Source organism: Mobula birostris, chromosome 32 (genome assembly GCF_030028105.1).
Source record: "Mobula birostris isolate sMobBir1 chromosome 32, sMobBir1.hap1, whole genome shotgun sequence".
NCBI classification, from domain to species: domain Eukaryota; kingdom Metazoa; phylum Chordata; class Chondrichthyes; order Myliobatiformes; family Myliobatidae; genus Mobula; species Mobula birostris.
Window position 1 is genome coordinate 11,433,042 of NC_092401.1, and position 144,179 is coordinate 11,577,220.

The window sequence follows — 144,179 nt, forward strand, 5'->3', positions numbered from 1 at the left end:
GCTCAGTACTTGGTGTCGGAGCGCTGATCAGAGCTTGAAGTTTTCGGATGACTCAGAGTCGGACGGTGATCGGCATGGCAGGGAGAGTTCTTCCTTCTCCCATCTGCGTGAGATGTGGGACATTTGAGAGACTTTGAACTTTTACTGTGCTCATGGACTTCTTCATCAAGTTATGGTATTGTTGCATTGTTGTAACTATATGTTATAATTATGTGGTTTTGTTCATTTTTTTCAGTCTTGGTCTGTCCTGTGTTTTGTGATATCACACCGGAGGAATATTGTATCATTTCTTAATGCATGCATTACTAAATGACAATAAAAGAGGACTGCATGTCCTCATAATCTAATCTAACCATGGCCTGAGAAATCTTACAAGGTGTTGTGATCTGGAGAACCTGAGTTATAAGGAAAGATTGAATAGGTTAGGACTTTATTCCTTGGAACATAGGAGACTGAGAGGAGATTTGATAGGGATTTAGATACAGTGAATTAAAGCTGGCTTTTTCCACTCCGGTTGGGTGGGATTACAACCAGGGTTGATGGGTTAAGTGTGAAACGTGAAAAGTTTAAGTGGAACATGTGTGGAAACTTCATCATTCAGAGAGTGTGAGAGAGTGGAATAAGCTGCCAGCACAAGAGGTACTTGTGAGCTCGATTTCAATGTTTAAGAGAAGTCTTGATAGGTACCTGGGGAATGGAAGGCTATGGTCCTGGGGTAGCTTGATGGGAGCAGGCAGTTTAGATGGTTTGCCGTGGACTAGATAGGTTGAATGGCCTATTTTTGTGCTATACTTTTCCTTGTATGTAGGTTTCCTTTGGTGGTTTGGTTATATGCAACATCCAAAGAATTGAATTTAATTGAATTTAATGGACTTTATTATTTACATCCTTCATAGACACGAGAAGTAATAATCTTTACGTTACGTCTCCATCTAAATGTGCAATGTACAATTCATAGTAATTTATAATAAATAATAAGTACAACAGGACAGTCAATATAACATAGAAATACAATTATATCAGTGTGAATTAATCAGTCTGATGGCCTGGTGGAAGAAGCTGTCCTGGAGCCTGTTGGTCCTGGCTTTTATGCTGCGGTACTGTTTCCCGGACGGTAGCAGCTGGAACAGTTTGTGGTTGGCTTCACTAGGGACCCCAATTCGGGCTCTTTTTACACATCTGTCTTTGTAAGTGTTCTGAATAGTGGGAAGTTCACAACTACAGATGTGCTGGGCTGTCCGCGCCACCCTCTGAAGAATCCAGTGATTGAGGGGGGTACATTTCCCATACCAGGCAGAGATGCAGCCAGTCAGGATGCTCTCAATTGTGCCCCTGTAGAAAGTTCTTAGGATTTGGGGGCCCACACCAAACTTCTTCAACTATATAAGGTGGAAGAGGCTGGTTGGCAGGTTAATTGGTAAATTTTCCCTGGTGCATAGGTGAGTGATAGAATCTTGGAGAAGTTGAAAACAATATGTGGAGAGAAGAGAACAGGATTAATCCGGAATTAGTCCCAAATTGACCAGAGCAGAGTCAGCTGGCAGAATGGCCTGTTCGGATACTCAGTATCTCCATGACTAGACATGACACTGCCCCATCTATGCTTTTACAAAATACAATGGCAACACAACATGTCAGGATTATTATGGGAAGGGGGATGTGGACACTTTAGAGAGGGTGTAGATGAGATATCACAGGATGCTGTCAGAATTAAAGAGCATGTTTTATGAGGAGAGGTTGAGAGAGATAGGGCTTTCCTCTTTGGATCGAAGGAGGATGAGAGGTAACTTGATGCAGGCGTGTACAATAAGAGGTATAGATAGAGGGGACAGTCAGCATTCTTCACCCCAGGGCAGGAATGGTTAATATGGGAGGGCTTAATTTTAAGGTGATTGTAGGAATGTATCGGGGAGATGTCAGATGAGGGACACTCACTCAGAGAGTGGCAAGTATACAGAGTGCACTGCCTGTGCTAGTGGGAGAGGCAGATAGATTAGGGACATTTAACAAGCAGGCAGGCACATGGATAAAAAAAAATGGAGTGCTCTGTATGAGGGAAGGATTAGACTATCTTGGAGTTGGTTAAAAAATTGGCCCAACATTGTGTCTATACTGTGCAATACTGTTCTATGTTCTATCAGGCCTTCCCTTGGGTGGGTTCCAGTCCCTTCCCATAATCCAAAGATGTGTGGATTGGTTAATTGCCAATGTCAATTGCTCCTAGTGTGTAGGAGTATGGTGGGAGTCGATAGGAATGTGCAGATTACAATAGGCTTAGAATAAGTGAGTGCTTGATGGTCAGTATGGACCCGATGGGCCGAAGGGCCTGTTTGCATGTTGTATGACTCTGTAGTTTAACGTAGCTCATTTGGAACAATTTACTCTGACAACGGTATCCAGAATAAAGGAGGAATTCACCATGTCTATGGATCTAGTCAAGGAGTTCCCAAATTTTTTAATGCCAGTGACCCCTATCATTAACCGAGGAGTCTGTGGACCCCAGATTGGGAACTGGTGACTCAAGGGTGATATCAAGAAGTAATTTTCCATATAAAGGACAGGTGGAACTCATTTGAGACTGAAGGCCAAATTAAAGTTTAAGGTCGAAACTGATTTGAGATAAGTATTACAGACATATTGATGTTGGGTTGGAGTAAACAGACAAATCACAACTTTGAGTACAGGAGTTGGGGATGTTTATATACGACATTGGTGAAGCTAAATTTGGAGTATTATGTGCACTTCCGGTCACCTACCTACAGGAAAGGGATCAATAAGCATGAAAGATTGTAGAGGAAATGTACACGGATGCTACTGGCTCTTGAGAGCCTGAGTTACGGGGTATGATGAATAGGTTAGTACTTTATTCCCCAGAGTGCAGGAAAATGAGGGGAGATTTCTCAGGGTATTCATAATGGGGAGTATAGATGGGATGAGTGCATGCAGTTTATTGCTCTCAGGTTGGATGAGACTAGAACCAGAGGTCATAGGTTTAAAGTGAAAGGTGAAATCGTAAGGGGAATCTGAGTGGGGACTTATTAACACAGAGGGTTATATAACTGTAGACTGAAATGCCAGTGGAAATGACAGATATGGGTTTAATGTAACATTGAGCCGAAGTTTGGATAAGATTCAAAGATCCAAAGTATATTTATTATTGTAGTATGTGTACAGACAGCCACAAAACAAAGAAAACCATGGATAGGTTCAAGTGAAAACATCACCCCATCCCCACCTGAAAAAAAAAACAAATCATGCAAATGGCAACCAAAAAAAAGCAAAGAGCATGAATATAAAACAAAAAACAACACTAAGGAATGCAGGCACATTCAGTTCAGCTCAGCGTTCGCTATCTGCAGGAGGTCCCAACTCGAAGCTGTCCAAAATAGGAACAAAAAAAGGAGTGACCGGGATCCAGAAACACATCATAATGTGGACTACGGAGTCCAATCTACAAACCGCGTCGATTGAACGTTGTCCAACACCCAGGCCTCCAGCATCATCGCCTGACAACATCGAGGGAGAGAGAGACCGTTCGAAGGCAGGGACCTTCCTCCAGCAACAGCGAGCATGAGGGAGATGGGGACAATCACATGCAGACATCTTCCTCCGTCAGCAGTGAGTGAGAGGCTGGAAGATGATAATAAACACCCACTTGTCTTCTACACTCTCGATGATTTCAATCTTCCTCGCCACTCTAATCAGTGAGAAATTAAGTCTATCATGGGCTTGTGCCCTGTCTCCAGACTTCTTGGCCTTGAGGCTGCATGCTTCCTCACAGAACATCTTCGGAGACACCAAAGTGTCTCCGAATCAGCCTGAAAACACCCCACCAAAATGTAGGTCACAGGCTCTAACAGTAGCAGAACTATACTTGAAAGAAAAAGAAGACATAAAAGAGGTGAAAGAAGTAGTTTCATAAACCAGCAGGAGGATGTTGCCCTTGGTCACGTTGTCTGCAGGTGCCATCTTCTTTTGTTTCTTGCCATCAGGATAGAGAATGCCCAACTGGAATATAAGGTTTTGTTCCTCTGAGCTGCATTCTTGTTTGTGGAGGAGGGAGTTCAGTGTACTGTTTAGAGGGTGGTTTACGGTGCCTTAATGAGTCAGGTACTGAGGGATATAGTCCAGGTACAGATAGATTGAATGGACCACAGGATGTGTTTCTGTACTGCTGAGCTCTATAATTCTCTGTTGTCTCTGTGTTTCAACAGATGGAAGAGAGCTGAATGGCCCACTCTTGTTTTTAATGTTCCTTATGGTACAAAGGATTGAAATTTTGGGATGGAACTTTAGAAAACCATGCAGCCACTCCCTCCATCTATCCCCCACCAAATTCCTTATGGTGGGTCTGTTCATTACCGTGGGGAGCAACATAACCTCAGAGGCTGAGGAGAGAAGGTATCAATTATCCAAAGGAGACATTTCCCGAGATTGGGCACTTAGTTGTTACTCATTTAAGTCTTCTGATTCTTCCATAAGGTTCAATCTCAGCTTCCCCTGAAGGAACACAATTAATATCCTGGGAACCTCTGCTGTCCTGTTGTGTAGAAACTCCCTTTGATGTCCAGTATGATGGCTCCCCTTGAGATAGTTACAGAAAGGGCTGCCAATCTTTATTTGGAGAGGTGCTGTCAGCAACTTCAGAGATCAATAAGTAGCCATGGTTTAGCTTCCCAAGTCAGACACTCAGACAGATTCTAGTTCCTTGTTCAAAGTCAATAAAAACAGGGATGGGAATTCTATAAATCCCCACTACACAAAGCCAGTCGTCATGGCTGATGAATAATTGTTCTATCTATTGACCCTCCAATGAGATTTTGACAATTATTTGTTGAAGTGGATTCAGCTGACTGACTTCTAAGAGTAAATCAGCTTGCTTACAATGGAATTACTTGCGGAAAGAAATGACTTACTCCAGAGCTGTGATATAGCGTTGACGGGGAGGGAAATGTCTAAAATATTCAACACACACCATTGAAAAGCAATAGGATTTGAACCACCATTCATTTTTAGTGTTTTTAACCTCCATTAACTTCCACAGATGTGTGGTGAAGAGTACATTGACTGCTTGCATCACGGCCTGGTGTGGAAACACCAATGCCCTTGAATGGAAAATCCTGCAAAAAGGTAATGGATATCGCCCAGTGCATCATGGGTAAATGATGCACTGAGGCAAGGGGAGGAAAAAACCAGAGGACATGAGCTAAGGGTGAGGGGGAAAAGTTTAACGGGAACATTACAGTGGGGCTTCTTCACACAGAGAGTGGTGGGAGTGTGGAATGAGCTGCCAGACGAGGTGGTAAATGTGGGTTCTTTTGTTTTAACATTTAAGAATAAATTGGACAGATACATGGATGGGAGGTGTATGGAGGGATGTGGTCCGTGTGCAGGTCAGTGGGACTAGGCAGAAAATGGTTCAGCACAGCCAAGAAGGGCCAAAAGGCCTGTTTCTGTGCTGTAGTTTCTATGGTTTCTAAAGGCCTCCCCACCGTTGAGTGCACTTACAAGGAACGCTGCCACAGGAAAGCAGCATTTATCATCACGGACCCCCAGCACCCAGGCCATGTCCTCTTCTCACTGCTGCCATCAGGAAGACAGTACAGGTTCCTCGGGACCCACACCATCAGGTTCAGGAACAGTTATCAGGCTCTTAAAGTGAAGGGGATAACTTCACTCACCTTCACTTGCCCCATCACTGAAATGTTCCCACAACCAAAGGACTCACTTTCAAGGACTCCTCATCTCATTTTCTCACTATTTATTGCTTATTTATTAATTATTATTATTTATTTCTTTTTCATTTGCACAGCTTGTTGTCTTTTGCACACTGATGAATGACCAATTGGTGCGGTCTTATATTGATTCTATTATGGATTTATTAAGAATGCCCACAAGAAAATGAACCTCAGGGTTGTATATGGTGACATGTACATACTTTGATAAAAAATTTACCTGAACTTTTGTACTTTTTACTTCACGACCAGATATCCATTCACTACTGAGTTAAACCTCCAAGTTGTGAGAGTACTGCAGACCATTTGTAACGGTCCTTCTCTAATCCTATTGATTGTTCCAATGTGACCAACATCTAACCCCTCCCCCAGATTCTTCCACTCGCCCTCCAAACTGGGGAGAGCCTGCAGTGGCCAATTAACCATCCAAGCTACATGTTGTTGGGAAAATGGAGCACACGTGGAACGTGCAAACTCCACACACAGAGCGCCGAATGTGAGGATTGAACTCTAGAGTTGTAAGGTGGCGGAGCTACCAGCTGTGCCGTTGTGTCGTTGCTGATAGGGGGCCATGAATAGTGGGTGTTCAACTGTGGTGCGGGTTCCTTTTCTGCCTCAGTTCCATTCTCAGTTTATTCTCAGGATAAGGTTTAGGATGGTGGCGAATATTAGTGGCTTGGATTGCGGCGTTTGACGTTTGACGCTGAGCTTGGTAATTAGCTTGCAGGCATCTCATCACCAGTCGGGGTAACATCCCCAGTGCGCAGTTGTTGGTATTTCTCTCTGGGGAGTGCTTGTGCCACATATTGTCGGGATACTGGAGCACACAGGGAAAGCCCCCCCCCCCCCCGTCCCGTCTGCATTCGGTTGTCTCAGTCCTGATTGGCTACCCCTTTCCTTTGGATTCTATTGGCTCTTAGGGGTTCGTAGATGGCAAAGTAGACCCCTAAGAGCCAATAGAATTCAAAGGTCATCTGAAGTGGTAGCCAATCAGGACAAGGCAAGCAAAAGGGAGGTGGGGGGGGTCTGTATAAATGCGAGCGCTCCCAGAGAGAAACACCAACATCTGCTCACTGAGGATGCCACCTCAAGTGGAGATTAAGTGTCTTCAAGCTAAAGCTCAGAGGGTGGGATCGTCCCTACTTGTTGCTATGTCCCCTCGCTTATGGGACAATAGTACGGATCATTGGATTACATTTCACCAGCTGGATGATCCTTGAAATTGGCTGCGTTATTTCAATCACTGCTTTCCATTGATCTTGTTCCGAACATCTCCCACATTGGGACATCAAATCCCACTATTTTATATTTTGATGTACTGCGAAAACAAGTTGAAGAACCCGGAATTTGTGGGTCTGCCTAGCACGCGCCTCTTCCAGTGACCTGCCAGCTCTCCCTCCCATCCTCCTCTCCTCTTCAAGATGTAACTGAAACGGAGATAGATATTATTGCATTGAAGTGAAGGATAATTTCAACATTCAGCAGAATATAATAATTCAGAGGTTCCCACAGCACAATAAATAATGCATGCTCGGAAGGAAGTTATAGAACTTAATTTAATCGAGGGATAAAGATGCTGAGTGAATGTCAGCGCGATGTTGATGCTGAGGTGTCGATATTCAGGATTTTCCCTAGCAGCTGTAGAATCATCATTAGGACTGTGTTTGCGTTAGTGAAGTACTGCAGAACATCTGTATTCATTAGCTTCTTAATCACACCACTCAGCTAAGGCAGCACCCTCTAACCTTTTTCGAAAAGCTTAATTGGCTTTGGCACAATCACCGCTGAATGATACTCTCACACGCCTCCTCAGAAGCCCATTTACCATATTGTCATCATTCACGCGGGAAAGTAGGGATCTTCAGTTAGTGAGCCCGTTGGATCGCACCTGAATTTAATCATTCCCTCCGCTCAGCTGAACATAAAGCACTCCCTCAACAAAGATCTCTTACGTGAGGGCAGTGATCATCATGTTTCTTCTTCCAGATCCTTCGGCCCGTTGTAGCATTGGTTTTCGTTGTCTGTGCTTTCCGAGTATTCCCACACCACTGCACTTCCTCTACAGCTCTGCAATTTGTTTAATTTTCCAATTATTATAAACACAAGAGATTCTGTAGATGCTGGAAATCCAAAGAAACACACTCAACATGATGGAGGAACTCAGCAAGTCAGGCAGCATCCGTGGAAATGAATAAACAGCCGACGTTTTGGGCCGAGACCCTTCTGCAGGATTTTCCAGTTGCTCAACTACGAGTTGAATCTACTTCTGTCACTGAGGAGTGTGGTAGAACAAAGGGATCTGGAAATACAGATCCATAATTCATTGAAGGTAGCATTACAGGTAGATAGGGTCATGAAGGAAACTTCTGGCACGTTGGCCTTCATAAATCAAAGTATTAAGTACAGGAGATGGGATGTGATGAAGTTGTATAAGACATTGGTGAGGCCTAGTTTTGTGTGTTGTATGCAATTTTGGTCACCTACCTACAGGAAAGATGTAAGTAAGGTTGAAAGAGCACAGAGAAAATTTACAAGGATGTTGCTGGTTCCGGAAGATCCTGAGTTACATGGAAAGATTGAATAGTTTAGGTGTTTATTCCTTGGAACATGGAAGGTTGAGAGGAGATTTGATAGAGGCATCCAAAGTTATGAGGAGTAAACATAGGGTAAATGGAAGCAGGTGTCAAAGTCCGGATCAGGGTTCCTTTAAATTTACTTTATTAATGTTACGATCCGGACCGTTGACTCCCTGTTTCCCTTTGGATCCCTGTTTTCCCGTGTCCCTTGGCCTTGGTGATTAGAGGCAACTTACTCTCGGCTGAACCAGTAGTTTATAGTCTCTGGCTTTCAGCTGTTCGGGCGAGAGCGGTTGCAAAGTCACCAAGCTACGGCGTGCCAATGTCATCTGGCTGGAGCCAGCCTAGTCTCCGCCGGAAGCGAGTGCCGGTAATTCACCTTTCCTCACCGGAGCAACCCTGTCAAGTTACCCCGCCAAAGCGAGCCTGCAAAGTTTCCTCACCGAGGTGAGTCTGTCAGTTAACCCACCGGACAGAATCAAGAACCGCTGTCTACTGTTCCCGGGCCGAGTCGAGAGCTCACCACTACCCGGAGGCTCCAAGTCGAGTCCTGGCCCTGGCGGCATCCAAGTTCTGATTCGAGTCCTGGCCCTGGCGGCTTTCAAGTTCCGAGTCGAGTCCTGGCCCCGGCGGCTTCCCAGTTCTGAGTCTAGTCCTGGCCCCGGCGGTCTGTGATTCCTGTCCTACCCCCCCTGTCTGAATCCCTTCTCTGCCCCTCTTGCCTCTAGCCCTCGTCTGCAGCCCTCGCCTGCACTTCGGTCTAGTTCTACTGCCGGAGCTAGACAAGTACTGTCTGGTGTTCTTTCACGTTGGTCTTGTCTTGTCTTGTCCTCGCCTCTTTGGGGTAAGTCAGGCCATCTTGTCGTTGCCCCGTGGGGGGACAGGAGTCCCGGCCCTATGTCCTGTACCCAAGGAGGGGGTCCCGGCCCTCTGTTCTGTGTGTGAGTCCAGACCCTATGTCCTGTACCCAAGGAAGGGTCCCGGCTCCGTGTTCTGTGTATATGTCCATGGTTCCATGTACCTGCTCTCCCGAAACCAAGGCTCTGTGTTCCTATGTTCCCCAGCTCATGCCTGGTTCTGGGGTCCGAGCCCGAGGCAAGACCCAGGTACTGGGTCCTTGCCCAGTCTCTGGCTCGGAGTCCATAACCTAGCCTCTTCATGTCTCCTCTAGTTCTGGGATCCGATTCTGAGTCCTAGCCCAGACCCTTGTCCTAGTCTAGTCGTAGCCCTGAGTCCTTGTCCAGTTCGCTACTCCTGCTCCTGCCTAGCTCTCCTGGTATCGAACAATAGACTATATCTATTTAACCTCACAAGATGTGTCTTGCATTTGGGTCCACCCTTGCTCCCAATGCCCCACCATTGTGACAGCAGGCTTTGTCCACTGAGGGGTTAAAGGTGAGAGGTGAAAAATCTAAGGAGAACCTAAGGGGAAACTTCTTCACTCAGAGGGTCGTTAGAGTGGGTAATGAGCTGCCAGTGCAAGTGGTGCATGCCAGCTTGATTTCAAAGCTTAAGAAAAGTTTGGTTAGGTATATGGACGGCAGGGATACGAAGGGCCGTGGCACTGGTGCTGGGCAATGGGAGTAGGCAATTTAAATGGCTTAGTACAGACTAGATGGGCTGAATGGCCTGTTTTTGAGCTGTACTTTTCTATGACTCCATCTTTTTAGCTAGTGCATTTGATATCAAAGCTCACAGAAAAACACATTTTCCTTTGCCAACTGTTTCGGCTCTGTGGCACCAGTTTTGTAATGTCAGTCAGAACTGGGCTATGTTCTTCATTGGCAGTGTATTTCCCTTACTGCCCTCGTGAACATGATGGTGAGACCCCTTTTGCAATCAGGGGTCTCCCTCAGGGACCCTGTTGTTCCTTCCGGAGAAGGTGCTCCCTCAGTGCTGACGGGGAAGGGGTTCCCAGGATTCCCACCCGGCGACCATAAAGAGCCAGTGTTGCATTTCCAAGTCAGGATTGTGGGCAGCCTGTGGGTGGTGGTGTTCCTATGCACCTGCTGCCCGTGTCTTACTTGCTGGGGGAGGGCAGCTGGTTTACGGGTGCTGTCAGGGTAGCCTGGATAAATTACTTCATTTGCATTTTGCAGATGGTACATATTTCATCCACTGTGGAGGGAGGGAATGAGGGTTGAGGTGGAGGACAGGGTGTCAATAACATGGGATGCTTTGTCCTAGGTGATGTAAAGCCTTTAGAGTATCTTTGAAGCTGTTCTCAGTCAGACATGTGGAGAGTGTGCCGTCACACTCCTGACTTTTGCCTTGTATGTCGTGGCAGGAGGAGAAGATGGCGGCGCGACGCAGCTTGCGCGGCCACTCCGGTGAATGATATCTGTCATCTGTCAAGTAGGGTGCCGTGCACAATCCTGATTTGGTGGAGACAGACGTGAGAGCACGGAGGAACATCTGTGAAACTTCTGAAATGACTGATTCGCTGCCGCTGCTGCTGTGTGGTCCAGAATCTCCGGAGGGGAAGGCCCTGAGTCCTCGGCTTTGCTTGTTGCTCGGCGGCCGGGGCAGGGTCAAAGCGCTCGGCAGAGATGGTGCTCGGTGTCGGAGGGCTGGTCAGAGGCTCGGAGTTTTCGGAAGGACTCAGAGTCGGCTGCGGTCGGGTGCTTCCAATGCATCGGCAAGTTTGTGGTGCTTGGAGTTCATAGCAGGGAGAGTTTCTCCCTTCCACCGTCTGTGTGAGATGATGGGGCCATCGGGACTTGAGACTTTTTTTAACCGTGCCCAAGGTCTGCTCTTTATCAAGCATACTGAGTGGTATTGCTTTGCACTGTTGTAACTATATGTTATAATTATGTGGTTTTGTCAGTTTTGGTCTTGGTTTGTCCTGTGTTTCTGTGATATCTACCTGGAGGAACATTGTACCATTTTTTAATGCATGCATTTCTAAATGACAATAAACAAGGACTGAGTGTCTTCATAATCTAAAAAAAAAATATGTATATATATATATATTTATGAGCCTGTTCCAGTTAAGTTTCTAGGTAACGGCTGTGCCCCAGGATGTTAATGGTGAGATCTCAGTGATGGCAGTAACATTGAACTTTGAGAGTAGGTGACTTTTTGTTGGGCTGGTCATTGTCTGAGGTACATATGCCTAATTGTTATTTAGGTCTTATTTACATCAGGAATGATCCGATTGAATGGCTGTGGAGCTGAACACTGTGGAATAATCGGTGAACGGTTGACCCTATGAAAGAAGAGAGACCAGTGATGAAGCAGCAGTAGATGGACAGGCCTCAGATCACTCTCAAAGAAACTCGACAATGGTTTCCTGGAGCTGGGCTGATTGACCTCCAACTTTTGAGCCTTTGGCAGTGAGCGAATGTCATGAGGTGTGGAACAGAGTGGGCAGTAGTGAAATCCAAACTGAGCACTGGTTCGAAGTTTATTGTCACATACACAATTACACGTACGCACATCTGCGATGAAAAACCTACACGCAGGGGCATTGGGAGCATCACGCAAGCTGCATTCTCAAGGAGCCCCCTTCAGTTTGGGCAATGGGAATTGTTAAAAGCCATGTGTTAATGATGTTATAGCAGGGCCATTACAAGTAAAATAAGGTAAAGTCAGGGTCATTTTATGAAGGAGAAATTATATTTGACTAATTTATTGGACGTTACTGGAGGTTTATTGGGGGCTCCGGGCTGGGTGACGAACTCTAGGCCCAGAGCACTTTGCTGCGCCCGGGCCTGGGTCCTAGAGCGAGGCGCTACTCAGTGCTTGGACAATTTAAATATCAGCCCAGATAAACTGAGCAGTCCGGGTGTCAGGTCTGGAGGCTAGAGTCGGGCCGATTCTGCTCGCTCTCCCGCAATGTTCACTCCTCTCTCCGCGACACTCTGGCTACTGTGCTTCATGTCTGTGATCTTCGCGGTGATTTGCTCCGCTACGTAATGAACTGAAACTTAGGCTTGGGCCTACTCTGGCTGCTCTGGGGAATCGGATCCAAGGATGCAGTTTGGTTCGGAATGCTGTTGCTTGCTTTATTTGTTTGCATGGTTTGTGTTTTATTTCTCTTTCTCTGGGCAGTGGGGGTTGGTCTTTTTTTCAATCGAGTTCTTCTGGGTTTCTTGTTCTGTGGCTGTCTGTAAGCAGACAAATCTCAAGGTGTATAATTTATACATTCTTTGATAATAAATGTAACCTCGAATCTTTATTCAGAAGTCCCAAAGTTGAAGTCTGATGACTAAAGGCTGAGGCTAGAGGCTGGAGGTAGGGTTGCCAATTTTCTCACTCAAAATAAGGGACAAAAGTAGCAGTCAAATATGGGACACTTGTGTTTACCCCAATAAAGACTACCATGACCATGAAGCCTTGCGCAGACACCTGTGTGAGCATACGTGTACGTGCCGATTTTTCTCTACAAATCGGTTTTAGCTTAATCTTCCCGATTCTGATACACTGTACATACGTAATTCTACTTTATATAGGCTGTGTATTTATCATATTATTCCTGCTTTTACTATATGTTAGTGTTATTTTAGGTTTTATGTGTTATTTGGTATGATTTGGTAGGTTATTTTTTGGGTCTGGGAACGCTCAAAAATTTTTTCCCATATAAATTAATGGTAATTGCTTCTTCGCTTTACGCCATTTTGGCTTATGAACGGTTTCATAGGAACGCCCTACCTTAGTGGGGGAAATACGGATCAAGGGCAGCCCCGTATGGGACAAACCAGTTTAGCTCAATATACGGGATGTCCTGGCTAATACGGGATAGTTGGCAACCCTAGCTGAAGGCCTGAGCTGGAACTGGACGAGTGCCCTTGTGTGTGTGGGGGTAGGTGCTCGGGAAGAAAGGGGCTCGTTTTGTTGCTGTTAAATTGTCGCTTGGATTCGATTTTGCTGGATTCTGTGTTGTTCTGCCAAGCATTGTGGGCATGCTACATTGGTGTTGGAATGTGTGGTGACACTTGCCCACTGACCCAGCACACCCCTAGATGTCACACACAAAATGCTGGAGCAACTCAGCAAGCCAGGGCGGCATCTGTGGAAAAGAGTAACCAGTCAGCATTTTGGGCCGAGACCCTTCGTCAGACCCCTGTCCACAAAACTTCCAGCGTCTGCAGGTTTTACTCTTGTTTGTGACATTTTCTCGTGTGTGCTGTTCATTGACACGAACGACGTATTTCTCTGTATGTTTCGATGTACATGTGAAAAATAAGTCAGAATCTGAATCTTATACACCACTTTTACAAGAAGGAAATCATTAGAACAAGAAGAAATCATTATATTATAAAAGGTTAAGCTGGTCATAGTGCTGTAAACTGCAGTGATTTGTGTTGGGCTGATTGATTCTGGAGCTTGAATGGTTGAAAGGAAGTGGCTGTTCTAGAACCTGGACATTTAGGTCTTCAGGACTCAGGTATCTCCTGACTGCTGGTAGCTGCAAAAAGATGGCATGGCGGGGATGGGGGCGGGGTGGGATCTATGACGAGGGGTGTTGTCGCCTCTACAGTGGGTTATTGGAGACCAAGTATCAATTGATTGGACTCTCAATAGCATTTTCCATCTCTTTGCTGTTGATTGAGAATAGACTGATTAGACAGCAATAGGCTAGGCTGAAACTCTCTTGCATGTTGTGCATGGGACATACCTGCTCAATTTTCCACTGTTGTTGGGTGGATGTCAGTGTTGTAACTGCAGGAGAAGTTAGAGGCACAGCTAGCTCTTGGGAACAAGTCTTCAGGATGCCATCTGATCCTGAGGCCTAATATCCAGTGCTCTCGGCCATTTCTTGATATCAGCTGGAATGAAATGAATTGGCTGGTGCAGGGTTTCGGCCCGAAACGTCGAAGTACTCTTTTCCATAGATGCTGCCCGGCCTGCTGAGTTCCTCCAGCATTTTGTGTGCGTTGCTCGGATTTCCAGCGGGTGCAGGTTTCCTCTTGTTCGTAATTGAATTGGCTGGTGACTGGCTTGCGCGGTGGGGGGTATCTCGGGCAGAACCTCAGCGCTTCTGGATGAGGCAACTCACACGCCTTGGGATATGGGAGGATACAGGTACACATGGGAAAAATCCAGACAGGGAGAATGTGCAGGCCGTACCAGACGGTGGGATTGAGCCCAGAGCTGAAGGGGTGAGGTAGCAGTACCGCCTGTGTCATCCATTGAGCAACCCCCACCCCCTCCCCACCCAACTCTTACACCATCTCTTCAAAATTGTATTACTCAGGAATTAGGAATTCAATCTAATGGTATCTCTCTCGAAGGATAGGGGTGCCAACATGTGAACGGGGGCAGGATTAAAATTATGAAATTTAATATGTCTATAATTACAATTACTATTATAAAAATGAATATACCAAAAATGCTGACATACCCTCCCCCACTGCCAAGTCAAGTCTATATGCAGATTAGATGAACAACATCTTATGTTCTACCTGTCGGCATTAACATTGAATTCTCAAACTTCTGGTAACCGCTCCTCTCTGCCCCTTTTCTTTTCTCTCCTCCTGATTTAACTGGCCCTCATCAGCACATATGTTTCTTTTCCCTCACCATTTCCATCTGCCCATTGCCCACACTCTCCTCTCACTGGTTCCCTTCCTCACCTCCCTCCCTCTACCGTCACGAGCTCTCCGGGCCCGGGCCGGGAGCCAGAGAGCGATTGGCTCCGAGGTTTCTAAAGCAGCTTAACTGGTTAATTGTTGTTTGGCTACAATCTTTAATTGTTTAACTTTGTTAAGTTTATTTTGATAGGCTCGATCACCTGTACTAGTTAAGCAGATGTTCCTTAGCACTTATCGCAGGGTGCTAGTTTTGAGAATCCTGCATCTAGCAGTGTCACCCAGCTAAGCCACTGATGTTCTGTTGGAATTCCTATGTATAAACTCTGTTTGCTGTCTCTACATGGGAGCCTGTCTTTCCTCTTCACTTCGGTCCCATCATTGTCAGAACCCACTATGACTCTCTCCCTTCTCCTATCACATAGCATCATCTTCAGGACTTTGTCACTGAGTTCTTCCAGCACCTGCGCTCTCTTGTCTCCTGCCAATTTTTGTGTGCTGATCTATTGTCCTGTGTAACATTTGAAATGAATAGCAGCAGTATTGTACACGAGCACAACCTGTGACCTTATTTGTGAGGCTACCCCTCACTCTACCATTACAGTCAAGTGTGGTTCAGTGAGAAGGAAAATTGGAGACAATAATGAGGTGCCGGTGGGCTGGAAATGCGGCGGGGGATGTGATAGGTGGTGCAAAGCGAGCTCAGGGTGAATGGATCATAGCAGCCCTGTCACATCTACCCTGAATGGGGTGGACAAATGGAGAAGGCCAAAATCTCCATCCTTGGATGGTGGGGTTTAGCACCTGAGAGATCAGCAACAAGAATGTACCATTGCTTCCTTGACAAATGATCACGAATTCATCAAAATGCATATAATCTATAATTCTGTAACAGTAACTCAGTTCTTCTCTCTCCACAGACGCTGTCTGATCTGCTGGAAATTTCCAGCACTGCCTTTTGGTTTCAGGTTTTAGTAATTGCTCTATCCCAAACTTTAATATTTCACTCACTCCTCTGTCTTCCCTCTCTCAAATTTCCCTCATTTAGTCGTTCACTCAATGGGATCACATGTGTAATCCTGGTCTTATCCTATCACAGACATACCCTTTGTCCTATCCATCCCTATCTCAACTTGAAGCTTCCTCCACAATTTGAAACTGATTTATTTAAGTTAGTTGCTTAAAGGAAAATAACCTCTGTTTTGGACAATTTTAGACCTACTTCCAACCAGTCTTTTCTAAGTAAAATTTTAGAAAAAGGTTTATTGACAATTAATTGACTACTTGAACAAAAATTCTATTCTTGACAAGTATTAAGCAGGTCTTAGATGAAATCATGGCACAGAAACTGCATTGCTTAAAGAAGTTCATGACTTAGGGCTTATTGCTGACGCAGGTAACATATCAGTTCTTGTTCTCTTAGATTTGAGTGAAACATTTGATACTGTAGATCACAGCATTCTCATAAAGCACCTTAGTCAATGGGTCTTTCTGGTACTGCCTTAAGCTGATTTCAATCTTATATAACAGGAAGAAAATTCTTTGTTAGCTGTGGTGATTGTGTGTCCAAAATCCATGAGATTGTGTTTGATCTGCCTTAAGGATCGATTTCCAGCCCGCTGTTGTTCTCACTCTTCACGCTCCCATTAGGTCAGATTATCTCAAAACACAAAGTGAATTACCACAGCTATGAAGATAACACACAATGGTGTTTGTCTATTACACCAGATGACTCTGAGTCGTTAAACCCTCTGGTCCGGTATCTTACTAGCATTACATAATGGATGAGTTTGAATTTCTTTAAACTGAGTAAGAAAAAAACCCAGAAATCTTGGTTATTAGTAGCAATAAAAAAAAGTGTGAATCTTAGAAATAAACTTGATTGTCTGGCTTTACAAATCAAGCCAGAAGTAAAGTATTTGGGTGTTTGCATTACACACTGGGGTGCTCTCTACAGTTACTTGATGAGGTAACCGTAGCCCTAGGCCAGGAGCAGACGTCATTAGGTGGTGCCCAATCTTTTGACCCTTAAACACTATATTCTCCAATTGGTGGGTCAGCAGTGGTGGACAGATTACTGACTTCCAGCTCAATTCCTCTGGCCTGCTCCATATCCAGTAAGGGGCTCTTTCTGCTTCCTCCTCCGTGCGGCGAGTTGCTCGGCTCTTGCTCTTTTCATCAAGGCCCAGCGCCGACAGCAACCTCCGGGCCGACCTTGCCGGGAACCCTCTGCAGTTGATCTCTACGGGGAATAGCCACTGATAGTCCAGGGCCTTCCTCTTGTGAGCCTCCTCACATCTTCCTCCCATGGCGCTGTGAGCCCCACCAGGATAATTTTCTTGTCTTCGGTGGACCGCAGTACAATGTCTGGTTGACGAGTGGTTTGTACCGTCTCCGGGAACTGCAGCGTCCTCTCCACATCGACCCTCATCTCCCATGTTTGCGACAGGTTGGATTTAGGCCTCTTTGACAGGACAGGCATGGCCCTGTCCTTGATGAAGATGACTGTCCTGTTGGCCTCTCTGCCAGCCGGTCTCTCTTTACACCTCTTCCGCTCCCATGTGTCAGCAAGGGACAGCAGGACCTTGTCGTGGTACCATCTACGCCACTCTTGTGTTAAATTATGTGTGCCACTGAGGCCCACTGACCACAAAGCTTGCAGTTAGGGTCCTCTCTCAGCCCCTATGTGTGCAGCTGTGATGGTGTAGGGAGAGTGTCATACACAGACCGCAGGAGGAAAGAAATGCGGAAGGGCTCCCATCTCCAAAGCTCTGCCCAAGTGATCTTGCACTAGGGAAGACCCCATTTTGCCCAGGTGCCAAGTGACCCCAACTCCACTGCCTTTGATCCCTGCTTGTCGTCCTCACAGTTCTGTACTTCTGCCTGGAGCATGTCACGGCTATCCTTTGCACTTGGACTTGACTCTGAGCTAAATGTCAAATCACGTATTAACTAAATGCACTCTTCTATTTAAGGAATATTGCAAAGTTCAATTTCTTATAACATCTCAAGATACGAAAAAACTGATACATGCTTTTGATTTTAGCCGATTAGCCTACTGTAATGCATTCTTTTCAGCGCTGCCTAAGAAAGATATATATCAGCTGCAGCTTGTTCAAACCGCAGCAGCCAGAATAATAACTTAAAAAAGAAAATCTGAGCACATTTCACCATTATTACACTGGCTTCCTGTGTCCTTTAGGATCAGCTTTAAAATTCAAAACACTTCTAAAAACCTACTTCTTTAATTTGGCCTATTTAAAGGATTACGTAATGCCTGTTGATAATGGCTGCATTCATATAAAGGAAAGGTATGTGGCATCCGGAGGTTCTCCAGTTAGCGGACGATTCCCCTCCACGCCTCTCTGACGTAGTGGGGAGCCGCGTACGAGGCAAGTTACAGCAGTCGTTTGCCATTGCCTTCTGCCGGGTGAGTTTCCAAAGATCACCAGCTCGTAACCCAGCGCGGATGGAAAGCGTGCAGGGGAGCCGGCTGGATTCGAACTCGGGACCTTTCATCCCCAAGTCCGGCACTGACGCCATTACGCCACCAGCGATGAATATTTTTTATTTTATATATTGTTTGTTTTTACTTTTGGTTGGTTTTTAATTTTGTCTTGTATGTTATGACTATATTGATTTATCTTTACAATCTATGTGAAGTACTTTGAGTTTGCATCTTAATGTATGAAATGTGCTATATAAATAAAGTTATTATTATTATTATTATTATTATTATTAGCAGCAATTTGTATTGTCATTTCTCCCAGTTCTGATGAAAGGGGCTTTGACTTGAAATGCTAACTCAGCCTCACTTTCTAACAGCTGCTGTAACCAGTATTCATTACTGAACAGTAAGTTCCCCTGTCTGATTTCTGTCCTGAGGTCACTTGGAATCCATTTACTCATCGTTATTTTATACATAAGATTAAAGACTAACTTTATTTGTCTCATATAAAACATCAAATCGTAAGGTGAAATGTGTCCTTTACATTCACGGCCAATACAGTCAGAGGGTGTGCTGGGGGACAGTCCACAACCGCCACCACTCTTCTGACACCAACGTAATATGCCCATGCCTTACTAATCCTTAAAAACGTATATGGTTTTGGAATGTGGGAGAAAACCAGAGCACCAGGGAAAATCCACATAGTCACAGGGAGAACGTACAAGCTGCTTATAGACAGTGGCAGGAATGGAACCCCAGTTGGTGATGGTCGATCTCTCTAAAGTGTCACACTAAACGCTATGCGACTGTGCGGCCACAACCAGTTACTGCCGCAGAAAATATTTATGTTTTAGCTTCAAAGCTAGAATCTGCCTTATACTGGCTAGTATAAAGGGCTGAATTTAACACTGGGCTTTGCATGATAGGTGATTGGCCACTTTCAGTTTAAGGATCACTAGAAGATGCAGTGGTGCAGGTAGCAGAGCCAATGCCTCACAACACTGGAGAGCCAGGTTAGATCCTGACCACAGGTGTAAAGTTTGCACCTGTGACCTTGTGGGTTACCTCTGGGTGCTCTCATTTACCCCAACATCCTGACGATGTGTGAATTGGTGGATAACTTGACCTCTGTAATTTTCTCCTGGTGCGTAGGTTAGTGGTGGAATCTATAGGGGATGGATGGGAATGCTGGAGAAGAAAATGGAATTTGTGTGAATGGGTATGGAAGGCCAATATGGACTCAATGGACCATAGGATCTGTTAGAATTCTGTATGACTTTAATATTTAAATAATACATTGGGATTAGGAGCACTGCACAATGTGGGTGTGTTGCAAGGGTTCACTGCAATGGACTGCAGCAACATAATTGAATGGGAAAGTTTGGATGATCTTCCTTACACATTGGACTATGAATGAAAATAGATTTGATCCATTGGCATCATGTAAGATGTGGGACGTATCAACACATCTCCCTCCCTCCCCCATGTGAAGGTTGGCATGGGCACGATGAGCTGAAGGGCCTTTTTCTATGCTCTACAACCCTGTAATGCTATAACACCTTAATAGTTAAGAATATTTTACAGCTTCTTTCTCATTTCTCATGATGACACAACAATTGTAGGCCGTATCTCAGGTAATGATGAGTTTGAGTACAGAGAGGAAATTAAGAACCTGGTGGCATGGTGCGAGGACGATAACCTATCCCTCAATGTCAGCAAGACAAAGGAACTGGTTGTTGACTTCAGAAGGAGTAGCAGACCACACGACCCAATTTACATTTGTGGTACGCAAGTGGAACAGGTCAAAAGTTTTACGTTCCTCAGGGTCAATATCACAAATGACCTGACTTGGTCCAATTTAGCAGAGTCCACTGTCAAGAAGGCCCACCAGCACCTTTACTTCCTGAGAAAACTAAAGAAATTTGGCCTGTCCCCTAAAACCCTCACTAATTTTTATAGATGCACCGTAGAAAGCATTCTTCTAGGGTGCATCACAACCTGGTGTGGAAGTTGTCCTGACCAAGACCAAAAGAAGCTGCAGAAGGTTGTGAACACGGTGCAGCACATCACACAAACCAATCTTCCGTCCGTGGACTCACTTTACACCGCACGCTGTCGGAGCAGTGCTGCCAGGTTAATCAAGGACACGACCCACCCAGCCAACACACTCTTCGTCACTCTTCCCTCCGGGAGAAGGCTCAGAAACTTGAAGACTCGTACGGCCAAATTCGGGAACAGCTTCTTTCCAACTGTGATAAGAATGCTGAACGGATCCTGACCCGGATCTGGGCCGTACCCTCCAAATATCCGGACCCGCTTCTCGGTTTTTTTGCACTACCTTACTTCCCATTTTTCTATTTTCTATTTATGGTTTATAATTTAAATTTTTAATATTTACTATTTTTAATATTTTTAATGTTTAATATTTGTAATCCAGGGAGTGGGAAATGCAGAATCAAATATCGCTGTGATGATTGTACGTTCTAGTACCAATTGTTTGGCGACAATAAAGTATAAAGTATAAAGTATGTTCCCAAAGGTACAGATCACACAAGCTTTAATGTGCAGTTGACAGAAAACCTGTTGACCAATATGCACACAGCAAGGTTCCACAAAGAGTAATAAGTTGGACGATTGGATTATCTCTTTGACTGTGCTGGCTGAGTGATAAGTATCAATTAAGGTGCTGAGGACCGGAAGGCAGAAGATCATCTTACATCAATGCAGGATTGGATTTGACAAAGATTCTGTGATGGAGCTGAAGGGAAATGGAAGGAAATTCACTTTAACAATGACATAACAGAGAGGATGAAGTATTTAATGTGGATACTGCTGTTCGTTTTAGAATGACGGTCATAAATAAACAAATGGGCGAGAGGGCTTGTAAGGTCTTTAAAATAATAATGAAACAAAATATCTGAAGGGAGAGTATAAGCAGAAGGTTAAAAGCAGAACAAGTAGCAAGAGGAAGAGGAAAAAATCTCAAAAAAATGAATAAAAAGTATGAAGCATTAAAGAGGAAAGTACTTCAGCAAAAAGGGAATTTTTAAAAGCAAGGTGGGACCTCGAAGAGGAAAAAAATGATCAATTTGTAGAGGATCGTTAAATGATGCCATAGATGTTTAATAAGTACTTTACATAGGTCTTAACATGAGGATACGAGAAGAGATGAATCCTGATGTGGCTGAGAGGGAGATGAATGACATTATAATAGATCAAAGGAACATTTCTTGATGAGCCATTTAAGGGAAAGGAAGACAAATTGTTGGCAGAGGTAAGACACATAAGCCGTTACTTTCACGTTCCTTGCAAGAGCAGAGGACTTGAGTGTGACTGGAGTGTTGATTTAAAATGATTGAAGGGAGGATTAGCAAATTAGAATCAGATTTATTATTACTGATGTAGGTGATGCAAAATTTGCTATTTTGCAGCAGCGGTACAGTGCAAAGACAGGAAATTTCAAACTAGGAAAAAAGTGTGAAAAAAAAGGACTAATGGGTTAATGGACCGTTCAGAAATCTGACGATGGAGGGGACAAAAGTGTTCCTAAAAGGTCTTCAGGCTCCTGTACCTCCTCTGTGATAGTAGCAATGAGACAAGGGCATGATCCAGTTGGTTAGGGTCCTGAATGATGGCTGCCACCTTCTTGAGGTATTGCCTCTTGAAGATGTCCTTGGCGATGGAGGTGCCCGTGATGGAATTGGCTGGGTCTACAACCGTCCGCAGCAATTTGCAAAACGGTGTGTCTAGAGCAGGCTGAGGAGACACCAGTCACTATGCTCTCCACAGTACATCTGTAGAAATTTGCCTGAGCTTTTGGTGAAATACCTACTTCTTCAAACTCCAAAAAAGGTAGAACTGTCAGTGTGCCTTCTTCACGGTTGCGTCAATGTGTAGATGGGAGATGTGGAAAGATACCTTTGTTCAGGATCTGGGCTGGTGATTCTCTGACTGAGTGAGCGGTGGATACAGAACCCCACAGCATTTTAAGTGCATACATGAAATGCCATGATCTGCAAGTCAAAGGCTTAGGGTGGGTAGCTGTTTCCAACTAGCATGAATACAAAGGGCTAACAGCCCCTTCTGCGTCATAATTTGAAGTTAGCATGCTTCTAAATGGAACATCCCTGAAAAGGTGATCATGCTCGAAAGATGTTCTAAAAATGGATGAACACACAGGAAAATGGAGGGAAATGCAGGGGCTGCAGTGCATATGGACATCAGAAGAACATTGGAGAGGGCAGCATGTATGACTGGGAGTAGTGGAATTCAGGGAAGGATGGAGGGTTTGGTGGGACGTGTTGAGAGCAGCTTCTCAGAGAGTTTAATGTTGAAGACCTGTTACTATGGAGACATAAGAGACTGCAGATGCTGAAATCTGAAGCCACGAACAACCTTCTGGTGGATCTCAATGGATCGAGCAGCTTCTGTGGTGGGAAATGGGCAGTTCATGCTTTGGGTCGAGATCCTTCATCTAGACTGATTAGCAAGCTGAAAACATTAGCTGTCCTTTTCCCTCCGCAGATGCAGCTTCTCCGCTAAGTCCCTCTAGCACCTTGCTTAAAGGTCTGTTGCTATTTGCCTTTTCTAGCAACCCTCCGATATCTCTGCTTGTTTCTTGCTCTGGATTCTTGCAAAATACCATCTTCCATTTTCCACCTCTGGTGGTCCAGGTTCAACATGACCTGGGCCTAGTCATTGCAACCTGCCTCCCTCCACCTTCTCATTTGAGAAGCCAAGTGTTTGATCAGCTCCCCTCGCATTATGTAGCCCAGAGTCAAATTTTCTTTGAAAACATTTCCAGCAAGGCCTGTGAGATATTGACTCTGAGGTGGAGATGCTACAGAAGTTGTTTGTAGTCTCCCTCAGAGTATAGTTCCAGTGTCACACTGAGGTATCGGTCATCTGAAGAATATCCCGGGATTGTGACACTGAAACTGGTAGGTGTTACTAATGCAGGATGTACAGATAATTCTGCAGGAGATCCAGGTTTCTGTGAGATGGGGTGTGGTGCTGGGGGGAAGGGGTGGAGAGCTGAGCAAAGACTGGAGGAATTAAATGTCAGGAGAAGATACAAGAGACTGCAAATTCTGGAATCTGGAGCGACAACGCTGCCGGTGGATCTCAATGGGCGAGGCAATATCTGAGGAGCAAGATCATTGCTTCATCTGTACCAGGGTCAAGGAACTGTTGACCTGACCCCAACAGGTGACCGTCCAAATCAAAATGAGTTTGCTGTATCACCACACAAGTGTGGTGAGGTACAGTTACAATGAAAGTAACATTTATTTATTTGATTTGTTGAGATACAGCATGAATAGGCCCTTCGCCTAGCAACCCCCCAGTTGAGCCCTAGCCTAATCACAGGACAATTTACAACAAACAATGAACTGACCAATCAGTGCGTCTTTGGACTATGGGAGGAAACCGGAGCACCTGGAGGAAACCCGCGCGGTCACGGGGAGAACGTACACACTCCTTACAGGCAGCGGTAGGAATTGAACCCGGGCCACTGGTACTGTTAAGCATTGTGCTGACCACTACGCTACCTTGTCACCCTATATTGTAGCATCACAAACATGTGAGCTCTGACAATACACAGAATACAAATCATACAAAACGGTGCAGGGAAAAGAAAATTCCATTTCCCTTGAAAGATGCTGCTTGATCTGGAATTAAATGCCAGTTCAAAATTCAAAGTGCATTAATTTTCAAAATATATACACAATATACAAACTTGAGATTTGTCTCCTTCCAGACAGCCGTATAACAAAGAAACGCATGAGAACCCCCTAAAAAAGGAAGCCGTTAAGCACCCAATGTGCCGGGAAAAAAAAACAATAAAAAGTAATATAATATAAAATATCATGCAAACAATAAGTGAGCAAATAACGTTCAGGACCGAAGTTCACGAAAGTGAGTCCACAGCCACGAAGCCTGTCACAAGCAATTCAGGAGGCCGTTAGTTGCAGGCCACAGCCTCAGCTCAGTGCAGAAACGAGTAATCCTTGCCGAGCAGTGAGCTGAACACCAGGCAGTCCCTCGTTTCAAACCCTGATACCCTTACCCAGTGCTTAAATCAGCCGTACCAGCTGACTCCTCGCTCTCAGACCCAGACACTGTTGCTTTGATAAGCTCTCGTGCCTGGGGGCCGCTGCTTCGATTTGGCCCGTACCTGACCTTTCCAATCTAGCCCAGAACTTAAAATGGCTACTAAGTCTTCACTCTCAGACACAGATCTTGCCTCCTCAGATCTGCCTCGCCTCGGTTCTGCCTCTTCAAACCAGTTCCGAGTCCACATACATTGGCTCGATCCCCACAGTCCACGTAAGGGAACAGTTACAGATTCAGTTTAACAGTTCATGCAAAAAGCAGCATCTCTGGCAATGTGGAGTTCTCTCACAGCCTCACTGGGAGGATTAGCCTCCAACGTGCTCAGGTCTCTGGACTGAATCCACAACCATCACCGTGGTGTATCTCTCCTTATTCTGAACTAGGCTCCTGAGGTTGAGGGTGAGTTATTTATGTAACACTCACAACACGCTGGAGGAACTCAGCAGGTCAGGCAGCATCCGTGGAAAAGATCGGTCGACGTTTCGGGCCGGAACACTTCGTCAGGACTGTAGAGGGAAGGGGCAGAGGTCCTATAAAGAAGGTGGGGGGAGGGTGGGAAGGAGAAGGCTGGTAGGTTCCAGGTGAAAAACCAGTAAGGGGAAAGATAAAGGGGTGGGGGAGGGGAGACAGGGAGGGGATAGGCAGGAAAAGTGAAGAAAGAATAGGGGAAAACACAATGGGTAGTAGAAGGAGGTGGAACCATGAGGGAGGTGATAGGCAGCTGGGGGAGGGGGCAGAGTGACATAGGGATAGGGGAAGGGAGGGGGAGGGAATTACCAGAAGCTGGAGAATTCTATGTTCATACCAAGGGGCTGGAGACTACCTAGACGGTATGTGAGGTGTTGCTCCTCCAACCTGAGTTTAGCCTCATCATGGCAGTGGAGGAGGCCATGTATGGACATATCCGAATGGGAATGTGAAGCAGAGTTGAAGTGGGTGGCAACCGGGAGATCTTGTCTGTTGCGGCGGACGGAGTGGAGGTGCTCGACGAAGCGGTCCCCCAATCTGCGTCGGGTTTCACCGATGTAGAGGAGGCCGCACCGGGAGCACCGGATGCAATAGATGACCCCAACAGACTCACAAGTGAAGTGTTGCCTCACTTGGAAGTACTGTTTGAGGCCCTGAATGGTGGTCAGAGAAGAGGTGTAGGGACAGGTGTAGCACTTGCGCTTACAGGGATAAGTGCCAGTTATTTATGTGATTTATTTAACGGCGGATGAGCTGTGGTATTTCAGTGACTGAATTGTCCTCCTTGAGTGGGATATGGGCCAGGTGGCATGAGAGCCCAAGGCAACTGGAGACCAGGTTCTGCTGCACAGTCTAAACACGTGCGTGCAAACACACATTCAGAAGCACACATGAGCACAACATACGTGCACACATGCAGCCACCTGCAAAGACATGCGTACACGTGTGTGCACAGAAACACATGAACATGTATCCCTGTCCATGTCAGCTCCATCTTTTGTCCCACCCAAATCCCCTCCCCAACCCCCTTGACTCTTTGATCTCTGCCAGCTCTCACCATGAACGAACCTCCCACCTGTTAGGATATGCACCCGACCATGCCAGCCTCTGGGGCTTAGGTGCTCTGACTCTCTGGAATATGGATAGCTGGGGTGGCCCCTTTAACGATTCAGGCCCATCCCACCAACTGGCGCCACGACTTTAATAGTAAAAGAGCACCTGAACTGAGTTTTGGCGCTCAGTCGCCAGCTGTACTTTGGATTCTCACCGAGGGTTGAGTTTAGGACCCTGTCCCCGTCTCAGCCTCGATTCTATCTCGAGTACTCCAGCACTTGAGTTCTAACCGTCCTCGTCTAGGTCCCTCGTCTCCAATCACACCTTGTCCCGAAAGCCATGCCTCCCCAAATTTCTCCTGGGAAACCACAGGGTCCTCTGTTTATTCTGATGATGCTGCCCAGTGTTGACAGGCTGGTGCCCCCCACCCCCCCAGTACAGTCCCAGCATATGACTTCCCAACGGGTGGGGTTACAGATTCATTCAGCAGGTGTGGGAGCCCACAGACAATCAACTCATGAGTGCATACGGTCTCCTTGTCAAACTCTTCTCGTCACTCCCCCAGCCCATCCAAAACCCTCCGCTGAACTCCCAGATGCAAGTCTTTGTTTGAAGTGAAGTAACTGTCTGAAAGAAGCAGGAAGTTGACTGATGAGAAAAGGATAATTTTTCCAAGCGTCATTCGCACAGAGCTGCAGATCCTATTAATAGATTAGTTTCACAGTTCAGTTTTTACAATACCGCAGCTGACAGCTCAGATTTACATTTTAAAATAACCAAAGACAGCGCAAAGAAAAACAGCTCAGGTTGGTTATTGGTCCCGAGACAAGCGGCCAGGTAAATGGATATTGCAATTAAAAAAACTATGTTTTGTTGCATTGAAACTGGGATTTCTAGTCATCTTCACTACAGATGCTAACATCTTCTCGGGCTAAAGTGAGGCAGGGGTCAGCTAAGAGTGGGCAGAGCTTGCCCAAGTGGATGAATACTTTGGAAACAGCAGTGTTTGCTGTGACATTCCGGATAGCTGTTTTCCTCCCTCAAAGGATTCATTTAAATAGCAACTTCTTTGTCCCTTTCTGGGTGCTGATGGACTGCAGCTAATAAAACACAATACAATAATGTCAGTGTCTTAACATATCAAACACAGCAGCCACTATGCACACAGTAAGCTCCAGCAAATGGCAAAGTGATACTGAACAAATAATTCAGTTTTCAGTGATTTGCTTTGAAGGGTAATTTTAATCAGGTCACCAGAAAGGATTGTTTCAGGATTCATTGGTTACTTGGGTTTCAGTTTGTTCAGAAGAAGCAGAGACCGAGGATGCAACTGCACCAAGGCATCAATGTAAATGCAGAAGAACTTGAGAAGTATTTTCTGTCTGCCTCCATGAAAGAAAACAAAAGAAAAACAAATCTGGTGGAATTTGTGGAAGAATGCAGATCTAGAGTGGAGCAGAATTTCAAAGAAATCTGTATGAGTTAAAAAAAAACTGGTATGGAAGAGAATAATGGGGTTGAAGGGTGATAAATCCCTCAGGACCCAATGATTTGTACCCCAGAGTTCCGAGTAGGTGGCTAGGGTAATAGCTAATGCACTAGACATAACTATCCAAAATTCTAGAGACCCTATAATGGTTTCCCTGGTGGAAGATACAAAATATAATCCTATTATGTGGAAAAGGAAGAAGACAGAAAACATGGACGATTTCCCTGTTAGCTTCACATTAATAATAGTGAAGGTACTGGAATATATTATTGAGGAAATAAATAATAACTTGGGGAAAAAAGTATGACTGGACAGTGAGCATGCTTTTTATGAAAGAGAAATGACGTTTGGCAAATCTGAGATTATAACTAGCAGAATGGATAAGAGAAAACCAGTAGGTGAGGTGTATTGCGTTTTCAGAAAGCCTCTAAAGAGGTTTCATGCAAAAAATTATTAAGCAATTCGTGTAGTTCAGTATTGGGGACAGAAGATAGGGTGATTGACAGCAATAAACAGGGTATTGTTCCAGGTGGGAATCTGAGGTCGTACAGATTAATGCTGAGGCCCAGTTGGTCAACAATCTACATTGGTGAGTTTAAGGAGGGTATCAAGTGTACTATATCTAAGGTTGCTGCTGATGGAAGCTTAGGTGGCAGGGCGGCCTGCAATTCAAGATTCAAAATTCCAGATTTTAAAGCATTCTTTCCAGTACATAAGTGTAAAGGAGAATGAAATAATTGTCGCTATGGATCTGATGCAGCATAAAAAAAATACAGAATAAGTGGTCCTGGTGTGGATATTATGTAGCCTTCTCCCGAATGGAAGTGGGACAAACAGACCAAAAACAGAGTGGATGGAATCCTAGTCATTCTCTGGCAACCTTCTGTGGATACTGTAAGTCCTTGATGGTGCCAGTGATGCGTTGGGTTGGGCAGCTTCGACTACCCGTTGTCGAGCCTTCCTGTCCACTGCAGAGCAGTTTCTGAACCAAGTAGCGATGCAACATATTAGGACGCCCTTTACTGCACACCTTAGAAGGTCATGAGTATTGATGTTATAGTCCCAGCCTCATGAGAAGGTAAAGATGTTAGTGAGCTTTCTCGATTGTGTAGGATATGTTCTGGGACCATGAGAGGTTTGCAAGGTGTGCACTCCCAGGAGTTTGAAACAGCTCGCAGTTTCCATGGCTGAGCTACCGATGTAAAGAAGGGTATGAGAGATGCAAGTTCTCCGAAGTCAATAACCATCTCTTTTGTCTTGTTGACGTTGAGCAGGAGGTTATTTCCTGGCAACAAGATAATCCCTTCTACTGTACCTCCTCTCTGTGGGCCATTTTTGGTGATGAGCCCCACCACTGTCGTGTCATTGACGAACCTGACAAGGTGATCACTCAGTTGTTTGGCCGTGCGTAAACAAAGGATACAGCAATGTTCTCAGCCCATAATCCTGGAAGGCACCTCTGTTGAAGATGATGGTGAGGGAGGAGACGTTGTGCATCCTAATTACCTGAGGTTTGTTGGTTAGGAAGTCCAACACCCGGTTGCATGGTGGGTATTTAGTTTGATCATTAAGGTCTGTGGGACAAGCGTGTTGAATGCCGAACAGAAATAAAAACGACATTCTGATATCTGTCCTTGTTCTCTAGGTGTTCTATAGCATCTGTCGTAGAGTGGTTCTGTCAGTAAGCGTATTGGTGAACGTGTGGTAAGTATAGAGTTTTTGATGTGTGCCATTACCAGGCATTCAAACCGCTTCATGATTATCGGCATTGGTGCTACCAGGCAGTAGCCATTTAGTTCTGATGGTTGAGAGTTCTTTGGTACAGGTGGTGGCTGACTTGAAGCATGTGGGGACAGCAGCCTGGAGGAGTAAATTTTCAAAGATGTCTGCAAAGACATCTGTATACAGATGAAGAAGTGGAGAGACTCTTTTGGGAGTTGGGGTGGATATAGTTAGACTAAACAAAATGGGCAAGGGTAGGGCAAAGAGCAATATTGATAGAGATATAGACAGGTTCAGTGAATGGATGAGGAAAGGGAATGATAGACAGAAACTAAGTGTATGTTTAAGGATGGGAGGTTATAAATGGGTGAGACCAAGGCAGAGAGAAGATAATGTGGAAATGTGGTTGGTCTTGTTAGTATGATAAACAAAATTGATGCCATATTTTCTAATGGTGAGAGGTGTAAAGGCATTGGTATTCAGAGATACCTTGCATGTGAATCATTGAGAACAGATGTGCAGACAGAGCAAGCAATGCAGAAGGCAAGTTGGACGTTGTTCTTGATTGAAAGAAGATCACAGAGTAGCTGTGGTAGTGTTTTGTTCCATTTCTGTAGACCCCCATTGAACCCATAGCTACAGTATTGTGTACAGGTGGAGTCACATTGTCTGAGGAAGGAGATATTTGTGATTGATGGAGTATAGTGAAGCTTCAAGAGATTGGTTCCTGGCAGGACATATCCAGCACATGACTAGTGGTCTGGGCCTGTGCTGTTGAGCGTTGAGAAGAATGTGGTGGTCTGACTGGAATGTACAGTAGTTCAATGGAAATAAACAAGCAGATGAAAAGTTAATGTTTCCCCAGGCTAGGGAGTCCAGAACCAGAGGGCACAGACTGAAAATAATGAAAGCTTATTCAGGACAGAGAAAAGGAGAAATATCCTGCCCTGAAGATGGGGTATCTTTAGAATATTCTACTTAAGAGTACTTTGGAGGCTGTTGCGAGTACTGTGGAGGACAGAGTGGATAGGCAGGGCTAGTTTTCTCTGGCATGGTGAAGGCTGAAGGGTAACCTGGTTAAAGTTTAAAAATTATGTGAGAAAAATATTTCTCTTTCTTCTTTCAACTAAGGTGTTCACATGCCATTGATCAATCCTGGTAAACTTCAGCATCTGCCCACATCCCCCCTTCTATGCTCAAATTAGACATCCTAGTTCACCCTTCTGGAGGATTACTCCCTCTCTTCCTCTCCCTCCAATTCCTCACATCCATCCCTGCAACTTCCCACTTCTGTGCACCCTGAGAGATTTGGCTCCACAGAAGGAACTCAACAATTGGAAGCAGTTAATGACGTGAAAGAAGGCATACAACATGGAAAAAGACCATTCAGCCTATCATGTTGACCGTCGACAATCCATTTTTAGTATTCCTACCTCAACCCCATTTTATATTCTCAAATTTTTCTCAACACATCAAATGAGCACCAAGTGTTATGATCAAGAATTAGGGCAAAGGCAGATAGAAGTTTTAACCTGAGTTCCTCCGGCGTTTTGTGTGCTTACTCCAGGCTTCCAGCATTTGCAATCTCTTGTGTCTTCATATGATTTAGATATCTCTATTGCCAGTGGTATTATAGTTTATAATTCTGTGAGTCAAAGTGTATCAGGGAGAAAGACATCTCAGCAAACCCCTTTCGATGTGACCACTGCCACTCATGGCCTTTTGGAATTTCCTGGTGAAAAGTTGGATAACTGAAGTCTACCCTTCAGTGACTATGATTTTTTTCACTTAACCTTTCAACATATTCAAAGACCAGGTCATCTCCCTTCTTCTGCCTTTCTGGGAATTCATAGACATCATCGCAATTCCTTTTGAACAACAGCAGAAAATGAATTTGCATGTGAAATCAGATTACACCCAAATGTCTGCCAAAAATATAACCACAGAAAGCCCAAGAAAATTTAAGCGATAACTTCAATAATTCAGCTGTAGTATTCTCTACCCAGACTGAGTTAGCACCTCTCACATGTTCAGTTAATTCCCCAGCATCTCTGCAGAGCATATGGGGGGTTACTGTGTCTGTCTCACATTCTATTCCATCTTTTCAGCACGCTTTAAACCCCTGTCCGTTAAACTAATATTCATTCTTTAGGTTAAGCTCTACTTCTGATACTCCCTTCACATCACAGGTACTTAAGACCACTGCAGCTTCTAAATGCAGTATCTTATTTGTAATGCTTCTAAAATTCTTGTATGTGAATCTTATTACAGCTTTGCCTTCTTCTCAAATCTCCCAGTGCCTGAATACTTCCAACTGTTGGTTCTTGTGTGTCTCGCATTTGATAAGTTTGTACCTCCAACCAGCTTTTGTGAACATATCCTTCACCTTGAACTTCAGTTATCCTCACTGGCTCTCCATCCCTCCAGAACCCTCATACGTGTTCAGATATCTTTGATTTTTGGGGCCCAGCACCACACGTCGTTTGTCATTAAGCATGGTATCAACCCAAAATGTCGCCCATTCTTTTCCCTCCACGAATGCTACTCAACCTGTTGAGTTTCTTCAACAATTTCTTTTTGCACCTGAACTCCTTTTCCATCTTCCCTATATCGAAATGTCTTGAATGTTTATGATGCATTAAGTGGGAATTAAACTTGAGCAGTTTGGTAGCCACGGACTTGCAGCTCCCTCTGTCGTGGTTAACGGTCCTGCTTGTGGCCACATGTGTTTCATCCAAGTTATTTACTTTCCTCCCACGTTCCAAAGATGCGACAGGTGACAAATTAAGTGGCTGCTATAGATGTCACCCTCCCCCGCCAAATACAAAGTATGGTGGCAGGACAATCAGGGAGTTGATGGTCAATTGAGAGAGAACAAGAAATAACTGGGGGAGTGGGATAGATGAGATTGCTCTGGAGTCGATGCATCAAATGGCTCTCTTCCACGTTGAAAAGGGAGAGAGAAGCGTCCAGGTGACCAAGTTACTATAATTAACAATTGATTCAGATTGTAGAAGACAAGAAAACCTTACTCTGGCAGATCTTTTGGTACTTCTCTGGAATAACAAAATAACTTCCAATGGGAAATTGCATATATATACATTTGAAAAGGAGGAAAATTATCAAGATTCTAGGTAATGGAGGAAGGTCATGAAAATGGACAGCCCCTTTGATAATGTAGTCTCTATGTGCTGGATTAATCTATACGATTCTTTAATTTTGTTCTTCCATTATAACTAGCTCTCTCATTATTAAAGTGTTGCTCAAAACCTTCACATCACTGGGCTCCTCATCAAATTATAATGTTCCTTTTTGTTTGGTTTTGATTTTTCTTTTTAATCCCAAGAGTTCCCTTCATTTTTCAATGCAATCTTCAGTTTCCTACCTGTGCCGTACTTACAAAATAATTAGAACTTTACCAACTTTCTCTTCCTTGATCACCATTTACTTAACTGACATCTGAAGCTCTGTGCCATTACGCAGTACTCGGTGGTGAGGAGGCTCTTTGTTTAAAAGTACAGTGGTGGAAGTCCTCAGAAGTGAAGCTGTCCCACAACATTTTATTCATTTCCATATCTACATATTCAAAGTTCCCAATGGAGTCTGACGTCCTTTTGATGTGCTTCTAATACGTCCTTTGGCATAAGTGCAATGTGAGTAGCTATTCTTCAGAATTTCAAGTTTGCACAAGCCTTCTGAGACTTTAGCCATATCTTGGATTGATCCACCATCAAACTTGCAAGTAAGAAATTGGGGAAGGCTCCTGTGGGTCAATGCCTTGTTCCACCCTACCCCTCCAACCTACCCCAGCCTCACAACCTGATGAAACCTCTGTTCATTTCCAATTCTGGCTTTTGGTTCTAATATTTATAATCCACCAGCAGGCACAGACAATGGAGCTTCCTCATGCCACCTCTCTGATCTCTTTCCTCATTAAAAAGGCCTTCTTGTACCAAAGCGTAGTCTACGACATCCTTTTGAGACCTTCTGCAAATTTAATTTGATGGCAGTCTTATAAAAGATCCTGGAATGTTTTATTGACAGAGCAACAAGTTTATTACCTTTCACAAGCTCAGCCTGACCCGTGTCTCCAAATTTCACTTTTTGAATATAAAACAATTCAGAAGATTGAAAGACTTTGGGAGCTAAGAATCAGCAGGAATCAGAGGCGTTGTGGGAAATTAATAGTTTATGAATAGAAATGGTGATGTAGAGCATTATATAAATGAGGAAAGGATATACTACAGGGATAATACAGGTACAATGGGGGGATTTTAATCTACCTGTAGACCAGGCAAATTAAATTAGTACTAAGAGCTTAGAAGATCAGTTCCTGGAGGGTATAGGGATGGGCTTCCAGATCAGTGTGTTGAGTAGCTGATTAGGGAACAGCTGAAACAGGCCTGTTTCTCTGAATAGAGTCAAAAGATAGATCTGTCAGCTCAACATATCCATGGCCATCATATTAACCCATATTCCTGCATATCTATACCTTGATGAATCAAGTGCTTCCTAAGTATTGTGAGAGTCCATGCCTCCACCTCACTCAGTCTGAAACAGTACTTAGTTAAATCTCCTCTAAACTTTCTGCCCCCTTTGCAACACACACAAATTGCTGAAAGAACTCAGCAGCATCTATGGAAAAGTGTAAGCAGTCAAAGTTACGGGTCAGGACCCTTCTTCATGACTTCAACCCCTTTCCTTAAACCTATGCCTTCTGTTTTTAGATAACATTGCTTTTGAGAATAGTTTCCTATCATCAGCACCTATATTTCCCTTCATAATTTTGTATCCTTCAGTTAGATCCTCCCTCAGCCTCTTCCACTCCAGGAGAACATCCCAGATTGGCTAGACTGAATTCCTTAATGAACTGCTTCATCCCAAGGGAAATGCTTGTGGTCTCAGGGAGAACATGCAATCTCCACATTGACAGTACAGAAGATCATGATTGAATATGGATTACTGGAGCTGCAAGAAAGCAGCTCTATTAGCTGTGCCACTGACCAGTCTTCCCTGCAATCTTTTTCGATGAAATATGGTGTAACGAGAAAGGACCGTAGCAAAAAATGACCTTAATATGACAGAAATGTACATTTAGTCTGACAGTGGTGTAGGTTCAATGTGGAAGCAAGGCTTCAATTTAAATGAAGCAAACCATGATATTGTGCAAATCAGATGATTAGGATAGATTGGGAACCTACATCAAACATGGTATGAGAGTGGATAGTAAATAATGGCCAGCATTTTAATGACAATGTGAAATCTGCAACATATACATATTCCTTTGAGGCACTAAAAGCAACCAAAAAAATTAGTGCGGCAATGCATTACAGGAGAAATTAAAGAATATTTGTGTTTGTTTGAGGATAAGGGGCAAGGCTCTAAGATAAAGACAACGAAGAGGTGGTCGTGCGAGTCAGGGAAGTGGCTATGGGAGTACTTTAAGTCAGTGGATTGGGCTCTGTTCAGGGACTCATCAGATGATCTCAATGAATTCACCATGGTTGTTGTGGACTTTATGAAACGGTCATAGACAAGCATGTCCCCACAAAATCATCCAGAGTCCTCCCCCATCAGAAGCCCTGGATAAACCATGAGAGCTGAAACTTGCTGAGGGCCAGATCAGTGTGATTCAAATTTCACTCCTCGATGAGCTCAATAACTTCTTTGACCATCAAAGCATGGAGGAAACTTCACAAACTCCCACAGTCCCTGATGAGCCTGTGATTTCAGTCTCTGAGGCTGATGTGAGAGCATCCTTCAGGAGGGTGAACCCACAGAGAGCATCTGGCCCAGACGTGGTAGCTGGCAGAGTACTAGAGGCCTGTTCACCGATACTGCAGTCTGAGGTACCCACATGCTTCAAGCAGGCTTCAATTATACCAGTGCCCAAGAAGAATGTGATAACCGGCCTCAATGACTATCGTCCAGTCGCACTTTCATTCACTGTGATGAAGTGTTTTGAGAGGCTGGTGATGAAACGTATCAACTTCTGCCTCAGAGGTGCCTTGGATCTGCTCCAGTTTGCCGACAGGTACAGAGGGTCCACAACAGATGCTGTTTCATTGGCTCTTCACTCAATCCTGGAACATCTGGACAGCAAAGGTGCATACATCAGGGTGCTCTTTATTGACTAGAGCTTGGCATTCAATACTATCATCAGCAGAAGGCTCTGCATTTAGCCCCCTGTTTTAGTCATAGTCATAGTCATAGTCATATTTTATTGATCCCGAGGGAAATTGGTTTTCGTTACAGTTGCACCAACCAAGAATAGAGTATAAATAAAGCAATATAAAACCATAAATAGTTAATGCCAGGAAATAAATCCAGGACCAGCCTATTGGCTCAGGGTATCTTACCCTCCAAGGGAGGAGTTGTAAAGTTTGATGGCCACAGGCAGGAATGACTTCCTATGACGCTCAGTGTTGCATCTGGGTGGAATGAGTCTCCAGCTGAATGTACTCCTGTGCCCAACCAGTACATTATGTAGTGGATGGGAGACATTGTCCAAGATGGCATGTAACTTGGACAGCATCCTCTTTTCAGACACCACCGTCAAAGAGTCCAGTTCCATCCCCACAACATCACTGGCCTTACGAATGAGTTTGTTGATTCTGTCGGTGTCTGCTACCCTCAGCCTGCTGCCCCAGCTCACAACAGCAAACATGATCGCGCTGGCCACCACAGACTCGTAGAACATCCTCAGCATCGTCCTACAGATGTTAAAGGACCTCAGTCTCCTCAGGAAATAGAGACGGCTCTGACCCTTCTTGTAGACAGCCTCAGTGTTCTTTGACCAGTCCAGTTTATTGTCAATTCGTATCCCCAGGTATTTGTAATCCTCCACCATGTCCATACTGACCCCCTGGATGGAAACAGGGGTCACCGTTACCTTAGCCCTACTTGCTTTATGCTTATGATTGTGAGGCTCCAATGCTGTAATTAAGTTTGCTGATGACAGCACTGTCATTGGCCAAATCAGGGATGGTGACAAACCAGCATATAGGAGAGAGATTGAAAATCTGGTTTAGTAGTCTCACAACAACCTCCCACCAATGCTGGCAAGGCCAATGAGCAGATTAATGACTTCAGGAGGAGGAAACCAGAAGTCCATTAGCCAGTTCGTATTGGAGGATTGGAGGTGAGAGGGTCAGCAACTTTAAGTTCCTCAGTGTTATTATTTCAAGGCCCTGTCCTGGGCCCAGCATGTAAGTGCAATTGTGAGGAAAGCATGGCAGTGCCTCTTCTTCTTTAGGAGTTTGTGAAGTTCCAACATGACATCTAAAAGTTTGAAAAACTTTATAGATGTGTGATGGAGGGTATATTGACTGGTTGCATCATGGCCTGGTATGGAAACACCAATGCCCTCGAATGGAAAATCCTACAAAAAAATTAGAATATGGCTCAGTCCAACATGGGTAAAACTCTCCCCACCATTGAGCACATCTACATGGAGCTCTGTCTCTGTCTCCATCACAGAGACCCCCGTCATCCAGGCCCTGCTCTCTTCTTATTGCTGCTATCAGGAAGAAGGTCTCAGGGCCCACACCACCAGATTCAGGAACTGTTACTACCCCTCAACCATCAGGCTCTTGAACCGGAGGGGATAGCTTCACTCAACTTCACTCACCCCACCACTAAACTGTTCCCGTAACCTATGGACACACTTTCAGGGACTCTTCATCTCACATTCTCGATACTTACTGCTGTTTTAATTCTCTGTATTTGTACAGTAGGTTCTGTTTTACACATTGGCTGTTCGTCTGTCCTGTTGGGTGGGGTGTCCCATTGATTCTAGCGTGTTTCTTGGACTTACTATGTATGCCCGCAAGAAAAGGAATCTCTAGTTTGTATATGGTGACATATATGTACTTTGATAATAAATTTACATGGAACTTTGAACATTGAATATAAGGATAAATCCCAGAGATGGAGTACTTTAGGATTTGGGTCTGAATGATCAAAAAATAAATTGGAAACAAAAATGCAAGTGAAATAGTGAAAAATATGCCCTGTAATATCTCCTGTGGGAATATTTATATTTACTGTCATATATTTGAGAAAAAGATGAGTGAAGGCAAATGTGGGTCCTAAGCAGACAGAGATTGGAGTCTATATGATGGGGAGCAAAAAGTCAACACATAAATCATAGTCCTAGGGCAACCCCGTCCATACCAACCGTGGTGCCAATCTAGCTAGTGCCAATTTCCAATATTCAGCCAATATCCCTTGAAGTCCCATCCCTCCATGTACCTATCCAAATGCTTCTTAAATTATATCATTGTACCTGCCTCAACCACCTCCCCCTGGCAGCTTGTTCCACCCTGTGCATGAAAAAGTAGCCCCTCAGATCCCTTTTAAATACCCTTTGTAGTTTCCTCCTCTCTCTAACCCATGACCCCTAGTTTTGGATACCTCCATACTGGGGAAAAGACCTTATTGATATCTGTCATAATTTTAAATGCTTGGAGTCATAGAATTATAGAAAATTACAGCACAGAAACAGGCCTTTTGTCCCATCTAGTCCATGCCCAGCCATTTAAATTGCCTACTCCCACCGATCTGCACTGGGACCACAGCCCTCCATAGCCCTGCCATCCATGTACAGAACCTATCCAACAGACACCAACAGAATCAACAAACTCATTCGTAAGGCCAGTGACATTGTGGGGATGGAACTGGACTCTCTGACAGTGGTGTCTGAAAAGAGGATGCTGTTCAAGTTGCATGCCATCTTGGACAATGTCTCCCATCCACTACATAATGTACTGGTTGGGCACAGGAGTACATTCAGCCGGAGACTCATTCCACTGAGATGCAACACAGAGCGTCATAGGAAGTCATTCCTGCCTGTGGCCATCAAACTTTACAACTCCTCCCTTGGAAGGTCAGACACCCTGAGCCAATAGGCTGGTCCTGGACTTATTTCATAATATCCTGGCATAATTTACATATTACTATTTAATTATTTATGGTTTTATTACTATTTAATTATTTATGGTGCAACTGTAACGAAAACCAATTTCCCCCGGGATCAATAAAGTATGACTATGACTATGACTATCCAAACTTCTCTTAAGTGTTGAAATCAGGCTCACATGCACCACTTGCACTGGCACTTCAGTAAAGATCGCTCCTCATTCTCCTACTTATTATCAAAGTCTATATGCCGTACACATCTCCGAGATTTGTCTTCCCCACAGACAGCCACGGAACAAAGTAAGCCATGGAACCCAATCAAAGAAAAACATCAACATCCCCCCCACACCCCCACAAAAATAACAAGCTAGGCTGGCCAACATCTCCTTGTAAATCAATCCTTTTAGTCCTTGAAACATTCTTGCAAGACTTTTCTGCATTCTTTCCAGTGTAACCATGTCTTTCCTATACCAGGGTACACAGAACTGTTATCTCATTGATGACTTATGCAACTACAACACACTGACACACTGTCCTAACTCCTACGCTCATTTCCCTGACTACTGAAGGCCAGTGTGGCCACACATTTTAATTCCACGTCCCATTCTCATTCTGATATGTCTATCCACGGCCTCCTCGACTGTAAAAATGAAGCCACACTCAGGTTGGAGGAACAACACCTTATATTTCGTCTGGGTAGCCTCCAACCTGATGGCATGAACATCGACTTCTCAAACTTCCGCTAATGCCCCACCTCCCCCTCGTACCCCATCCGTTATTTATTTATATACACACATTCTTTCTCTCTCTCCTTTTACTCCCTCTGTCCCTCTCACTGTATCCCTTGCCCATCCTCTGGGTATTTTCCTCCCCTCCCCCTTTTCTTCCTCCCTAAGCCTCCTGTCCCATGATCCTTTCATATCCCTTTTGCCAATCAACTGTCCAGCTCTTGGCTCCATCCCTCCCCCTCCTGTCTTCTCCTATCATTTTGGATCTCCCCCTCCCCCTCCCGCTTTCAAATCTCTTACTAGCTTTTCTTTCAGTTAGTCCTGACGAAGAGTCTCGGCCCGAAACGTCGACTGTACCTCTTCCTAGAGATGCTGCCTGGCCTGCTGCGTTCACCAGCAACTTTGATGTGTGTTGCTTGAATTTCCAGTATCTGCAGATTTCCTCCTGTTTACGTGTGCAGACTGCTTTGGTTTCTCACACAATGTATGGGGTGTCAGGGAGGGGTAGCACCTCTGGTGGGGGAACATGTCGCATCCTCTTCAAGGCGGTTTGTCCACCTTTGGTCCCTACCTTGCACTCAGCTCTCATCTGTGGCTCCCCGTAGCTGTTTGCATGCGACAGCGGCCACATTCCGGGCAACGGCTTCGACAAGCCGGCTAAACCAGGTGAGGGTAGCCAATGGGTCTCAAACCCTCGACGAGGTAGGGAGTAGTCTATCCCAGCATGTGAAGACAGACTCCGGCGGATTGAGCGGACGAGACCAATGGAAGGTCCAACGGTCAAGAAGGGTGTCTTTGCAAGTGTCGTGGAACGTGTAGAGCAGGACAAGACACAGAAGACGTCCTGGTCATCCACTGCGCCTAGTCCCATCTCCAGCCGTCTAGACTCTGTCTTGCCACTGGATCCAGATGGGAATTGGGAAGAGAGAGTGAGGCTGACACTGTGCAACTCCCCCTCACTTAATTCCAAGTCACGCGCTAGTCTCGACACCATCAATAATGGTGTCGAGGTCCTCATCGACGTTGACGATGGACAAACACACTCATACAATATCACCAGACAATCAAAATCTTCCAATGCTCCCTTAGGTGGAGAGGGGGTGCAGAAGAGATGAACCAGGGTGTTGCCCAGATTGGAGCATTACAGTTGTAAGGACAGAGGGACAGTCAGGGCTAGTCTTGAGGGGTAACCTGGTTAAAGTTAAAAAAATAAGAGGGGGATAACTCGGGTAAATGGTAAGAATATCTTCCTTTTGGTGAGATTGTCAAAAAAAGAGCGCGCTGTTGTAATGTGAGTGATCGGATTTTTAGTGGAATTTGAGAGGGAACTTTTCTCACACAGGGCAGTTGGAATCTGCAACGTACTGCCTGACATGGTGGTGGAGGAAGAGATTCTCATAACATTTAAGGGGCATTTAGTCAAACCATAGCATCGAAGACAACAAACCATATGTGGGGAACTGAGGTCAGTATTGGTAGTTACAATGGTTAGCATGGGCTTTGAGGGCCGAAGGGCCTGTTTCGGTGCCATACCAGTCAATGATTCTCAATACTGAGGATCCAGTGCAAATGAGAAATTTTAAGACATTTAGCTTTGAGGCAGCACACTGGTACACTTAGAAAAGTCTCTTCCTCACAGCTGCATTGACCCTGATCCAACTTTGATGTTCAGTGATGTCAATGTGGAGTCTGCATGCACTCTCTGTGTCCACAACAGATATCCCTGGATACTCCACTTTTCTGTCTCATCTGAAAGATCCGCTGGCCATTGGGTAAATCTCCACGTGTAAATGACCCCAAGTGTGGAGGTAAGTCGGAGAATTTTTGGGGAGAGTGGATGAGCACGAGGAGAAAACAGAACATGTTGTGATTGACTGAGTCACCAGAGGCAGAAGTTGGTAGATATTCATCATTATCAGTATGACATGGGCGATCATGGTCTCGTGCCCATGATTGTTCCTGGCAAATTTTTCTGCAGAAGAGGTTTGCCATTGCCTTCGTTTGGGTAGTGCTTTCACAAGATGGGTGACCCCAGCCATTATCAACAGTCTTCAGAGATTGCCCACCTGGCACCAGTGGTCGTATAACCAGGACTTGTGATATTCACCGGCTGCTCGTACGACCACCCACCACCGACTCTCACGGCTTCACCTGACCCTGATTTGGGGGTGGGGGGGGGACTAAGCAAATACCACTCAATGGATGTAAAATGTCCTTATTCATCACGAGCAGTGATACAGGGTTTATTTCTCCTCTGACGCTCAGCAGTGCAGTGATGTTTTATACATTTTAAACACAGAAATAATGATCGAAAGCTAACTACATTTTCAATGGTTATAATTTCCCACCCGAGTTTCACGTTTTGCGCGCACGCAGGCAAATTTGTAGAATGACATGTTTACAATGGGAGTACAGCAGAAACACTTTGAAATTCAAATACCAGCGGCTGGCTCAGGGTTCTGAGCACAATACACCAGACACCTGAAGGCCCCCTGGATATATATACAGGCATAATGTCAGGTGACAAAATAGATACGTTCTGAAATGTGAACAAAGTGACTGGGATGCCTTTGCCAATGTGTGACAGCATAAGATGGTCATTTAAAGCAAAGAATTTCAATTTCGGCTGATTATTATCTTTTCCTGCTTGGTTACAATGGTACAGAATCAAAGAGTGCCGCACCCAATATCTCTTAGAACAGCAATTTATTTAAATATTAATTTGATTTTTCATTCTTCTTTCCAGAGTAGGTAACTTGACATTTTCCCACATCATGCTCAATTAGACAACTCTTTGTCACTGGGTTTAACTGTCCTACCTTCCTTGTGTTCTTCCCACAATTTGCTAGCCTGGCTACATTTTGGTACCATTGGCAAATTTGGCTGCAGTACTTTCAGTCTATTCATTCAAGTTATTGATACAGCGAGGAGATACAGAGGCTTGTCAAATGGTGTGAGAACAGCTTGAGTCTCAACATGGACAGGACAAGCAGATGAGTGTGGACTTCAGGAAGGAGCAGGTGAACAACCCTCCATTGCACATCAATGGTTCTGTCCTGGAGAGAGTGAAGAGCTCAAAGCTTCTTGGTGTGCAGGTAACTAACCTGGTCTAACTTGGACCCACAACACCTCCTCATTATTCAAGAAGGAACACCGGTGTCTATGCTTTCTGAGGAAATTGAGATGTGCAAGCCTCCCCACCCCATTCTAACAACTTTCTACTGGAGCACCATCAAGAGTGTCCCGTCTGGCTCCATTATTATGTGGTATGGAAGCTGCAAGACATTGGACCAAAATACCTTATAGTAAGAATGTTGAGAGAATCACTGGGGTCTCCCTCCTCCTCATTTGTGACATTTACGGAAGTGTTGTATATGAAGGACCTTGTTGAAGATCCCTACCACACATCTCACAATCGATTTGCCCATCACCATCAGGAATGAGGTACGGCAGCATCAGGACTAGGATTGCCAGACTGGGTAACAGCTTCTTTCCTCATACTGTGAGACTAGCTTCATCTCCCGGTGTCTTGTGATCCTGTAATTTTAGAGAAGTGTCACATTAAAAACAAAATGATCATCACTAGCGACAACTTAAGGGAAAACTCATTTTATCTATCAACTGCTGATCACTTTTGGCTTGGCTGGATTAAAGCTTTGAGAATTTCTGCTGAAGCAGACAGAATCATTGGTCCTTTGAAGGTCAATTGGGCATTTTCTTTAGGAAGGCTTAAATCAGATCCCTCAGATTACACTGGACAACAAAGATTTTGCTTCCTGAATACTTTTGGGTGGATCTTGCAGATTTTGGGCTGCTAATCATGAAGATCAGCATGAAATTTCCTCATTTTTTAAAAATTGCCTATATTTGTAATTTTAATTCATAATCCAAGACAATTAAAATGATGCTCACAATGTAAGCTGGAAGGTTTTCTACCTTGCCCGGGCATACCCGGTATGCTAAAGCAGGGTGGATACTGCATCGCAAAACAGGATTTAGAAAGCCTATAAAAACATTACGCACACAACGCTTTAACCATTGCTGTTACATGTATGTCAGTTTGCAATCATGTTAATGTGCATGCCCCACACATATAGCATACTGTGTGTACTCATTTTAATAAAGTAATTGTATTTTCAGGGGTATTTGTGATAGCAAAATGTTGCGACAACCGCGATACTTCTGGCAAGTATACGCTTAAATCCCAAAGACGGAGCGTGACTCCTCTTATTAAGAAAGTTGATAGGCTGTATTCTAGCTGTAAAATTGATGACCGAGACAAAGTCTGGGCTCCTCGAATTTTTGCAGAACATGCCCTGTTTATCTCAGAACTTGGCCCAGAGATACTCGAAAGTCATTTCCATTTGCTGTTCCGATGATATGGTGAGGGCAGAAGGATCATGTGACAGACTGCTCCTTCTGTCTGACCAGTGTGTCTGGTTTGTCTGTTAAAAACAAGAAATCCATTGAATACCCCAATCTCCCGACTGTCATGAGACCTGCGCTGCATGACAATAGCCTTCCGGCACCAAACCCACTAGAGATGAGAGGAGGCAGACGAAGATGCCATGGTGCACGAGTTAGGAATGCAAAATGGCACTAATACTGATGCAGATTTAACCCTTTATGTCAAGTGAGCCTCATTCTGAGAACTTAATCTGAGTTAAATGACCTGGACAGAGATTTGGGATTGTCAAAGGCAAAAACATAATTACTAGGTTCAAGACTGCAAGGATGGCATCTGCCGTCACCAGGAACAAAAATTTCTGTGAAGGTTTTCGATATTTGAGACAGGTGGTTCCCAGAATGACTGATGCCATAATTAAGGAAGGCATTTTTGTTGGTCCACAAGTCAAATAGGTCATCAGTGACAGGCAATTCGAAGAACTTCTGGTGGGACTGGAGAACATCACATGGAAGGTCATCAAGGATGTCGTTGAATGCTTTCTTAGCAACTACTGAGCACCAAACTACGTGCAGCTTGTTGCCAACATGCTTCAAGCATGCAAAACCGTGATGTGCAAGGCCTTGGTGAGACCACACCTGGAGAATTGTGTGCAGTTTTGGTCCCCTAATCTGAGGAAAGACATCCTTGCCATAGAGGGAGTACAAAGGAGGTTCACCAGATTGATTCCTGGGATGGCAGGACTTTCATATGAAGAAAGACTGGATGAACTGGGCTTGTACTCGTTGGAATTTAGAAGATTGAGGGGGGATCTGATCGAAACGTATAAAACCCTAAAAGGATTGGACAGGCTAGATGCAGGAAGATTGTTCCCGATGTTGGGGAAGTCCAGAACAAGGGGTCACAGTTTGAGGATAAAGGGGAAGCTTTTTAGGACCGAGATTAGGAAAAACTTCTTCACACAGAGAGTGGTGAATCTGTGGAATTCTCTGCCACAGGAAACAGTTGAGGTCAGTTCATTGGCTATATTTAAGAGGGAGTTAGATATGGCCCTTGTGGCTACGGGGATCAGGGGGTATGGAGGGAAGGCTGGGGCGGGATTCTGAGTTGGATGGTCAGCCATGAACATAATAAATGGCGGTGCAGGCTCGAAGGGCCGAATGGCCTACTCCTGCACCTATTTTCTATGTTTTTTCTATGTTTCTATGTCACTAAAGATACATTTTCTGCATTGTCATTTAGTCTTATTTCCAGCCAATCTTGGCACTGTCAGTGACAAGCATGGTAAAAGGTTTCACCAGGACATTGTGGTCATGGAGAAATGGTATCAGGGCAACAGGAATCCATCAATGCCGGCTGGTTATTGTTGGACACTTAAGTGAGAAGCCTCAGACACTGAGTACAAATGAACATCATCAACAAAACATTTTTAGCTTCGTTGATCTAATGAAAAGTGTCAGCACTGTTTTTCAATTAAACACATTAAATTTCAATTAAAGTTACTTTCTTGTTTCTCCAAATTCTCACTGATACAAGTAGCCTGAAATTATTTGTGCTCAGCTTCAAGTGGTCTATCATAAACAAAAAAAAAATCTGAGGAAGCAACGCTTTTGAAAAAAATTTAACTGTAATGAAAGGAAAAACAATGTAAACCACCATCATGGATGTGTTTTGTAACTTTGAAACGTTAAATTAATTAAAAGGAAGGCACAGGGGTTTACTTTTAGCGAGGGCTGCCGCATCATTTGGTAGCATCACAATGTATGCAATTCACGTATTTTTATATATAACCGGTAATGAATTATTTAAATGAACAAGACTGCTTAATCAAACAGTTTATTTACAGTATTATTCAAATAGTACTAAAATATTTAATATACAACAGTGGAAGGTAGGGTTAATATGTACAGCCCCTATAATAGGCAAAAGCCAGAGAGGAAATTAAGGAACGGAGTAGATTTAGGTTGGCGTTTGGATTACAGAAGTGTTGCTTCCCCAAGACTGTGCTGCCTCTCCATGTTAAATGTCGAGCAGCAGCTTTAAGGCATCATGGTGCATGTAATACTCCATTAGAGCCTCCTAGGCAAAAGCTTTGTAAAGAAGGTCCAAAATTTTGTTTGTTTACTGCTCGAAGAAGTTAACTACATCAAGAGCTAAACAGCTGGGTTGCTGCATTGCATTGTTTCAGTATAATTGACTTACTTGTAAATAAACTTAAATTTTATTCCTGCATATCAAATGCAATGATATTGCCTTTCAGAGAATTCAGGAGAAAACAATGCCTATCCCGTGTGAAAGATAGTACGTGTCGCCATGGCAACAGGGTAATTGTTGCTCTAGTGGCATTCTATTCATTTCACATCTTGGGCTAGGACAGAATTTTCCATTTCAAGGAATTTTATTCTGCCTGGGAACTCGTGCTTTTTTAAAGCACCTGGTTAGAGAGTGAGAGTCATAGTTCTGACATGGAAACAAGCCCTTTGTCGCTTTGAGTCTGCACAGACACTATTTACACCAATCCCACGCCCACCCCCACATTCACATCAACTGGGTTCTCTCACCTACACACCAGGGGCAACTCACAGTGGCCACTTTTCCAACTGACACGCATATTGGGACGCAGTCAAAAGAAGGAGTTCGAAACTCCGTTCAGACAGCACCCAGATTTAGGGTTGTATCTATGTCGCAGGAGCAAAGAGGTAGTAGTTCTACAATCGACAGCACTGTATCACCCGAAGTGTGGAATGAGCTGTCAGTGCAAGTGGTGGATGTTGATTCAATTGTAACACTTAAGAGAAGTTCAGATAGGTATGAATGGAAGGGGCTTGGATGCAGGTAGGTGGCACGAGACAGAAGATAAAGTTGGCATGGACTGAGTGAGGCCTTCGTCAGTCAAGGTCAACCATGACTGTTGCGTCCTAGCTGTCTAGATACGCAAGCCTGGGCAGTACAATATGGAGAGCAAGCTGCTGCCCATGTAGCAAGCTCCCCCTCTCCACGGATCTGATAAACTCGAAGAAACTGCAGAGACCGATACAGTTTGATATCAGCAGTGTCGTGGGAGTTACTAGTCAGCATTGAACTCAACACAGGACTGCCTAAGGGGCTCTAACTCCAGACTTTTCCCTCAGGGTGTATTCCTAAAGCTTTCCCCCATGAGTGGGTATAGCAATAAGGCAGTGGAGGCTTCAGATCAGAGTTTTCCTTCTCGTAGATGAGTTGCTCGCCGGCTGGTGGCGTAGTGTCATCAGCGCTGGACTTCGGGGCGAGAGGTCCCGAGTTCGAATCTGGCCGGCTCCCTTGCGCGCTCTCCATCCGTGCCTGGGTTGAGTGTCGAGCTAACAACTCGACCTCGTAAAAAAAGAACATTGAGAGGGAGGGGCTCCGCCAGGTCTCAGATGCACAAGACACGCCGTACGATGAGCATACCAAAAAGATGGGCGCAAAAAGCTTGTCATGACGGCGCCCTGATGACTGCACCAGGAGTTAAGGGTGTGCGCGCATGCGCACACACACACACACACACACACACACACACACACACAAACTGCCAACCATGGCTGACAAGGCCCATCCACCCAAAGCAACTGGTTTTAAGGCACCAGTGACTCGCCTTTGCCACTTGTCCTGTCAGTAGAAACGGTTCCATTGTGCTTAGTAACGAAGCCACATGTGAAAGCCTGGACTTGGTTGTCAGAGGCTACTTGAGCGCACGCCATTGGGAACATTGAATAGGTAGTGGGAGCTTGTCCTTATTACCAACCCCAGCAATAACAACCTGAAAAAACCATGGTTGGCATGGACTAGATCACCTAAGGTTGCTGCTTGAACTTACACCATTTTACTTCCTCATTTTTCCTGTTTTTGTGCTATTTATTGACATTGTTCTTTAAAATTCTGTCTTCACAAGGCACTACTGCTGCAAAGTAACATATTTCACATTATGGAAGACAATGATAAATCTGGTCCAATTTCTGATTCTTCAATACTCCAGTAGACAGTGTTTATTTACTGTCACTAATGGCATCTCAGGTCTGTTGAGCTGTTGTCTTGATCCACTGCACAACAGGGAGTAAATATCAGGTTGAGACTAGACGGAAGATCAGGTTGACATGGACTAGATCACCTGAAGTTCCTTCCACCATTTCACTTCCTCACATGAAAAGTGAACCAGTGAATAGAAGCACTTTCAAATTAGGATCCTCTTTAGGCAAACATTTCCAAGGACTTGCAAACCCTAGAGAGAAGGAATTCTTCTTAATAGTCCAAAACAGACTGAATTTTATTGGCTTGTGAGGATCTGAAGAGAAGGCCGAATAATGGATCTACTTGACACTTGAAGCTGAGTGCAATATTCTTGTCAATGTTGAATTACTGGATTAGTAATCCTGCGTTCAAATGCCATTGAAGAGAGGCGGAAATTAAAGTCATATCAGTGATCCAGAATTTAACAACCTAAACCACCCCACTGGTCTTGCTGATGATAACAGCAAAACTACTGGATTTAGCAATGTAAATAGAATTACTGATTTAACACACAAAAATCTGGAGGGACTCAGCAGGTGAGGCAGCATCTATGGAGGTAAACAGTTGATATTTAAAAGCAAGATCCTTTATCAGGATTAGAAAGGAAGAAGACAGAAGCCAGAATAAAAGAAGGGCAGGAGCAAAATCTGCCAGGTGACCTTCTTCCCTCTAGATGCCCACCTCCTTCTCTTATTCCATGGTCCCCATTTCCCCTTCTCTTTCCCCTCCTACATCCTCACCTTCACCTTCCTCCCTCCAGTTCCTCGCCTCTTTTTTCTTTTTTTCCATGCTCCAGTGTCTTCTCCTATCAGATTCCCTCATCTGCAGTCTTTTGCCTTCCCCACTCTTCACCTCCCAGCTTCTCACATTTTGTTCCTTTTCCCCTTCCCTACCTTACCCTGCACCGGGATTCACCTATTGCCAGTCTGCTCCTGCTGCTCTTCCTCCTCCTACTTGTTTTCATCCTGGCTTCTACCCTCTTCTCTTCCAATGTTAATGAAGGGTCTCAGCCCGAGATGTCAATTTTTCTTTTTCTTCCTGACCTCCTGAGTTACTCCAGCATTTTGCGTGTGTTGCTCCAGATTGTGGGTTACCAGCACACAAGCAGTGATTGGTACAACAAGAAATAGCATGGTGCATGTACGTATTCACAGGAGCTCCCTGGGCTAACCCAAGGTTCCATTCCTGAGTTCGAAATGAACAATGACAATGTGTGGTCAAGGGTCACAGAAAGAGTGGTGATTAGAGAGCGAGCAGGCATGGAAAGAGCTAGCCAGCCTCACTGGCTCAGTGAGTGAGTATGCCCAGTGGTCCCAGCCCTGCTTGGCTCAACCTAACCCCTGGCTGCTGTGGTCTGGGGAGGAGAAAGAAGGCTGGCAGAACTTGCCCCTTGTGCCCGGCAGAAGATGCCTACAGCCCCACAGCAACCCCACAAATCCTTCTGGTTTCCCAAGCATCCATTGATAAATATGAGCGTGTCCAGAAGTCATGCATTCATAACCCAGAGAGAACTTATGGTCACGAGTGGTACCCAGCTGGAAGCTTCTTTGCCTCATACTGCATATCGCCTGTCCACCTAGGGGAAGAAGCACTGGAAACAGTGTGAAGAACTTGTATCTCTGCTCGGTTAAAAGGCTAATCCCTGTAGACTGCCTTTCAGTCAATGCTGCTTTCCAATGTTTGCTCCCAGCACGAGACGTGGAACTGTTGCATGCTTATGGAACCATTCAGGCACTGGCTGGGCCGCACCTTTTGTGAACAGTCTGGGCTCCTCATCTGAGAAAAGATGAGCTGGCTTCGGAGAGGGCTCAGAGGAGGTTCACAAGGATGATTCCAGGAATGAAAGGGTTATCATGCAAGGAAGCTTTGATGGCTCTGGGTCTGCACTCGCTGGAACTTAGAAGGATGAGCGGGAATCTCATAGAAACATTTTGAATGTTAAAAGGCCTAGACAGAGTAGATGTGGAAAGGATGTTTCTCATGGTGGGGGAGTCTACGACTACAGGATACGGCCTCAGGGTAGAGGGGCATCCACTTAAAACAGAGATGCGGAGGAATTTCTTTCGCCAGAGGTTGGTGAATTTATGGAATTTGTTACCACAGGCGGCTGTGAAAGTCAGATTGTTGGGCATACTTAAGGCAGAGAAACAATCCTTGATTGGATGGCATCAAAGGTTACGGGGAGAAGGCCGAGAAGTGAGGCTGAGGAGGGGGAAAATGGATCAGCCATGATTGAACGGCAGAGCAAGCTCGATGGGTCAGATGGCCTAATTCTGCTCCTACGTCTTATGGTCTCATTCTTAACGGAAGCTTCACTCAAGGACAATATCCCATGCACCAACAACCTTCAAGCCATGCTGCTCAAGGAAAGATGATATTTTGTGACTGTATTGTGCTTTATGTAACCAATTGTGATGTTTTATAATGATATGTGCTGTATCATAACTGTATGTGCTGTGTGTGACTATAAATACTGCATGTACAGTGTTTTGAGGCTCGGTCCCTGAGGAAAGTTGCTTCATTTAGCTGTTAACATGTGCTTGGTTGAATGTCAATACACTTGACCTTGAACTTGATGTCTGATTTGATTCCATGAGACTTCCTGGAGATTGTAATCAATGTTGGAAGTTCCTAAGGTTGATCCCCAGTGACTGTGTCCTTTCCTTCCCCTCTGTCAATAGCAACGACCAATACGCTGTGAGAACTCTGTGGGCCGAACAGCATCTGTGGGCAGGGGTGGACGTGGAGGAAGGAATTGCCAAGATTTCATCGAAGCTCTGCATCAGGACTGCGAGCTGGGAGGTGAGCTGGTTGGTATCAAGAGGAGAAGCGGGGTGTTGAGATCGGAGCCACCTGAACCTGGTTCCACCTGCACTTCACCTTCAAAGTCAAAGTCAAAGTCAAGTTTATTGCCATGTACACAAAGACACGTATGCTCAGGTGTAATAACAATCTGACTCGCAGCAGCATCTCAGGCACATGGCATCGGGTGAGCAGCATTCATAAGAAAAACAGGATTCGATCTTACAGTAAGCACAATTTTTACACAAAACTACAAATGGAACTAAGGAAATCGATTTTAGCGCAAAGTAGTTCACTTTCAGTGATCTGATGGTTGGATCAAGATCAAATAGTTGGAAGGGACATAGAGTGCTATACAAAAGTCTTAGGCACATGTATAGCTATGGTGACTAAGACTTTCGTACACTATTTACTGATTTTATGTATTACATTGTACTGCTGCCACAAACAAAAAGAAAATAATTTTGTTAACACATGTGAGTGATGATAAACCTGATTCTGATACGGGCCTCTATTGTGGACTGAAAATGGGAAGGGGGCAGGGAGAGGGGAGGGAGCGGAAAACACCAACGAGACATTCTGTATTGATCAATAAACCAATTGTTTGGATTCAAACAACCTTGCCTGGTGTCTCAGGGCTGGGCGTGTCTGCACCTGCACCATCCCTACCCTTGGCACTGCTCCTTTGCCACCTGTCTCACACCCCTGTCATGGCACTCCACCTTTGCCATTCCCAACATCCTTTGCACTCCACTCCACATTGACAAATGCAGTACTGTGCAAAAGTCTTAGGCACCCTCGCTCTAGTGTGTGTACGTGTGTGTGTACCTAAGACTTTGCACAGTACTATAGTTGTTCTTGAACTTGGTGTGAGTCATCAGGGTTCTGTACCTCCTTCCCAGTGGGAGTTGTGAGAAGATGGCAAGGCCCAGTGCAGCAGATGGGCTTTTACAACTGTTCCACAGTTTCATGGTCACACTAGCTCTATTAATAAAATAATTGCTTTAACTTTAGATTATTTTAATTAACTGATTTTATATTTCCCAGCTGTTACAGTGCAATCTGATGTCATATCCTTGTCTAATTAGCTGAAAGCTTTCAATTCAGACACAAGAGACTGCAGATGCTGGGACATGGAGCAGGAAAATCTGCTGGAGGAACTCGGTGGACTGAACATCATCTGTGAAGAGGTAAGGATCGTCAATGTTTCAGGCTGAGACCCTGTACCAGAAGATTTTACAATGACTGGATCTGCAGCTTAAGTACCAGTAAGGGGTCCTTGTGCCTTTTTCAGAAGGTCGCAGCTGTCTCCTTCACCTTTCTCTCCTCATTCCAATGATGAGTTAATCAAGAATCTCAAACCCCTGAGTCCTGGCAAGTGTTTGCTCTAACTGGGAGAATGGGACTGAAGGAATTAGTTTGAGAACCAGAAAAGACTGATGGGATTAATAGCCTCCTAATTGTCATAAAGAAATATGATTTATTGTTCCAAAGTAAAGTAATTATGAGTTCTCTCTCAGAGCTAAAAATTCAGGTAAGAAATTTGGGTGGCCCCATTTATTCTTACCAATGTTTACAGATGCACCACAGAAAGCATGCCATTGCAGCTTGGTACGGCAACTGCCTTGAACAGGATTGCAAGAAACTGTAGAGACTTGTCAGAGTAGTCCATCACACAAACCAGCCTTCCCTCCATTGACTCTGCCTACTTCCCAATCCCCAAGAAAACAGACGACCTATTAAAAGACCCCGTTCCAGCCCAGTCATTCTTTCTTCTCCCTTCTTCCATTAAGCAGAAGATATAAAAGCTTATGCCTATTCTAAAATCCCTAACTATTTCTGATGTTTGTAAATTACTTGGATGAGGAAGTGGACGTTTGGAAATGGCGCGAAGGTCGGTGGTATTGTGGATAGTGCAGGAGATTGTCGTAGGTTATAACGAGCTATTGATAGGATGCAGTGCTGGGAAGAAAAGTGGCCAGTGGATTTTATTCTGGAAAACAGTGAGGTGATGCACTTTGGAAGATCAAAAATTGAAAGCAGAAATACAAGGTTAATGGCAGAACTCTTGGCGGTGTGTGGAAACAGAGGGATCTGGGGTCCAAGTCCATAGATCCCTCAGAATTACCATGCAAGCTGATAGGGTGGTTGAGAAGGCATATGGTGTGCTGGCTTTCAGCAGTCAGTGGATTGAGTTCAAGAGCCATGAGATAAAGTTCAGGTTTAGTTACTGTTCAAGCACACAAGAATACAGCCAAATGAAGCAGTGTTCCTCTGGGGCCAACGTGCACAACACATTACCAACAGCACACAGCACACTGCACATAGCACATAGCACAAATAACAAGTATGGCTATGATAGGAGACAAAAATTCAGTCACAAAGAAAAAACTATATAACACAATCCCCCGAGTGGTATGCTTGTATATTGACAGTAGGTTTCCCTGGTCCAACTTGTCCTACCACTGAGCGAACACTGGAGGGCAGCACGGAGCAAATACCAGAGAGCAGTACCGAGCGAATACTGGAGAGCAGCACCACAGGAGGGATTTCCTCCCAACCCTATGTGAATTTTAGCACACTCACGGAGGTCATTACTCTCACCTACACTGCTTATGCATCTCCTCTCCTGAGCAACTGCAACAGATGCGTCACAACCATGGATTCGGACTCGTGAATATGCACATGCCAGCTAATTATTATTTCGTTATGATGGTATTTAACTCCATTCCTTTCATCATAGTGCTGGTCGACACTTGAGCAAAGCACAGCAACGTTTTGGTGCCTGCTTGCCTGAGAAATTGGACTGTCGAGTCAACTGTCTCTGAAGACTAGCGGTATTCATTTTATATTTAGTTATTCCTTTCAGCCACTGTGTTGGCTTCGCTTTCCATTTGAGAGTTTTAGTTAATGACCTTGTTTGGCCTAGTGTTTATTGTTTACTTTTCCCTCTAACTCTGTTCGCATTAAAGTCTGTGAACAATTGACCTGCTTCTCTCGCTCTGCACTTGGGCCATATCCAAACGTAGTAACAAGGTGACCCCACAGCAAGGGCCTAATCCACATCACAACCAAGAAAATGCAGCTCCCCCACTGTCAGTCTTGTCAGTGAACCAGTGAACCGGATTTGCAGTATTCCACATTACCAATATCCAACAGTGTCTTACGATCTCAATAAAAACGTCCAAGACAATCACTTGCACTGCACACTGTTGGTATAAACATCCAGGCAACAAGACAATGCTGTGCAGTATGTCCAGTCCCATTACTGTCAAGTAACTCATTGATGGAATGTTGCTGCTCTATAAAATTCTGTTTAGACTACACTTGACATATTGTGTTCAGTTCTGGTCACTTCATCGTAGGAAGGGTGCAGAAGCTGCAGAGGAGATTTACCAGGATTAGAGAAGATAGGTTGAGGAAGCTATGTCTCTTCTCATTGGAGCAAAGGAGGATGAAAAGTGTCTTAATAGAAGTGTATAAGATTATGAAAGATATAGAGTGGACAGTTAGCAGCTTTTACCCATTGTGGCAGTAGCCAATACCAGGGGAAATCTGTTGAAGGAGAGTGGAAGAAAGTTTAGCGGAGATGTCAGAGGTAGGTTTTCTACACAGCAGTAGGTGTCTGGAATCACTGCCAGGGTTGGTGGTGGAGGCTGATACAATAGGGATACTAAAGAGGCTCCCAGATAGTAGTAGTAGTAGTCATAGTCATATTTTATTGATCCCAGGGGGAAATTGGTTTTCGTTATAGTTGCACCATAAATAATAAATAGTAATAGAACCATAAATAGTTAAATAGTAATATGTAAATTGTGCAGGAAATAAGTCCAGGACCAGCTTATTGGCTCAGGGTGTCTGACCCTCCAAGGGAGGAGTTGTAAAGTTTGATGGCCACAGGCATGAATGACTTCCTATGACGCCCTGTGTTGCATCTCGGTGGAATGAGTCTCGGGCTGAATGTACTCCTGTGCCCAACCAGTACATTATGTAGTGGAATGGAGACATTGACCAAGATGGCATGCAACTTAGACAGCATCCTCTTTTCAGACACCACCGTCAGAGAGCCCAGTTCCATCCCCACAACATCACTGGCCTTACGAATAAGTTTGTTGATTCTGTTGGTGTCTGCTACCCTCAGCCTGCTGCCCCAGCACACAACAGCAAACATTATCGCACTGGCCACCACAGACTCGTAGAACATCCTCAGCATCGTCCGGCAGATGTTAAAGGACCTCAGTCTCCTCAGGAAATAGAGACGGCTCTGACCCTTCTTGTAGACAGCCTCAGTGTTCTTTGACCAGTCCAGTTTATTGTCAATTCGTATCCGCAGGTATTTGTAATCCTCCACCATGTCCACACTGACCCCCTGGATGGAAACAGGGGTCACCGGTACCTTAGCTCTCCTCAGGTCTACCACCAGCTCCTTAGTCTTTTTCACATTAAGCTGCAGCACGTGGATGTAAGGATAATGGAAGATGGGAAGGGCTAGATTAATGGTGGAGTGGGTTTAAAATGTTAGCAATGCAACGTGGACTCAAGAGCCTGTACTGAACTATGCATTGTGCAACTGTTTTCTTTTCACTACCTTGATGAGATTATGGGATCCAATACAAAAGAGAAGCTTTTCCCTGTATCTCGGTACGCATGACAACAATGAACGAAATCTAAATCCAATACTTGTGGGTGGGTGTATTATTATAAGTAATGACTTTTGCATTTTATCTCTGTAGCAGTCCTTGAACCTACTCAAAAAAACAGGAAATAGTTCTGTTGCGTTGTCAATTGACATGTTTCATCAAACACTGCCAACAAGTACGATCTAAGTATTCATTTCAATACTCATTGTGGAACTTTTGCTCTGATTGTCTGCTGCTGTCCCCTATGTTGTAGGAACACCTATGCTTACTATGCTTTTATTGGGGCATCGAGATCTCAGATATATCTCACAGATGGAGATCTTGTCATTGAGTTCTGGTTGATAGAATGCCTGTACAATTCCAATCACTGTCCAAGTCTCTTTCACAAAATCTTTTCCCTGGGGTTGTTTCGAGGTAACACACACTAGTCCACAATGAAGGGGCAGCAGTGGAAAGATCAAGGTTCAAAGTTTAAAGTAAAGTTCAATGTTACCATATACAATCCTGAGATTCATTCTCTTGTGGGTATAATCAATAAATCCATGGAATAATAACCATTAACAGAGCCAATAAAAGGCCTCATCAAATTGGGCATTCAACTGGTGTGCAAAAGACAACAAATTTTGCAAATACAAAAAGAAAAAAATAATAAATAAGCAATAAGTATCAAGAGCATGAGATGAAGAGTCCTTGAAAGTGAGACCAAGGGTCATGGGAACATTTCGATGATGGGGCGAGCGAAGTTGAGTGAAGTTATCCCATGTGGTGCATCCTTTCAGGGTGATGCTTCTTGTGTGACATGGGTGCTCAAATGAGTGTGCTGCCAGCCTTGCCTGTTGATGAGAAGACAAAGAGCAACGAAACCTTGCTGGGCACTGCCAACGGCAACAGGATCCAGACTTATGGGACATGTTGGGTGATGTTCTGCTTCAGTGGGCAATGTTACACATGGAACTTCATCCTGACTGAAGTGGGTAGACCTCTACTTGGAGCAGATTTCCTGTGTGCCCAAGAACTATTAGTTGATCTTTAGAACTACCGGCTTGTGGAAGTCAAAGACTTTGGGTCATTAGTCTGTTCCCCAGTAAGTTCCTCACGACTCTGTCAAGTGCATTCACCACTGTATGTGAGGTTACTCAACTGCTGGGTGAATTCTCAAACCTCACCAAGCCCACAGTCTCCACTACAGTCACAAAACATGGGGTCGAGCTCCACATTTCTACAAATGGTCCGCCAGTCCATGCCCTCACATGTAGTCTGGACCCAGGAAAGCTGGCAAATATGAAGGCAAACACGAGGAAATCTGCAGATGCTGGAAATTCAAGCAACACACACAAAAAACGCTGGTGAACGCAGCAGGCCAGGCAGCATCTATAGGAAGAGGTACAGTTGACGTGTTGGGCCGGGACCCCTTGTTACTCCTGACGAAGGGTCTCGGTCCGACATGTCGACTGTACCTCTTCCTATAGATGCTGCCTGGTCTGCTCCGTTCACCAGCAATTTTTGTGTGTGTTGGCAAATATGAAGGCTGAGCTTGCCAACCTAGAAAAACTTGGCATTGTATGGCAGTCGAATAACCCCTGGGCTTCACCCCTCCATATGGTCCCTAGGTCTGATGTGGTTGTCGCCCATGTAGCAATTACCAGCACCTTAACGAGATCACCACCTCTCCACGCATCCAGGACTTTTCAGCACGTTTAGCCAGAAAGTTAATTTCTTCCAAAGTCAATCTACTCAGGTGCCTGTGTGCTCAGAAGACATTCCCAAGATAGCTGGATTACCCTGTTTGGCCTCTTTGAGTTTCTGCACATACCATTTGGGCTGAAAAATGCAGCACAGACTTTTCAACGGCTGATATTAAAAGTCTGTATTAAAAGACTTCAATTTTCTTTTGGTTTACCTGAATGACATACTTGTCATCAGTACATCCAAATCTGAACAATAATCTTATCTTCACACACTTTTCGAGCGCTTAAACCACCACGGGTTGATTACTCACGGGCTAAATGCTAGTTTGAGTTGTCGACCATTGACTTTCTCGGCCATCGCATCTTTGTAGAAAGTGTGAAACCCCTCCCATCAGACGTAGTGCTATTATGGATTTCCCACCATCGTGCACCACTAAAAAAGTGCAAGAGTTTTTTTGGACATGGTGAATTTCTATCGCCACTTCATTCCGCAATCTGCTGATCTTATGCTTCTCTTGTACAGTGTGCTTAAAAAAATGCCCCTGATCAGGTGCTTGACTGGCCAGCGGACATGACCAGGGTATCTGATGTTACCATACAAGCTCTTACCTACTAGTCCACCCATTCCCCAAGGCACCGATACTAACGCTTCAGTCTATGCTCTGGGTGCTCTACATGAACAGTCAATTGGAGGTGTGTGGCAGTTGCTCAACTTCTTCAGCTGCCAGCTCTGTCCCCACAAAAGGAAGGATAATAGGTTTGACCGTGAGCTTCTTGGTCACTATCTGGCTGGCTGCCACTTTCATTTTCTTCTAAAGGGTCACCGTTTCACCACATTTGTTGACCACAAACCCCTCATGCATGACGTGACCAAAATATCAGATCCAGCAGCAGCTACATATCAGAAACACAAAATATTCTGCAGCTGCTGGGGTCAAAGCAACACTCACAACACGCTGGAGGAACTCAGCGGGTCGGGCAGCATCCGTGGAAACGATCAGTCAACGTTTAGGGCAGGAACTCTTCGTCAGGACTGAAGAGGGAAGGGGCAGAGGCCCTATAAAGAAGGTGGGGGAAGGGTGGGAAGGAGAAGGCTGGTAGGGTCCAGGTGAAAAACCAGCCTCAGAATTGAGGGATGTCCATTCAGAACAAGATGAGAAGGAATTTGTTTAAACAGTAGTCCCCTATCCCTATTTCACTCTGCCCCCTCCACCAGCTGCCTATCACCTCCCTCATGGTTCTGCCTCCTTCTACGTCCCATTGTGTTTTCCCCTATTCTTTCTTCACCTTTCCTGCCTATCACCTCCCTGCTTCCCCTCCCCCACCCCTTTATCTTTCCCCTTACTGATTTTTCACCTGGAACCTACCAGCCTTCTCCTCCCCACCCTCCCCCCACCTTCTTTATAGGGCCTCTGCCCCCACCCTCTTCAGTCCTGACGAAGGGTTCCTGCCCGAAACGTTGACTGATCGTTTCCACGGATGCTGCCTGACCTGCTGAGTTCCTCCAGCGTGTTGTGAGTGTAGCTATATATCAGAGTTCACAACTGATATGCAACATATTGAGGGGAAAGCTAATGCTGTGTCTGATTGCCTCTCACGGCCAGCCGCTGAGGCCATATATGTAAGGGTTGACTATGCCAGCATGGAAGCTGGCCAAACACTGACCCAGAGGTCCAGACTTACAGAACAGATGTCATGGGCCTGCAGTTGGCTGACATTAAGTTCAGGGAAGCTGGGGTTCCTCTCCGGTGCCATTTCTGAACAGGTCACCCTCGCAAACCCTCGCAGTGCCGGCAAACTGGAGTTGGACTATTTTTGACGCCATATATGGCCTCTTGCATCCAGGCTGGAAGGCCTCACAGAAATTGGTTGCACGAACATTTGTGTGGCGTGTCCCTCTAAAGGGCCTGCGTGATTGGACTACAGCCTGTGTGGAATGCCAGCGGGCAAAAATTAACCATCATGTCTAGGTGCCATTAGTACCTTTTGAGGTTCCTGAGGAACGTTTTGACCATGTCAATGTGGACCTTGTTGGATCTCTTCCCCCTTCCTGTGGCTTCACGCACCTCCTTACCATTGTGGACCGTAGCACCAGTTGGCCAGAGGTCATCCCTCTAGCATTGACGATGGCTGCAGGTGTGGCTCAGGCGTTTATCAGCATCTGGGTTGCTTGGTTTGGAACCCCGTCCGATATTTCCTCTCACCGCGGTCCCCAATCCCAATCGGACCTCTGGGCAGTGATGGTCCAGAACCTCAGTGTTAGGCTACCTTGCATGTCAGCATATCACTCGCAGAACAATGGCCTATGCAAGTGGTTTCACGCTCCTTAAAGGCTGCTCTCAGGGCTTCCCTGACCAATGAGTATTCGCATGGTCATCTCCCGTGGATTCTGCTGGGGCTCAGAATGGCCCCAAAAGAGGACGTGCAATCGTCCATGGCAGGGTTGGTATATGTACAGCCACTAAGAGGGCCAGGTGAATTTATTCCTGATGCCATGAATGTCTGGTCAGCCTCTCAACAGCATTCCATCCACCTTAGTAAATTCAATTCCTTTTCACTTATTTCTATCTCCCATCTTCTTGGGTTCCTGCCGATCTACATTTCACCTTGTTTGTTTTTTGCCCACCATGATGCACACCAACATTCCCTTACCCCCTTACAATGGCCCATTCAGCATCTTGGAACAGGGAGTAAAGACTTGCATCCTAGATAAGAGGGATGAACCTGAACGTCTTTACGTATTCCGGCCCACCAAGATTTGGAAGATTCTGGTACCATACCCCTGGCGTCACAACATGACCACAAGCGTGTCAACACACCTCTGGATGAGCCAAAGGTACCTGTGGTTCTTCCACCCATGGAACACAGGACCTGAGCCTGGCTGTTCGTCCGAGGTCTGAACAGGCTCACAATGGAGGTTTCAGTGAATTCTGGGAGACTGCCTGTGTCAGGTAACTTAATTGGTGCAAATGTACAAATTCACATCCACCATCATTGAGATTGGGTTTCACTTTAAGAAACTGGTCTGACGTGATGGTGTAATCACAGAAAGGACTGTTACCACGTTTTGTGTTCAGTGCTTGGATTTTAATAAGTGAGTTGCTGCAGTTTGGCTTGAACATAAAACGTCTACGCCATTTTACTTGTGAAAACTTACAGTTTCACCCTCCTGAAGGCTATTTGTAAATAGGCCTCAGAGACTGAAATCACAGGATCATGTGGGCTGGGTGTGTTTGTGACGGTTCCTCCGTGCTTTCACGGTCAAAGTGAGTATAGAAGGCATTGAGCTCAATTGGAAGTGAAGCCCTGCTGTTGCCTATGTCACTTGATTTAAAGGGCAATAGTATTCAAGCCCTGACACATCTGTAGAGCATCCTTTGTTGATTCAAGTCAGTCTAGAATTGCCACTTCGTCTGTGAGATGGCTTTCCGGAGATCTTACCTGGTCCTTCAGTAACTTTGGTGAACTTGTTAAGTTCCTGTGATTCATCTCTGAAGACCTATCCTGGGCCCAACATATTATTATGAAGAACACACAACAGTGGCTATATTTCATTAGGAGCTTGAAGAGATATGGTATGTCACCTACAGATGTATTGTGGAGATCGTTCCAGCTGGTTGCAACACCACCTGGACTGGAGGGGCAATTGCACAGGATCAGAAAGAGCTGCAGACCTGTAAACTCAGCCAGCTCCTTCAAGAGCACTAGCCTTCCCAATAGTGAGGACATCTTCAAAAGGAGATGGCTCAAAAAAGTGGCATCCATCGTTAGATTAGATTATGAAGACACGCAGTCCTCTTTTATTGTCATTTAGTAATGTATGCATTAAGAAATGATATAATGTTGTTCCAGAATGATATCACAGAAACACATGACAAACGGACTTAAAAACTGACAAAAACCACATAATTATAACATATAGTTACAACAGTGCAAAGCAATACCGTAATTTGATAAGAACCGACCATTGGCATGATAAAAATCTCAAAGTCTCTCGAAAGTCCCATCATCTCACGCAGACGGTGAACTTCCAGCGCCGCCAACTTGCCAATGCAGCATCCTGGAAGCATCTGACCACAATCCGACTCCGAGTCCGTCCGAAAACTCCGAGCCTCCGACCAGCTCCCGGATACTGAGCACCAAGTACCATCTCTGCGAGCGCTTCGACCCCGGCCCCGGCAACAGGCAATAGGCAAAGCCGAGGACTCAGGGCCTTCCCCTCCGGAGATTCTCGATCACACAGTAGCAGCGGCAGCGAAGCAGGCATTTCAGAAGTTTCTCCAGGTGTTCCTCTGTGCTTCTCACGGCTGTCTCCATCAAATCCGAATTGTGCACAGCCCCCTAGTTAACACATAATCGATATCATTCAGAACGGCCGCGCACGCTGTGTCGCGCTGCCATCTTCTCCTCCCTCCCTCGATCCTCAAGGACATCCATCACCTAGGATGTGCTCTCTGATTATTATTACCATCTGAGAGAAGGGACAAGAGCCTGAAATATATATTTCTTATTGAAATTTACAATAGTTTTATGTATTGTACTATACTGCTCCCAGAACAGCAAACATCATGACATATGTCAGTGACATATTACCTTCCATTTTATAGGCCATGGGAGATTTCAGCAATCTTTTTGGTGTTGGTGTACATCCCACCTCAGGCCAATGTCAAACAGGCTCTAGATGAACTGAGCAATGTATCAGCAGGCATGAAACAACACATCCTAATGCCTTCCCCATCAGTGTGAGGGATTTTAACCAGGCCAGCTTGAAAAACTCTCTAAATGATTATTACTAACAAATCACCTGCAGTACAAGAGGAACCAAACACTGCACCACTGTTACACCACCATCAATAGTGCTTACCGTTCTATCCCACACCCACCCTTTGGAAAGTCTGATCACCTGCTGTCCTTCTCTCCCTGAGCACAGGTAAAGACTGCAGACTGCAGCACTGGTAGTGAGGACCAAGAAGTTGTGGACAAGGGAGCCGCAGGAGAGCCTACAAGACTGCTTTGATTCGGTGCACTGAACTGTGTTCCAGGACTCATCTCTGAGTCTGAGTGAGTACAGCACAGCTCTAGCTGACTTGATTAAAGCCTGTGTGGATGAGTGTGTGCCTACGAGAACTTACCGTACGTAGCCCAACCAAAAGTCGTGGATGAACCCAGAGGTTTGTAGTCTGCAGAGGGCTAGAGCTGTGGCTTTCACATCTGCAGACCCAGGTCTGTACAAGAAAGCCAGCTATAACTTGCAGAGGGCTATTTCTAGAGCTAAGGAACAGTTGTGAGTGAGGTTGAAGGCAACATTGGATGCAACTCTGGCTGCATTTGTAGGCTATTACTTCCTACAAAGCGAAACCCAACATCATGATGGTTCACTCCCAGAGGAGCTCAATGCCTTCTATGCTCACTTTGAAAGGGTGAATAAAACTACAGCTATGAGGATCCCTGCAGCACCCAGTGACCCTGTGACCCTGTGACCTCTGTCTCAGAGGCTGATGTCAGGTCGTCTCTCAAAAGGGTGAACCCTCACAAGGTGACAGGCCTTGATGGAGTACCTGGTAAGGCTCTGAAAACTTGTGCCAACCAACTGGCAGGTGTGTACAAGGGCATTTTCAATCTCTCATTGCTACAGTCAGAAATTCCCACCTGCTTCAAAAGGGCAACAATTATACCAGTGCCCAAGAAGACCAGTATGAGCTGCCTTAATGACTATCGTCTGGTAGTGCTCACATATACAGTGACAAAGTGCTTTGAGAGGTTGATTATGGTTAGAATCAGCTCCTGCCTCAGGAGTTGGTTATAACCATATAACCACACAACAATTACAGCACGGAAACAGGCCATCTCGGCCCTTCTAGTCCATGTCAAACTCTTACTCTCACCTAGTCCCACCGACCTGCACTCAGCCCATAACCCTCCATTCCTTTCCTGTCCATATAGCCGTCCAATTTAACTTTAAACGACAACATCGAACCTGCCTCAACCACTTCTGCTGGAAGCTCGTTCCACACAGCTACCACTCTCTGAGTAAAGAAGCTCCCCCTCATGTCCATGATTGGACATGGCATCAAAGGTTATGGGGAGAAGGCCGGGAACTGGGGTTGAGGAGGAGATAGAAAAGAAGGATTGGACAGTGGAGCAGACTCGATGGGCCAGATGGCCTAATTCTGCTCCTATATCTTATGGTCTCCTAGTCTTATGGATTGGAAATGACATCTCCACTTTGCTAACAATTAACACTGACTCTCCTCAGGGATGTGCTCTACTCTCTCTACATCCATGACTATGGGGCAAGGCACAGCTGAAACGATATTTGCTGACAATGCAACCATTGTAGGCAGCACCTCAGGTGGAGAACGAGAGGGTGTACTGGAGCAAGATATACCCGCTAGCTGAATGGTATCACAGCAACAACCTTGCAATCAACATCAGTAAGACCGAAGAACTGATTGTAGACTTCAGAAAGGGTAATGAGGGAACACGCACCAGTCCTCATAGAGGGATCAGAAATGGAGAGAGTGAGCAATTTCAAGTTCCTGGGTGTTAAAATCTCTGAGGACCTAACCTGGGCCCAACATATCAATGAAGCTATAAACAAAGCAAGCCAGCAGCCATACTTCATTAGGATTTTAGGAGATTTGGTATGTCACCCAGAACACTCACAACTTACTACAGATGTACGGTGGAAACCATTCTAACTGGCTGCATCATGCCTGGTGCTGGTGTCGGGGGCTGGGGGTGGGGGCACTACTGAACAGGATCAAAGTAAATTGCAGAGTTCCAAAATTAGCCAGCTCCATCATGAGCACTACCCTCCGTGGTATCCCCGTCATGTTCAAGGAGCAGTGCCTCAGAAAGGCGGCCTCCATCATTAAAGGCCTCCACCACTTCAGGGCATGCCCTCTTCCCATTGCTACCATCATGAGGGAGGTACAGAAGCCTGAAGGCACACACTCAGTGATTCAAGAACAGCTTCTTCCCCTCTGCCATCAGATTTGAATGGACATTGAATCTATCAACCCTACCTCACTACATTTTTATTTCTATTTTTGCATTACTAATTTAATACATATGCATATTTGCTGAAATTCACAGTTTTTTCTCTCTATTATCAGGTACTGCACTGTACTGCTGCTGCAAAGTTAACAAATTTCATGACGTATGCCAGTGATATGAAAGCTGGTTCTGATTCTGATTCAGATAGAAGAGATTTACAAGAGGGTTGAGAGTTAACTTCTTTACACAGGGGGTAGCGAGAACCTGGTAGCGAGTATCAGAAGAACATACTTCGGTAGGTAAAATTGTAACATTTAGGAGTCATTTGGATTGATGCATACATGGGGGCGGGGAGCTTGAAGGATTATGTGGGCACAGATACTTGCAAGGAGGATGCTGTGGTCAGCATTGTCCAATTGGGCTAAAGGGTCTGTTTTCTGGCTGTTTCACTCTGACTGTAACTCTATATAACTCTCCTCTCCTGTCCTGTAACGTCTCTACCTTTTATCATGATTACAAATGGTTATTTCCTGCTGAGTCTCAGTGACAGATGAGTATAGCTTTCAGCCTTCCATTGGAGTGTTACAATGAGCTTTGTTATGTTTATGAAGACTTGTCCTTTTCATTCTGTGATCTTTGATATCTGTAGACAAATGCTTTAACAAATCTACATTCCTCTGCTGACTTTTATTACATTGCCAAATATTAAAGTAGCGTCTTTTAAAAATCTTAATCAGCTATCCTCATTCTGGGCCCGTCTACAACAGACAACTTAGATTCAAGGTGAATAATCTGAGATGTTTTCGGAGTACCATTCTCTCTTTGTTCGATTGTACACCATATGTTTTCAGCTTCTCGCCCCAAGCAGATTCTGCTCACTGCGAATTCTAAGTCGGAAAGGTGTTGAAGTGGATTTGAGAAGGCTTTGGCATAACTGGTAACCACGGTGACTTCAAGCATCAGGAATCACAACGATGATTCTCCCCAGGAGAAGCCAAGAGAGTATGGTGATCAATCATGTTCCCCTCCACCCCCTTTGTCAAGGGGCGACCCACAATTCTGTTAGAAGCTCTCTCTCCTTTTGAGTTTGTGGATTCAAGGCCCACAATGGAGCTTGCTCCTAATAGGATACTGAGGGAACGCAGTATGGCTGTACTGCCTTTGGCTGAGGTAAAATCCAGGCCATGCCTTGCCTTCTCAGGGTAAATGTGGCACCATTTTGAAGAGCAAAGAGCATAGTAGTTCTAATGTTCTGGCAAATGGGAGCCATTGAACGTAAAGCAGGTCTGACCATCATCATAAAGGTGGTTGTCAGACTTTCTTGCGCACATCTACTTCAGCATCTGCTTCATTGGTGTGACCTGGGCTGTGAAGCTCTCTGGGTTGTTCAGAGATTGTGCAAGGCACCAGTTGATCCCAGTGTTTTGCTGAAGATAATGCATTGTTGATCGGGATGTGGTTCCATAAGTAAAGTTAGCCCCTCTTCATGTGAGTTTTGCAATGAACGATAGGAAGCTTTTCAACCATGAGGAGCTCCTTGAGCTCTGGCAGATGTTCACACATACCTTCCCAACTGGAGTGGAAGCACAAGCCTAACTGGTCTTTCCTCTTCCTGACTCAGACCCGTTCCTGACGCTGAGGCTGGGCACAGCCCCGGGGTGCTGTCACCTGATGTCGCAGCAAGGGTTAGTGCCACCATTCTATCACGAGCCAGAAAGCCCAGAGTATGCAAGTCAATAAAGAGTCCAGCTAGTGCTCCTTGCCATTGCTAAGGGAATACTGCGCTGTCGCTGGTATGGTACTTTGATCACACTTGAGGTCACATTCTCCTGAAATGCTGGATGTGGAAGATCCTATGAAGCTAATTGAGGAAGAGCAGATGAGTTCTCCTCATTTTCTTTAACCAACAGTTGTTCCTTCAAATTGATAAATCAGTACAGTCCTAGAGATGCTTCTTGAACCTGCAGGTTTTCTGCAGTAGCTTGTGATCTATAAAGTGGATTGGTTGTAGAAGATTCTGTTTAAGTAGGAATAAAAGATTTTCCACACCAGGATGATGGCACGTGAATGCATCAAGTGAAAAGGTCCAGCATGACACAGTGCTGTTAATGTTTGCTGCTACAAAATGGTGGTGAGCTGGTCAGACGGCGTGTTACTTTTACTACGATGCTCACCATACCCATCTGGTGGGCAAGCTGGCTCCCTGCTCTAGCAACACAGGTTCGAATCTGACTTCAGATGCTCTCTGGAGTTTGCACATTGGCCCGGAGACCATCAGGATTTTCAGTTTCCTCCCACATCCTCAAAACATGCAGAGAATTAAGTAGTCACTCTAAATTACTTTTTTTTTGCCATCTGTGTAAGACATGACAAAAAAATCAAAGGGGAATTAATGGGATGGTGGAAGAGGGTATAAGTTGCAAGGTACAGGCAAAATGAGGGGAAGGAGAAAACTGGTGGGATTTCTCTGCTGGCATTGACTTGATGGGCTGAATAGCCATTCTCTGTGTTGGAATAAGACATGCTCCAGCAGCAGGGGTGTGAGGTCTGCTCCTGGGAGATCAGCTGTAGTATTACTGTAGGTTTCTGATGAACTGATTTCAGAATTGGAGCGATGGATCTAATGGTTAGTGATCAAAGGCAACGCCTTTGGCTTTTCTGACATTTCATGGGAGATATCTGCTCATCTGGTATCTATGTTGGCAAAGCAGCTGAGGTAGCAGTGTTGAGAGGGGCGGTTGCGGACGAGCTCAGCTCGCCATTGCAGATTCGAGCTACATGGTGGCTCAGCTCACAGCTTCACAGGACAGCTGGGTTCACCTGACCTTGGGCCACATTTGTGTGGAGGTTGCACACTCCCTGCGACTGCATGTATTTACTATTTCTCCAGCTGGTCTGCCTTCTTCCCACATCCCAGTGCAGGCTGGTGGCTCAACAAGCAACTTGCTGGAGAAGCTCAGCGTTTCCTCCAGCATTTTGTTTGCTGCTCTGGATTTCCAGCATCTCTTGTGTTTAAGGTGGGTTGAGAGCATTCTGACCAGTGGCATCACCATCTGGTCTGCGGACCACTGAACAAGATTGGAGAAAGCTGCAACGGGCTGTAAGCTCAGCCAGCTCTGGCATACACACTAGCCTCCCCAGCATCGAGAACAACTTCAAAAGGCAGTATCTATCATTAAGGAACCCCATCACCCAGGACATACCCTCTTCTGAATGCTACCATCAGAAAGGAAGTACAGGAGTCTGAAGACACACAGTCACAGTCAATTCTCTTTCTTGAAAAAATTAGCAGGCACGAAATGGGGAGCTAATGGGGATCAACTGCCCTAGCACTCTGCTATGCACCTGCAGAATACTGTGCACCTGTGTGGGGCAGATCAGCCCAGGCGAAGAAAATAGACCCGTTGCTTAACGAAGCCTGCCGATAATCACAGGCACACTGCGCCCCACACCCACTAACATCATTCACAGACTTGCAGGCATTGCTCCCCCAGAGATCTGAAGACACACTACAACAAAAATTGAAAAAGGTAAACAGAACTCGGATCCACGGCACCCACTACATCATCATGCGCCAGTTTCCAACCGCCTAAAATCGAGGAAAAGCTTTGCTACAGTGGAGGAACTACTGCACGGAACATCCCCCCAAACATACAGGATTGACCTCTGGCAACAAACAGAAGCCAGAACCCCACCAAACAATACAGTGCAAGACCCCACAGAAATGTTACCAGACGGGGCACTGCTTGACAGACGGAGGTGGTGCACTCTCAACAGAGCAAGAGCGGGAGTTTGTAGGACGGGAGACAATATGGTGAAGTGGGGTTTAAAGACCAGCGAATCCCGTGAGTGTGGCGAAAGGGTGCAGAACATCGAACACGTTCTGCGCAACTGCCCACTCTCACCTGATTTAGCTGACACTGACCTGCTTAACATCAACCAAACAACACTAGAGTGGCTGGCTGTCTGGTGTGAGAAGCTATGACGATGAATGTTTTAGAAACAGTTTCTTCTTTCCTCTATCAGATTTCTGATTGGACAATGAGCCAGTGAGTTTATTGTACTTTTTATGTCATACACTGTTCTGCTGCAGCAAAATGACAAATTTCATGACACATGCCTGCGATATTAAACCTGGTTCTGATTCTAACTCAGCTAGCTGCTGTAAATTGCCCAAAGAGTGCAGGTGAGCGGCAGAATCTGGGGTAGGTTAATGGGAAGAAACTAAAGTGGGATTAGTTATTATTTAACCCAAGTGCTTGAGTTAACTGGATGCATCAACACAGCTGGCTTGTTTCCATGATATAATTCCCCATGAGTCTTTAACAAGTAAATCAGACACACTGTGACTTTATAGGACATTTGAATCAGAATCAGAATCAGATTTAATATCACTGGCATAAGTCATGAGATTTGCTGAATTCAGAATCAGAATCAGGTTTATTATCACCAGCATGTGTCATGAAATTTGTTAACTTAACAGCAGCAGTTCAATGCAATACATAATATAGAAGAAAAAAAAATAATTAAATAAGTAAATCAATTACAGTATATGTATATTGAATAGATTAAAAATTGTGCAAAAAAACAGAAATAATATATATTTAAAAAGTTAGGTAGTGTTCATGGGTTCAATGTCCATTTAGGAATCGGATGACAGAGGGGAAGACGCTGTTCCTGAATCGCTGAGTGTATGCCTTCAGGCTTCTGTACCTCCTACCTGACAGTAACAGTGTGAAAAGGGCATGCCCTGGGTGCTGGAGGTCCTTAATAATGGACACTGCCTTTCTGAGACCCCATTACATGAAGATGTCCCGGCTACTTTGTAGGCTAGTACTCAAGATGGAGCTGACTAAATTTACAACCCTCTGCAGCTTCTTTCGGTCCTGTGCAGTAGTCCCTCCATACCAGACAGTGATGCAGACTGTCAGAATGCTCTCCATGGTACACCTGTAGAAGTTTTTTGAGTGTATTTGTTGACATACCAAATCTCTTCAAACTTCTAATGAAGTATAGCAGCAGCAATGCCATAGAATACATAATAATAGAGAAAAAAACAGAATTACATTAAGTATATCTATATAGTAAATAGTAAAATTAAGTATGTAATAGAAACATAGAAAACCTACAGCACAATACAGCTCCTTCAGCCCACAATGTCGTGCCGAACATGTACTTACTTAGAAATTACCTAGGGTGACACATAGCCCTCTATTTTTCAAAGCTCCATGCATCTATCCAAGAGTCTCTTAAAAGACCCTATCGTAGCCACGTCCACCACCAACACGGGCAGCCCATTCCATGCACTCACCACTCTCTGCATAAAAAACTTACCCTTGACATCTCCTCTGTACCTATTTCCAAACACCTTAAAACTGTGCCCTCTCGTGTTAGCAATTTCAGCCCTAGGAAAAAGCTTCTGACTATCCACACGATCAATGTCTCTCATCATCTTATACACCTCTATCAGAACACCTCTCATCCTCCGTCACTCCAAGGAGAAAAGGTCGAGTTCACTCAAACTATTCTCATAAGGCATGCTCCCCAATCCAGGCAACATCCTTGTAAATCTCCTCTGCACCCTTTCAATAGTTTCCACATCCTTCCTGTAGTGAGGTGACCAGAAATGAGCACAGTACTCCAAGTGGGGTCTGACCAGGGTCATATGTAGCTGTAAAATTACCTCTCGGCTCTTAAACTCAATCCCACGGTTGATGAAGGCCAATGCACCATATGCCTTCTTAACCACAGAGTCAACCTGCGCAGTAGCTTTGAGTGTCCTATGGACTCGGACCCCAAGATCCCTCTGATCCTCCACACTGCCAAGAGTCTTACCATTAATGCTATACTCTGTCGTCATATTTGACCGACCAAAATGAACCACTTCTCTCTTATCTGGGTTGAACTCCACCTGCCAATTCCCAGCCCAGTTTTGCATCCTATCGATGTCCCACTGTAACCTCTGACAGTCCTCCACACTATCCACGACACCCCCAACCTTTGTGTCATCACCAAATTTACTAACCCATCCCTCCACTTCCTCATCCAGGTCATTTATAAAAATCACAAAGAGGAGGGGTCCCAGAACAGATCCCTGAGGCACACCACTGGTCACCGACCTCCTTGCAGAATATGACCTGTCTATAATCACTCTTTGCCTTCTGTGGGCAAGCCAGTTCTGGATCCACAAAGCAATGTCCCCTTGGATCCCATGCCTCCTTACTTTCTCAATAAGTCTTGCATGGGGCACCTTATCAAATGCCTTGCTGAAATCCATATACATTATATCTACTGCTCTACCTTCATCAACTTGTTTAGTCACATCCTCAAAAAATTAAATCAGGCTCGTAAGGCAAGACCTGCCTTTGACAAAGCCATGCTGACTATTGCTAATTATATTATGTCTCTTCAAATGTTTGTAAATCCTGCCTCTCAGGATCTTTTCCATCAACTTACCAACCACTGAAGTAAGACTCACTGGTCTATAATTTCCTGGGTTAGCTCTACCTCTTTTCTCGAACAATGGAACAACATCCGCAACCCTCCAATCTTCCAGAACCTCTCCCGTCCCCATTGATGATGCAAAGATCATTGCCAGAGGGTCAGTAATTGCCTCCCTCGCCTCCCACAGTAGCCTAGGGTACATCTCATCCGGTCCTGGAGACTTATCCAACTTGATGCTTTCCAAAAGCTCCAGCACATCCTCTTTCTTAATGTCTATATGCTCAAGCTTTTCAGCCTGCTGTAAGTCATCCCTACATTCACCAAGATCCTTTTCCATAGTGAATACTGAAGCAAAGTATTCATTAAGTATCTCTGCTATCTCCTTCGGTTCCATATATACTTTTCCACTGTCACACTTGATTGGTCCTCTTCTCTCACGTCTTATCCTTTTGCTCTTCACATACTTGTAGAATGCCTTGGGGCTTTCTTTAATCCTGCCCGCCAAGGCCTTCTCATGGCCCCTTCTGGCTCTTCTTATTCATTTTTAAGCTCCCTCCTACTAGCCTTATAACCTTCTAGATCTCTATCATTACCTAGTTTTTTGATCCTTTTGTAAGCTTTTCTTTTCTTCTTGACTAGATTTGCAACAACCTTTGTACACCACGGTTCCTGTACCCTACCATCTTTTCCTTGTCTCATTGGAACATATCTATGCAGAAAGCCACACAAATATCCCCTGAAAATTTGCCACATTTCTGCTGTACATTTCCCTGAGAACATCTGTTCCCAATTAATGCTTCCAAGTTCCTGCCTGGCAGCTTTATATTTCCCCTTACTCCAATCAAACGCTTTCCTAACTTATCTGCTCCTATCCCTTTCCAATGCTATGGTAAAGGAAGTAGAATTATGATCACTATCTCCAAATGCTCTCCCAGTGAGAGATCTGACACCTGACCAGGTTCATTCCCAATAACAGATCAACTACAGCTTCTCCTCTTGTAGGCTTGTCTACATATTGTGTCAGGAAACCTTCCTGATCACACCTAACAAACTCCACCCCATCTAAACCCCTTGATATAGGGAGATGACAATCAATATTTGGGAAATTAAAATCACCCACCACGACAACCCTGCTTTATTACACCTTTGCAGAATCTGTCTGCTCCTCGATGTCCCTGCGACTATTGGGTGGTCTATATAAAAAAAAACAGTAGAATTATTGACCCTTTCCTATTCCTAACTTCCACCCACCCACAGAGACTCAGAAGACAATCCCTCCATGACTTCCTCCTTTTCTGCAGCCGTGGCACTATCTCTGATCAACAGCCCCCACCTCATTTGCCTCCCTCCCTGTCCTTTCTGAAACATCTAAAGCCAGGCACTCTAAGTAACCATTCCTGCCCTTTGAGCCATCCAAGTCTCTGTAATGGCCACAACATCATAGCTCCAAGTAATGCAAAAATAGAAACAAAAAAGTAGTGAGGTAGTGTTCATGGGTTCAAGGTCCATTCAGAAAGTGGATGGCAGAGGGGAAGCAGCTGTTCCTGAATCGTTCATTGTGTGCCTTCACGCTTCTGTATCTCCTTCCTGATGCCAGCAATAAGAACTTGGGTGATGGGGCGCCCTAATGGTAGGTGCCAGCTTTTTGAGGCATCGCTCCTTGAAGATGTCATGGACACTAAGGAAGCTGGAGCTGACTAAGTTTACAACTCTCTGAAGCTTACTTTGCCCCTGTACTGTAGCACCCCGCCAACCCCCATACCAGACAGAGATACAACCAGTGGAACGCTCTCCATGGCGCATGTGTAGAAATTTACAAATGTTCATGGTGACGTACCAAGTCTCCTAACACTCCTAATGAAGTATAGCCGTTGTAGCTGCATTGATATGTTGGGTCCTGATTAGATTCTCAGAGGTATTGACACCCAGGCACTTGAAATTGCTCCCTCTCTCCACTTCTGATCTCTCAACGAAGCTTGGTTTGCATCTAAAATATGGTGAGCAATGCTGGGCCCATTTCTAGGAAAAGTGGCGTTGACCCTGGAAAGGGTCCAGAGGAGGTAATTGAGAATGAGCTCAGGTATGAAAACTCCAACCTACAGTACGAGTACAGTCTTTGGGCCTGTACTCGAAAGAGTTCAGAAGGATGAAGGGATTATCTCTGTGAAGCCTTCTGGATACCGAAAGGTCTGGAGAGAATGAATGTGGGGAAGATGTAATAGGGCGTTGACCAGTGACCGATCGGCTTCTGAGATTGATTAGGAAGAGCAATTTAAAGGAAGGCGGGGCAAGCACAGCACCCACAGTGGACTGGGTCAGGGAGGTGAACTTAAGAACTTAGCTCTTCGAGGATTCACCCAAGAGAGGCTTCATTCAGACAAAGCAAAGGAAATAAAGGCTCAAGTTTTTTCCTACTCTTCTTTACATCTGCTCAGCTAGGACAGTAGGGATGACAGGCAGGATAGTGCAATGGGATGTGGGAAGGCAGGGATACCTCCAGTTTCCCTGCTGACTACAACTGCAAGAAGTGTATCCAGCTGCAGCTTCTAACAATTCACATTAAGGAGCTGGAGCTGGAGCTGGATGAGCTCCGGATCGTTTGGGAGGCTGAAGGGGTGTATAGAGAGGTAGTTACACCCAAGGTGTAGGACACAGGAAACTGTGTGACAGACAGGAAGGGGAAAGGGGTCAAGGAGCCAGTGCAGAGTACCCCTGTGGCCATCCCCTTCAACAACAGGTATATCACCTTGGATACCGTCAGATAGATGACCTAAAAGAGGAAAGTCACAATGGTTGAGTCTCTGCCACTGAGTCTGCCTCTGTGACTCAGAAGGGAAGGTGGGAGAAGAGGTACGCTGTGGTGATAGGGGATTCATTGGTTAGAGAAACAGAAAGGAGGTTCAGTGGGCGAGAATGAGATTCGCTGACAGTACGTTGCCTAGCGGGTGCCAGGGTCGGGGGTATCTCAGATCGAGTCCTCAGCATTCTTAAATGGGAGGGTGAACAGCCAGAAATCATGGTCCATGTAGTACCAATGACATCGGTAGGATGAATAATGAAGTTCTGCACAGGGGGTTCAGGATTTAGGTGACAAGTTAAAGGGCAGTACCTTCAGGGTTATGATCTCAGGTTTGCTACCTGTGCCATGCACTAGTGAGGCCAGAACTAGGAATATTATACAGTTTAATACATGGCTGAGACGTTGGTGTAGGAGGGAGGGCATAAAGTTTTTAGATCATTGGGTTCTCTTCCAGGGAAGGTGGGACCTGTACAGAAGGGATGGTTTGCACCTGAAATGGAGGGGGATTAATATCTCTGCAGGAAGGTTTGCTAATGCTGCAAACCTAGAGTTGAAGGGGGATGGGAACCAGTGTGCCAGAACAGCTAGTGGAAAGGATATGGAGGCAAATGTTAGTAAGACTTCAGACAAAGTTAGGAATCAAAAGGTTGAGCATGTTGCGAACTAGTGTCCTGAGCTGCTTATACTTAAATGCAAGAAATATCCTAGGAAAGGTAAATGATAGTTCTGGACATGGGGTAGTTGGTTTACAGACAGAGGCAATGCGTAGTGAGGAGAGGCTGTTGGTAGGCAAAATTCCAGTCAACAGGATGTGTTGCAACATAAAAGGCAGACAAAATCAGAAAGGTGAATACCGGACTAAAGGTGTTGTATCTGATTTTCCCAATCTACCTGCAGTTTATGGAATAAGGTAGATGAATTTGCAGCACGGTTGCAGAATAGCAGGTATGATGTTGTAGGCATCTCTGAATCACGGCTGGAAGATTATAGCTGGGAGCTTAATGTCCAAGGATACACATTGTATCGAAAGGACAGGCAGGAAGGCAGAGGGTGCGGTGTTGCTCTGTTGGTAAAAAATGATATCAAATCATTAGGGTTGGAAGGCTTGAATCATTATGGATGGAGCTAAGGAAATGCAAAGGTAAAAAGACCCTGATAGGAGTTATATACAAACCCCCAAACAATAGGTTGGTGCTGGATTCCAAGAGGGGGAAATTTTAGAATTCCTATGAGATGGCTTTGTAGAGCAGCTCGTGGTTGATCCCATTGGAGGATCAGGTATTTTGGATTGGGTGTTGTGCAATGAACCAGAATTGATTAGGGAACTTAAGGTAAAAGAACTCGTTGTGACAAGTGATCATAATATGATCGAATTCACCCTGAAATTTGAGAAGGAGAAGCTTAAACCAGATGATTCAGTATTACAGTGGAGTAAAAGGAATTACAGAGCCATGAGAGAAGAGTTCACCAGAATTGATTGGAGAAGAGCACTAGCAGGGATAATGGCAGAACAGCAATGGCTGGAATTTCTGGAATCAGTTCGGAAGACACAGGCTATATACATCCCAAAGAGGAAGAAGCATTTTAAAGAAAAGATGACTCAACCATGGCTAACAAGAGAAGTCAAAGCCAATGTAAGAGCCAAAGAGAGAGTATATACAGTGATACAGCAAAAATTAGTGGGAAATTAAAGGATTGGTAAGCTTTTGGAAACCAAAAGAAGGTAACTAAAAAAGTAATTAAGAAGGTAAGGATGGGATAGGAAAGTAAGCTAGCCAATAGTATTAAAGAGGATACCAAAAGTTCCTTCAGATACATAAAGTGTAAAAGAGAGGCGATTGTGGATATTAGGCTGCTGGAAATGAAGGGGCTGACTACTTTCTAAATGGAGAGAAAATACAAAGAACTGAGGTGCAAAGGGACTTGAGAATCCTTGTACAGGATTCCATAAAGGTTAATTTGCAGGTTAAGTCTGTGGTGAGGAAGCCATATTAGCATTCATTTCAAGAGGACTAAAATATAAAAGCAAGGATGTAATGTTGGAACTTTTTAAAGCCCTGGTGAGGCCTCACTTGAAGTATTGTGAGTAGGTTTGGGCCCATTGTCTTAGAAAGGATGTGCTGGAACTGGAGAGGGTTCAAAGGAGGTTCACGAAAATAATTCTTGGATTGAATGGCTTGTCATATGAAGAGCATTTGATGGCTCCGGGCATGTATTCACTAGAATTCAGAAGAATGAGGAACGACCTCATTGAAACTTGTTGAATGGTGAAAGGCCATGATAGGATGGATGTGGAGAGGATGTTTCCTATGGTGGGAGAGCCTAAGACTAGAGGACACAGCCTCAGAAGTGTGGAGCGTCCTTTGAGAACGGAGATGAGGAAGAATTTCTATGGCCAGAGAGTGGTGAATCTATGGAATTCTTTGCCACAGGCATCTGTGGAGGCCAAGTTTTTATGAATATTCAAGGCTGAGGTTGATAGATTTTTGTTTGGTCATGGCATGAAGGGATATACGGAGAAGGCAGGAGATTGGGGCTGAGAGGAAAATTGGATCAACCTTGCTGAAATGACTCGATGGGCTAAATGGCCTAATTCTGCTCCTGAATATACATGGTCTTATGATCTATGATGTGCCCATTAGCAAAGGAGTCTAGCATCCGAGGGCATAGCCTCAGAGAAAAGAGACCAATCTTTAATACAAGATGAGGAGGACCTTCTTCATCTAGGGGGTCGTGGATTTATGGACCTCATTGCTCCAGAGGGCTGTGGAGGACAAATATTTCAGTTTATTTAAGGAAGAAACTGATAGGTTCTTGTTTGGTAAGGGGCTTCAATGTAATGGAGAAAAGACGCAAGAATGGGGTTGGAAAATAAAAATGCTCATGATTGAATGGCAAAGCAGACAGATGGGCTGAATGGCCTTACTGAGCTCCTTTATCGAATGGTGTTAATTATTTATTTAGTTAGTTAATGGAGAAAGCCCTTCTGGCCCTTCAAGCCATGCCACCCTGCAAACCCCGACAAACTTGATTAGCCCTAACCTACTCACGGGAAAATTTGCAATGACCAATTAAGCCCCCTTTGGGCTGTGGGAGGAAACCGGAAAACCCACACATTCCACAGGGAAAAGTACAGTGACTTCTTACAGAACGGCGCTGGAATTGAATTCAAACCCTGGAATGCCCCAAGCTGTAATAGCGTCGTGCCAACTGCCACGCTATCTTGGCACCTTATCGGCTTGGCAGAGTCTAGCTGTAACAGGAGAAGAAGAGGAAATCTCTGTAAGGTGAATGGATCCAAATGTGCATGGTCCCAGCATCTGCAGATTTCCTCGTGTTTACGTATGGTCCCAGCCAGATGAAGGGTGAAGGGGAAGGCACTGGAGACTGAACAGAACAGTTAATCAGCATATTCTTCCAATCCCCTGGGTCATTTTGATTTAGATCTGATTAAGGGAGCTAGGGCTTTACTCTTTGGAGAGAAGGAGGATGAGAGGAGACATGATAGAGGTGTGCAAGATAATAAGAGGAATAGATAGAGTGGATAGCCAGTGCCTCTTCCCCAGGGCTCCACTGCTCAATACAAGAGGACATGGCTTTAAGGTAAGGGGTGGGAAGTTCAAAGGGGATATTAGAGGAAGGTTTTTTACTCAGAGAGTGGTTGGTGCATGGAATGCACTGCCTGAGTCAGTGGTGGAGGCAGATACACTAGTGAAGTTTAAGAGACTACTAGACAGGTATATGGAGGAATTTAAGGTGGGCGCTTATATGGGAGGCAGGGTTTGAGGGTCGGCACAACATTGTGGGCCGAAGGGCCTGTACTGTGCTGTACTATTCTATGTTCTATGTTCAACATGTGTATGACTTATCACACTTACTTATATATCGTACATAAATACAACTTTCTGGCTGAAGTTGTTCATCCTGTATCCCCCAGTGAAAGTGTCCAGGACGTGGGACATTAATGTATAATAATAATATTCCTTACTTGTGTCAAGCTTAACTTCAATTTCACCATCGGCCTTCTTAAAAATTAATGGCGTATTCCAAGAATCTCAGCACTGGCATTGTTCAGCTCTTGACATGAAATGCAAACGACAGTTAACGAGAACTTCTGTGAAGAAGAATTTCACCACAGGCAATCAATTTTCATATATGTAATGTATGCTAATAATGGATTGGTTGCTCTTGTGAGCGCGAGGTAATTCAGGCACTCCTGGGTGCCTTTGCACAGGCACATCAGAAAGGAGAGTTGCAGGAGAGGAATATGCACTGTTCAGGAGTATTAGCTGATGATGGCAGACTTGAGCTCATTAGGTACATTGTGAGCAGTTTAACAAGTGCTTCTGTGACTTTGCTGATGTATTGTCCAATTATCTCCTCAGATTCACACTGGTTGCTGCGATTCCCTCTTGCAGGCTAAAACAGTATGTTAAAAACACACACTACGCTAACCCTCATTATCATATTCTCCAAGTAATTTTGCCTGCCTGTCCCAGGCTGTCACTGAATGAATGAGTCATGGTGGCTGCCAATTAAGATCACTTGATAGAGAGAAAATAACAGAAAGTGTGGGGAAAAAAAATTCAGCAGGCCAGGCAGCGTCGGTGGAAAGAGAAACGGTTAATGTTCTGTGTTGAGGAGCTTTGATTTTCACTTAAGGTCATTTGAGATTCAGCATGGAAAGCAGGAGGGAGAATCAGTGACCTGGGCCACTGTAGATAATGACATTAAGTTCTGATTATCATGTGCAGTGCTTTCCACACAGGCAGCCCACTCGCCAATAATTACACACCAACTTGTCCAAATCTCTGACGCCAATCCCTGTTCCTCTTGAAGATTGTTTTCTCTCCACTACCGATCTATACTGCTCGGTGGAGTAGACCTACAAATCTTGCCCTCAACTATGAATCTCTCGGACCCTCTTCCACAATTTTAAGGAGTAAGGTGTGTATTACAAGTTTAGACAGAAATTTTAATTTCACCTGGAATGATAGGCAACACCACATGAAATTGTTCGATCCACCACAGTCATCTAGACCTCCTGATGGCCAGCCATTTTAATTCTCTTCCTTATTCCGGAAATATCCATCCTCACTGTCAGGCTGAGGTGGGACGTACACGAGAAGACAACATCTCATATTCTGCCTGGGTAGTCCACAACCTGATGGCATGAATATTGGATTTTCCATTTTTAGCTTAATTGCTCCTCGTGCCTCTTTTGACTCTACTCCTGATCTACGCAGTTCATCCTACTTTCACCCTAGCCTCCCCCATTTCCTTCCTCTCCTCTGCTCATCAACTCTCCATTGGTTCCAGTCCTGTCACTCTTGGTCTCTGCCTTCCCCATTCCATGCTGCACCTTCTTCTCCAATCAGAGTCCATCGCCCTCAGATCTTTGTTGCCTCCACCTATCACCTCCCTGCACCTGTCACTATCTCCACCCCTTCACTGGTCCACAAGTTACTTTCCATCTGTTATTCCACGCCTTCTCGTCACTCTTACACCCTGATTACCTCCACTCTAACTTTCAGATCTGAATGTTGACCATCCATTCGCTGTCTGACCTGGTGAGCTTTTCCAGTATCGTAACGTGCTGCAGATTCCAGCATCTCCATCTAGCAGATGGTTATTTGTACTTACTGGGGGCAATTGTTACATTGATATTACTGTATTGCGTAGTTACTAATAAATATTAGTAGTTTATAGCAATACGAGACTCCAAAGTGGTTTCTACTTCTGCTGGTTTCTTTATCCCCGTCACAGGGTACGTGACATAATTAACCGGCCTATTTGGACATGGACAGGACCTGTAGTAATTCCAGTTTACCGACCTGCCCCAACTTAAGCCTCCATTGAGAGTCATACCAGGTCAATGTGTTCTCCAAAGCTTCGGCTTCTAGGCTGACAAGAATACTTACAGTAAGCTGTACGGCTGGGAAATGTGTGGATCAGGAATAATACTGCAGCAAATTGAATTCAATGTGTGCCTAATGACCTGGACCAGGAGAGCAATCACAAACAGGAAGAAATATGCAATGCTGGAAATCAAGCAACACACACAAAATGCTGGAGGAACTCGGCAAGGCCAGGCAGCATCTATGGAAAACTGTACAGTCGACGTTTCAGGCCTGCTGCGTTCCTCCAGCATTGTGTGTGTGTGTGTGTGTGTGTTGCTTGGCTCAGAAGGGGCTGGTTTTTACAAGTCTGAGCCATCTTACAAACAGGACGAAGAAAGCCAATTAAAAGGTCATCGTCTTGACAGAAATGAGCAAACCCATGGCTACAGGAACCCGGCTTGAGGGTGACATCATAGCAGCCTCAGAAAGTGCTGAACTCTAACTTCAATTTTCTTATCCCAAATTAGATTGAAAGATCTGTGGCTGATTTTCTCCAGCATGGATAGGGCACCTGGAAGTTTCACAGCGGAATGCATAGTCACTCCCTGATCTATCAGAGGGTTAATGATGTGAGAAGCACATTACAGATTTAAATAACATTTTGATTTCCCACTAAACTACAGATGGAGCAAGTGGACAAAATCGACCTCATGATTGATAACTGCTTGTGACTTCCATAATTAACAAAATTTTCTCTTCGACATACACAGTGCTAAGGACCTTGTCACAACTTGTTATTCATAACAAAATGGGTAACACTGTCAAGCTTTTTCACGTGACTTAAGGTCTCATTTTTGTTGTCCACAAAGATATATTTGTGGAAATACACTTGTGTGACGTGTGTGTGTGTATATATATATATATATATAAAGTAGTTTGTATCTGTGTTTGCAAATTCCATCCAATTTCTGAATTGACATTGAACCTATAAACACTACCTCACTATCTTTAAAATTTTTACTTTTGCACTAATTATTCACTTTAACTATTTAAAAAGATATAAAATATATAGTTAAATTATATATATATCTCATCTGTAATTCACAGGTTTTTTCTATTATGTATTGTGTGTGTTTGTGTATGTGTGCTTGCGAATGTGTATGTGTTTGTATATGTCTGTGCATGTGTGTGTGTTTGTGCAAGTGTGTGTATGTATATGAGTGTATATGTGTATGTGTGTGTGCATGTGTTTGTGCACGTGTGTGTGTGTTTATGTATGTGTATGCATGTATATGTGCAAGTGTGTGTATGTGTATGTGTGTATATGTGTATGTGTATGTGTGTGTATGTGTGTGTATGTGTGTGTATGTTTGTGTATGTGTATGTGTATGTGTATCTCTTTTTATGCACATGCCTGGGTCTTACAACCAGCTAAAGAGATTGGGTGTGTTTGCTCGTATGTTCATCTGTGCATGTATGTGCAGAGTTTAGAATTCCACATTTTTATGCCAGTATATACAAATATACAAAATTAAAGATTATGAACAAGATAAAATCTACAGCTGCTGGAAATCAAAGTAATACATAAAATGCTGGGGGAACTCAGTAGGCCAAGCAGAATCTATGGAAAAGAGTACAGGCGACATTTCGGGCTGAGATCCTTCGGCAGGACCGGAGGAAAAAAGGTGAGGAGTAGATTTAAAAGGTGGGGGAGGAGGGGAGAGGGAAACACAAGGTGGTAGGTGAAATCTGAAGGGGGAGGGATGAAGTAAATAGCTGGGAAGTGATACAGGGCTGGAGAAGGGGAGTTTATAAGAGGACTGAAGACCACAGAAGAAAGAAAAGGAGGGAGAAGTACCAGAGCGAGGCAGGGGGTGGGCAAGGAGATAATGGAGGGAAAGGGGGATGGGGAAAGGTGAAGGGGGGCATTACCGGAAGTTCGAGAAATCGGTTTTCATGCCATCAGTTTGGAGGCTACCCTGACAGACTCCAACCTGAGTGTGGCCTCATCACGACAGTGGAGGAGGCCATGGATGGACATGTTAGAATGGGAATGGGAAGTAGAATTAAAATGGGTGGCCACTAGGAGATCCTGCTTTTTATAACCATATAACCATATAACAATCCTCACAACACGCTGGTGGAACTCAGCAAGTCGGGCAGCATCCGTGGAAAAGATCGGTCGACGTTTCGGGCTGGAACCCTTTGTCAGGACTGAAGATGGAAGGGGCAGAGGCCCTATAAGAAGGTGGGGGGAAGGTGGGAAGGAGAAGGCTGGTAGGTTTCAGGTGAAAAACCAGTAAGGGGAAAGATAAAGGGGTGGGGAAGGGGAAGCAGGGAGGTGATAGGCAGGAAAGGTGAAGAAAGAATAGGGGAAAACACAATGGGTAGTAGAAGGAGGCAGAACCAAGAGGGAGGTGATAGGCAGCTGGGGGAGGGGGCAGAGTGACATAGGGATAGGGGAAAGGGAGGGGGAGGGAATTACCAGAAGTTGGAGAATTCTATGTTCATACCACGGGGCTGGAGACTACCTAGACGGTATATGAGGTGTTGCTCCTCCAACTTGAGATTAGCACCCACTACAGTCCTGACAAAGGGTTCCAGCCCGAAACGTCAACTGATCTTTTCCACGGATGCTGCCCAACCTGCTGAGTTCCTCCAGCGTGTTGTGAGTGTTGCTTTGACCCCAGCATCTGCAGATTATTTTGTGTTTACCATATAACAATTACAGCACGGAAACAGGCCATCTCGGCCCTTCTAGTCCGTGCCGAACTCTTACTCTCACCAAGTCCCACCGACCTGCACTCAGCCCATAACCCTCCATTCCTTTCCATTTTTTCTGGCAGGTGGAACATAGGTGCTCGGCGAAGTTGTGTCTAATCTACTTCGGGTCTCACCAATATACAGGAGGCCACACTGGGAACACCAGACACGGTACAAGACCCCAACAGACTCACCAGTGAAGTGTCGCCCTGCCTGGAAGGACGGTTTGGGGCCCTGAATGGTAGTGAGGGAGGAGGTGTAGGGGCAGTTGTAGTACTTGTTCCATTAGCAAGGATAAGTGTCAGGAGGGAGATTAGTGGGTAGGGACGAATGGACAAGGGAGTCACGTAGGGAGCGATCCCTGCAGAAAGCAGAAAGTTGGGGGGGTGGAAGAGTGAGTGATGGTTGGATTCTGTTGAAGATGGTGGAAGTTGCGGAAAATTATGTGCTGGACGTGGAGGCTTGTGAGGTGGTATGTGAGGACAAGAGGAACCCTATCCCTGGTAGGGTGGCGGGAGGATGGGGTGAGAGCAGACGTGCGTGAAATGGAAGAGATGTGTTTGAGAGCAGCGCTGATGGTGGAGGAAGGGAAGCCCCTTTCTTTGAAGAAGGAGGGCATCTCCTTCATTCTGGAATGAAAAGCCTCATCCGGAGAGCAGATGAGGCAGAGATGGAGGAATTGAGAGAAGGGGAAGGCATTTTTACAAGTAACAGGGTGGGAGGAAGTATACTCCAGGTAGCTGTGAGAGTCCATGGGTTTGTAATGGACATCAGGAAATAAGCTGTCTCCAGAGACAGAGACAGAGAGATTGAGAAAGGGGAGGGAGGTGTCAGAAATGGACCAGGTAAATTTGAGGGCAGGGTGAAAGTTGGAGGCAAAGTGGATGAAGTTGACGATTTCAGCAGGGGTGCAGGAAGCAGCACCAATGCAGTCATTGATGTAGCATAGGAGAAGTGCAGGACGGTCACCAGTGTAGGCTTGGAACATAGACTGTCCCATGCAGCCGACAAACAGGCAGGCATAGCTGGGACCCACAGGAGTGCCCCTGGCTCAGCATGACTGAAACGTCGACTGTTTACTCTTTTCCACAGATGTTGCCTGGCCTGCTGAGTTCCTCCAGCACTGTCTGTGTCTTAAAATAAAAGATTAGGGCACTCAGATCACCTTGCTACTCCCCGTTCATTTAGAAAATAACCTACTTTTTACCTCAGCACCTCTTTCATACACTAACCACATTTTCCTTGGCTGGAGAATTCTAAATATTCATTGCCTGCTCATGGAGAAATGTCCTCATCTCTGTGGTGAATGATTCAGACTCTGACTCTTTCTCCTAGATTTCTCAGTGTCACTTCCCACCCGGTCTCACTAGCCTGCAATCTTGTTGTGGTTTGGAGGATTGCGTGCCTCAAAGACTCGGAGAGCTGTGTTGGCTTGAGTCGGGGCTTCATGCTTTGGCTCCTGGAGGGAAAATGAACAGTCAACATTTCAGGCTGAGACCCCGCATCTGGACTGAAAGATATGGTAGAGGCAGTCCTATCTATGAAGGTGAACGGAAGGGATGGAGCAAGTCAGAGAGGTGGAAGGTCTAGAAATAAAACTGGAAGTTACGCGGGACAAGATGGTAGTGAACTCTGGTCCAGGAATTAATCTGTGAATATTTGCTACACAAGTACAATCTTCCTTAGATAGGGTGACCAGATCTGCACACAATATTCCAGGTGTGGTCTCACTCACCTGCAACAGGACCACAACCTTGTTGCACACACACACACACGCACACATGCACACAAATGCGAATGGCATGGTGGCTGCGTGGCCTCTTTGAGTTCCTCCTTAGAGCCACACAAGCCATTTTTGAGGCTGCTTTTATTATTTTATTATTGGAAAAGCAGCAGGAAATTCATTTACAGCAGGTTCCCAGAAATATTAGAAAGATGTGCTTTAGGGAGGTGGATAGCATGACAATTATTGGCTTTGACTCTGAAGAGAGAGTAGAGAGAGTTCCTTTGTCCTTCTTTACATAAAGCTCGGAGGTAGGCTATTCAGCCCAACTGGTTCATGCTAACATTTATGAAAGCCCCCTCCAGTCTTTTACAAACAAGAGAAAATCTGTAGATGCTGGAAATCCAAGCAGCACAAACAAAATGCCGGAGAAACTCAGCAGGCCAGGCAGCATCCCTGGAAAAGAGTACCATCCTGATGAAGGGTCTCGGCCCAAAACGCGAATTGTCCAGTCTTTTACTTTCTATTACTCTCCCTTCTCCTTGATGCGTTATTCCTGGTATCACACAGCATAGCTTAAGAGTGATGGATCATGAGGTTTTTGAATCATAGTCATATTAAAGAACAGCACGAAACAGGCCTTTCAGCCCATCTAGTCCATGCCAAACCGTTTAAGCTGCCTACTCCCATCGACTTGCACTGTGATCATAGCTTTCCACATCGCTACCATCCACGTACCTATCTAAGCTCCTCTTAAATGTTGAAATCGAGCTGCTATGCAACACTTGTACTGGCCACCCATTCCACATTCTCTCCACTCTCTGACTGAAGAAGTTTCCCCTCATGTTCCCCTTGAACTTTTCACCTTTCATGCTTAACCCATGACCTTGGGTTGTTGTCCCACCCAACCTCTGTGGAAAAAGCCTACTTGCATTTACCCAATCTATACCCCTCATCTTTAACTAAGATATACTTAGTGATTGCTTTATTATTACCACAGGTACCCGAGATGCGGTGGGAAACATTTGTTTGCGAGTCATCTAGACAGATAATTCCATTCAGAAGTACAAAAGGGAAATAAAACAGTGCAGAATAGAGCAATGCAATCACAAGAGATTCCACAGATGTGAGAAATCTTGAGTAACACACACACAATGCTAGAAGAATTCAGCATGTTAGGCAGCATCTATGGAGGGGAATACACAGTTCTAAGTTTAGCGTATATTTATTCTCAATGTATAAATTATACAACCGTGAGATTTATCTCCTTTCAGGCAACTGCAAGACAAAGAAAACCAAAAGTGCCCATTAAAAAAAGACAGTCAAACATCCAATGTGCAGAGAGAGAGAAATAAAAACAAATTGTACAAATAAAAGCAAACAATTACAGTTGGAACAAAAGTGATTCCTCAGATATGAAGCTTGGAGGAGCCAGAGCAGGCCACAGCCTCAGCCTCAGTGCAGCGCAGAGCAGAATAAATGCTATGGAGCAGGGAGCAGACCGACCCGACCCAAGCCCCTGGTCCCGACAGCCAGCCTTTTTAATCCATCTGGTTCAGCATTTAAGTCAATGTTTCAGGCTGAAAATCTTCACCAGGACTGGAGAATTGTGGGGCAGAAGCCAGCTTCTATGTAGTGATAAAGTTGCGCAGAAAGTGCAGTGCAGCTCGACAAATAGTTCCAGAATTAGGTTCAAGACAATCCCAACAACTCTTAAAACAGTGATAAGTTTTTATTCTTCAGTTGGATGGCTCAGTTTTACTTCACAGCGGCACGATAGTGTAATGGTTAGGACAACACTTTATAGCACAAGCGACCCAGGTTTAATTCCTGCCACTGCCTGTAAGAAGTTTGTCTGTTCTCCCCATGACCGACATGGGTTTCTCCCAGGTGCTCCAGTATCCTCCCACAGTCCAAAGACGTACCCGTTGGCAGGTTGTAATGTGTCCTGTGATTAGGCTAGGATTAAATTTGGGGTTTGCTGGGCGCCACAGCTCGAAGGGTAGAAAGGGCTTACTCCAACCTGTACCTCAATAAATAAATAAAATAATTAAAGATATAGGTAATCAAATGTGAGTATAATTGGATCTATTGTTTTAAGAGCAAAACAGAATTCTTGCCAAATATGAGAAAACTTGCCCATCCACATTACCAGAACCCTGTGTTTAAACAAGCTTCTTCCTCACTGGGGTCTTCAAGCAGCTCCTCAGGATAGGGAGTTAGCAATTTTGAGGAGGTTGCCCAATCTGACCTTAGATAAGTTGGAGATCCAGACCCAGTAAACTAGGCCAGAAAAACATCCAGAGCTCATCTTACTGATAGTGTGGCAAGAACAGGTATTACTGACCTTGATGTTGACTCATCAATAATTGATGAAATTCTGAACATGAGTGTCAGTACAGAGAAAGAGAAACAATAGAGAGGCACATTGAATGGACCCTCAGTTTCCTGCCCTTACCTCATTTAGCATTTAAAACTTCCCCGAAACTCATTATACTTAGAGCCATCCGCAAACTGCTGGAGGAACCCAGGGGCTCGAACAGCATCTGTGGAAAGAGAGAAAACTGCTGACTCTTTGGATCGAAACTCTGCATCATTCTGCTGGGTTCCTGCAGCAGCCTGTCCGATACTCCAGATTTCAGCATCTGCAGTCTCCTGTGTCATCATTATCTTTTGAAGAAGTGACCCTCCCACCTTGCCATCCAATTGATCAGGTTGAGAGAACTTCCTGGGTGGTGTGAGACTTCCCAACCCCAGAGCAAGACATAGAATCAATTGCTCCACCGTGGTGGTCGATAGCACCCAACAAAGACAATGAAGGCCAAATCAGAGGTCTCCAACCAAGGGGGAACTGACACAGCCCAAGGCAGGAGTTCATTCTTTATGAAGAACAGAGAAGCCTGGATATAAGGAACACAGAGAAGTTGCCTGTAAACAGCCGAAAAGTTATGCAATGTTTGGGACCCAGACAGATAGCTAGAGACCATCTAAGTATTGCATAATTATCTGTGTGTGGGTGAGCATAGCACAATGAAGCTGAAGTCTTGATCTCCCAATCTACCTTGTCATTGCCTTTGCACACCATTTTCTGCCTGCACTGCACTCCTCTGTAAATGTAACTGGAACACACTATATTCTCCTTTCTGTACTGCCTTTCACCGAATATACAGCAGCACCCATCAACCCACAAAGTTGGAATAAATCTAGTCCTTGTTTCCCACATAGATCTCCATTTTGTTTCCACCATCTGCCTATATAAGAGCCTCTTAAGTGTCTCTAAGCTGTTGCATCTAGCCCTACCACCACCCTCAGTAGGTGCATTCCATCCACTTACCTACCCCTGACATTCCCCCTACACTTTCTGCCACTTTTTCTGTGGCTCTTGTTGTCTTATACAGCCCAATCAAGTGGCCTCTCATCTTCCTTCACTGCAAGGAGAAAAAGCCCTAACGAGTTCAACCTTTCATCAGGTGATATGCATTTTAGTCCAAGCAGCATCCTGGTAAATCTCCACTGCATCCTCTCTAAATCTTATACATCCTTCCAATGAGGCACGCACATTGGAATACTTCAATGTCACTGACTTGGAATGATCTGGTGAGATGGCTTGCAAAACAAATTTTTACACAATTATAAACAAATTACCAGTCACCAATTAAAATTGTGTTTGTATTGGGATCTGCCTTGGGTTCTTAAAGAGATATCAGTCACGGTGCACAGATTAGATTAGATTATGAGGACACTTAGTTCTCGTTTATTGTCATTTAGAAATTCATGCATTAAGAAATGATACAATGTTCCTCCAGCATGATATCACAGAAACACAGGACAGACCAAGACTAAAACTGACAAAAACCACATAATTATAACATATAGTTACAACAGTGCAAAAAAATACCGTAATTTGATGAAGAGCAGACCATGGGCACGGTATAAAAAAGTCTCAGTGTCCCGATAGTCCCATCATCTCACGCAGATGGTAGAAGGAAGAAAAACTCTCCCTGCCATGAACCTCCAGCGCCGCAAACTTGCTGATGCAGCACCCTGGAAGCACCCGACCACAGCCGACTCTTGAGTCCGTCCGAAAACTTCGAGCCTCCGACCAGCCCTCTGACACCGAGCACCGAACACCATCTCTGCTGAGCGCTTTGACCCTGGCCCCAGCCACCAAGCAACAGGCAAAGCCAAGGATTTGGAGTCTTCCCCTCTGGAGATTCTCGATCGCACAGTAGCAGCGGCAGCGAAACAGGCATTTCAGAAGTTTCTCCAGGTGTTCCTCCGTACTTCTCACATCCATTCTCCATTGAATCAGGATTGTGCATGGCATCCTACCTGACAGATAACAGATATTCATTCCGGAGTGGCCGCTACGCATTGCATCACGCCGCCATCTTCTCTCAGAAAAGGCAAGGATGATGTTTACTGCCCTGGAGAAGGCGCTTAAAGTTTCAAAGGTTCATTTTAATATCAGAGAAGATATACAGTATTCAACCTGAAATTCTTACTCTTATCAGGCATCCACAAAGCAAGAAACCTCATGGAATGAATGATAGAAACAGCAAGGACCAGAGACTCCCTCCTCCACACAAGCAGCAGCAGGAGCATCAACCTTCCCACCAGGCAAGCAACAGCAAAAATCCCATAGAGAGACATTGATCCTGCTGGTAACAAGAAGAAGAGGGCATGCCCTGGGTTAAGGATATCACCCTTCTGAGACACTGCTCCTTGAGGATGTCGTGAGTACTATGGAGGCTAGTGCCCAAGGTGGAGCTGACTAATTTTACAACTTTCTGCTGCTTATTTCGGTCCTGTGCAGAAGTCCCCCACCTCCCATACCAGACAGTCAGAATGCTCTCCACCGAACATCTATAGAAGTTTTTGAGTGTTTTAGTAGTTGACAAACCAAATCTCTTCAAACTCCTCATGAAATATAGCCACTGACTTGTCTTCTTTACAGCTGCATTGATATATTGAGGTCCTCAGAGATCCTGGCACACAGGAAATTGAAGTTGTTCACTCTCTCCACTCGAAACATCAAGGCCCTGAAGCCCCCCCACCCTCCCTTCATACAAGAAGCAGCACAAGCATCAACCCTCCCCTCCCCCTCACTTGAGCCAGCAGAAGCGCTAACCACAATCCCCCCCCCACCATTCAAGCAATAGCAAACACCCCCAGAGAAAATCTCGATCCAGAGTCCATCAGAACCACAGTCCATAACCCAGCGTGTCAATATCTCAGAAAGGCTCTCTCGCTCCAGTGAGGGAGAGGGAGGTCGCTTCTGCACCAACGAGAGCGGAGATCAACAAATCACTGTTCCAGTGTTGTTGCACAAGCCCCCCGTCCCCGGCCCTGTTTCGAGGACCAACAGGCTCCCTCTCTCCATCACAAGAACGGACTACCTTGTTGATATGGTGTGGTCGTCTTGCCATTTCATTGAAAGTATGGTGACTGTGACGTCATGGCACTTCCTCGGCACAGTAATGGGAGCACCTAACTTGCTGCAGCTCCTGGGACACAGGTTCACCAGGATCTGATTTAGAGGCGAGAGTGAGTCCTGGGCCATCACCAGGAGGTGAGATGTGAACACATGGTGGTAGTGCTCCATCACACAGTGCCTGAAATGTAAGAGTTTTAGCTGCCGCATTAGAGGTAAGCATCCGTACTAAAAGAAACGACAGAAGGGGGAAAATATCAGGGGATGCAATGAATGGAATTAAAATTGCACCATTTATTTTTGGTGTGAATTATTTGCACCTGCTGCTTGTCAGGGCATGTTGAACAGGAGAGCAGCTACTGCTGGCTGGATGGGGAGAGGTGAGTGGAGATAGATTATAAATTAAACACTGATGAATGATTCAAGAGCGGTTTTAGAGAGTAGGGATCAGCCCCTCTGACAGATTGTTCAGGTGTATGCGATGCTCCCTCATTACGAAAGAGCTGCTAAATTTAGAGATCTCTGACTGACATGGAGATCTGTGTGAAAGGGAAAGACTATTGTCTGCAGCTGTGGTCTGCTACCTATAGGAAAGATACCAAATAAGACTGAAAGAATACAGAGAAACTTTAACAGGATGTTGCTGGGACCTGGGAAAGGTTGAAAAGATTCTTTTTTTTCCCTCTACTCCTGCCAAAGGGTTTTGCCCAAAACATCGACTGTATTCGTTTCTATAGATGCTGCCTGGCCTGCTGAGTTCCTCCAGTGTTTTGTCTGTGTTGCTTGCATTTCCAGTTTCTACAGATTTTCTCTTGTTTGTGATTGAATAGGTTAGGAGATTATATCCTGGATCATCGGAGAATGAGGGGAGATATACAAAATTATGAGGGGGTATAGATAGAGTAAGTGCAAGCAGGCTTTTCCCGCTGAGGTTAAGTGAGACTAGACTAGAGGTCATGGGTTGACGGTGTAAGGTGAAATGCTTAAGATGAACATGGGGGGAGGGATTTCCTTCACTCAGAGGATGGTGAGACGGTGGAACGAGCTGCCAGTGCATGTGATGGATGCAGGTTCAATTTCAACATTTAAGAGAAGTTTAGAGAAGTACATAGATGGGAGGGGTAAGGAGGGCTATGGTCCAGGTACAAGCTGAGATAATAGTTCCACATGGATTAGATTGGCCCGTTTCTGTGCAGTAGTACTCAATGACTCTATGGCAATGTTAATGGCAGGACAACAGGATTGACTTCAGTTGGTAGAATGAAGGAAGCCACTCTCAATGCCTCTCTGGTGGGAGAGAGATCTCCCTTGCAACCTGACCCTGCCATACTCTATACACCTGAAGTGGAGTGCTGCAGAGTTTGCAGTCTCTGGGGCGTTGGGTGTCTGGGCTGGCCTGTGGTTGATGCCTTGTATAGCTCACCGTCCTTTGAGGGCAAAAATATGGAAAAACTTTACAAGGACATTGCCAGGGCTTGAGAGACTGGGTTATAGAGAAAAGATGAGTAGGCTGGGACTTTATTGGAGTTTAGGAAAACGAGGGGTGATTTTATTAGAGGTGTGTAAATATATGAGGTAATATGTGGAAAAATATTCACATATTTTTATGTATTTAATCTTGTAATGTGACAAAATGGAAACTGTATAATCCCATAGTGCTTTGCTGTAAGCTAACTGTGTACATGTCAAGGGGCATGGAATGCCTTGATCAATGTTCATTGTGTAACTAAGTGGAGATTGATATACTGCTGGCCTTGAATACTGTATCTATACTCCAGCAGGGGAGCCGACCTCCAGAGCAGACACCAGTCAAAGAATAGACTAAAAATCTGTATTAAAAAAATGAACATTGTCAGCTGTAGATCAGAAGCAGCCTCCATTCATGTGGAGTGGAGGTGTTTTTCATTGCTAACAATAAACATGTTTCTGAACAGATCTGCTCTGTTTTTTCAGTCCTTGTTATAAGATTTTGCAAAATGTGCACGACACGTTGCAGACAGTCTTTTTTTTTCCAAGGATAGGGAATGAAGGACAAGAGAGAATAATTTTAGGGTGAGAGGAGAAAGGTTTAATAGAAATCTGAGGAGCAACAGTTTCACCCAGGGTGTGGTCACTATACACCCTACACTGCTGGAGGAAGTGTTTGAGGATGGTAACTGAACGAGAGTTAAAAATAGGGACGTGGATAGGAAAGATTATGGGCCAAGTGTAGGCAATGTAACGAGCTCAGTTTGGTGCCCGTGTCTACATGTGCTACCAGACTCAAGGACAGCGTTTATCCTGCTTTTATTAGACCCTTGTCCATCATTGATCAAGGTGATCATATTGAATGGTGAGACTACCGATTGGCCTACTCCTGTTCCGTGTTTTTGCGTATGTACGGTATCCGTGTATCAATGTCACCAGCTTCTACTCAGACCAACTCGATAAAATCTAGCACAGAATGATAGTGCTGTGGGCACAAGGAGCAAATATATATAACTTGCTGCAGGATAAAGAAAATGTTCATGCTTAAATCATGCATATACACCAATAGATGTTTTCAACAAGTTTTGAAATGCTTGCACCCACTTCCATCTGATGCTCCACCCACTGAGAGATAGGACGGGCACTTTCTCTCTGCTATCCTGATGTGAGCCCATTTAATATGATACACAGGAAGGACATTTGTCATCCCATAGTGTCTGTGGAGGGAAATAGACAGTCGACTTTTTGTGTTGAGACCCTTCATCAGAAATGGTCCATTCCAGTCCCGATGAAGGGGCTCAGCCCAAACCATTGAGTCTCTACTCCCTCTATGGATGCTGCCTGACCTGTTGAGTTCCTCCAACATTACATGCACTGCTTCAAATTCCAGTATCTGCATTCTCCAGTGTCTCCATAAACACCAACATGTTGTTTTAGAATGTAGAAGGAATTCAGAGCTCCTTGAAGAAACCCATATGGAAAAGGAAGAACTTGCAAATTTCAAGCAGACAACATTGAAGGACCTCAGAAATGTGAGACACAATTGCAGTGTCCCATTATTATACAGACTGAGGTCCAACCCTTACTTCGTCAACATACTCAAACACGAGGAAATCTGCAGGTGCTGGAAATTCAAGCATCTTCTGACAAAGGGTCTCAGCCCGAAACGTCGACTGTAACTCTTCCTATAGATGCTGCCTGGCCTGCTGCATTCACCAGCACTTCTCGTGTTTTTTGTGTGTGTTGCTTCATCAACATGCTGCTATTTGGCCCATCAAATCCATGTCAGCCATTTGCACTACTACTGCACTCATCTTGTCTTATTCACCCTTAAGTTCCCCCACCCCTACCAGATTCTACCACTTTCCTATACACCAGTGTCAATTTACAAAGACCAATTAACCTACCAACTTGTGACTGGGAGGAAACTGGAATACCCAGCAGGATCCTAATGGTCATAGGAAGGACATGCAAACTCCACACAAACAGCACCCAAAGTCAGGATTGAACATGCACCCAGTTACCCTCGTCTTACGTCATTTTGGTGATGCCCTACCTTGGAGAGTTCACTCCAACTGCACCTCTTCCACAAAGCATCCAGTGACTGGGAATCTGCCTCCATTGATGACATTGTTTTGAAGGTATGTCATACCCAGTTCGGTAATTTAGATCCTTGCCTCTCAACTCAAAACATTTGGTATTTTCACTTTTCATCAATAAGAAAGGAAACCTGTTGGTCCATCCGATCCCTGACAGCTAGTTGAAGCACAATTCCATCATTCCCAATCCCTTCTCCTTAGAACCCCTTCTTCCATGACCTATTCTCTCTCACACATGTCCATCAACTCTTCAATGATTCTTTTTTATCATTAGCACAATTTAATGTATGAGTCTTTTATATGTCAACAAAGACTCTAATAATTTCTATTTTTAGATGTACCGTGACGTGCATTTTAACTGGTTGCATCACTGCCTGGAATGGAAGCTCCCGTCAACAGGATCAGAAAAAGCTGCAGAAGATTGTAGGCTCAGCCATCTCCTCATGGACACAAGACCAACAACATCGAGGTCATCTTCAAAAACTGGTACCTGGAGAAGGTGGCTTCCATCATTAAGGACCCTCACCATCAAGGACAGACCTCATCTCATTACCATAGTCAGGGAGGAGCTACAGGAGACTGAAGACCCACACTCAACATTTTAGGAACAACTTCTACCGCTCTGCCTTTAGATGTTCTAATGATGCATGAATTCATGAATGCTAACTTGTTATTCTCTTTTGCATTATTTAGATTTTTTTAAGTAACTTATTGTAATTTTTAGACGTAAGAGGTACAGCAGATGCTGGAAATCTAGAGCAGTAGATGGAGGTGCTCAGCAGGTCAGGCAGCATCTATCAATGGGTAGCAGAATCAGAACCAGTTGACGTTTCAAGCCAAGACGCTTCATCAGGACTGGAAAGGAAGAGGGAATGTCCTGCGCGTGCTGCTGCCACACCAAAACAAATTTTATGAAGTAAGTCTAGTGACTTATTTCACCTGGTTCTGATTCTGATTCCATAGTTAATTAACTCGCCAGTGAATCCTTCGGACATGGGAGTCACCAGAGCACCCAGAGGAGATACCGCACAGTTACAGAACAAGTACTACACTGGCAGCAACCGAGGCCAGAATCACATCTGTTCTCCTTGCAGCTTTGAGAGCAACTGCTCTCTCTTCTCACGTGCGACCCCTTGGACTCAAGTTCAGCAGCCTGCCACTGCCCTATCGGAGATGTGAGGAATCATTGGGAAAGAATGCCGCAGATATAGGAGAGCCACTCCTTGGCTGGATGGTTGGATCATGTCTCCCACCAGCCTCTCGTGTGGGCTTGAATGGATCGCTAAGCCCAAGAATAATTCGTTTCATTTGAAGATTAGATTAGACTATGAGGACACGCAGTCCTCTTTTATTGTCATTTAGTAATGCATGCATTAAGAAATGATACAACGTTCCTCCGGAATGATATCACAGAAACACAAGACAAACCAAGAATAAAATAGTATCAAAGTCTCTCGAAAGTCCCATTATCTCACGCAGATGGTAGAAGGAAGAAAAACTCTCCCTGCCATGAACCTCCAGCGCCGCAAACTTGCTGATGCAGCACCTGGAAGCACCCGACCACAGCCGACTCTTGAGTCCGTCCGAAAACTTCAAGCCTCCGACCAGCCCTCCGACACCGAGCACCATCTCTGCCGAGCGCTTTGACCCCGGCCCCAGCAACAGGCAATAGGCAAAGCCAAGGATCTGGGGCCTTCCCCTCTGGAGATTCTTGATTGCACAGTAGCAGCGGCAGCGAAGCAGGCATTTCAGAAGTTTCTCCAGATGTTCCTCCGTGCTTCTCACATCTGTCTCCATCAAATCAGGATTGTGCACGGCCCCTACTTACAACACAATATCATTTTGGAGCGGCCACAATAGGTTTGGTTCAGGAATCAGTCACTTATTGTATGTTATATTGACAATGCTCCTTCGCATCTCCTGAAACTCAGGTTTGAGCCTGGCCACTGGTGCCATCTATGTGGAGCATGGACATTCTCCCCAGACTGCACGGGTCTCCCCCACATGTTCTGGTTTCCCCCTGCAGCCCAATGATGTACAAACACGAGAACGTCTGCAAATCCAAAGCAACGCACACAAAATGCTGGAAGAACTCAGCAGGTCAGGCAGCATCTGTGGAAAAGAGTAAACAGTCGATGTTTCAGGCTGAGACCCTTCTCTAGCAATGATGAAATCAACCACTGCACAGCACCACTGGTGTGGATAAGTGTGGGAAATTCAAGAGGGAGCTGAGGGACATTTTTGTGGGAATTAGTGTTAGATAGATGAATGAAATTGATGGCATTGCTTTGGGTGGCAGCATAGACTCAGGGAACAAATGGAATTGGCTTGTTATTGTCAAATGTACTGAGGTACTATAAAAAGCTTCCTTGCATACTCTTTATGCAGATCTAATTATTAGACAAGGCAAAACAATAACAGAATTCAGAATAAGGTGCAAAAGCTACAGAGAAAGTTCAGTGCAGGTGGACAATAAGTTGCACGATCGTCGTACTAGGAAACCATTCATCAGTCTTATAACAGCAAGGTAGAAGCTATCCTTCAGCTGGGTGGTATGTGATTTCAGGTTTTTGTACCTTTTGCCCAGTGGGAGAGGGAAGAAAAGAGAATGTCTGGGGTGGTGGGTGCTTTGATTACGCTGGCTGCTTTATTGAGGTAGTGAGAAGTCTGTATACAGCTCAAGGAGGGGAGGCTAGTTTAGCGATGTACTGAGCTATGTCCACAACTCTCCGCAGATTCTTGCGGCAGAACAGCTGCCATATCGAACTGTAGGAGGGAGGAGAAGATGGCAGTGCGACGCAGCGCGCAGCGGCGGCTCCGGTGAATGATATCTGTTATCTGTCAAGTAGGGTGCCGTGCACAATCCTGATTGGATGGCGACAGACATGAGAGCACAGAGGAGCATCTGGTGAAACTTCTGAAATGCCTGTTTCACTGCCGCTGCTGCTGTGTGATCCAGAATCTCCGTTGGGGAAGACCCCGAGTCCTCGGCTTTGTTTGTTGTTCGGCAGCTGGGGCGGGGTTGAAGTGCTCGGCAGAGATGGTGCTCGGTGCTTGGTGTCGGGGGGCTGGTCGGAGGGTCAAAGTTTTTGGACAACTCAGAGTCGGCCGCGGTCAGGTGCTTCCAGGGCGCTGCATCGGCAAGTGTGCGGCGTTTCCATCTGCGTGAGGTGATGGGGCCATCGGGACTTGAGACTTTTTTTTTACCGTGCCCATGGTCTGCTCTTCATCAAATTACGGTATTGCTTTGCACTGTTGTAACTATATGTTATAATTATGTGGCTTTGTCAGTTTTAGTCTTGGTTTGTCCTGTGTTTCTGTGATATCATTCTGGAGGAACGTTGTATCATTTTTTAATGCATGCATTACTAAATGACAATAAACGAGGACTGAGTGTCCTCATAATCCAATCTAATCTAATGCATCCAGACTGTTTTCTCTGAGCTTCATTGATAAAATTTGGTAATGGTTGATGGGGACATGGCAAATATCTTTAGCCGTCTGAGGAAATGGAGGTGTCGGCGAGATTTCTTGGCCATGACATCTGTGTGGTTGGCCCAGTATGGGCTATTAGTGAAGTTCACTCCTAGGAACTTGAAGTGCTGAACACTATCAACCTCTGCACCGTTGATGTAGACAGGAGATTGTGTACTGGCCCCTCTTTCTGAAGTCAATGAACAGCTATATTGTTTTGCTGACGTTGAGGGAAAGATTGTCACAACATTGCTGCTAAGCTCTCTATCTCTTTCCTGTACTCAGACACATCATTACTTGAGATACAGCCCACTACGATAGTATAATCCGCGAACTGAAGAACGGTGTTAAAGCAGAATCTGGCCACGCAGTTATGACTGTGCAGGGAGGACAGCAGGGGGCCAAGAATGCAAACACGTAGAACACCGGTGCTTGGAAGGGTTGCGCTGGAGGTGTTGTTGCCGGTACCTACTGATTGCGATCTGTTGGCCAACAAGTTGAGGATCCAGTTACGGAGAGAAGTGCATCACGTTTTTTCTAATGAGCTTGCTTAGAATTGAAGGCGGAGTTGACATCATTTATTATCAATCATTTAAGGTAGGTTTCTTTACTGTTCTTATTCTCCACACGTCAGTGTAGGGCAGGGGTTCCCAACCTGGGGTTGATGGACTGCTCGGTTAATGGTAGGGGTTCCATAGCATAAGACAGGTTGGGAACCCCTGGTGTGGGGCCAGGGAGATGGAGTCCACTGTAGACCAGTTTCAGTGGTATAGCAGTGGGATTCAGTAAAGTTACAGTGGGTCAACATTGTCCAGGAGGCTGAAGTTGATGCATAGCTTCCTTCTATGTGGCTTAAAAAGAATGAAATATGGGAAACCACAACACCGTGAGAGGTTCTTCACAGCTAAAAATTTCTTTCATAAACGAGAGGAAATCTGCAGATGTTAGAAATCCGAGCTGAGTTCCTCCAGTATTTTGTGTGTGTGTTGCTAAAAATTTCTTTCTTGTCTTTCTGCTGCATTCCAGATTATATATACATTTCCTTACTGTGTGACTCAACAGCTCCCCTTCCCCTTCCCTGCCACGGATCTCCCAGATTCCAACATTCCTTTCATCACTTCTTCTCCCCAATTACAGGTGGAAATTTCTTGGAATTAAGTAAAGGAGGAAAAATGTGGAAAAGATGGGACACTTCAGAGGCCAGATAAATCACCAGCCCCACATGGAATGTACCTCCGCTACAAAAACTAGAGAGGGGTTGGAGCAGGCTTTGATTATCACTTTAACTACAGGCATCTGACTAAACTCTGCGTGGTGAATAACGTAATAGTTATAGGGGGAGTTCATAGAGACCAATCAGGATAGTGTCTGTGATGGCAAAGTTTTTTGAAAAGTGTGAGAGTGATATGTAAACCTACTGGAGAGGCACAGATTAATAATCATGAACAGGCATAATGGATTGTTATTGGAAAACTGTGTCCAGCCAACCACTTACACTCAGTTGTTGCTGTACTCAGAAGCCCATCCACTTCATGGTCCAACATGTTCTGAGTTCAGAGATGCTCTTCTGCACCCCACTGTTGTAATACATGGATTTTTGATTTTTCTCTTGCCTTCCTGTCAGATTGAATCAGTCTGGTCATTCTCCTCTGGCCTCTCTCATTAACAAAGCGTTCTTGCCTACAGAACTGCAACTCACTGATTTTTTTTTTGTTTTTCACAGCATTCTCTGTAAACCATTTTCACACTATTCTCCTCCCTCTCTGGCGGGAGGAGAAGATGGCGGAGCAGCGCGCGCAGCTCTCCGGTGAAATGATATCGTATCTGTTAAATAGGGGCCGTGGACAATTCTGAGTTGATGGAGACAGACGTGAGAAGCACAGAGGAACATCTGGAGAAATTTCTGAAATGCCCGGTTCGCTGCCGCTGCTACTGTGCGATCAAGAATCTCCGGAGGGAAGGCCCCAAAATCCCTGGCTTTGCCTGCTGCTGGCGACCGAGGCTGAGGTCAAAGCATTCGGCAGAGATGGTGCTTGGTACTCGGTGTCAGAGGGCTGATCAGAGCTTGAAGTTTTCGGACGACTCAGAGTTGGACTGTGGTCGGGCATGGCAGGGAGAGTTTTCTTCCTTCTCCCGTCTGTGTGAGATGTGGGACTTTCGAGAGACTTTGAACTTTTTTACTGTTCCATAGCCTGTTCTTCATCAAGTTCTGGTATTGTTGCACTGTTGTAACTATGTGTTATAATTATGTGGTTTTTGTTAGTTTTTCAGTCTTGGTCTGTCCTGTGTTTCTGTGATATCACACTGGAGGAATATTGTATCATTTCTTAATGCATGCATTACTAAATGACAATGAAAGAGGACTGCGTGTCCTCAAAATCTAATCTAATCTAACCCAAGAGACTGCTGTAGGTGAAAATCTCAGGAGATCAGCAGTTCCTGAGATACTCAAACCACCCCATCTGGCACCAACAATCATTCCACAGTCAAAATCATTTAGATCACATTTCTTCTCCATTTTGGAGTTTGATTTGAGCAACAACTGAACCTCTTGACCATGTCTGCATACTTTTATGCATTGAGTGGCTGCCACATGATTGGCTGATTAGCTATTTGTATTAACATGCAGGTGTGCAGGTGTACCGAATAACTGGTATTTTGCAATGATGAGAAGGTTTGATGAGGGGTTGCAGAAGATGCCATGGATTTTTATCAAGGCATTTCATGAAGATCTAAGTGGTGAACTGATCTGTGAAGTAAAAGTTTGTGGAATCCAAAGGAAAGTGGCACACAGATTAAAAATTGGATGAGTGATGGAAATCAAAGGACGAATTGACACTTGGAGTTTTAAGATGTGAATGCAGGAGATATGATAATGATGGCACAACAAGCTGGGATATTGTGGATAGTGAGGAAAGTTGTCTAAGGCTACTGCAGGAACATCTATTCTCAGTTGGAAAGTTGAGTGGAGAATTAGCTGATTAAGTTTAATCCCGGCCAGTGCAGGGTGATGCATTTGAGTGGTCAAATAGGGGTAGGACATATACAATAAATGGCAGGACACTAAGGAATGTTGTTGAAGAGACAAATCATGAGTTACAAGTCCTATCCATGGGGCAATGAACTAGATAGGATCATCAAGATATAGTATATAAAAGCTGGGATTTTGTTCTGTAATTTCACAATATACTCCTGGAATAATGTGTACAGTTCTGGTTGCCACACTATTGGATGGATGTGATTGAACTGGAGAAAGGACAAATTAAATTCACAGGGATATTGGCTGCATTGGAGCACCTTCCTGATGGGGGAAGAGTTCGGACACCCTGGGCTTGTCGTACCTCCAGTGAAGGAAGCTGAGGAGTGAGAAGCAAGTAAGTTCATGAGAGACATAGATAGGATGGATAGTCAAAAGCATTATTCCATTGTACAGGCATCAAAGCCAAGAAGACATTGGTTTAAGGTGAGAGCAAGGGGCATAAAGGGCACCTAATAGGAAAGTTTTTCACACAGACAGTGATTGATATCTGGAATGTTGCCAGAGGAGGTGGTGGATTCAGAAACAATTACTGTGCTTAAGAGGTATTTAGACAAAAAGACTGCAATGTGTAAGGTTAGTTCACTTCTTGCTCAAAAGCTGCATCTGCGATTTTGGTTCTCGATTGACCCGTTCAAGGGATGCAGCATCTCTTTCCAGTTGGTTGCCATGTGTACCTCAACTTCAGTATCTAGTTTCGAGCATCTCATGGGTATAAGAATAGCCTGTGTGAGAGATTGGCTCGCTGTCCTTTGTCTCCAATGGCTCTCCTTCATACTGACGTCATAACCAGTGCTGAAGAATCGTTGGGAAAGAATGTTGCAGATATAGGAGAGCCATTCACACACTTAGCTAAGTATCTGTTTCATGCTCTGTTTTGTAATTGTGTAACTTGAGGAGACTTAATGAAGTACCTGTTGAGTTTGAAGTGTTATTGAATGTTTTAATGGCATAGTTTCCATAACTAGACTTTTGACTGAATCTTTTACTGTTGGCAAATAAATTATTCATGTTAATGTGCTTATTGGTAATCAGTGTCTTCTGTCTCACTTACCAAACCGGCAAATCTTCTTCCTCGTAACAAAGGCATGGAAGGGTATAGTTGCAATAAGAATGAATAAGATCTTGGCAACTTGGCTTCGTAAAACAAAACTGCGCTGTGAGAAGGACATGGAGGACCACTCATAGAATCTTTCCTCCAAGACAACCACTTGACAACCACACAAAAAAAAAACAAGCAGGGGCCTATGAATAAGAAGGTTACTGTGTAGTTGGGCCTGATTGAAGCCATAAATTTGCAGTGGGCCATTGTTATTGAAATGACCTGAGATTCTGAGCCTGTCAGTGCAATGCAGACAGATCAGCAAAGAGGCTGGATCACTGGGGGTAGTTAAATTGAAATGGGTAATAGGTGAACTGTGGGCACTGGGGAATTGGCACAGGAGAGGATTTAAGATCAGCCATGATAATGTTGAATAATAGGCAGGCTTGAGGGACTGAGAGGCCTCCTCCTGCTCCTCTTTCCTTCTGTTCTTATCCAGCAGGTATAATTTAGTGGCTATGTGTAATAGGAATGATTTAATAAACCCCATTCTAACGTGTTGATCCTCCTGTGCCAAGAGGAAGCCAACCTCAGGGTGGAGGAGCAACACCTTATATTCCATCTGGGTACCCTTCAACCTGATGGTATGAATATCATTTTCTTCTTCTGGTGAACAAAATTCCTCCCCCCCCCCCTCTATTCCCCACTTTGACCTTCTATTTCTTCTCACCTGCCTATTACTTCCCTGTGGGTTCTCTCCTTCTTCCCTTTATCCTACTGTCCATTCTGTTCTCCTATCAGATTTTTTCTTCTCCAGCCCTTGACCTTTACCATCCAACTGGCTTCACCTATCACCTTCCAGCTAGCCTCTTTCCCCTCTCCCCCACCTTTTAATTCAGGCATCTCCCCCCAACCCCACTTCCCTCTCAGTCCTGATGAAAAGTCTTGGCCCACACGCCAACTGTTCACTCTTTTCCATAGATGCTGCCTGGCCTGCTGAGTTCCTCCAGCATTTTGTGTGTGGTGATCTCGAAACCCATTTCTGTCTCCTCTCCCTTTGTTGCTTTGCAGCTGTAGTACTGTGCAAGACTAACAAGTTACAATAAATAAATGGTGTTCATGAGTGCATCAGCCTTTCAGAGGAGAAGAACCTGTTCCTAAAATGTTGATGTTGTACTTTAGGCTCCTATTTCTCTTCTCCAATTGCAAGAATGTTCCAAAGCACAAGGATGCAAGAATTGGAGACTCCACCAGCTGTATCACGGCCTCACCCCACCGAACATCAAGGACAACTTCAAGAAACAATGCCTCAAGATGGCAGCATCCATTATTAAGAACCTTCATGCCTTCTTCTCATTCTTGCATTCATTCAGGTTGCTAGTCGAATGCCTTAACCACTTGGCCACGTGCCCACACATAATCTTATCATGCCTCTCATAATCTTATAAATACCTATCAGATCTGAGCCACTGGAACTCCAGAGAAAGCAACCCAAGTTTTTCCGGCCTCTGTGATAGCACATGCCCTCTAAACCAGGCAGCATCCTGGTCAACCTCTTCTGCACCCTCTCCAAAGCCTCAATATCCTTCCATAGTGGGGCAGTGACCAGAACTGTATGCAATACTCCAGTTGTGACCTAACCAGAGTTCTATAAAGTTCCAACATAACCTCTTGACTTTTGAACTCAATGCCTCAACTAATAAAACAAGCATTCTATAAGAAGTAACACACACAAAATGCTGGAGGAACTCAACAGGCCAGGCAGCATCTATGGAAAAAAAGTACAGTCGACGATTTGGCCCGAAACCCTTTGTCAAGACTGGAGAAGAAAGGATAAGGAGTAGATTTAAAAGGTTGGGTGAGGGGAGAGAGAAGCACAAAGTGATAGGTGAAACCAGGAGGGGGAAGATGAAGTAAAGGGTTGGGACGTTGATTGGTGAGATGAGGAGAGAGAGGGGAGAGGGGATGGAAAATGGAGGTGGGAGGGGGGTTTAGGAGGGCAGTACCGGAAGTTCGAGAAATCAATGTTTATGCCATCATTCCTATAGCATTCTAGAAATCTTCTTAATCACTCTATTGACATGGAGCTATGATCTATGAACTATGAATTTCAAAAACTTGACCAATTGGGTTTCCCCCAAGTGCTCTTGCTTTCTCTCATCTCCTGAGAATGGGTGGTTCGCTAGGTTAATTGGCCACTACCCGTTGCCCTTAGAGTGTACGTGGGTGCTGGAATATGGGGGAAGATGATGAGAATGTGGGGAGGGGATGAAAAGTGGAGCCAATGTAAGATTGGTGTAAAGGTGTGGTTGATGGCCAGCATGGAATTAAGGGCCGAAGGGTCTCCTTTAGTGCTGTGTCTCACTACGGTACCATGGCTCTTCAGAGGATAAGGAAAGGCTTCACTCAGGAACTCTGGTTGGCTGGTGGTGTCGTGGCATCGGCACTGGACTTGTGGTCTGGGGTTTGAGTCCATCTTGCTCCTTGCACGCTTTCCATCGATGTTGGGTTGAGCATCGAGCTAGCGACTCGGCCTCGTAAAAAACAGACAGAAATGCTAAGGCGGCATGGTTGATGCCTGATGTGCCACAAGGCGCGGAGTGAGACGCCTGGAGATAGATGGTGTGGCGTCTGAATGAGAACCATGCACAGACAACACCTGGGCTTCCAGACTGATTTTTGCTCTGTTAAGGAAAATGATTGGTGATTGCCTGAGGGAATTCAAATAAATTGTGACAAGCTGGTTCTGTGAAAAGGAATCAGTCGGCTTATTGAAGTCTGGCTCTGCTTCTTGTCAGTCACTTTAGTGCAGGTTCTAGTAGGGGTGGAGAAACGTGCTGCAGTGCCACGTGCTCTTTCCACTTCGTTGTAATCACCAACTCCGGCAATGGCAAAAAGTCATTCCCACAGTAGCTACACAGCCACTGAGCTGCATAGACACATGAACCAGTGAAGATCCTTCTACACTCCAAGCTTCATTGTGCTGGGGCAGATTTATGTTCTGATTCAGACACAGGGAGAAAGTGGGGATCAACATGGTCAATTGCCCTGAGGTTTCCTGGATCAAAGGCTGATGGCAGTTTTGTTCTCATTCAGCAGGGGGCTTTTACTCCCACATTAACACATATAGTCAGGAAGAGGACCTGGAAAGACTAAGGCATGGTATAAGTAGGGATATGGGGATATTACATGTACTGACAACTCAGTGACACCCAGTCCCTCTCACACACTCAGACAGTGCTCGGTCACAGACAGTCAATGCCGGGACCTAATCCCAGATGCACAGAGACATTGTTTGGACCCAGTTTCTGTTACACACACAGTCAGTGTTTCAAACACAGACCCAGTTACACACAAGTGCAGTGGAGGACATGGTCCCTGTTACACCCACACACTCACAATTAGTGTTTGAACACAGTCCCTGTTTCACATAGTGCAGTATAGGACCCAGTCCCTGTTACACACACAGTCAGTGTTTGGACACAGTCCCTGTTGTACACATAGTCTGTGTTTGTGCACAATCCCTGTTACAGTCACTGTCAGTGCTAGGACACAGTGTCTGTTACACATACAGTCAGTGTAGCACACATACCTTGTTACACACGCAGTCAGTGTAGGACACATTCAATGTTTGGTCACGGTCCTGTTACACACTGTTTGTGTTTGGACAGAATCCCTGTTACACGCACAATCAGTGTAAGACACAGTCCCTGAAACACTCAGTCAATGCTGGGACACAATCCCTATAACATACACAGTCAGTGTTAGGATACAGTCCCTGTACACACAGTCAGTGTAGGAAACCGTCTCTGTTACTGTTACTGTCAGTGTAGGAATCTGTCCCCATTACACAAACAGTTAATGTCGAATACAACCCCTGTTACGCACACAATCACTGCAGAACACAGTCCCAGTTACATGCACATTCAAAGAAGGACACAGTCACTGTTACACACAAAGTCAGTGTAGTGCACAGTGTCTATTACACACACAGTCAGTGTTTGCAGACAGTCCTGTTACATACACTGACAGTGTTTGGACACAGTTACTGTTACACACAGTCAGTGTAGGACACAGTCCCTGTTACATACGCAGCCAGTGTAGGACACAGTCCCAGTAACACACACAGTCAGTGTGAGACACAGTCCCTGTTACACACATAGTCAGTGTAGAACACAGTCCCTGTTACACTCACAAACAGTGTGAGACACAGTTCCTGTTACACATGCAGTCAATGTGAGACACAGCTCCTGTTACACACACAGTCAGTGTAGGACACAGTCCCTGTTACACTCACAATCAGTGTGAGACACAGTTCCTGTTACACATGCAGTCAATGTGAGACACAGTTCCTGTTACACACACAGTCAGTGTAGGACACAGTCCCTGTTACACTCACAATCAGTGTGAGACACAGTTCCTGTTACACATGCAGTCAATCTGAGACACAGTTCCTGTTACACATGCAGTCAGTGTAGGGCACAGTCCCTCTTACAGACACAGTCCTTGTTACACTCACAGTTGGTGTAGGATACATTCTCTTTTATACACACAATGAATGTTTGGTCTCAGTCCTGTTACACACTGTTTCAATGTAGGAAACCATCTGGGTTACACGCAGTGTCAGTGTAGGACACAGTCCCTGTTGCATACACAGTCTGTGTACTGCAGAGTACCTATTGCACACAGAGTCAAAGTTTAGAACATGAAATAGTACAGCACTTTACAGGCGCTTCGGCCCACATTGTTGTGCTGACCCTCAAACCCTGCCTCCCATATAAACCCCCCACCTTAAATTCCTCCATATACCTGTCTAGTAGTCTCTTAAATTTCACTAGTGTTTCTGCCTCCACCACTGACTCAGGCAGTACATTCCATGCACCAACCACTCCCTGAGTAATAAAACCTTCCCCTAATATCCCCCTTACCTAAAAGCCACGTCCTCTTGTATTGAGCAGTGGTGCCCTGGGGAAGAGGCGCTGGCTATCCACTCTATCTATTCCGCTTAATATCTTCTATACCTCTATCATGTCTCCTCTCATCCTCCTTCTCTCCAAAGAGTAAAGCCCTAGCTCCCGTAATCTCTGATCATAATCCATACTCTCTAAACCAGGCTGCATCCTGGTAAATCTCCTCTGTACCCTTTCCAATGCTTCCACGTCCTTCCTATAGTGAGGCAACCAGAACTGGACACAGTACCTCAAGTGTGGCCGAACCAGAGTTTTATAGAGTTGCATCATAACCTCACGACTCTTAAACTCTATCCCTTGAATTATGAAAGCTAACACACCATGAGCTTTCTTAACTACCCTATCTATCTGTGAGGCAACTTTCAGGGATCTGTGGAGCAGATCCCTCTGCTCCTCCACACTGCCAAGTATCCCGCCATTTACTTTTTACTCTGCCTTGGAGTTTGTCCTTTCAAAGTGTACCACCTCACACTTCTCCGAGTCGAACTCCATCTGCCACTTCTCAGCCCACTTCTGCATCCTATCAATGTCTCTCTGCAATCTTTGACAATCCTCTACACTATCTACAACACCACCAACCTTTGTGTCATCTGCAAACTTGCCAACCCACCCTTCTACCACCACATCCAGTTCATTAATAAAAATCACGAAAAGTAGAGGTCCCAGAACCGATCCTTGTGGGACACCACTAGTCACAACCCTCCAATCCGAATGTACTCCCTCCACCGTAACCCTCTGCCTTCTGCAGGCAAGCCAATTCTGAATCCACCTGGCCAAACTTCCCTGGATCCCATGCCTTCTGACTTTCTGAATAAGCCACCCTTGTGTGGAACCTTGTCAAATGCCTTACTAAAATCCATATAGATCACATCCACTGCACTACCCTCATCTATACGCCAGTTCACCTCCTCAAAGAACTCTATCAGGCTTGTTGGACATGATCTGCCCTTCACAAAGCCATGTTGACTGTCCCTGATCAGACCATGATTCTCTAAATGCCCATAGATCCTATCTCTAAGAATCTTTTCCAACAGCTTTCCCACCACAGACATAAGGCTCACTGGTCTATAATTACCCAGACTATCCCTACTACCTTTTTTGAACAAGGGGAAACATTTGCCTCCCTCCAATCCTCCGGTACCATTCCCGTAGACAATGAGGACATAAAGATCCTAATCAGAGGCTCAGCAATCTCTTCCCTTGCGTCGTGGAGCAGCCTGGGGAATATTCTGTCAGGTCCCGGAGACTTATCCATCCTAATGTATCTTAATAACTCCAACACCTCCTCTCCCTTAATATCAACATGCTCCAGAACATCAACCTCACTCATATTGTCCTCACCGTCATCAAGTTCCCTCTCATTGGTGAATACTGAAGAGAAGTATTCATTGAGGACCTTGCTCACTTCCACAGCCTCCAGGCACATCTTCCCACCTTTATCTCTAATCAGTCCTACCTTCACTCCTGTCATCCTTTTGTTCTTCACATAATTGAAAAATGCCTTGGGGTTTTCCTTTACCCTACTCGCCAAGGCCTTCTCATGCCCCCTTCTTGCTCTCCTCTGCCCTTTCTTAAGCTCCTTTCTTGCTACCTTATATTCCCCAATAGACCCATCTGATCCTTGCTTCCTAAACCTCATGTATGCTGCCTTCTTCCACCTGACTAGATTTTCCACCTCACTTGTCACCCATGGTTCCTTCACTCTACCATTCTTTATCTTCCTCACTGGGACAAATTTATCCCTAACATCCTGCAAGAGATCTCTAAACACCAACCACATGTCCATAGTACATTTCCCTGCATAAACATCATCCCAATTCACACCCGCAAGTTCTAGCCTTATAGCCTCATAATTTGCCCTTCCTCAATTAAAAATTTTCCTGTCCTCTCTGATTCTATCCTTTTCCATGATAATGCTAAAGGCCAGGGACCGGTGGTCACTGTCCCACAGATGCTCACCCACTGAGAGATCTGTAGCCTGACCTGGTTCGTTACCTAATACTAGATCTAGTATGACATTCCCCCTAGTCTGCCTGTCAACATACTGTGACAGGAATCCATCCTGGACACACTTAACAAACTCTGCCCCATCCAAACCCTTGGAACTAATAAGGTGCCAATCAATATTAGGGAAGTTAAAGTCACCCATGATAACAACCTTGTTTTTTTCACACCTTTCCAAGATCTGCCTTCCTATCTGCTCCTCGGTATTTCTGCTGCTACCTGGGGGCCTATAGAATACCCCCAATAGAGTAGCTGCTCCCTTCCTGTTCCTAACTTCCACCCATACTGACTCAAAAGAGGATCCTGCTACATTACCCACCCTTTCTGTAGCTGTAATAGTATCTCTGACCAGTAATGCCACCCCTCCTCCCCTTCCCCCCCCCCATCCTTTTTAAAGCACTGAAATCTGGGGATATTGAGAATCCATTCCTGCCCTGGTACCAGCCAAGTCTCTGTAATGGCCACTACATCTATGTAGATAGTTCCTGTTACACACATGATCATTATAGGATCAGGCTTTGTTACACACACAGACAGTGTTTGGACACTGTCCCAGTTACACACAGTCAGTTCTGGGACCTAGTCCCTGTTACACACAGGGTCAGTGTTTGGTCACAGACTCAGTTACACACACAGTCAGTGTTTGGAGACAGTTTTTGTTACACCCACATTCAGTATAGTACACAGTCCCTTTTACACACAAAGTCAGTATTTGTACACCACTCCTGTTACACCCACAGCAAATGTCAGGCACAGTCCCTGTTACACACATGTCAATGTAGGGCACAGTCCCTGTTACAGACTCAGTCAATGTTATAGAAACAGTGTTTTGAGATGTCCCTGTTACACATGGTTAGTATCGGACACCGTTCCTGTTACAGTCATTGTCAGTGCTGGGACATAGTCCCTGTTACAGACACAGTCAGTGTAGGACACAATGCCTGTAAAACAGTCATATGGTGCAGGACACAATCCCTGTTACAGTTAGTAAAGGACACATTCTCTATTACACACAGTCAGTGTTGGACACAGTTCCTGTTACACACACAGTCAGTGTCGGCCACAGTTCCTGTTACACACACAGTCAGTGTTGGGCACAGTTCCTGTTACACACAGTCAGTGTCAGGCACAGTTCTTGTCACACACACAGTCCGTGTTGGGCACAGTTCCTGTTACACACACAGTCAGTGTTGGGCACAGTTCCTGTTACACATACAGTCAGTGTCAGGCACAGTTCCTGTCATACACACAGTCAGTGCCAGGCACAGTTCCTGTCTCACACACACAGTCAGTGTTTAGAGACAGTTCCTGTCACACACACAGTCAGTGTTTAGACACAGTTCCTGTCTCACACACACAGTCAGTGTTTAGACACAGTTCCTGTCACACACACAGTCAGTGTTTAGACACAGTTCCTGTTACACACAGTCAGTGTCGGGCACAGTTCCTGTTACACACACAGGCAGATAAGGAGAGTGGGTAAAGAGGCAGTGTCAGGATGTGTGTGGTCATGCACTTTAGTAGATGAAATGAAATGGGAGACTATTTTCTAAATGGAGAGAAAATTGAAAAAGCTAAGGCACAAAGGAACTTTGGAGTCCTCACGCACGAGTCCCTGAAGGTTAATTTGCAGATTGAGTTTGTGGTCAGATAGGCAAATGCTATGTTAGTATTCATTTCAAGTGGACTAGAATATAAAAACGGGGATGTAATGCCGCAGCTTTGTGAGGCCTGACCTGGAGTATTGTGAGCGGTTTTGGGCCCCTTATCTTAGAAAGGATATGCTGACACTGGAGAGGGTTCAATGGAAGTTCACAAAAATGATTGCAGGATTGAATGGCTTGTCATATGAAGCGTTTGATGGCTCTGGGCCATTATTCACTACAATTCAGAAGAATGGGGTGTAACCTAATTGAACCCTTCAAACTTTGATGGGCCTTGATAGAGTGGATGTGGAAAGGATGTTTCCTGTGGTGGAGGAGTCTGGGACTAGAGGATACAGCCTCAGAATAGAGGGGTGTCCTTTTAGAATGGAGATGAGGGGACTTTTCTTCAGCCAGTGGGTGGTGAATCTGTGGAATTCATTGCCACCGGTGGCTGTGGAAGCCAAGCTTTTATGTATATTTAAGGCAGAGGTTGATAAATTCTCGAATGGTCAGTGCATGAAAGGTTATTGGTAGAAGGCAGGAAATTGGGACTGAGAGGAAAATGGATCAGCCACAATGAAATGGTGTAGCAGACTCGATGGGCCAAATAGCCTAGTTCTCCTCCTATATCTTATGGTCTATGGTCTTCTAACACCTTCGGTCCTGTATTTATCACCCTACTTGATTTCGTCCCCCTTTTACATTGCACCATCCTATTGACTCTAATTTTGTCCCTTATCATCAGCCTCTCATTGCTAGCAGTCTCACTAAACACTGCCTCTGTTTGTAAACCAACTACCCCATCCTCAGCTCTATCACTCCTGTTCCGATCCCCCTGCCGAATTAACTTGAAGCCTCTTGAACAGGTCTAGCATACCTGCCTGTAAGGATATTGGCTTCAGGTGGTAATCTGTTGGTTTTGTGTAGGTTGTACCTTCCCCAGAAGAGATTCCAATGTTCCCAGAAATATGAAACCCTGCCTTTTGCACTAGTTCCTCAGCCACACATTCATATGCCAAAGCATCCTATTGTTAACCTCACTGGAGCTTGCCTCTGGCAGGAATCCAGAGATTACCCTGGAGGTCCTATGTATCAGCTTTCTACCTAGCTCCCTAAAATCTCTCTTCAGGACTTCTTGACCTTTCCTACCTTTGTCTTTGATGCCAATATGCACCTAGACTTCTGGCTGCTCACCCTCCCCCTTTGCAATGCAATGGGCCTGATCCAGGACCCTGACCCTGGCAGCTGGGAGGCAACATACCATCCAGGTGTCCACAGAAATCTTGTTTCCAGCCCTCCTTTCATTAATGTAGTCTTCATCTCTCTTCTCTTCTGAGCCACAGCACCGGGTTCAGTGCCAGAGACCCAGTCACTGTGCCCCCCTCCCCCCAGTAGTCCATCCCCCTCAACAGTATCCAAATTGGTGTACTTATTATTGAGGGGAACGGCCACAGGGGTGCAGTACTCTGCACTGGCTGCCCATTTCCCCTCCTTCTTCTGACAGTCACCCAGTTACCTGCCTCCTGCAACCTAGGGGTGACCACCTCCCTCTAGCTCCTATCTATCATTTCCTTAGGTCACCGAGCTGCAGCTCCAGTTCCTGAACACATTCTCTGAAGAGTTGCAGCTTGCTGCGCCTGGTGTGGGTGTGGTTACCCAGGAGGCTGGAGGTCTCCAGGAGTTTCCTCGTTTCACACACGCACACAACAGAACATAGCCCGTGAAGCCATTCTCACTGCACCATCAGATGAGGAATGAAGAATTAAAAAGAAAAAGGGAATCTTACCTCACCAGGCCTGGCCTTGCTGAAACCTGATGAGCCAAGGCCTCTCCAACACTGGCCCGCTCACACAATGGCCGCTCCACTTGTCCCTGCCTTATTTTTATTCACCCTTTCTAATGTATCACATTCACTGATTGGGCACAAAACAGCTGCAAAGGGCTGCTTTTTTAAAATCTTCAACCGCATTCCTAAGTGAAATTGTTGTTTCTTCTCATGTTCTCACTGACTGATTAGGCACAGTGAGAGGGAAAATAATCAGCCATGATTGAATGTTGAAGCAGACTCAATGCTCTGAATGACATAATTATACTCATTTGTCTCATTTTCAAATGGATTCCTGGTCTTCTTTACCCTTTCATCGTTTACTTTCCACCTTTTGTCAGCTCCTGCTGTGGCCTTCCACCTCCTGCAGTGACCCTTTCACCTTTCACCTCCAATCCTTAACCCTATCTCCAGTTCACACCCTGTGCCCGACCCTTTCACCTTCTATTTTAACACTTTCTTGAACAATAAGTTTACCTTCTGCCCCTCACTTCTCCAGAGAATCCCAAAGCCCTCTCCAGTTAGTACAGAGCAGTCATGGCCAAAATATGGTTAACAGTGATTTATAACAACATAATCTGGTCAGGTTTTGGTTGAAAGGTCAACCTCACCCAGAATGCTGGGATCAGCAGACAAAGGGGTGTGTGTGGTGGGGCAGCACCACCCTGGGCTATGGGAACTCCCCACTCTCAGTGATGGCAGTGGCTAATCAAGCCTCTCTCAACCTCACACCTTCACCATGGTGGAAGGCTTAAGGACCACGCCTTGTTTAAAGGGAATTCATAAATTGCACGATAAGCCTGATTCTGACATGGGTGTCTATTGTGGACCGAGAATGAGAAGGGGGCAAGGTATGGAAGTTGTCCTGTCCAAGACCGGAAGAAGCTGCAGAAGATCGTGAACACAGCCCAGCACATCACAGAAACCACTCCTCCATCCTTGGACTCACTTTACACCGCACGCTGTCAGAGCAGTGAAGCCAGGATAATCAAGGACACGACCCACCCAGCCAACACACTTTTTGATATATGATAGACTGCAGAGGCTGGAACCTGGAGTGAAAGGCAAACTGCTGGAGGAATTCAACGAGTCAAGAAGCATCTGTGGAGCGAAATGGACAGTTGACATTTTGGTTTGAGACCTTTCACTTGGATTTAACATTTCATGTCTGGTAAAGTTCCAATGAAGCATTCCCGATCTGAAGTCTGAATTCTGCTTCCCTCTCTACACAGATGCTGCCTGACCTGCTGAGTGTTCTCAGTAGTTTTCTGATTTTGTTTCAGATTTTCAGCACCTGCAGTTTTCCAAATCTCAGCATTTCAGGGAAAAGAAAGGGAGGATTTTTACAGTCGAAGGTCAGCCAGGAGACAATGCTGGTGAAGAAGTGGGAGAGTTGGACGTCACACTCGCAAGCAGAGACAGAGGCAGCAGAGGGCTGGATACCACGTCTGCACAGAGCCGCTCATGGCATGGAAACCAAGGAGTTAAGACGATTTTTAATAACACAATTCCTCCAAATGTCAGAAAAGAAATGAACAAACTTGCTCCAGTCATGAGTCACGTCCTATAACTGACACAGTTGCCATGGATATTGTAGCAGCTGGATATTAAATGAGAACGTGGAACACTGCATTATGAATAAAGACAATGAGGATAATTTTGATTGTGTGAAAATATAGAGCAGGGGACTGGAAATCAGCTTGTCCAGTTTCACTTCCCTTGTGACATTTATTTGCCATGCGTTCAATGACAATCACAAACTCTTACAAAATTCCAGGTCCCTGCAAAATGCTGAAGGCTGGTGTGATGTCCGCTGGTCACACCAGGCCCCGCTGCTGAACACTGTATCTAGTCAAAGGTCTGCTGTGCGCCCGCTGAAGACAATGAACTCTTTTGTCTCTTTGCACCAGAGCTACCATTTGGGAGGCCGCATTAGCCAGGCCCCGCAGTGAGGAAGCTTTGGCCCCACGGGGAGGCCCACAGATCACAAGCAGTTGCGGAGGAGTCCCAGTCCAATGGCTGAACAGCAGCTTCATCCTTTGCTCAAAGAGACTGGGAGAAGTCCCTTCCGCCCAGCAAGTCTACGCTAATCACCAGCCACTCAGACCACTAACTCCATTTTACTCCCTCCACAGCCTTATCAGCTCCCTCCTCCCATTTTCCTGCCACTCACCCACACACCATTTACACTGGCCGAAAGTAACCAACCCGTTTCTCCCCGGGGCGTGCGAAGGAAGCAGGGGAAACGCAGGAGGACGTGCACTCAGGCAGCACCTGAGGTCTGGATTGAACCCTGGTGTCCAGAGCCGTCAGACAGTGGCTCCCCGTGCTTCTGCACTTGTAGGCTATCACAAATCCATCCTCACCTTCTGACAAAGCCCAGTGAAGTGATAAATATCCAATGATCTACAATGCCAAGTTAACTAACTCCAGCAAAGCTGATCTTAACCTCATCTAGTTACCTAATGCTTTAATAATGATTTTAATGAAGATATATTTCCAGAGTGATCAGAATAAAAATCTGGCAAGGACCCATAACCACCCACTGGTGGTCTGGAATTGCACCAACTGGCTTGCTTCTCTATTGTAAATGAGCAACCATGTCAACCTGCCAACAACCTTAACTGAAGAAAAATTACTTCTATCTGGATGCAAACAGGTGGATTGAAAACCTTGTCACTACTTTAGATAAGGGTATTATTCACGCTTAGGAGATTTAGGGTGTTCCTTCAGTAGAAGTGGAACGAGTACACCAGTGTCAGAGGCAGGGAAGAGGGGACACGTGAGGTCATGGTTGACCCACTGTCAGCCGTGCAGATCAACGCACGATCTTCCCTCAGAGGCTGGATGGTGATTGCAAAGATGCGAAGAGGAACATTGGCAATGTGGGGTCAGAATAACAATTTGCTGCTCACTGAGATACCGACATCAAAGTCAGAAATGCTGGTGACTCAGACAGATTTCACAATGAGTCAGGTAATGCCATGATATTAATTTTCAGACATTCTCAAGGAAGATTAATACAAAAAATGTCAGTGTGTTCCAGCCCTGAGCAAATTTATAACACTGATTGTGTCACTTTGTAACTGACTGTGTGTGTAACAGGGACTGTGTCCAACACTGACTGTGTGTGTAACAGGAAATGTGTCCTACACTGATTGTGCGTGTAGCAGGGACTGTGTGTGCAACAGGGACTGTATCCTACACTGACTGGGTGTGCAACAGGGACTGTATCCTACACTGACTGTGTTACAGTGACTGTGTCCTATGCTAACTGTGTGTAACAGGGAAGGTGTATGTTCCTCAAAACTACCTGCTCTTCCTCCTACCTTTGTGTTACACCTTGTCAAATGCCTTCTCAAAATGCAAGGACCTTTGTTTATCCTTCTTGTTGTTTCTTCAAAGAATTCCAAACAGTTTAGTCAAGCAGGACTCTCCCTTGAGGAAACTATGCTGACTAAGGCCCATTTATCATGTGCCTCCAAGTATCTCGAAACCACGCCCTTAAAACTCTACTCCAACATCTTCCCAACCACCAAAGTCAGATTAACTGACCTATACTTTCCTTTCTTCCGACTCTCTCCCTTCTTGAAGAGTGGCACTTGTAATTTTCCGGTCCTCCAGAACCATTTCAGACTCTAGTGATTCTTGAAAGATCATTACTAATGCCCCCACAATCTCTTCAGCCACCTCTTTCAGAACCATGGGGTGTGCAACATCTGGTCGAGGTGACTTAGCTACCTTCAGACTTCACACACTTCACATACTTCTGACTCCTGACACTCTGGAAATTCCACCATCCTGCTAGTGTCTTCTACAGTGAACTCTGATGAAAAATACTTAATCAGCTCGCCCGCCATTTCCTTGTCCCCCATTTACTATCTCTCCAGCACTGTTTTCCAGCCTTCTCTTTTACAGTTTATGTATCTGAAGAAAATTTTGGTGTCCTCTTTAATATTATTGGTTGGCTTACTTTCGTATTCCATCTTTTCCTTCTTAATGATTTTTTAGTTGCCTTCTGTTGGTTTTTAAAGGCTCCAATCCTCTAACTTCCCAGTAATTTTTGCTCTATTGCATGCCCTCTTTTTGGCTTTTATGTTGGCTTTGACTTCTCTTGTCAGCCATGGTTTTGACATTCTACCTCTAGAATACTTCTTCCTTTTTGGGATGTACTGTATATATCCTGCACTTTTTAGATAGATAGCTAGATATACTTTATTGATCCCAAGGGAAATTGGGTTTCGTTACAGCTGCACCAACCAAGAATAGAGCATAAATATAGCAATACAAAAACCACAAACAATCAAACAACAATATGCAAACTGTGCCTGATGGAAATAAGTCCAGGACCAGTCTATTGGCTCAGGGTGTCTGACCCTTCACAGGAGGAGCTGCAAGTTCGATGGCCACAGGCAGGAACGACCTCCCGTGACGCCCAGTGTTGTATCTCGGTGGAATATGGCCGAAGTCCAACAGTAAAAAGTTCAATATCTGGTCCACAAACTCATTCCTCGATCGTAATTTGACCCAGATTGCACCATCAGTTGTTAACCAGAACAGTAAGCACCCAACTCCTTTACGCTTACCTCTCTCAGTGCTTCCAAATTGCTTTGGAAGTGCTCCAATTGCTTCCAAAAATTCCAGCCATTGCTGCTGTTCTGTCGTCCCTGCTAGTGTTCTTTTCTGATATATATTTATGTATATTTTGGAAGTGTTATATTGGAATAGGTGCAGGATATGGAATAAGGTGGCAGCACAGTTCCAGATTAGCACGTATGAACAACTCAGTGGGCATCACTGAATCATGGCTGGAAGAAGATTATAGCTGGGAGCTTAAGATCCAAAGATACACATTGTTGGTTGGTTAGGCACACGGGGGTGGTATGCCTCTGTTAGTAGAAACATAAATCAAATCCTTAAAAAGAGGTGTTGTAGGATCAGAAAGTGTAGAATTGTTCTGGGTAGAGCTGAGAAACTGTAAGAGCCAAAAGACCCTGAGGGGACTTACAGACAGGCCTTTGAACAGTAACAAAGATGCTGTCTACTAATAACAACGGAAGATAGAAAATGCATGTCAAGAGGGCAATGTTACGATAGTCATGGGGGATTTCAATATGCCGGTAGGTTGGAAAATCAGGTTGGTGCTGGAGGTCAAAGAGGGGGAATTTGTAGGAAGCTTTTGAGATAGCTTTTTAGTAGCTCATGGTACAGCCTGTTAAGAGATCAGCTCTTTTGGATTGGATATTGTACAATGAACCAGAATTGATGTGAGAGCTTAAGGTAAAGGAACCCTAAGGGAGTGATCATAATATGGTAGAATTCACACTGCAATTTGAGGAGGAAAAGCTAAAGTCAGATGTATCAGTATCACTGTAGAGTAAAGGAAATTACAGAGACATGAGAAAGGAGCTGGTCAAGGCAATTGGAAGGAAACTCTGGCAGGGATGACAACAGCGTAACAATGGCTGGAGTTTCTGGGGGGAATTTGAAAGGTGCGGGGTAGATATATCAAAGGAAGAAGAAGTATTCTAAAGGCAGCATGATGTAACCATCAGCAAGAGAAGTCAAAGCCAACATAAAAGCCAAAGAGATGACATATAATAGAGTAAAAATTGTTGGGAAGATGGAGAATTGAGAAGGTTTTAAAAGCCAACAGAAGGCAACTAAAAAATGTCATAACGAAAGAAAAGATGAAATACAAAGGTAAATAACTAATAATATTAAAGAGGGTACCAAAAGTTTCTTCAGATATATGAAGTGTAAATGAGAGGTGAGAATCTGTTACAATTCTTTGAAGAAATAACAAGTAGGATAGACAAAGAGGATTCAAATGGTGTTGGGTACTTTGATTTTCAGAAGGCCTTTGACAAGGTGCCGCACATGAGGGTGCTTAACAAGTTAAGAACCCATGGTATTACAGGAAAGATACTAACATGGACAGAGCATTGGCTGATTGGCAGAAGGAAAAGAGTGGGAATAAAAGGAGCCTTTTCTGGTTGTCTGCCAGTGATTAGTGGTGTTTCACAGGGTCTATGTTGGGACCACCTCTTTTTATGTTATATGTCAATTATTTGGATGACGGAATTGATAGCTTTGTGGCCAAGTTTGCAGATGACATGAAGATAGGTGAAGAGACAGAGAAGCTGCAGAAGGTGTGAGATAGATTAGGAGAATGGGCAAAGAAGTGGCAGGTGAAATACAGCGTTGGGAAGTGAATGGTGAAGTACTTTCGTATAAGAAATGAAAGCATTGGACTATTTTCTAAGTGGTGAGAAAATTCAAAAATCTGAGGTGTAAAGGGATATGGGAGTCCTCGTGCAGGACTCCCTGAAAGTTAATTTTCAGGATGAGTCGGTGGTGTGGAAGGCAAATACAATGTTAGCATTCATACGAGAGGACTAGAATATAAAAACAAGGATGTGATGTTGAGGCTTTGTAAAACACGTTGAGGCCTCACTTGGAATATTGTGAGTAATTCTGGGCCCCTTATTTAAGAAAGGATCTGCTGACATTGGAGAGACTTCAAAGAAGGTTCACAAAAATGATTCCGGAATTGAAAAGCTTATCATGTGAGAAGTATTTGCTGACTCTAGGAGCGTACTCACTGGAATTCTGAAGAATGGGGGGAGGGGCGCAACTCAGTGAAACCTATTGAATTTTGAAAGGCCTCGATAGAGTGGATATGGAGAAGATCCTCCCTATGGTAGGGGAGTCTGAAGTTAAGGGTTGACTGGTTAGAGACAAAGTGTCATACATACAAAATGCTGGAGAAACTCAACGTGTCAGGCAGCATCTATGGAAGGGAATAAAAAGTTGACATTTCAGTCTGAGACCCTTCATCAGGATTGGAAGGGAAGAGGCAAGAATAAGAAGGTGGGAAGGTGAAGGAGTGCAGTCTAGAAGGTAATGCCGGGTGGGTGGGGGAAGGGAAATGAAGTAAGAAACTGAGAGATGATGGTTGGAAAATGTAATGAGCTGGAGAAGAAAGAATCTGATAAGAGAAGAGAGTGGACCAAGGAAGAAAGGGAATTAGGAGGGCCACCAGAGGCAAATAAGTATTAAGAGGGGAGTTAAAGTGGAGAATAAAAGAAGAGGGAAGGAGAAGGGGTAAAATTACTAGAAGTTAGAGAAATCGATGTTCATGCCATCAGGTTGGAGTGTACCCAGGTGGAATATTAGGTGGTGTCCCTCCATCCTGAGAGTGGCCTCATCGTGGCAGTAGAGGAGGAATTGAAATAGGGTTGGGAATTAAAATGTTTGGCTACATGCTTGTTGCGAACAGAGCGAAGATGCTCAACAAAGCAGTCCCCCAATCTATATCGGGTCTCACTAATGTGAGACGCAACAGGTGAAGGATGAAAGTGTTGGTGCAAGATGTGGAAGGAGAATGTTGAAAGGGTTAAGGGTAGTAGGTGAAAGGGTTAAGGATAAGTCATAGTGCTAGTAAAAGAAGACGGGTACTGGCAGCTGTTGGTATCTCTAAGTATCCCCCTCCTCCAGCCCTCCTTGATGGTGGGAGAGACATCCGTTGTTATCCCCACTCATAATACAGATTTATCAGACCCTGTCACCAGGGGCTAATCTCAGAGCAACAATGTGTTCCACTGAATGGACTTGTCCGACCTTAAGCACCATTCTGATCTGCTGTATTTCATTATGAGAGAGGAAGTTTAGTGTGGGGAGGAGGAGGGGTGGTGCTGGAGGGGCGGGTTGTAAGATGTCAAGCTCAATCTCTTGTGTCTGTGATTGTGCTATAAGGCTTTGCACAAAGCTTGTAATGAAATATTATCGCCCTCACTCAGTTCCAGGCAGGAAAAGTAGTCCAATTTGTCACGGGGCCGAAGGTCACACAAGGCCTTTCATCATATAATCCCTCAGCTGAGAACTGGTGCCCAGTGCATCTCACTGCAGAATACAGATAAGTTTCTGAATGACTGCAGCTCTGTCATGACCTCAATGTGTTTGCTCTGTGGGGAATCAGGATTTAAATCCTTCCTGCCTGTCAGGCACATAAGTGTCTCTCAAGCTTCAACAGAATGATTGGTTGCCGGTGCTCTCTGGGAAATGGCCACCCATTAGAAGCAGTGGCAGTATAATTGTGAAATGATAACAGAAAATGTCAGGTGTACTCTATAGGTCAGGCAGCATCCGTGGGGGGCAGAGAAATATATAATGTTTCAGGTTGATGATCTTTCATCAGAGTTCGTAAGTTGAGCATTATAGAGTCATAGATTCATACAACATAGACACAGGCCCTTCATCCCAACCAGTCCATGCTGACCAAGATGCTCATCTTCACTCATCACATCACTCTAAACCAGAGATTCTTCACTTTTTGGACCAATACCATTAAGCATTAAGCATGGACTCCAGGTTGGTTACTCCTGCTCTAAGTCTTCCCTGTCCATGTACGTGTCCAAGACCTTTTTAAATGTTGTTAATGTACCTGTCTCAAATACAACGTTTGTCAGCTCATTCCATATACTGACCATCCTCTGGGTGGAAAGGTTGTCCCTGAAGTTTCTATTAAATCTCTCCCCTCTCACCTTAAACTTCTGCCCCCAGTTCTTGATTCACCACCCCTGGGAAAAAGGCTGTGTGCATCATTGACCTGATCAAAGTCCTTCATGATTTGAACCTTTGGGGGCGGGGGGGGGGGTGGGAGGACACAGCTTTGTGCCTGGGAAGTCCTGCAAGACTCTTTTAGGGTTTTTTTTTGAAAAACTAATCAACAGGTTAGATAAGATTAGAGCAGTGGATGCTGCCTCTTCAGACTTTAGCCAGGCATTCGACAAGATCCTGAATGGTAGGTAGGGCTGGAATGTTAGGTCCCATTCAGTTTAGGAAGAAATACTTAGGTAGATTCTGAATTAGATCAGAGGTAAGAAACAGAGGGTGGTGGTTGAAAGTTGCTTCTTGGGTTGGAGGCCATTAACAGGTGGTGTACTGGAAGGTTCAATGTTGGTTCCTTGTTATTTGCTATTTATATAAATGGATATGAAAGAACAAATCTTGATGAGTAAGGTTGCAGAATGAATTAAATTAGGAGATGTGACAGTGAAGAAGCTTAAATGGCAGTTTTGATCAATAAGGAAGTGGGGCAAGGACTGACAAATGGAACTCAGTACAGATGAGTGAGGTGATGCATTTTGGAAAGTCAAATCAAACCATTGCAGGACTTGTAATATGAATAATAGGCCTTTGGGGAATTCAATGGAACAGAGGGACTCAGGAGTACCAATGCATCGTTTTTTGAAAGCAACGTCACAGGCAGACAGGGTAATGATAAAGGCATTTAGAACTGTGGCAATGAGGATCACAGTTGGGGCATTATGTTGCATTGTACGAGTTGCTAGTGAGGCCACACTTGGAGTAATGTGCAAAGTTTTGGTCACCCTGTTAGAGGAAGATGTGGTTAAACTGGAAAGAGCACAGAAAAGATTTATGAGGATGTTGCTTTTACCAGTGGGTCTGAATTAGAGGAAGGTAGCGAGTGGTTAGCACAACGCTTTGCAGTACAGACAACCAGATAAATAAATAAATACGTAGAGAAGCTCATCGGGCCAGGTCTTTATTTGTTGGACTGTCAGAGAATGAAGGGTGACCTTATAGAAATTTTTAAAAACATAGATAATATGATGGTGATGGTCTTTTCCTCAGAGTAGGGCAATCCAAAATTAGTCACCATAGTTTTAGTGTGAGAGGGGAAAGATTTCAAAGGGGCTTGAGGGGAAACTTTTTCATGCGAAGGTGGTGAGTATATGGAACAAGCTTCCAAAAGAATTGGTTGAGGCAGATACAATAGTGACATTTAAGAAGTACTTGGTTAGATACATGGAAGGGTGGGGCATCAAGGGATTAGATTAGATTATGAGGACACTCAGCCCTTGTTTATTGTCATTTAGAAATGCATGCATGCATTAAGAAATGATACAATGTTCCTCCAGAGTGATATCACAAAACAAAAACAGGACAAACCAAAGACTAACATTGACAAGACCACATAATTATAACATATAGTTACAACAGTGCAAAGCAATACCATAATTTGATAAGGAACAGACCATGGGAACGGTAAAAAAAAAGTCTCAAAGTTCCGATCAACTCCCAACAGTCCCCGATAGCAGGCGGCAGAAGGGAAAAACTCTCTCTGCCATAAACCTCCAGGCACCGACATCTGTTGTTGCATTGGAAGCACCCAACCCCAGCTGACTCTGAGTCCGTCCGAAAACTTCGAGCTTCCGACCAGCCTTTCGACACCGAGCACCATCTCTGCCGAGCGCTTCGACCCCGCCCCGGCCACCGAGCAAGAAGCAAAGCCGAGGACTCGGGGCCTTCCCCTCCGGAGATTCAGGATCACACAGTAGCAGCAGCAGTGAAAAAGGCATCTCAGAAGTTTCTCCAGATGTTCCTCCATTCTCTCATGTCTGTCTCCATCAAATCAGATATGGGCTGAATAGAAATTGGGACGAGCTGGGTGGGCAACGTGGCTGGCATGGACATATTGGGTCAAAGGCCTGCATTCACGCTGCATGCTCTATGATTTTATGTCTCTGATTTATAGTCTGCGTTTTGGATTTCCAGACTTTCTTGACTTAACAGTTGGCCTGGGCATAGCATCAAATCAGCGCTGGGCTCTGCCAATGGCCAACAGGGTTGTAAGTGAAGGTAGAGCCTATGCCTTGCCTGGAGCTCAATGAGTATGGAGAGTGAAGGGTTGGTGTGGAAAGTCTAGTAATTGCCAGTGACCCCCTAGCTTTGGATGAGAAGCCACAGGAAGCAGAGAAGGAAATCGCTGCCCTGGTTTTACTTTCATTGTACAGCACAGATCAGAAGTTAATTGAGCCATGATGTTGGTGTTGATATTCCTTGATCTTCATTTGGGATTGAGGTATAAAGTTAATCAAGAACCATCCAGTCAGAGATTGCTGGGGTAGTTCGCTATTCATTTGTGACGTGGGCAGGTGCGTCACGTGACCAGTGGTGGGTGGTGACGGGCAGTGGGAAGTCCACTAATGAATCCTCCTCAAGGGTGGCAGGTCAGTAATGAGAGGGCTGGTGCAATTGTAGGGTTGTGGAGTGGAGGAGGTTGCTCTCTTCCTTCTGGAGTCCACAAGACCAAAAGATCATAAGTCACAGGAGCAAAATTAGGTCTGAATCGGGCAGAATTATCACAATCAAGTGTGCTCTGCCATTCCATCATGGCTGGTTTATTATCCCTCTCAATCCCACGTTCCTGCCCTCTCCCCATAACCTTTGATGTCCTTACTAACCAAGAAACTATCAACGTCCATTTTAAATATACCCACTGACTTGGCCTCCACAGCCGTCTGTGGCTATAAATTTCACAGATTCACCACCCTCTGGCTAAAGAATTTCCTCCTCAGCTCTGTTCTAAAGGGAGGTCCCTCTATTCTGAGGCTGTGCCCTCCGGTCCTTGACTCTCCCGCTACAAGAAACATCCTTTCTTTACCCTCTCTATCTCGTCTGCTGCGGGCTGGGTCCCAGAATCCGAACCAGAATTGGATTTATTATCACCGACTTGCTAATGATGTGAAATTTGTAGTTTAAAAAAATACTATGAATTACAAAAAGAGAACAGAGTAACAATCAAATAACGAGGTAGTGTTCATGGGTTTATGGGCCATTGTGATGGTGGAGGAGAAGAAGCTGTCCCTGAGGGGCTGAACGTAGATGTTCAGGCCCCCGTACCTCCTCACTGATGGAGGTCAAGTGGTGAGGGTCCTTAACGATGGAAGCCATCTTCTTGAAGCACTGCCTCTTGAAGATCACCTCAGTGGTCAGGAGAGCTTGTGCCCGTGATGGACCCGGCTGAGCCTATAAGCCTCCGCAGCTCCTTGCAATCCTCTGCATTGGAGCTTCTGTACCAGATAGCAATGCAACTGGTCAGAAAGCTCTCCACCATAATCTATGGATATTTGTAGGGGTATCTGATGCTCCTTAGACCCCATTTGGGGGCACACTGTCCAGAGTAAATCAGTGGCAATTATATCACGTAGATTTAGAGGTGAGTGTAATTGGTGGTGGTATTGTGGCACATCAAGATCCTGCTGACACCGGGGAGAACTATTGGCAGGAAATTGGGGTGGATTTTACTCTCCAAGATGGAATGGTTGAATTTGCATCTCACACAAAGCAGCAGACAGGATTTTTACCACCCTTGGAACCAATGTCAGTCTGTGTCGTGTTCCCTCTCAGCCACATCAGAAGAACTACGTACTCAAGTCTCTGGAGTTGGACTTGGCTCTGCTACACTGAGCCCAGCAGTGAGATGTCCAGCACTGAACTATGGCTGTCACCTCCTGGTCATTTAATGAAGGGCTTTGAATTGTCAGTACTGAGGGGGCACAGGAGAATGTTCGAATTGACAGCTCGCCTTGCATTGTTGATGAGTACTGCAGTTCACATTCTCGTACCTCAAAGAAAACTTGAAAAACCATCTCAGGATTGTACTTCTTTGCAACAAGCATTTAAAGGTGTCCCCTTCGTCTCCAAGGAGCTGTTGGACTGATGCAGGGTAAACCCGATGTCTCATTTTGGGATTATAATGTTATCATATTCCCTCAGCAATTGTATTTTGTTATACAGACAATTAGATACACCAGTGGAAAGAGACTGTTTTCCTCTAGTTTCTGCTGCCTCTTACAAAAGGATGTTTAATGAGATCCATTTTTTCACTCTTTCAGTACATGCTGCATCTGCAATTTTCTCCGTCAAACATTTATTCAATTCCCTCTTGAAAACTATTGTGCTTCCAAACGTTAACCACTCCTTGCATGAGAAAGCTCGTGTCACCTGTGATTATTTCCAATCCGAATCTTGAATATTAGTTTTCTGGTTATCGGCTCCGTTGCCACTGGAAACACAAGGAAACAAATGTCCTAGTTACACAGTATGGAAGCAGGCCTTTTGGCCCATTGAGTCTGTACCAGCAAGTAACCACTCATTTACACTCATAATCATCATCGTTGTGTGTCATGTCAAATCCAGTGGGCAATCATGGTGACCATGATTGTTCTTGGTAAGTTTTTCTACAGAACTGGTTTGCCGTTGCCCTCTTCTGGGCAGTATCTCTACAAGATGGGTGACCCATGCCATTATCAATACTCTTTCGGAGATTGTCTGCCTGGCATCAGTAGTCGCGTAACCAGGACTTGTGATATGCACCATCTGCTCGTACGACCATCCGCCACCTGCTCCCGCGACTTCATGCGACCCTGATCAGGGGGTTAAGCAGGTACTACACCTTTCCCAAGGGTGAGCAGAGGGAAGGAGCACCCCAGAACATGAACTTACACTCATCCTCTTTTATTCTGCCTGCTTTCCTTCAACTCTCCTCAGTTCCTAGCACTCACCTACACACTAGAGACGACGTATAGCAGGCAAATAACCTACGGATTGACACAAATGTTTGATGGCTCTGGGCCTGTACTCACTGGGGTTTAAAAGGATGAGGAGGGACCTCTTTGAATCCTGTCAGATATTGAACGGCTCAGATAGAGTGGATGTGGAGAGTATGTTCGCTATAGTGAGTGGGGCAGTCTAGGACCAGCTGGTATAGCCTCATGGATGTCCCTTCAGAACAGAGGTGAGGAGGAATTTCTTTAGCCAGAGGGTGGTTAATATGTAGAGTTCCTTGCCACAGACTGCTGTGGAGGCCAAATTATTGGGTATTTTTAAAGCAGAGGTTTATCGGTTCTTGATTAGTAAGGACATCAAAGGTTATGGGCAGAAGGCAGGAGATTGGGGATAATAAAGCAGTCATGATAGTATGGTGGAGCGGAGACTAATGGCCCAATTCTGATCCTATGTCTTATGGTGAAACATCGGCCTCCTTTGCTGTCAGATTTCCAAATGGTCCATAAACTCATGAGCAGTACCTTGCTTTTCTTTTTTGTACTATGTACTGATTTATGTTTTTATTATAATTTATCGAGTTTACTGCTGTCGCAACACAAAAAGTCTACAACGTGTGTCAGGGACAGTTTCTGATTTTCAGACTTCACACTGACGGCACTGGCGGTCAGGACTGAACCTGAGTCTCTGGGGCAGTGGGGAGTGGCTCCACCAGCTGCACCACTGTGCCCTCAGCCTGGGTCTTCGGTGCCAAAGTAAATATGTGTCATTGGAACAGAGGGCATCTTGGGTCACTACGAGGGGCTGCACCTCAGACTGAGTTCAAGGAAAGTTGGAAATGGACGGAATTCTCTGTGCTGGGGGCTGTCAGTCCTCTGGTGTTTGGTTCATTCAAGATTAAGGCCAATAAGGTTTTGGAGGACACAGGGGCCTGGTGGATAAACAAGAGCTGTGGAAAAGGATCAGTCAAGTTCCCCTCTGCTCTGCATTAGAGATCACAGAGTCATAATGCAGAACAGCATGGAGAAGACTGACCATTCAGCCCATCGAATCTGGGCAGGCCATACACCAATCATGCACTCCTTTCAATTTAATGTCCCTACATCGCCATCATCCCTCCACACCTACACACTAGGGGCAATTTACAGCGGACAATTAACCTTTCAACACCCATGTCCTTGGGGCGTTGGAAGACACTGGAGCACCCGGAGGAAAGCTGTGGGATCATGGCGAGAGCGTGCAAATTCCACGCAGGCCTCACCCAATCGAATCTGGGCCACTAGAGCAGCGAGGCAGCAGCACTACCCACTGCACCGCCGAGCTGTCCTCAGTACATTCTATGCAGGGAGAATTTCATGGTTAGTACAAAACAGATAGAAGAGAATTACAGCAGTAGCTAGTGAGGATATTCTGGTGAACTGGCCTAATGAGCCAATATATAGAGTTTAGGAAGAAAAAATTTGCTGTCACTTTCGTGAGGTTACACTAAAACCATCCACAATCCAGCAGGATTTAGAACAGATATGGAGGCAGATCACAGAAAGGTACAAACGAAATAGGTTTGTAGTAGCAGGAGATTTTAACTTTCCTAATATTGACCAGGGTGCCCTTCGTGCTCGGGGCTTAGGTGAATGGAATTTATTAAGTACAGATGCCATGAAGTTTGCTGGTGTTGTGGATATTGTAGAAGGTTGCCGTAGGTTATAATGGGTCATTGATAGGATCTAGAGTGGGGCTGAGAAGTGGCAGATGGAGTTCAATCCAGGGAAGTGTGAAGAGATTCACTTTGGAAGGTCAGACTTGAAGGCAGGACACAGGGTGAGTGATAGATTCTTAGCAATGTGGAGAAACAGAAGGATCATCTATGAATCCTTCTGAGTTGGCGTGAAAGTGAACAGTGTGGTTAATAAGTCTTATGGTGTGTTAGCCTTCAGTAATCAGGGGATTGAGTTCAAAAGCTGTGAGGTAATGTTGCAGCTCTATGAAACTAGTTAGACCACATTTGGGGTATTGTGTTCAGTTCTGGCCGCCTCATTCTTTCATTTATTTTTTTTAATTCAGAGATACAGCACAGTAACTGAACCTTCCACCCAACAAGTCCACACTGCTCAATTATATCCAGGTGACCAATTGACTGACTAACCCGTACACCTTTGGAGTGTGGGAGGAAACCAAGGCACTCAAAGGAAAACCATGCAGTTACAGGGAGAATGTACAAACTCCTTACAGACAGTGATGGAACTGCACCCTTGTTACCAATTCTGTGAGCGCAATATATATATATATATATATAGACATCCGTTAGTCTCATGAGACCATGTATTTGCGCCTTGGAAAGTTTCCAGGATGCAGGCCTGGGCAAGGTTGAATGGAAGACCAGCAGTTGCCCATGCTGCAAGTCTCCCCTCTCCACAACACCGATGTTGTCCAAGGGAAGGGCATTAGGACCCATACAGCTTGGCACCGGTGTCGTCACAGAGCAACGTGTGGTTAAGTGCCTTGCTCAAGGACACACACGCTGCCTCAGCCAAGGTTTGAACTAGCGACCTTTAGATCACTAGACGAACGCCTTAACCATTTGGCCATGTGCCAACACAATACGCTAACCGCTACACTACTAACTACTGCGAAGGGCAGATTATAGGATTCGGGAGCTTTAAGGAGGGTGCAGAGGAGATTTACAAGGATGATGTCTGAATTGAAGAACATGTCTTAGATGGAAAGAATGTGAGAGCAAGAGCTTTTCTCTTTGGAGTGAAGGAAGACGAGTGGTGACTGATGGAGTTGTATAAGATGATTAAGAGGCATACAATAAGTGGGCATCCAGAGTAGCAATGGCTGTTATGAGAGGAAATCATCTTAAGGTGATTAGAGGAAAGTGTGGGGGGGAGGTGATGTCAGAGTTAATATTTTTACACTGAGAGTCGAAGGTGTGTGGGATGTGATGCCTCGGGTTGTGGTAGATGCAGATACATTAGGGACATCCAAGAAGTTCTTAGATTGGCACATGGATGAACAAAAACTGGAGGTCTGGGTGGGACAGAGGAGTTATATTGAACATGGAGTATATTAAAAGATTGGCACAACACTATGGGCCAAAAAGCCTAGACTGTGCTGCTCTGACCTATGCTCTAGGTTCAGCGAATCCAAGAGGAATTTTGAAAAAGCAAGTCCTACAAGGGAGCAGACTGTAATCGACCTTATCTTAGGGAATGAGGAAGGGCAAGTAATAGAAGCACCTATGCAGGAACCCTTTGCTAACAGTGACCGTAGTCTGGTAAGCCTCAATACAATCATGGCAAATAGTGCAGTTGTTCCTCGAGATGAAGGTTGGCAGAAGATGGATTTCAATGGTGTAATGCAGGACTTGGAAAAAGCAGATTGGGAGGAGCTGCTAAGGGGAAAACACATCCTGCAATTTGGAAGCATTTAAAAACAATTTAGTGAGGGTTTAGAATTTGCATGTCCCTTTAAAGGTGAGAAACAAAGATGGTAAGTTTTATGTCTCCTGGTCAACAGAGGATATTGATGGTTCAATTAGAGAAAATAAAGAGTCGTGTGTCAGGTGTAGAAAATTGGTATTGAATGAGTGAATAATTGGGAAGAGAGATTAAAGAGAATTCAAAATCCTTTTTATGTATATTAGATACAAGAGGAATCTCTTATCTGTGGAATTCTCTGCCCAGTGAAGCAGTGGATGCTGCCTCAGTAAATATATTGAAGACAAGGGTTGGATAGATTTTTGCTTAGCAGGGGAATTAAGGGTTACGGGGAAAAGACAGGTAGGTGGAGATGAGTCCCTGGCCAGAAAAGCCAGGATCTTATTGAATGGTGGAGCAGGCTCAATGGGCCAGATGGCCTACTCCTGCTCCTAGTTCTTATGTTCTTATGTTCTTATGTTCTTAAGAGGGTACTGTAGAAAGGAAAGAGTAGTTCAAGGATATAGAGATACAGTATGTAGATCAGTTGGAAAGCTGGACAGACCGGTCGTAAGTGGAAATTGACTCAGACGTGCAAGTCAAATTCTGGTAAGACTTTGGGGTATTAGTACATAATTCTTTGAAGAAGATGGCACAGGTGCATAGGGAAATACGGAAGATTTTCCATATGTTTGTTTTCATACGCTAGGACATTCAGTAAAAGAGTTGATTGGACAGGTTGGGTTTATTCTCATTGGAACCCAGGAGACCGAGGGGGTGATTGTATGGTGGTTTTTAAATATATAGAGGGCATAAATAGAATATTTTTTCCAGGACAGGGGAATGGGATTCAGACTGATAGGACTGAGAATGAGGCAGTTGGTATACAAATAGATGCAGTGTATAGTGAGACTGTGAGAAAGGACAGGCAAATGATCGAGCAAAATTGCAGCCAATGGGATGAGTCGAAGTGTAACAAAGGGTCAACATCAAAAAGTGTAATGAATATAGAACTGAAGGTGTTATATTTGAATGCATGCAGTATATGGTATAAAGTAGATGATCTTGAAGTACATTTAGAGATTGGCAGGTATGGCATTGTTGGCATCACTGAGACGTGGCTGAAGAAGATCATAGTTGGGAGCTTAACATCCAAAGACACAACTTGCCTCGAAAGGACAGGCAGGTAGGGAGAATGGGTGGGGTGGTTCTGTTGTGAAAAAATGGAATCAAATCCTTACAAAGAGGGGATATAGGATCTGAAGATGCAGAACCCATTATGGGTAGAGTTAAGAAACTGCAAGGGTAGATACAGGCCCCCAAACTGTAGGCAGGATGTAGGTTATATTTGTCAATAGAAAATAGAAAAGACATGTAATTAGGGCAATGCTATGATAGACATGGAGGATATTAATATGCAGGTTGATTCAGAGAGGGAATTTGTAGAATGCCTACAATATGCCTTTTTAGAACAGCTTGTGGTTGATCCCATTAGGGGAAAGGCTACTCTAGACTGACTGTTTTGCAATCAAGCAAAATTGGATTAGAGATCTTAAAGTAAAGGAACTCGGGAGACAGTGATCATAACATGATAGAATTCACTCCGCACTTTGAGAGGGAGAAGGTACAGTCAGATGCATCAATATTACGGTTTAGTGAAGGAAATTACAGAGGCATGAGAGCAGATCGGCCAAAGTTGATTGGAAGGGTCATTAGCAGACATGACGATGGACAAACACTGGCTGGTGTTTCTAGGGCAAGTTGGAAGGTGCAGGAAAGATACATCCCAAAGATGAAGCATTCTGAAGGGAGGATGAGCCAACTATGGCTGACAAAGGACCTCAAAGACAGCATGAGAGCAAAAGAAAGGGCATATATTGAAACAAAAATTAGAAGGTGTTAGAGAATTGGGAAGTTTTTATAAATCAATCAAAGGCAACAAAAAGCCATAAGGAGAGAAAAGATGAAATATGAAGGTAAGCTAGCCAAAATTATCAAGGAGGATACCAAACAGTTTTTTCCAGTTATATAAAAATTAACAGAGAGACAAGAATGAATATCCGACCACCGGAAAGCGACGGTAGAGAGCTAGTAATGGAGGACAAAGAAATGGCAGATGAACTTAATAGGTACTTTGCATCAGTCTTCACTGTGGAGGACACTGGAAGTATGCCAGAAATTTGAGAATGTTGGGTGTTCAGTAAATTGAAATATCTGCAGGTAGGTAAGTCACCTGGATCAGATGGCTTACAGTACAGGGTTCTGAAAGAAGTACTTGAAGAGATTGTCGAGGCATTAGTAATGATCTTTCAAGAATCACTAGTTTCTGGAATGGTTTCAGAGGACTGGAGAAATGCAAATGTCTCTCCTCTGTTTAAGGAGGGAGGAAGGCAGAAGAAAGGAAATTATAGGGTAGTTAGCCTGACATCAGTGATTTTGAAAATGTTGGATTCCATTACTAATGATAAGGTTTTGGTGTTCTTAAAGGTGCATGATAAAGTAGACCAGATTCAGGCAACACACATCAAGGTTGCTGGTGAATGCAGCAGGCCAGGCAGCATCTCTAGGAAGAGTTACGGTCGATGTTTCAGGCCGAGACCCTTCATCAGAACTAACTGAAGGAAGAATTTGTAAGAGATTTGAAAGTGGGAGGGGGAGGGGAGATCCAAAATGATCGGAGAAGACAGGAGGGGGAGGGATGGAGCCAAGAGCTGGACAGGTGATTGGCAAAGGGGATATGAGAGGATCATGGGACAGGAGGTCCGGGGAGAAAGACAAGGCGGGGGGGATCCAGAGGATGGGCAAGGGGTATAGTGAGAGGGACAGAGGGAGAAAAAGGAGAGTGAGAGAAAGTATGTGTGTATATAAAAAAATAACAGATGGGGTACGAGGGGGAGGTGGGGCATTAGCGGAAGTTAGAGAAGTCGATGTTCATGCCATCAGGTTGGAGGCTACCCAGACGGAATATAAGGTGTTGTTCCTCCAACCTGAGTATGGCTTCATCTTTACAGTAGAGGAGGCCGTGGATAGACATGTCAGAATGGGAATGGGATGTGGAATTAAAATGTGTGGCCACTGGGAGATCCTGCTTTCTCTGGTGGACAGAGCGTAGGTGTTCAGCAAAACAACCTCCCAGTCTGCGTCGGGTCTCGCCAATATATAGAAGGCCACATTGAGAGCACCGGACGCAGTATATCACCCCAGCCGACTCACAGGTGAAGTGTCGCCTCACCTGGAAGGACTGTTTGGGGCCCTGAATGGTGGTAAGGGAGGAAGTGTAAGGGCATATGTAACACTTGTTCCACTTACAAGGATAAGTGCCAGGAGGGAGATCAGTGGGGAGGGATGGGGAGGACGAATGGACAAGGGAGTTGCGTAGGGAGCGATCCCTACTGAAAGCAGAGGGGGGGGAGGGAAAGATGTGCTTAGTGGTGGGATCCCGCTGGAGGTGGCGGAAGTTACGGAGAATAATATGTTGGACCTGGAGGCTGGTGGTGTGGTAGATGAGGGCCAGGGGAACCCTATTCCTAGTGGGGTGGCGGAAGGATGGAGTGAGAGCAGATGTACGTGAAATGGGGGAGATGCGTTTGAGAGCAGAGTTGATAGTGGAGGAAGGGAAGCCCCTTTCTTTAAAAAAGGAGGACATCTCCCTCATCCTGGAATGAAAAGCTTCATCCTGAGAGCAGATGCGGCGGAGACGGAGGAATTGCGAGAAGGGGATTCAGATTCAGATTCAGCATGGTTTCCTTGAGGGGAAATCTTGCCTGACAAATCTGTTGGAAACCTTTGAGGGAATAACAGGCAGGGTAGAAAAAGGAGAGTCAGTGGATGTTGTTTATTTGCATTTTGAGAAGTCTTGTTAATAAGGTACTGCACATGAGGCTGCTAAACAGTCTAAGAACCCATGCTATTACAGGAAAGCTACTAGTGGGGATAGAAAATTGGCTGACTGGCAGGAAGTTAAGGGTGTGAACAAAGTGGGCCTGGTTGGCTGGCAGTGTCTAGTGGTGTTCTGCATGCATCAGTATTGGTACAACTTCTTTTCATGTTCTATGTCAATGATTTGGATGAAGAAATTGTTGCCTTTGTGGCTAAGTTTACAGACGATACAAAGGTAGCTGGAGGGGATGATAGTGTTGAGGAAGCAGGGAGTCTGCAGAAGGGCTTGCACAGATTGGGACAATGGGAAAGGAGGTGGCAAATGGAATCTAGAGAAGGGAAGTGCATGGTCATGAACTTTGACAGGAGGAATAAAAGCATAGACTAATTTCTAAATGGGAAGAAAATTCAAGAATCATGTACTTGGGCATCTTTGTGCGGTATTTCCTAAAGGTTAACTTGCAGGTTAAGCCAGTGGTGAGGAAGGCAAGTGCAATGTTAGCATTCATTTCAAGAGGACTGGAATAAAACAGCAAGGATGTGATGTTGAGGCTTTATAAGCCACTGGTAAGACGGCACTTGGAGCATTGAGCAATTATGGGCCCCGTATCTAATAAAAGATATGCTGGCGTTGGAGAGAGTCCACAGTTGGTTCACGGGAACGATTCTAGGAATGGAAGAGTTAATGTTTGGAAGTATTTACTGGCTCTAGTTCTGTACTCACTGGAGATTCAAAGAATGAGTGAGGATCTCATTGAAACCTATCGATTATTGAAAGGCCTTAGCAGAGTGGATGTTTCCTATAGTGGATGAATCTTGGACCACTGTGTAGAGCTTCAAAATAGAGGAGTGTCCATTTTGAACAGAGATGAGAAGGAATTTACTCAGCCGGAGGGCAGGGAATCTGTGGAATTCATTGCAGTTGATTGCAATTGTGGAGGCCAAATTATTAAGTATATTTAAAGCGGAGGTTGATGGGTTCTTTTTTAGTCAGGGCATCAAAGGTTTTGGGGAGAAGGCAGGGAAATAGGGTTGAGCGGGATAATAAATCAGCCATGATGGAATGGTGGAGCAGACTCGATGGGCCAAGTGGTCTAATTCTGCTCCTTTGTCTTATGCTCTTATTGTCTTATGGACAGGAGAGTCCGGATCTGAAGGGCACAGGTTTAAGTTCCACAGGAAAAAAAATTAAAGGAGGTTTTTGACACAGAAGGTGGTGAGTATATTGAACAAATTACAGTGGAAGTGGTAGAGGCACAAATAATTACAATATTTGAAAGTTATTTGTTCAGGAAAGGGTTGATGGATCTGGGACTAATGCAAGCAAATGGGATTCACGTAGATAGCCATCACAATCGGCATGGATGAGGTGATCTGAGGGTTCAGTTCCTTGCTCAATGACTCTCTGATTTGAATATGTGCCTTGGGTACTGAAGGGGACCTCACAAAGCCACAGGGTCAAAGAGAATTGAGATGGACTCTTTGGCCCTTCCGGTCCACGCTGACCAAGAACGCTATCCGTTTGTGTTTGGCCCATATCCTTCCAAACCTTTCCCATAAAGTGCTTTATAAGTCTTATTAATGTACTGTCCCTACCTCAGCATCTTCCTTTGATGGCTCGTCCATTTATGTACCACCCCCTGTGTGACAAATGTTGTCCCTCAGGTTCCAGTTTCTCCCATTTCATCTTAAACGTATGCCCTACTCTTCTTGATTTCCCAACTCTGGGAAAAAGACTGCGTACATTGACCCTATCTATGTTCCTTGTGATTTTATACACTTCTGTAAGATCACCCCTCAATCTCCTATACTCCAATGAATAAAGTCTCAGCTTGCTCAACCTCTCTGTATAACTCTCTGCCCCAAGTCCTGGCAACATCCTCATAAACATTTTTAGACCTTGTTAAATCTCTTCTGCATTCCTTCCATTTCTTTTCTGCCACCATTCTTAAAGTGACCAAAACTGAACAGAATACTCCAAATGCAGAGTCACCGATGTCTTGTAAAACTGCAAAATAACAGCTCAACTTATATACTTAATACCCTGACTGACACCATGCCAGAATCCTTTCACCACCATCTCTACCAGTGGCACTATGTACTCGTAATCCTAAGGTTACCTGTTCTGCAACACACTCTTGGGACCTTCCATGAACTGTAAAATTACTACCATGACTTCTATTCCCAAAATGCAATATCTAACATTGTCTTTTTTAATTAATCTCCATTTGTCATTCTTTGGACCACTTCCCCACCTGATCAACAACCCGCTCTAACTCTTGATATATATCTTCACTATCCACAACACCATCTATTTCAGTGTCATCTACAAAATAATTAACCTTGCCTTGTAAATTCTCAGTCAAATTGTTGATTTAACTGACAATTAATGATAGGCCTAGCACTAACCCCTGAGGCACAACATTAATCGTGGGCTTCACCCTCTGCTTCCTATCATTAAGCCAATTCTAAATCCATTTAGCTAGCTCTGCATGAATTCCCAGTGATCTAACTTTCCACAAACAAGTGAACTTCCACCACCTCCAACAGGATGCCATCACTAAGCACATCTTTCCCACACTCCCTCCCCCCACTTTCTACGTTTTGGAGGGATCACTCCCTATACAATTCTCTTGTCCATTCATCCCTCCCCACTGATCTCCCTCCTGGCACTTATCCTTGCAAGTGGAACAGGTGCTACACTTGCCCTTACACCTCCTTCCAGGTGAGGCGACACTTCACCTGTGAGTCTGTTGGGGTCGTTTACTGTGTTCGGTGATCCTGGTGTGGCCTCCTGTATATCGGAGAGACCCAATGTAGATTGCGGGACTGCTTCTCCGAGCACCTACTCTCCGTCCGCCAGAACAAGTGGGATCTCCCAGTGCCACCCATTTTAATTCCACTTCCCATTCCCATTCTGATATGTCCAACCCTGGCCTCCTCCACTGTCGCGATAAGGCCACACTTAGGTTGGAGGAACAAAACCTTATATTCTGTTTGGGTAGCCTCCAAAATGATGGCATGAACATTGACTTCTCTAACTTCCAGAAGTGCCTCCCCGCCTTCACCATTTCCCATCCCCTTTTCCCTCCCTCACCTTTCCCGCCCTGCCTGCCCATCGCCTCCCTCTGGTGCTCACTCACCTCTTTTTGTTTTCTATGGCCTTCTGTCTCTTTCACCAATCAACTTCCCAGCTCTTTACTTCAACCCTCCCCCTCCAGTTTTCACCTATCACCTGGTGGATTCTCTCCCCTGCCCTCACATTTTAAATCTACTCCTCAGCTTTTTTTCTCCAGTCCTGCTAGAGGGTTTCGGTCCAAAACGTCGACTGTACTCTTTTCCATAGACGCTGCCTGGCCTGTTGAGTTCCTCCAGCATTTTGTGTGTGTGTTGCTCTAACTTTCCACAATGGCCTAACATGTGGAATCTTATCAAAACCCTTACTGAAGTCCTTATGCTCTACATCTAGCCCCTGCTGTCATTGCTCATCCTGGCTACTTCTTCAAAAAACTCATTCAAGTATGTGAGGCATGATCTCCAATACAGAAATTTGGGCTGACTATCCCTATCAACTTTTGCCTTTCCAACTATATGTAGTGTATATCATGGGCTAGTGCCCATGATGGGTTGTAAACTTCAGCCAATTCCATCGTGGGCACTCGTCTCCCTGGCATCGTCAAAAGGTGATGCATCTGAAAGGTGACATCCATCATTAAAGACCACAACATGCCCTCTTCTCATTACTACCATCAGAGAGGAGGTACAGGAGTCTTAAGACACACACTCAATGTTTTAGGAATGGCTAATAAAGTATAATATATTTTATGTCTTGGACTATACTACTGCCACAAAGCAACAAATTCCATAACATACAATATTTCACAGAAGTCTTAGTGCGTGCGCACGCGCGCGCGCGCACACACACACACACACACACACACACACACACACACACACACACACACACAAATATATATATATAGCTGGGGGGCCCTAACACTTTTACACAGTACTGCATTTGTCAACATGGAGAGCGAATTTGTAAATCTGGTGGGAGTAAACGGTGTTGGGAATGGAAAGGGAGCTCCATGGGAGGGGTGTGGGACGGGTGGCAGAGAAGATATGCTACAGGTGTGAGGGGTGGCATAGGTGCAGACACACCCAGCCCTGAGACACCAGGCAAGGTCATTCAATTCCAAACAATTGGTTTATTGGTCATTACAGAATGTCTCTCTGTTGCTTCCCACTCTCTGCCCACTCCCTTCTTTTCCCAACCATGATTCCCCTTTCCCTGCCCCGTTCCCACTCTCAGTCCACAATAAAGCCCGATATCAGTCAGGTTTATCATCACTCACACATGTCATGATTCTTGTGGCAGAAATACAGCGCAATACATACAATTATGACAGGGCCAGACGTGCAGTCCTTCTTAGGCGGAGAGATGTTGCCCCACCCACTCATGCTCAATGGCTCAGAGACATTATGTCCTGCTTAGACCTTGAAAAGATTCATTATTCACTTCTTAATTCGGACGTAACGTTCCAAAAGGTGTGGGGACCCTTTCTTGAATATTTTCATAATTCCCATTTAGATTAAAGGTTTATCCCTCCTTTTTTTCCTTTTGCATTTTAATCCCTTACTTCCAGCTTCTTTCGGTTAAGACTTACAGTATTTTTAAATCTGCAAACATATTATAGCTCAGGTAGCAGGCAATATACCTTCTTTTTATAAATACAGCTCTGTGGTGATAAAAGTTCTGATCAACTTTCCTATTTAACGTAAGGCTGGCTTGGAGTTGGGTAGTGGGAGGGTGGGGTGGTAACTAACTTTATACGTTTCTACTATGGGTGCCTGTCCTTAGCTGTTATGAACTGTACATTTGATATGATTGTTTTGCACTGTATAAACCTCTTTTTGTTACTTTTTTTTGCTGTTGCATTGTAGAAACTTGTAAAAAAATTAATTTAAAAAAATTATGACAGTACTCTGCAAAGGTCTTAGGTACCCTAACTATATGTCTGGGCCTACGATTTTTGCACAGAAATAATCAGTAATGTCAGTAATAATAAACCTGTTTTTGATTCTGATTCTGATCTTATCCGTCAGGATCTCCTCAGTAGCTTACCTACCACCTATATTAGATTTACTGGTCTATAGTTCCCAGATGTTTTCTGTGCAATTCTTCCTAAATAAAGACACAGCATTAGCCATTCTTCAGAGTAATGTCACTTCATCCGTCACTAACAATGATGCATGTACCTTGGCCAGATCTCCGTCTATTTCTTCCCTCGCTTCCCACAGCCTTGTATGTATTTTTATTTACTTAGCGATACAGCGTGGAGTCGGCCTTTCGAGCCAGGCCACCCCAGCAACCGCCAACAAACCTGATTAACCCTAACCTAATCACGGGACAGTTTACAATGACCAATTAAGCTCCTAACCGGTGCGTCTTTAGATTACAGGAGCAACCCAGAGCACTCAGGGAAAGGCCGTGCATTCCAAGGGGAGAACGTACAAACTCCTTACAGAATGTTACCGGAATTGAGTTCCAAACTGCAAAACACCCCAAGCTGTAATGGCGTCACGCTAACCACTACGCTACCGTGGCGTCTTCTTGAATATACTTGAACAGGCTCGTAGAGTTTCATCTATCTTCATATGACTGTAAGGCATCCAGCATCTCCTCTGCTGTAACACCAACAATCTCCAATACTTCCTCCCCACCAAAGTCCTTAACATTAAGGCAGCCCCACTCTATGTTCGGCAAGTTCGAATCCCTTGTGTTGTCATAATTTTCCTGCATATTTGCTTTCCTCATTTCCTTTGACTATGTTTAAAGGAATATATTAAGACCATTAGACATGGGAACAGAATTAGGCCATTTGGCCCCTCAAGTTTGCTCTGCAATCCCACCATAGCTGATATATTGACCTTCTCAGCCTCATTCTCCTACCTTCTTCCCACAATCTTCGATGCCTTTACTAATCAAAACCAAGACATACGCCCAATGACTTTGGGGCCACAGTCGTCTGTGGCAATGAATTCCACAGATTCACCACCCTCCGGCTAAGAAATTCCTTCTCACCTCTGTTCTAAATGGACATCCTTCTATTCTGAGGGCTGTGCCCTCTGATCCTAGATTACCCCACAACAGGAGACAGCGTCTCAAAGCCCACTATCTTGTCCTTCCAATATTCGATGGGTTTCAATGAGATCTCCCCCTCATTCTTCTAAACTCCAGTGAGTACAGGCCCAGAGCCATTAAACGTTCCTCATATGTTAACCTTTTCATTCCTGGAATCATTCTGGTGAACCTTCTCTGGACCCTCTCCAATGCCAGCACATCCTTTCTTCGATAAGGGGCCCAAAATTGTTCACAATAGTCTGTGCTGTCTGACCAATGCCTTATAAAGCCTCAAACATGAGGAATTGTGCAGATGCTGGAAATTCAAGCAACACACATCAAAGTTGCTGGTGAACGCAGCAGATCAGGCAGCATCTCCAGGAAGAGGTACAGTTGACATTTCGGGCTGAGAAACGTCGACTGTACCTCTTCCCAGAAATGCTGCCTTGCCTGCTGCACTCACCAGCAACTTTGATGGGTGTTCCATATAAAACCTCATAGCTACTTTTTAAATAAAGTTACAATAATAATAAAAAAATAGTGCAAAATGAGGGCAAACTAGTGATAATAGTGATAGAACAAAATTCAGCAACACAATGTCAAGTTTGATCCTGGCTGCCTGTACCTGACCTATCCAATCCTTTTCCTGACCAATGCCTGCCCACCTTGGCCTTCACTCTAACAAGGGCATACAGACCCTGAACACATATTATCTCTCTTTTCCCCAGTCTGCCATGCCCAGACCCTGAAGGGTTTAAACAAACAACACCAGTTCCACACACCTGGCTGAGTGACAGAAAGCAATTTTCTGTAATTCTAGTCTGAAAGGGATAACAGCATTATACTGAGCACCAGGCAGGGCCAGCACTGTGTTTGGACTCTTACACTGCTCCCTTATCTCTGTGCAGGCCACAGATATTTAAATATCTTTCGTCGTTCGTGCCATCAAAAAGATGTTCTGTGTTTGTTTGCTTGCAGACTGGCTTTAGAGAGAAGGTGTGACCACCATTTCCTCCTTTATTCTTATTTTCTCCCACTCCCACCCCTACCACAATGTGAGTTTTCAGTTCGCTTGGCACTGTCTGCGTCGACTTGTCAAGTTGTCAATACACATTAAACTCAAGGCCGGAGAATCCTGCTTCCATCAGCACCGTAGCAAGCCAGGTGTTTGAACAGTTGCCTCAGATGTACTGCCAGACCCACCATGAAAGTTGTGAATTATCTCCCACCCATTCACAATAACCACCCTGCCTTTTCTTCCCCCGAGGGACACAAGAGATTGCGGATGTTGGAATCTGGAGTAACAATCAATCTGCTCAAAGGACTTGGCAAACCGAGCAGTATCTCAACATCATCAGGACTCGACAAAATGTTTCAATCTGAAATGCGCATAATTCCTTTCCTCCCATGTGTGCTGCATAGCACTGAGTTCCTCTAACAGATTGGTGATTTTCCTCACTCTTCTTCCCTCCCTGACATTTTTAGTTTCTTCTCATCTCTTTTCCAGTCTTTCTCTCTCTCCATTTCTCTTCTTGCAAAAAGAGAACATTTAGTCGCAAACACGAGGAATTCTGCAGATGCTGGAAATTCAAGCAAACGCACCTCAAAGTTGCTGGTGAACGCAGCAGGCCAGGCAGCATCTCTAGGAAGAGGTACAGTCAACGTTTCAGGCTGAGACCCTTCGTCAGGACTAACCGAAGGAAGAGATCTTCCTTCAGTTAGTCCTGACGAAGGGTCTCAGCCTGAAACGTCGACTGTACCTCTTCCTGGAGATGCTGCCTGGAGAACATTTAGTCCCTCAGTTCCAACCAGTTTCCCATCAGCCCCATTTTCATTGGAATCGGTGCACTCCACAAAGTGGCATGGTGTCCAAGCTGGAGTCGGTGCTGGCCCAAGTGTTTGCTCGGCAGAAGACAAGCCCTATTGTGTTTGATAGCAGACTGCTGTAACACTCATGGACTCCGGGACCTGGATTATATATATTTTATGTGTGACTGTATTCTTCCGATATCTTATTTCTGCTTGCTCTCTCATACCTCATATCTCATATCTCATATCTCATATGTGCCTTGTGCTGAACATGGGTGCTTTTTACTCCTTGGCTCCAGGCTGTATTCATGGGTTTTCATCTATGGTTGAATGACAATTAAACTTGAACGTGAACTTGATACAGTGAGAAGCTTGTCTAACATACTTTTTATACGTGTCATACGCCACATTGAGCTGGAATAAGATAACAATAACAATGCAGAATAAAGTGCAAAGCTTGCTGGAAAAGTGAAGTGCAGGTCAACAATGAAATGCAATATCACAGTGAGGCAGATTGTGAGGCTAAGAGTCCATCTTATCATATAAGAGCTTCGTTGAAGAGTCTGATAACAGTCGGGTAGCCTGGTAGCATGTATTTTCAGGCTTTCGTATCTTCTTCCCAACAGGACATAATGCATGGTGTGTTGTACTGTATCAGTGAGAACAGGGATCATAGACAGACTCCCTAGAATCTCACTCCAGTTCACAGTCCCACTGGCTGTGTTCAGATCATTGTGGGTAATGCCACTGGGATCCTGAAAGTCTGACTCTGGTATCAGATAACACAGCACAAAATCCTGGAGGAACTCAACAGGCCAGGCAGCATCTATGGAAAAGGGCACAGTCGACGTTTCAGGCCGAGACCCTTCGGCAGACTTCAAAAGGTAAGTGAAGTGTAAATATCGGCACAAATTGGTTGGGCTGAATAGCCCGTTTCCACGCTTCAAACACTCTGTAATACTTTGCGAAATGGGAGCAAACTTTCATCTGTCTTGTGTCAGATGGAAAATTTATTTGTATAAATAGCATCCTGCTCTTGGAACTGAAACTAATCATTCATTCCGTCTAAGGCGCTGACAGTGGGGGAAAAAGGCATTATTTGATTCCTGAATTCACAGCAATTAAGAATCAGGAACTTTGACAAGCCCAGTACAGGAGTAATCCTTCAGAGAATTATGATAGGATTTATATGTGAAAATGAAGAAAACACAACCTATAAACGTGTGAGTTTCTTCAATTGCTTTCAGGTTTATTGCAAGAATGCTTGGAATTGAATAAAATTTTCTTGTTTTCCTCAGTCAGATTCTATGTTTTCATTGGAGAGAAATCAAACTGTAAGCGAGTTTGAGTCTTTTTCCAGTTCTGTTCAGTAATGATGAGATAAAGAGGTAAAGACAGTAACAGAAACACATCGAATCTGGGGGAAGAGGTTAGCGAGAGAGGTCATAAGATCTTGAGAAAGAGAGAGTTTGAGAGAGAATGAGAGAAAGAGAGGGGGAGAGAGTAAGAGAGATAGAGAAAGGGAATGAGAAAGAGCAAAATCTTGTATTTCTCCATTTCTCCAAGAGGTTTTTTTCCATATATTAAACTGGGGAGCAGGGTGGCAGTTGTTTTATTTCACCAACTGCTTCACCTAAGGAATGTATTATACTAATATTCAAAACATGCTTGTTATCTTGTATACGCAAGGTCTAGGCCTCAAGCTGTGGTGTCGCCTGAGACAGGCATCAGAGCCAGTGCACTTCATCAGGGGTGGTGTGGTGTCTAGGCTGGAGTTGGTGCTGCCCTCCCCTACTCAGTGTTCCCTCGACAAAAGCTAAGCTTCATTGTGGTTGACTGGAGTAAATTTTGGATGCTTTCATTGTGTGATTGTCATACCATTTGTGCTTGCTGGCTGGTGTGTGTTTTGTGCTGTGTATGACTGTTGGTATTGTGTTTTGTACCTTGACCCTGGAATACACTGTTCCGTTTGGCTGTATTCATGAGTATTCATGTATGGTTAAGTGGCAATTAAATTGGAATTGAATTGAAATCGAACTGAATCTTGGGATCACAGGCCATCGAAAGTCTGCAGATGCTGGAAGTCAAAGTAATACACACAAACTGCTGGAGGAGCTTAGCAGACCAGTCAGCATCTGTGGAAAAGAGTAAACAGTCGACGTTTCAGGCTGAGATCCTTAATCAGTCCTGATGAAATGCTGAGTTCCACCAATATTTTGTGTGTAATACTGGGAATCTTGGGATGATGGGATCTTGCGGCACAGTAAGAGGACCTGCAGTATAAATGAAGATTTTATCAGTGTAATTAACTGTCACGCTTTATGGCCTTAATTGTCTCTGGGCCTTCCACTTACGTTTAAGTGTAGCTCAAGGTTTGTTTGCATCTTGCTATTATAAGAGTACTGAGGACCTCTTATTTCATAAAATATAATTCCTGATCTCTCAATCTACATTGCTTTGTTATGGTTCTTCTCCCCACACGGCACTTTCCTTATAATACTATAATTCTGTATTCTTTATGCTATCTTAGTATGCTTTTCTACGGAATGTCGGCATGGATGACTTGCAAAGATTTTCACTGTATCTCAGTATATGTGTCATTTGTAAACCAATTTCCCATCACCTACTCCTTCCCCCTTCCTTTCCCGTCCTGAAGAAGAGTCTCAGCCCAAAAAGTCAACTGTTTACTCTTTCCCATAGATGCTGCCCGGCCTACCGAGTTCCTCCAGCATTTTGTCTGTGTTATCAATTACCATTTTGTTAGCATCCTATCCAACTTGGCTTTGCGTGGCAGCAAAAAGCTTTCATTTTGGATTAAATTTTGCCAACAAATTCTATTTCGTAAAGTTATTTCTTCACCACAGATCCCGTTCTAGACATATTTTTGGGCATTTTTTTTTCAAACCATGAGGTCACTATTGTAAACACTGTTTCAATGAAATAATATCTCATTCTTCTAAACTGCAGAGCGTAAAGACTTATCTTGCTAGATTTGTCGTCATGGAACAAGCCCACCATCCCAGGCGTCGATGCAGTGAATCTTCACCGCACTCTCTATCACAAGTACATCCTTCTTTGGTAAGAACACCAGTCCTGGACACAATATAATTCCAGGAAGGCCTCCTTACTCTTCCACTCCAATCCGCTTGAAATAAAGTGCATTGTATTGTTTTCTATCCTTATCCCAACCTTTAAACCAAACTTAAAAGCTTAGCTGCACTGCCTTCAAGGCAAACATAATCCTCTTGACTTTGGCTGTAGAACAGATGTTGTCTCATCAAAATTTGTACAGCTGAGGCAGAAAATCCTTGGTCTTGCACTCCAATGCACTAGAGCAATAAAGACCGGTTGAAGAGCCTTGGACCAAAATGTCGACTGTTTATTCCTCTCCATGGTGCTGCCTGACCTGCTGAGTTCCCCAGCATTTTTTCTGTGTTTCTCCAGATACTTGGGGGCTTGGGGGTGGGAACCAAACTGAAGTGACGGAGGAAAGGGAGGTTGGCTCACAAATAGGGAGAGCTTGGAGACAGTGCGAAAGGGAGGATAGGCAGGTGATAGAGAAGGGACGCGCTCAGTCCGGTGATTTGAGATGTGTCTATTTTAATGTGAGGAGTATCATGAATAAAGCGAATGAGCTTAGAGCATGGATCAGTACTTGGAGCTATGATGTTGTGGCCATTACAGAGACTTGGATGGTGCAGGGGCAGGAACGGCTACTTCAAGTGTCAGGCTTTAGATGTTTCAGAAAGGATAGGGAGGGAGGCAAAAGAGGTGGGGGCATGGCACTGTTGACCACAGATAGCGTCATGGCTGCAGAAAAGGAGGAAGTCATGGAGGGGTTGTCTATGGAGTTTCTGTGGGTGGAAGTTAGGAATAGGAAGGGGTCAATAGCTCTACTGGATGCTTTTCGTAGACCACCCAATAGTAACAGGGACATCAAGGAGCAGATAGGGAGACAGATTCTGGAATAGAGTAATAATAACAGGGTTGTTGTGGTGGGAAATTTTAATTTCCCAAATATTGATTGGCATCTCCTTAGAGTGAGGGGTTTAGATGGGGTAGAGTTTATTAGGTGTGTTCAGGAAGGTTTCTTGACACAATATGTAGATAAGCCTACAAGAGGAGAGGCTGTACTTGATCTGGTATTGGGAAATGAACCTAGTCAGGTGTCAGGTCTCTCAGTGGGAGAGCATTTTGGAGATAGTGATCACAATTCTAACTCCTTTACCATAACATTGGAGAGGGATAGGAACAGACAAGTTAGGGAAACGTTTAATTGGAGTAAGGGGAAATATGAGGCTATCAGGCAGGAACTTGGAAGTGTAAATTGGAAACAGATGTTCTCAGGAAAACATACGGAAGAAATGTGGCAAATGTTCAGGGGATATTTGCGTGGGGTTCTGAGTAGGTACGTTCCAATGAGACATGGGAAGGATGGTAGGGTACAAGATCCGTGGTGTAGAAATGCTGTTGTGAATCTAGTCAAGGAGAAAAGAAGAGCTTACAAGAGGTTCAAAAAACTAGGTAATGATAGGAATCTAGAAGATTATAAGGCTAGCAGGACGAAGCTTAAGAATGAAATTAGGAGAGCCAGAAGGGGCCATGAGAAGGCATTGGCGGACAGGATTATGGAAAACCCCAAGGTATTTCACAACTATGTGAGGAACAAGAGGATAAGATGTGAGAGAATAGGACCAATCATGTGTGACAGTGGAAAGGTGTGTATGGAACCGGAGGAAATAGCGGAGGTACTTAATGAATACTTTGCTTCAGTATTCACTACGGAAAAGGATCTTGGCAATCGTAGGGTTGACTTACAGTGGACTGAAAAGCTTGAGCATGTAGATATTAAGGAAGAGGATGTGCTGGAGCTTTTGGAAAGCATCAAGTTGGATAAGTCACCGGGACCGGATGGGATGTACCCCAGGCTACCGTAGGAAGTTAGGGAGGAGATTGCTGAGCCTCTCTGGCAATGATCATGAGGATGGGAGAGGTTCTGGAGGATTAGAGGGTTGCGGATGTTGTTACCTTATTCAAGAATGGGAGTAGGGATAACCCAGGAAATTATAGGCCAATGAGTCTTGCTTCAGTGGTTGGTAAGTTGATGGAGAAGATCCTGAGAGGCTGGATTTATGAACATTTGGAGAGGCATAATATGATTAGAAATAGTCAGCATGGCTTTGTCAAAGGCAGGTTGTGCCTTATGAGCCTGATTGAATTTTTTGAGGATGTGACTAAACACATTGAAGAAGGTAGAGCCATAGCTGTAGTGTATATGGACTTTAGCAAGGCATTTGATAAGGTACCCCATGCAAGATTTATTGAGAAAGTAAGGAGGCATGGGATCAGAGGGGACATTGCTTTGTGGATCCAGAACTGGCTTGTCCACAGAAGGCAAAGAGTGGTTGTAGATGAGTCATATTCTGCATGGAGGTCAGTCACCACTGGTGTGCCTCATGGATCTGTCTGGGACCCCTGCTCTTCGTGATTTTTATAAATGACCTGGATGAAGAAGTGGAAGGGTGAGTTAGTAAATTTGCTGATGACACAAAGGTTGGGGGTGTTGTGGATAGTGTAGAGGGCTGTCAGAGGTTACAACGGGACATTGATAGGATGCAAAATTGGGCTGAGAAGTGGCAGATGGAGTTCAACCCAGAT